The 129,074-nt window shown below is 35.1% G+C and overlaps 14 protein-coding genes and 2 long non-coding RNA genes across 27 annotated transcripts; 11 read left to right on the top strand and 5 right to left on the bottom strand.

Annotated features, from left to right (window-relative positions):
- The first annotated feature begins 15,291 nt into the window (after positions 1-15,291).
- LOC109149526 (phosphoglycerate mutase-like protein 1) lies at positions 15,292-19,447 on the top strand. 2 transcript variants are annotated; one of them, XM_019297333.1, is made up of 10 exons: positions 15,292-15,582; positions 16,448-16,509; positions 16,642-16,749; positions 16,913-16,992; positions 17,466-17,628; positions 18,047-18,121; positions 18,305-18,393; positions 18,714-18,833; positions 18,978-19,022; positions 19,126-19,447. In XM_019297333.1, the coding sequence occupies exons 1-10, from the start codon at positions 15,357-15,359 to the stop codon at positions 19,199-19,201; spliced, it is 1,044 nt and encodes a 347-aa protein (XP_019152878.1). In that variant the 5' UTR covers positions 15,292-15,356; the 3' UTR covers positions 19,202-19,447. The 2 variants fall into 2 exon arrangements, with proteins under 2 accessions (XP_019152878.1, XP_019152877.1); XM_019297332.1 differs by having other exon boundaries at positions 15,294-15,579; positions 16,439-16,509.
- A 673-nt stretch (positions 19,448-20,120) lies between these two features.
- On the bottom strand, positions 20,121-24,809 carry LOC109149524 (protein odr-4 homolog). Its single transcript, XM_019297330.1, has 10 exons — positions 24,447-24,809; positions 23,848-23,943; positions 23,272-23,360; positions 23,042-23,170; positions 22,455-22,575; positions 21,790-21,871; positions 21,572-21,681; positions 21,170-21,321; positions 20,869-20,965; positions 20,121-20,596 (listed from the first exon to the last, which is right to left on the bottom strand). Exons 1-10 carry the CDS (start codon positions 24,738-24,740, stop codon positions 20,300-20,302), a joined length of 1,467 nt encoding a protein of 488 aa, XP_019152875.1. The 5' UTR covers positions 24,741-24,809; the 3' UTR covers positions 20,121-20,299.
- Positions 24,810-30,006: 5,197 nt separating this feature from the next.
- Positions 30,007-34,954, top strand: LOC109149525 (CBL-interacting serine/threonine-protein kinase 8). The gene is made up of 14 exons (XM_019297331.1): positions 30,007-30,654; positions 31,149-31,211; positions 31,356-31,427; positions 31,527-31,634; positions 31,726-31,800; positions 31,898-31,951; positions 32,077-32,202; positions 32,334-32,423; positions 32,832-32,954; positions 33,340-33,459; positions 33,907-34,023; positions 34,123-34,179; positions 34,257-34,331; positions 34,497-34,954. Exons 1-14 carry the CDS (start codon positions 30,496-30,498, stop codon positions 34,596-34,598), a joined length of 1,341 nt encoding a protein of 446 aa, XP_019152876.1. The 5' UTR covers positions 30,007-30,495; the 3' UTR covers positions 34,599-34,954.
- Positions 34,955-35,507: 553 nt separating this feature from the next.
- LOC109149522 (pentatricopeptide repeat-containing protein At3g24000, mitochondrial-like) lies at positions 35,508-46,597 on the top strand. Of its 2 annotated transcripts, none has more exons than XM_019297326.1 (3): positions 35,508-36,069; positions 36,155-38,337; positions 46,556-46,597. In XM_019297326.1, the coding sequence occupies exons 1-2, from the start codon at positions 35,977-35,979 to the stop codon at positions 38,303-38,305; spliced, it is 2,244 nt and encodes a 747-aa protein (XP_019152871.1). In that variant the 5' UTR covers positions 35,508-35,976; the 3' UTR covers positions 38,306-38,337; positions 46,556-46,597. The 2 variants fall into 2 exon arrangements, with proteins under 2 accessions (XP_019152871.1, XP_019152872.1); XM_019297327.1 differs by lacking the exon at positions 46,556-46,597 and having other exon boundaries at positions 35,508-35,724; positions 35,865-36,069; positions 36,155-38,393.
- Positions 40,519-44,508, top strand: LOC109149521 (oligopeptide transporter 4-like). The gene is made up of 6 exons (XM_019297325.1): positions 40,519-41,113; positions 41,502-41,599; positions 41,959-42,534; positions 42,879-43,131; positions 43,221-43,403; positions 43,798-44,508. Exons 1-6 carry the CDS (start codon positions 40,622-40,624, stop codon positions 44,410-44,412), a joined length of 2,217 nt encoding a protein of 738 aa, XP_019152870.1. The 5' UTR covers positions 40,519-40,621; the 3' UTR covers positions 44,413-44,508.
- Positions 46,598-48,689: 2,092 nt separating the features above from the next.
- Positions 48,690-52,200, top strand: LOC109149523 (oligopeptide transporter 4-like). Its single transcript, XM_019297329.1, has 6 exons — positions 48,690-49,263; positions 49,527-49,624; positions 49,835-50,410; positions 50,637-50,889; positions 50,999-51,181; positions 51,519-52,200. The coding sequence occupies exons 1-6, from the start codon at positions 48,760-48,762 to the stop codon at positions 52,131-52,133; spliced, it is 2,229 nt and encodes a 742-aa protein (XP_019152874.1). The 5' UTR covers positions 48,690-48,759; the 3' UTR covers positions 52,134-52,200.
- A 2,276-nt stretch (positions 52,201-54,476) lies between these two features.
- LOC109149760 lies at positions 54,477-58,071 on the bottom strand. The gene is made up of 2 exons (XR_002049002.1): positions 57,948-58,071; positions 54,477-55,025 (listed from the first exon to the last, which is right to left on the bottom strand). It is a non-coding gene; the product is annotated as an uncharacterized LOC109149760 (long non-coding RNA).
- Positions 55,869-57,954, bottom strand: LOC109149759 (pentatricopeptide repeat-containing protein At1g09900). The gene has a single exon (XM_019297720.1). The coding sequence runs from the start codon at positions 57,760-57,762 to the stop codon at positions 55,933-55,935; it is 1,830 nt and encodes a 609-aa protein (XP_019153265.1). The 5' UTR covers positions 57,763-57,954; the 3' UTR covers positions 55,869-55,932.
- A 1,030-nt stretch (positions 58,072-59,101) lies between the features above and the next one.
- LOC109149757 (rhamnogalacturonate lyase-like) lies at positions 59,102-63,745 on the top strand. Its single transcript, XM_019297717.1, has 13 exons — positions 59,102-59,316; positions 59,640-59,761; positions 59,854-59,910; positions 60,026-60,271; positions 60,414-60,555; positions 60,935-61,105; positions 61,184-61,339; positions 61,435-61,541; positions 61,889-61,979; positions 62,473-62,771; positions 62,913-63,029; positions 63,171-63,297; positions 63,415-63,745. The coding sequence occupies exons 1-13, from the start codon at positions 59,275-59,277 to the stop codon at positions 63,661-63,663; spliced, it is 1,926 nt and encodes a 641-aa protein (XP_019153262.1). The 5' UTR covers positions 59,102-59,274; the 3' UTR covers positions 63,664-63,745.
- A 771-nt stretch (positions 63,746-64,516) lies between these two features.
- On the top strand, positions 64,517-69,457 carry LOC109149758 (probable rhamnogalacturonate lyase B). Its single transcript, XM_019297718.1, has 15 exons — positions 64,517-64,604; positions 64,787-64,908; positions 65,059-65,118; positions 65,213-65,332; positions 65,456-65,575; positions 65,666-65,807; positions 66,112-66,282; positions 66,366-66,521; positions 67,121-67,227; positions 67,329-67,419; positions 67,919-68,060; positions 68,217-68,373; positions 68,578-68,694; positions 68,799-68,925; positions 69,198-69,457. Exons 1-15 carry the CDS (start codon positions 64,560-64,562, stop codon positions 69,432-69,434), a joined length of 1,914 nt encoding a protein of 637 aa, XP_019153263.1. The 5' UTR covers positions 64,517-64,559; the 3' UTR covers positions 69,435-69,457.
- A 1,086-nt stretch (positions 69,458-70,543) lies between these two features.
- LOC109149818 (transcription initiation factor IIA subunit 2-like) lies at positions 70,544-72,804 on the top strand. Of its 2 annotated transcripts, none has more exons than XM_019297820.1 (4): positions 70,544-70,633; positions 70,780-70,927; positions 71,134-71,184; positions 72,438-72,804. In XM_019297820.1, the coding sequence occupies exons 2-4, from the start codon at positions 70,799-70,801 to the stop codon at positions 72,576-72,578; spliced, it is 321 nt and encodes a 106-aa protein (XP_019153365.1). In that variant the 5' UTR covers positions 70,544-70,633; positions 70,780-70,798; the 3' UTR covers positions 72,579-72,804. The 2 variants fall into 2 exon arrangements, with proteins under 2 accessions (XP_019153365.1, XP_019153366.1); XM_019297821.1 differs by having other exon boundaries at positions 70,544-70,643.
- LOC109149817 (neuroguidin) lies at positions 72,744-75,988 on the bottom strand. The gene is made up of 9 exons (XM_019297819.1): positions 75,645-75,988; positions 75,536-75,599; positions 75,277-75,364; positions 74,698-74,877; positions 74,284-74,457; positions 73,910-74,083; positions 73,654-73,808; positions 73,344-73,467; positions 72,744-72,973 (listed from the first exon to the last, which is right to left on the bottom strand). Exons 2-9 carry the CDS (start codon positions 75,580-75,582, stop codon positions 72,962-72,964), a joined length of 954 nt encoding a protein of 317 aa, XP_019153364.1. The 5' UTR covers positions 75,583-75,599; positions 75,645-75,988; the 3' UTR covers positions 72,744-72,961.
- A 2,489-nt stretch (positions 75,989-78,477) lies between these two features.
- On the top strand, positions 78,478-99,234 carry LOC109149567 (protein SABRE). Of its 6 annotated transcripts, XM_019297389.1 has the most exons (23): positions 78,488-78,940; positions 82,015-82,126; positions 82,342-82,620; positions 83,417-83,676; positions 84,154-84,370; positions 85,823-85,993; positions 86,160-86,237; positions 86,664-86,915; positions 87,127-89,214; positions 89,642-91,502; positions 91,849-91,949; positions 92,302-92,658; positions 92,785-92,903; positions 93,884-94,133; positions 94,919-95,143; positions 95,508-95,647; positions 96,113-96,185; positions 96,698-96,799; positions 96,882-97,061; positions 97,350-97,688; positions 97,780-97,947; positions 98,130-98,514; positions 98,603-99,234. In XM_019297389.1, exons 1-23 carry the CDS (start codon positions 78,870-78,872, stop codon positions 98,710-98,712), a joined length of 7,938 nt encoding a protein of 2,645 aa, XP_019152934.1. In that variant the 5' UTR covers positions 78,488-78,869; the 3' UTR covers positions 98,713-99,234. The 6 variants fall into 6 exon arrangements, 5 of the variants coding, with proteins under 5 accessions (XP_019152939.1, XP_019152934.1, XP_019152936.1 ...); XR_002048969.1 differs by lacking the exons at positions 97,780-97,947; positions 98,130-98,514; positions 98,603-99,234 and having other exon boundaries at positions 78,478-78,940; positions 96,886-97,061; positions 97,350-97,691; XM_019297391.1 differs by lacking the exons at positions 78,488-78,940; positions 82,015-82,126; positions 82,342-82,620 and having other exon boundaries at positions 83,566-83,676; positions 85,828-85,993.
- Positions 99,235-100,017: 783 nt separating this feature from the next.
- On the top strand, positions 100,018-101,549 carry LOC109149132 (UDP-glycosyltransferase 91C1-like). Its single transcript, XM_019296782.1, has one exon. It carries the CDS (start codon positions 100,119-100,121, stop codon positions 101,526-101,528), a length of 1,410 nt encoding a protein of 469 aa, XP_019152327.1. The 5' UTR covers positions 100,018-100,118; the 3' UTR covers positions 101,529-101,549.
- Positions 101,550-102,529: 980 nt separating this feature from the next.
- LOC109149518 (BEACH domain-containing protein B) lies at positions 102,530-125,466 on the bottom strand. Of its 4 annotated transcripts, XM_019297321.1 has the most exons (42): positions 125,230-125,466; positions 124,936-125,019; positions 124,639-124,855; positions 124,267-124,330; positions 122,671-122,902; positions 121,980-122,120; positions 121,346-121,672; positions 120,048-120,270; positions 119,682-119,750; positions 118,919-119,365; positions 118,377-118,704; positions 117,129-117,590; positions 116,893-117,048; positions 116,643-116,792; positions 115,741-115,896; positions 115,581-115,622; positions 115,069-115,413; positions 114,698-114,871; positions 114,194-114,354; positions 113,578-113,890; positions 113,068-113,500; positions 112,610-112,946; positions 112,265-112,453; positions 110,880-111,144; positions 110,485-110,670; positions 110,184-110,402; positions 109,925-110,101; positions 109,400-109,515; positions 108,753-109,217; positions 108,413-108,626; positions 107,530-107,751; positions 106,962-107,429; positions 106,543-106,881; positions 105,885-106,334; positions 105,750-105,796; positions 105,547-105,640; positions 105,145-105,351; positions 104,621-104,746; positions 104,160-104,531; positions 103,847-104,078; positions 102,833-103,504; positions 102,530-102,799 (listed from the first exon to the last, which is right to left on the bottom strand). In XM_019297321.1, the coding sequence occupies exons 3-42, from the start codon at positions 124,758-124,760 to the stop codon at positions 102,657-102,659; spliced, it is 9,885 nt and encodes a 3,294-aa protein (XP_019152866.1). In that variant the 5' UTR covers positions 124,761-124,855; positions 124,936-125,019; positions 125,230-125,466; the 3' UTR covers positions 102,530-102,656. The 4 variants fall into 4 exon arrangements, with proteins under 4 accessions (XP_019152866.1, XP_019152867.1, XP_019152868.1 ...); XM_019297322.1 differs by lacking the exon at positions 124,936-125,019; XM_019297323.1 differs by lacking the exons at positions 124,267-124,330; positions 124,639-124,855; positions 124,936-125,019; positions 125,230-125,466 and having other exon boundaries at positions 121,341-121,672; positions 122,671-122,802.
- Positions 110,817-115,076, top strand: LOC109149520. The gene is made up of 3 exons (XR_002048964.1): positions 110,817-110,828; positions 111,405-111,408; positions 114,996-115,076. It is a non-coding gene; the product is annotated as an uncharacterized LOC109149520 (long non-coding RNA).
- Positions 125,467-129,074: the final 3,608 nt, after the last annotated feature.

Below are 129,074 nucleotides of genomic sequence, written 5' to 3'. Positions count from 1 at the left end.
ATAACTATATTTTTGTACTAAAAAGTCGGTTCAACTCTTACAAACACCCTTGCGGTCCAGTTTGTCGCACAAGTCTAGCTTCTTAATGCATTTACATCTCTTGTATGATTTACAAACTATTACACATGTGTAAGATTCTCGTATCAAAAGATCACATGTCAATTCTTGTCAATGCTCTTTCAGTCCATATTTTTGCACAGGCCTTCAAAATGTGGCTACTTCTCTTGTGTGGTTTGTGAATTAATACACTGGAGCGGATAGTGAGAGAGAGTTTTCCTATAGAACCCACCAACACAATCATAATTGTACCATGTAGGGGTAAAAACTAAAGTAATCGACATTATCAAACATCTTTGATCTACGTTGGCTATTACATTTGAGCGGGGGTGAGAGATGATTTTTTTTTTTTTAATAGAACCAATTCAACCACCACAACCATAATTGCACTAGGTAGGGGTAAAAACTAAAATAATCGATATTATTACACATCTCTACGTTTAAATAATGCTTATTGAATTCCTAACCATGAAGATAGTCCTAATAGATCGATAATTGATCGGAAAATTGAAAAAAAAAATTATAATTTCTTCACCAAAAAAGAATTTAAAAATTTTGAAAGGTTCAATTAATTATTCGTCATTAATTGGTTAGTACTCAATTAATCAAATTGGTGATAACTCCAGTCAAGACGATTAAAGATACAAACTTATAATATAACCACAAGAAGCCCTACCAAAAAAAAAAAATATATAACCACAAGAAGGAATCCAACTTCCTTGTGGTCCTTTGCTGGTTTGGGACTTGAGTCACAAAACATGATTGATTCAGTCCACACCCTTAGATAGTGGTAAAACTACTACTTACACAGTTACACCAGTACTAATAATATCTCATATAGCCTAAAAATAAAAAAAAAAAATCGTAATCTTATGATAGTTTAAGCCTTGCAAATTTGACGAATTCTTTCTCAAAACGCGGCCACTGGAATTTCTACTGCTTGGTGTTGCGGTTGTATATTTTAACGTCGTTTTCACCGAAATTTGCTACATAGTTAATTCATATTGAAATTTTAATTTGGAATATTCTGAAATCTTTGACCTGAATTCCTGTCTGCCCAAGGATGACGGGGTTAGTATGGTGTTCTCCATCAATTTATTGCGTATATAAACAACGTAACTAAGAGGGAATAAACTAATAATAATAAGCACTAAAAAAAAACTAATAATAATAATAAGGCACAAGTGTCAAATAGGTCCAACTACTACTGCGAAGTGCTCAATTATCACCACGAATTAAATTAAGTGTCAAATAGGTCCATCTATGAGTTAAATTCGTTCAATTGGCTTTTTTAACAGGTTACCTATTTAATTATTAAAATAAATAAATAAAATAATAATAAAAATACAGCCACCGGCTATCCTCACCGGATAGCCACGGCTGTCTTTGAAATGGTAGCCACCGGACAGCCGGTGGCTGTATTCTTTTTTTTTTTTTTTTTGTTTAATAATTTTTAAATTATTTTGAAATTATTTTTTTAATAATTGAATTGGTAACCTGCAGAAAAAAGTCAATTACCTGCAAAAGAAAAAAAAAAAAAAAAGCTAATTGAACAAATTTAGTAGGTAAGTGTGATTAATTAGCCTTTAATTTAGTTCATGGTGGGAATTGAGCACTTGACAATAGTACATGGGCTTATTTGACACTTCTCCCTAATAATAATAATAATTATTATTAATGTTAATATTATTTTCTTTTATATTACATTTTCTTTGTCACAGAAGATAAACACATGAAAAGAAGTAGGCAAATTATGCTGTGGAAACGTGTTCACCATGCGCATCGTGAACACAGGGGTAGATTCATAATTTCTATGTTATAGATCCATAATTTTTATGTGGTAGAAATTATGAACCTACAGTATAGAAATTATCAATCTACAGTATAGATATTATGAATCCGCATGGTGAACACATGGGTAGATCCATAATTTATACTTTGAGAAAACTTTACTCATGTGTAATAACTCACATAAAAGGTAAACTGAATTAGAAAGACTTTTCACTACGAGCTTTACTGATAGAATTTTAACAAAAAATAATCTTGTGACATTTTAAAAAGAAAAACATTGCCGGACTTCTCTTATGCAGGCAGGTTGTGTGATCAGTGAATGCATGGATCTTTGACGACACTTAGCTTTGAAGTAATGTCTATTAAATTTCTTCCGCGATCAGCGCGTACAATTAAGTTTACTCATGCTTTTGTTGGAGCAGCTCGTTCTCAGTCTGGTCCTTATTGGTTATCTTCTATTCATTCATGTTTTGAACATCTATTTCCATGAAGTTTTGAAGTTTTTCTCAAAAAAAAAAAAAAAAAAAAAAAAAAGAGAAACATGTTTCAGTCACTCACCAATCTTCGCCTATATACTTTAATTAGTATGGTTAGAGATCCGCAGGTCGATTATAATTATGTTTTAAAACCCTAGACCCATTTCAGCCCTGTTTGATCTGGCTTTTCTTGTCTTTAATTTACTTGTTTTGTTATTTAAAACAAGATAATACCATAGCGAAATTTCCTTTAGAATAATCACCGGATTAGTTTATCTCCGGTATACTTAATTAACCTATAATCCCCATTAATTTATATTATGCTTTCAGCTGTCAGATCTCATTTTTCAGTCTCTTTTCACCTGACAGGCAGAACTACTAATTACTAAAGCTTTTGTATATTCTTAATTAATTCCGTTTTGGCTTATGTTGTATGTCTTATTGGTTCAAGGAATATAAGGATTCTCCCTGCTTACTTTAATTGGGTAATGTGAGGAAAAAATATTGATTTGTTATGTTGATATATGGATAATAATGGGAATTAAAAAATATACTTCCCTTTTTTTTTTTTTTTTGGATAATTTAAGTGTGATTATACCATTTTTTATTTTGCTCCATATTCAAATTGAAGCATGTGTTTCATCTCAACTAAAAGTATAAACTAATAGTTGAATTACACATTTACTTTATACTCCATGTATCATATGTTCACGTGTGCGTGCCGATTATTTTTTAATAGGCTCCAAGCAACACGTGAACCATAGTCGGGTAATTCAGAGATTCGAAACGATGACCTTTGACATGGGTTGACTCTGATAACAAATTGAAGTATGTGTTCTATCTCAACTAAAAATGTAAGTTAATAGTTGAATTACACATTTACTATATATATTATATGCTCTAACAATTCATTGCTATGTTAATTGATCAATAGTTTTAAAAGATATTTCACTTTTTTTTTTTTCTTTCACTTATTCAAATACAAGTCGCGTGACCGCCTATATTACGGTATAATTAAAAATCTTCAACATAATCCTAAAAAAGAGTGATTGAATGGGTGAAGCATATGAAGTTGTCATCTTGTCATTCAACTTCTCTTGATCTGATTATGTGTGGTGCATTGGGCATATGGTTGTGCCTAAAGTGATTGATCGTTGTTTTGTTAATCCTTTATTTTTATTAAAAGAACAGTTACTTAACAAAGAATACTCGAATTTTTTAATGATCTAAAAAATTCACAATTATTATCTAATCATATTGAATGAATCAATAATTTACAAATCACAAACCATACTTGAAAACACTGTGTGACATGCTCGACTTAAAAGTATAAACAAGAATCACAGTCATTCTTCTAATACAATAATTACATTTTATCCACTCCATCAAATAATATTTCAACTTTTTTGGCACATGGGTAGGAAAAGATTTAAGCAAGTTAAAATGTGGGTCGACCTCAAAAACCGCCGACACAAAGACAGAACCTTTTCAGTTTGGTGGTTTTAAGGACAATGCCAAATCCAAATTCTTTTCATTTTAGAATGAGTTAATTTAGAAAGACGAACAAAAAATTTGATAGTAAAAGATTCAGATCAGAATACGTACTGAATAGTCAAAGCGCAGCAGCTAGTTCACGTTACCAAACTTCACAGCAGCACCGGCACCTTCACACTTCGTTCTAATCCCTGCTACGTGACTCGCCTTTTTGTACATTAGTACCACCTTAGCTCAGACGACCCACATAGTATATTGTTTGTTCACGTTATTATTTCACCATAATTCAAGAATAATAAACGTGTTTAAAATAATATATATTTCTCAACTTTATTCTTACAAAGATAGCATTTTTCATTATTAATTTTCATACAAAATGATGGTTTTTAGTCTTTTTGAATTGTTGACTGAAACATTTTTGAACTTTTAATAAGGGGGTGATTTTGATCTCTCACCAATAAATATCGTTAAAGTTAATCACTTTTGTCCCGCATGTAAGATGCATGTTAATTAGTTAATATAGAGATAAAATTATTATAATTTACAATTTAGAGTATTACAATCTCAATTAACAAGTTGAGAAAATAAAATTATTAAAACTGTCACCTCATAAAAAGAGGGATCGGATGAACGGTCACCTTGTACAAAATTAGAGGGTCAATAATGTATATGTTAATAATTGAGGTATTGATATTCCTATTTTATATAAATATAAGAATGAAAAATATTCTGCTATGACAATGATCTAATGTTGGAAATAATGGAGTGTTTGATGATAGGGAAGTGAGGAAACGAGATCTTCAGGCGTGTGATCACTTTCCTATAAGCTTTAAATCTCCCTTATATAAAGCAACAAGGTTCAATATTTAATCTTATGGGATACAAGAAGATGATGAAATTCTTAAGTTGCTTGTTTAAGAACTTCCTGTTGAAATGCAGTACTGTAACAGGAAGTTCTTGAACCTTGTTTAAGAATTTCATCATCTTCTTGTATCCCATAAGATTAAATCTTGAACCTTGTTGCTTTATATAAGGGAGATTTAAAGCTTATAGGAAAGTGATCACACACCTGAAGATCTCGTTTCCTCACTTCCCTATCATCAAACACTCCATTATTTCCAACATCTAATACTTGAGAAATTACACTTAAAACTTATTTTCAATAATAGGGTGTAGACACTATAAAAATGGGACTCAAAATTGGATTAGAACAAATTCGTGGGGTTCAAAGATTAGTTCGACGAAATCAAGATGCCTTGAGTTATACAAAAAAATGAATGAAAAATATAGGGGTTGTTTACCAAAGTGGAGAAATGGAAAATTTTCCAAAAAAACAGAAAATTGGAGAGGTAGAAAAATGGAAAATGGAAAAGTTGTTTACTAAATTTATTCCTCCAAATCCTTATTCCATCTCCATTCTCCACTCTTATTAAGGAATTTGGAGAATTGAGAATCCAACTTCTCCAAATGGAGAAATGGAAACACACGGGTGAACAGTACAAGCCAAGTGTGGCATCCCAGGTTCGAATCTTGTTGATCCCTTCTTCTTTCGATTTTGATTTTTGACACTGGCGCACACTTCTTCTTCCGATTTTGACACTGGCGTACAAGCAAAGTGTGGCATTCAGATTTTTGACACCTCTTCAGATTTATTATTATTATTATTATTATTATTATTGTTATTATTGTTATTATTATTATTATTATTAATTATTAAATTCGTATTATTATTATTATTATTAAATTCTTATCATTATTATATTACTACTATTGTTATTGCTATTATTATTATTATTAAATTATAATTATTATTATTGTTATTATTATTATTAAATTCGTATTATTATTATTATTAAATTATTAAATTAATTATTATATTACTACTATTATTATTGTTGTTATTATTATTATTAAATTATAATTATTATTATTGTTATTATTATTATTAAATTCGTATTATTATTATTATTAAATTATTAAATTAATTATTATATTACTACTATTATTATTGTTGTTATTATTATTATTAAATTATAATTATTATTATTGTTATTATTATTATTAAATTCGTATTATTATTACTATTGTTATAATAATAATAATTATTAAATTATTATTATTAATGTTGTTGTTGTTGTTATTGTTATTGTTGTTATTATTATTATTTTTATTAATTATTAATATTATTATTATTGTTATATAGGTTGATAATAAAATCAAAAAATTAGAGAAATAAAACTGGAAGAATGGAGAAATGGAAAACTAGAGGAATGGAGAAGGAAAACTGAAAAAATGGAGAAATGAAAAACTGGAAATGAAAAAACAGAGAAATGAAGTAAACGACCCCATAATTTCCCCTTAGTCTAATATATAAAATACCCCTTGCTTCGATTACTATTTCTCTTAGGAAATATAACAAATTAAAAAAAAAAAATCAATTATTGGGGACTTTGTGCAATTTTTAAAAACAAGTGGGGTCCAATCTTTATCTTCAAAAACCTCCAGGGCCCGGTTGAATTATTATTCCCCAAAAAGTTCATAATCTTTTTAGTCAATTACTACAGGCAATCGTGCATGGATGCACTAATAATAATCATTTTCTTCCTCGTAATTTATCTTTCATTTATTTAATAAATAATTTAATATTCCATGTATGCAACAAACAACGTAACATCTGTCTTAATGACAAAAAGTTCTTCTTTACAAGGCACAGAATTGTTGGAAAAGGTAAACATATGAAATGAATTGAATGCATATATAGATGCTACATATTATAATTTAATTCTTGTTGACCCTAATGGTCTTACTATAATGCAAATGGATCTATTCGTTTTTTCAAACTTTTTGGATTCATTTGTTAAAGGTAATATTAGCTGTATCATTGTTAAATACAGGAAAAAAATCTATCTATATCATTCACATAATATAATATTTTTTTGTGACAGATAATATTTCACTAGTATAATATAAACGTGTCAAATATATCACGCACATTGACCGTTTCTATCCAATTAATATCATTTCAAGATAAGCACCTATAGTAGTCTAATAATGTGGCTTTTGTTATATTTTATACATCTATTTTCAAGAATCCAATATAAAGATATAAAATTGTGTAAGATGTCAATCAACCATGGTACGGTGTTGATAATATCCAAACAATTTAGGTAAACTCTATTCATGTGTAATAGCAGACAAATTACACATGAGAGCGTATCTAGCTAATTAATAGTGTTGATATTAGTGTTGGTAGCATGCATGTCACTAGCTATTTGAATGTATGCCTAGGTGATGACCAATTTGTAACCTAAGATCAATAGACAGTTCTTGTAGAAAGAACTTTAATTTTTAGTTACCAAGTTAACTGTTGGATCAATTTAGGTGGAATGCTCATATATGTGTGTGGGGGTGGGGGGGGGGGGGGTATTGTATTGACGATATAGACACCGGTACGAGCTAATTGGACATTGATAAGATAAAAACGACCCTGTAACGTAATAATCCCAAGGGCCCACGCCCCGGTCAGACAAAGCTTCTGGGATGATGTAAATCATGGTAACTCAGCTGAACAAGGCTAAATATTTGCTTGCTACGCACAAGAAGCCCCTCACTTTGAGAGGTTGCTTCTACACTGCCGCCAATGAGACTTGATCGCGGATCATATATTGTTCCCAAATTTCACCGGGTGAACAACTGAGTTGCTTATGTGGGCCAAATAATAATATAAATGGTTATATGGGATACTCAATAAAAGTAAACCAGTAGGTGAAAGTAGTTGTGTTCGTTGTTCACCATTCATATATTTGAACCGTGAAGAATCATATCAATAGAAAGCATGGAGGGGATGATGGTGGGGGGTGGCCGGTGAAAAAAGCCAGTACGGTGGGGGCATGTTTGATCCTTTTCGAGAATACAACTACGGCAGCCCACAAGATTAGCTCAAAACCGCCATTAAAATTTCTCCCTCTCTCTCTCTAGGGTTCTCTGTCATTGTCTCCTACTAGTTTTTTGTTTTCTAGCTATGCCCTGAGGCTGAGGTTTTGAATGCAATAGTTTATAGAAACCCTATCATCACATAAAAAGTGTACTCTCTGTCTTGTTTCTCCTTTATGACAGTCTTTCTTATACCTGAAATCAACGTACACTCCACCGGCTCCATGTGATCATATACTGCACAGAACAAATTTACAGCGTACGTTCTACGTAGGTGATGAGTTCAGCTCAGACTTCAATTATTCATTGTTTTTCTTCTTTTGTAAATCTTGACCCTTAGCTTTATGCATGTATGTTTTACTATAAGGTAGAACCAAACACTGCACACACTTATTATTATTAGAAATATAAAATAATAAAGGGAAAATTGCACTTTTTCCCCCTGAGTTATATACCTATAGCACTTTTCTCCCCTCAATTATTGAAGTGGCTATTTTTCTCTCTGAAATGTTAAATGGACATATTTACCCTTAAAATAAATATTTAAAATAAATATTTTATTTATTTTTCTTCTCCAACAAATTATGACCATAATTTGATTCAAACCAAACAAACACTATAGCAACCAAACCGAAATATTCCAATTACAATTTAGAATCGAAACCCGATATTTAAAGTTTATTAAAATCGCGGACCGGAACGAACGGTTCATGTTCCGAACTGAAAAAATAAAATACATTTATTGTTGAATTTAGACTATTTTAAAATAAAAAAAAAAAACAAAATTTTAAAATAAAGACGGTTCAAAATCGCGAACTGGATCTGGAACCCCCGGTTCACGGTTCAGCCGTTCAGGATCCAATTTGTTTGATTCATAATTTTAATAAATTGAAATCCAAATGTTAGGTTATAGATCTGAATCATAACCGAAAATTTTTAATTCGATTGCTTTAGTGTCCGGTTCTGTTCGAACCAAACCGTGGTCATTCCTACGTATACGCAATAATTTGTTGGAGAAGTAAAATAAATAAAATATTTACTTTAAGGATAGAAATGTCAATTTAATATATCAGGGGGAAAAACCACCACTTTTAGAATAATTGAGGGGGCTAATGTGCTTACCTAAATAATTGAGGGGGAAAAAGTGCTATAAGTATGTAACTCAGGGGGAAAAAGTGTCATTTTCCCAATAATAAATGGATATATGTGTGTGCGCGCGAGCATGTGCTGGCGAGGATAATAACGAGGTGACTTGGAATAGCTGTTAGCTGATTATGTTAGTGAGTTTGACTAGTTAATAGCATTAGCTGATTGTAGAAAGATGTTCGGTAAATTAGTTGTTAGCTAATAGCTGATTACATACAAAATGATTTTCTCAAAAAAACTGTTTTGAGTAGCTTTTTGAATTTCAGTGTTTTAGAATAATAAGATGTTACAAAAAGATAATTAATCAAACATTCATATTGGTTATTTAACCAAATCAAATCGCTAATAGTGGTCAAACAAATCAAAGTTTTTTCCAAAAGATTGAACTCCAACCCTAAGAGCCTCCCACACTCCGGCCCGACAAAACATATTATGCGAGGATGTAAATCAAAATTAGCTGATAAGCTAACTATTTTACAAAATAAGGCCTAAATTAATATAATGACTTATCTAATATTGAAAGTAAAATAAGTGTATGGTATCCATTTCTTTAAGAGAATATAATGATAACCGGCCAAGACTATTTCTGTGCAGCAGGCCGGCTAGCTTGGACTAAGAATAGTTACAATACTAGTTTAATAGCATTTAATTTAATTTAGTTGGAAATGAAGGTGATTATGATAATTATTATATATTTTCCCATAAATTAAACAATAATTAAGAGCTTGAAATGGTATATTGATTAGTGATCTAGAAGTGAGCCAATGGTTTTGTTGCCCACATAGTTGGATGGATACTAAACTAAATAGTTCACGGTTTTGTTCTGAGATCAGAGATGACGACACACGAGGCTTGTATTTTTTAATTTTGGCATGGGGATTTCTATTTGCAGATCGGAGGCTGACGAAGAAAACGACAAGTGATTACAGACTACTAAATATATTAGCTGTCCAATCTACGAAATTATATAATTAAAATCAATTGATACAATGTAAGAATCTATAGAAGACAAAACACCACCATCCCTTCCATGACTTATTATTATTTGAATAACTCACCGAATCACAATTTTGCCAAATTAATTTCTGGACTATATAAATCTGTCTTAAAAGTTAAAATTCAATACGAAATTGTACACTAGGTACAAATTAAAATGTGTAAACAAACTCAACCCAACCAAACTCTAGGAGTCTTATTTCCAGTTTGTTTGTGACAGAATTCAAACTCTGACCCTACTGCTAGAAGTGAATTCTAAAATCTAAATGCATCTTCTCAGTCGTCACTAGACTACTATACTAAGGTCACTCAAAATGACTCACCTGAAGTGAGTTCGAACTCCCACGTCTTATTATTCACAATTATTAAATTCTGATAGATTTTTTTGAGTTTAGCGGTAATATATGTGTGTGTGCGCGTTTAGGTTTTGGGTTAATTTTGAACATTAAATACTATTAATATTGAATGTATTTATAATAAGTGTCATTTTTACTATATATATGATCTTATAAATGAATATAATAAATATATTTTCAATAAGATGAAATAAATTGATTTTCAAAAAAAAAAAGATGAAATAAATTGAATATATAGTGGTTTAGACTAAACATCGGCATAATCCCACATGTTGCCCTAGCCGAGGCATTAAAATCTATTTTGAGTGCTTAAGTTGAGAAAATGGCAAAACCAAACCCACAAAATATGTACTAATAAGGCTAGCTGGTCTTGTTGCTCAATTATATGGGGAGATATGTTTCCAAGGTGTTAGATCTCCTCTTGAAAAACCTGGGCCATTCCAGTCTTTGTTGACCAACCAATTTGTTGTTCGTGAAGAATAAAGTTTTTATTTTATTTTTCCTTAATCCTTAAAATAAACATTAATCCATCCAAATTGAACCTCATATTAAAATCATTCTTAAATATTTAACATATCATTTAATTTGTTGGGCGGGATTATGATCCTTGGGTGCATTTGCTCATTATACGCAAAGTTCACATAGACTCTAGTTTCGATCTTTCACTTTGAAATAACCTTATTAAAAGGCAAAATGAATTATCCCTATAGTTACCAGGACTATGTGGTCTAATGGTACCCGGGTTGGACTTTCATTTGGAAGGTTATGAGTTCGAGTCTCGGTGGAGGCGTTATTGGTTCTTTGTGTTTCAGTAGGTTGAGAAAGTATATGAACAGATACTACAATGTAATAGAGCCAGTAGCATTCAAAAAAAAAAGAATTATCCCTATAGTTAATTAAGGTAATTTATTACAAATTTACAATAGCACAAATTCTCCCTCATACAGCTTTATATGACAACTGATCACATTAAATGTTATATAAATATCAGGTCATTGTACTAATAATTGGTCGTCTAAACTCTACTGGTATTACTAAAACTATGGTCTCAAGTCACATCGAGTCACTATCATCTTCAGATTTTTTTGCTTTATTATTCATTAAATGCAGATTTAATTTACCAAGACTATGTGGTCTAATGATACCCGGATTAGACTTTCTTTTGGAAGATTGTGAGTTTGAGCCTCAGTAGACGCGTTATTGGTTGAGAAAGTATATGAACAAAAATGCAAAATTTAATTTTCAATATATGAGTTACGTTGATTTATATTTCAATTTTTAAGTTACTAAACATTAATATATCTCCTTTCAAAAAAAAAAAAAACTAATATATAAATACACAACTACTGTATATTAGAGACAATACTTTATTTAAATATCACTTGCTGCCGAAAACCTTATGGTCAATCTACTTAACTATGGCTTTCTCAAATGGGGTTCACAGGTTCGAATCTCAGTGAAGAAAAAATTACTACTTAAAATCCTCATTCTATGGGCTAACAAAGATCATAAAACGCTCTCAGTCAAGGCCATCACTTTGCGTTGAGAAATATATATATGTTATTTTTCTCTACCAGAGAGGTAAAGACTAAAGAAGTGACAAAAATACCTTAATCAATGCCATTTGTTCACAATCGAATTGTCTAGAAGATTTTCTTGTCCACCATCAAACTGCAACCACCATGCAAAGGTCGCTTTCGTGAAGGTTGATTTCCAGTTATTAAGGAGAGATAGCAGCCATGTTGATGTTTTTAATCACTTTTCAATGTACTCCTCAAAAGTTTTGGCTGGCATCAATATAAATTAATGGTTTATGTTCATATGTCAACATAGACAAAAGTATACATTATTCTAGGATATAATCTTGGAGAAAAGCTATATTCTACATTTTGAAAAAGCTTTGGCTGACATGAATATACATTCATCACCGTCATATATAAACTAGAGTAAAAATTAAAGTATGTATTACATCTTGTCTAAAACACTAAACTTATAGTCAGACTATATAATCTTAATATACACATCACGTGTGTGAGTTGATTAATTTTTTATGGGTCAAAGTAACAAATGGACATAGAGTTGAAAAATATTCTTTGTTTCAACTTTCAACTAAAATAACTAAATTGATAGTTAATTAGACTACACATTCTCAACGAATCAGATTAATTACCATATATTAGAATATCAAATCAATATTAACAATGCCTAAAACTTACAATCTAATAATAATACGAATTAAAGGTGGTATGAAATTCTAACCACCTAAAAACTGATCAAAATTAAAAAAAAAAAAAATTATAAATTTTAGTTTACTTTTCGAGTATGTGAAGATACACACTTTTTAAATTGTAATAAGAGTTCCTATTTAAGTACCATTTCTTGTCATTTGTACAAAAATACCAATAATATGCACGTATTGAAATGGATATTAGTCAAGTGGCATGGCCGGTGGAACATTACTCTCGTATAGTTCGATCGATACTTAATAACACCCTTTAGATCGAGTCCGTCACGTAAAAATCTTCTTAATACAATTACCGGTCACTTTACCTCTGATCTCATGTATAATTTGCAGACTATGATTGGATGGTGTAGCTAGCTACTAAAAGACATACGCAACAAGACACCAAAATACGAGGAGAAAATCCAACGATCATCACCAACCTCTAAAATATTTCCCAAAGCTCTCAAAATACAAAAGTTTGTTCAAGGGTATCGGCTGCCTGTTCCATAGTCCAACTACACTCAAATCCAACCACAATCATTTCAAAGATCCCAAACACCTTATTAATTATAAACAATATTATTGTGCGTTATTAGGGTTTCGTACGTATATATAGTGGCTTTCGAATACGGACAAAATTGCACTCGTTTGGCTCCTAGCTAGAATCTAAGCTATGCCTATAATTATCAATATTAGGTTGGTTGGTTATGAGTTATGACAACGTTGTTGTTGTGTTATATATATTCAAAGAGAGTATAGAGAGATAGTTGGTGCAAATCCTCCAAATTTGGAGCCACCAAACATCATCAGTTTGTTTAATTTTTTTCAAACCCACAATTTGCATCAACAAATTTCAATTTGCTTCACCTAACGAAATCGGATTTCTTTGGCTGTACTCACAGGATTTTCCATACTTTTGAAAATCATACCACGTACAGTACTGTCTTCCTACAAAATTGGCTGGCTTAGGTAAAGTCTCCTAGTAGGATTATTTGTATGTTTTTTAAAGTTTACTTTGCAATAATCACGCATAACATGGTCAAGTGCAAGCTTAATTAGTCACATTAAGTGTGTGTTTGGTTTAGATTATGTGGTTGATAATCTTACATACATTAATTACCTATGTCAACGTTATATGTGTTCTTTGGTTTATGGGCATCTCTTAGAGGTAATGCGAAAGTTTCAGTAATGATTTTATAGCTAGTTCATCTTTGTCATGTTTTCAAGAATCTTGTATTTTTAACATTTCAAGTAATATGAGTTTTCTAATAAGAATGTAAAATGGGAAATATTATAACCGAAACTAAATGTGCCCTAGAAATTTATGATAAATGTTAAATAATAAATGCTTACTCTTTTCTTTTTTTTTTTTTTTGAAAAAAAAAATAGTAGTAGAAGAAGATTTTAGACAACTAATCAGAACTCCACGAACAAGCCCAATGAGCTAACCATCCGAGTTTCTCAGTGACATTTTTTTGCTGATAGGTTACCAACCCGTTTTGACGGGTGGTTAGTAATTGCGAAGGATTTTTCAAATTCTCAATGTGGTTGAAAAATTGGTCGGAATGGGTATTTTTTGATATGAAGTCTTAAGTTATACATGAATTGATTACTATCAGTAGTATAGGTAAAATGAATAATCATTGATTACTAACTTGAATTGATTAATTTTAACTGACGAGTTAAATCTTTAATGAAGGTGAAACTTATACATGCATTAATAATAATGTGTATTATACATGAGGTAGATAGGTTGGTTGCATTCACAAGATTTTCCATGAAGACTTGTTGCTTGTTTAATTAGCTTTCCATGAGTGTTAAGTTAATATAATGAAATGAAGAAGAGTAATGGCAAATTGCACCTTTAATAATATGAATTGCACATTCATAAGACGGTCTATTATATTGTTGCGATGATCGATGAGCACAAGTGGAAGCAACTTGGAAACCAATTAAGTTGGTAATTAGATGCAAATTATATATACAAAAAAGATATTCTCAAAGTCACCAGCTAATTTATATCAATGGGTTGTGCATGTTAGAAAATAATTGACAATTTTATAAATGATAGCATAAGCCAATTATCACCTAATTAAATAATTATTTAGCACATGTATTTTGGTATAGAAAACCCACAAATTGGATATATATATTTGCCTTTACTCCACTTAGCAAAATATTGCAGTTGAGCCTAAAAGAATGGCAAGTGAATGGAGTATGATTCTCGTATCTAAAAATTATGAGTTTGATTTTTTGTCAATACCTTCTCAAGCAAGCTTGTTACACAATGTCTTCGATTTACTTCTCTTATGTGATTTTTTTCAAAGGGAGTCTATCAGCTACCAATTTCGAATCAATTGAAATTCAACATTGCCATTTGATATTGAGGATCATGATGTCAAAAATTATACTTCTATTTCATTTTATGTGTCTGATTGAATTGACTAAATTAATAAAAAAGGTAAATAACACTTTTATTATTTGAATTATAAGAAAAATAATAATTTCCGTCCTTCTTGTAACATGACTTTTTCCTCCCTTAATTATTTGTGAAGTGACTTTTTTAACACAATTCTAACAAAATTAGGGGATGAAAAAGTCACTTCACAAATAATTAATAGACTAAAAGTAATGGAAGAAAGAAATGTGATATTTTCATATAATTCTCATAGGCCATGGCTTTCATGGGAAGTTGGAAATTGAAAGCTGAAATGGATTGTTCTAGTAGGCCCATATAGCAAGAAATTGGGCTAGAAGAATCTAATAATGAGGCCCAAATCGTTCTCCTAACTGAAAAAACAGAAAGGTATAGCGGAATATCCGTGGAGGGATGCGCGGAGACTAAACTGAGACAAAAACTGAAACGCAGATCCGGCTGCCGCTATGACAGATAGTGTCGCCAATTGTTTATTATATTTTCAATTTGGAAAAGTGCAATTCCTATTCCGGAACTATTCTGATTCTACCGCTATTGCTCTCACTCCGAACCTCCGCTCCAGAACGTCAACGCACCTCCACCTCCAACTCCGACGCTCCTCTTCTCCGGTAGTTTCTCTTCCGTCTCGCTCTCGCTCCGCCGCCTCTCGCTGCTCTTCTTCTCTCTTCTCTGGTAACTCTCTGTCTCTAAGGACTTGTAGATGGCTAGATGCGGTTCATAACGCGAATTATTGATTTGATCAACACGAATGATTGTGATTGATGTGTGTATGTATATATATGTACGTATGTAGATTTTTTGCAGTAATCCTTTATTGTTCTATCATTTTCTTCTGATCTGTGGTTAGAAGTTCTATTTTGTTACTCCGTATAAGTTTATCGAATGTTTGCGATTGAACTGTTTTTTCGCCTTTAAAAGTAATTTCGAGTGGTATATCAAGGCATTAAATTTTGTTATATGTAAATATATGCATTTCCATGTGTGCATGAATTAGTAGCTGTTTTCTGATCACTATGACTTGAGGTATTTTACTCTTTATTCCTGGTATATTCTTTTGAGAACTTTCAAGTTGCGTAAGGTTCAGCTTTTGTGGATGGATCTTATGTTACAACCTGACGTGTCTTTACAGGTTTTTAACTAAGAGGCGGCAAGGACTGTAAAAATTAAACAAACGGATTGTTGTCTAACTGAATAGTTGACAGTGTAAAAATTATTCAGAAACCAGGAACCTTTTTTTTTTAATTTTTTTTTATTGATTTTGCAGACAGTTGAATTTGATGGGAAGCACTTTCACTTTCAAACTTAACCATCAGCAGATAGGAGGCTGAATAAGTCTGCTAAGAATTTTCCATTTGATAAACAAGTATTTTGAGTGTTAGATTTTTTATAGCTATATACGAATTCATTCACATGCTTGCACCAGAAACTTGCTGCCTTTGTTTTTGCCCAGTTAAATTTTTTAAGCCATTTGACAATTCGCTATATTGTTTTTTGTAGTGAATTAGTGATACATATATCTTTTGCTTTCCTGTCTCAGATATGGATGCCTCCGGGGGTCAGAGTGTCTATCCTCTGCACAGATGTAAAACGATCCACCTGGTTATCTTCTTTCCTCTCTCATTAGTTGTACACTTCTGTTATAACCATACTTAAAATAATGTTTTATTTTTAGTGAATTTTCTTCAGTTTCTACTATCTGCTCAATGGCCTTTTTCTTCACATTTTTCTTAGGTGAGGCATGCTCAGGGATTTCACAATGTAGAAGGAGAAAAGGACAACAATGCATACCTCTTACCACACCTTTTTGATGCAAATCTTACCCCTCTTGGTTGGCAGCAGGTAACAAATAGATAGTTTAATTTTTTGTTGCTTGACATAATATGCAATTCTTTGCTAATTTAATTGTTATGGCCTTAGTTGAACTTTTATTTGCACCTTATTTAACCAACCATTAAGGTTTCCTGATTAGATAGAACCATCTGAAGTTGTATTGCCATTATAGGTGGATAATCTACGCAAACATGTTAACTCATCCGGTCTTTCTAAGAGGGTCGAATTGGTTGTCACTTCCCCATTGTTGAGGTATGAGTTTGTGTTTCTAACAAGTTATGAAGCTCTTGCAGCAAGTATTTTACTTATCTGAAAAAACTAAAGATTTTTTGTCTTCTTCCCCCCTTCTCAAACCCTCTCCTAATTTGCTCATAGTGACTGATATTTAGTTTTAAGTTTAATATGACAGATCAATACCTGAGCTGAAGGTAAATGGATATATTTGTTGCTTTACAGACTTACAGTACTGCATGAACACCCTCTTCTATTAACTTTCCATTTAGAGCAAATAATGAGTACATGGGGATAGGAGCTTCAGATAGATTGACTGAATTGTATCTAGAAATCCAAAAGAATTAGTGGATGTTGTTATTTGGCACAAGCTAGGATTACTTCTTCCAAGAGGAGTGGATATCTAGGAATTATTTGTTATACTGGATTTGAAAAATAGATATATAGAATCCTTGATCCCTGAGCTATCATTTATTTTTGTATTTATATTTAAGGACTATACAAACAGCAGTTGGTGTCTTTGGGGGAGAAGGCTATGCTGATGACATACAAGGTCTTCCGTTAATGGTGACAAATGCTGGAAACAGTAGTCGACCTGCAATTTCAAGTCTAAATTGCCCTCCATTCCTGGCTATGGAGTTGTGCCGAGAACATACAGTAAGTCATAACCTATAGGTGTATATATGTCTTTCTATTAGTCCTTACCTCTCCTATTTTCTCATGCATATGTTCTCTCTTTTATACAAACTTTTGCATTTTATGGTTCATTCTAAAGAGCTCAGTAGCTCACACCCTTATCCTTTCTTGATCCTCTGCATTTGCTTTAGTTATAGAGTTCGTATACCTTTCTTTTGGATGCTAATTAACTTATTTTCATTGTCTCTTTGATTTCTGCCCATGCTGTTGTTCCTTTTGTAATCCAATTATTTTGCTTCAATAATAAACTTGTAATGGAATATTTTCCATGTAGTCTTTACTCATTTCTAATTGACTCCATGATGCCCACGTGGTAAAGCATAACTACTGGGTAATTTTTAATCTCAAATGAATATCTCATTTATCTCACATAATGCAGGGGGTTCATTGGTGTGATAAAAGAAGAAACATCAGCGAGTATAAGCCTCAATTTCCAGCAATTGATTTCTCATTGGCAAGTACATTTGCATGACTTTGAATTTCTTATCATTACATTCTTCTGATTATATGATTTTACCACCTCCCTCCCTTGAAAAAGAAAATTCCACTTGCTAATTATCATTCTTCTTAATATTGCCAAGCCATGGCCATGGTTATGGTTTGCCTCATTGTCATTGTCACTGTGTTTTTTTTATAGATTGAACATAATGATGACATTCTGTGGAAGGAGGACATTAGGGAGACAGATGAAGAACTTGCTACAAGGGGGATGAAGTTTTTAAACTGGTAATGTTATATGTGCCAACACTTCCAAGAGATGTGTTTTCAATTCATAGTTTGAAAAAACTTATAAAGGGTTTTTACTACTACATTATAGTACATTCCATGTAAATTTGTTTTATAAGATATCAAATAGTTTTTGAACTTGAACCAGTTTCATTTGCTAAGCTCTTTTTATGTATAGGTCATAGGTTGCTTCAGATGCCCCTCTATAATAACTTGATTATATAACATTTTAGACAATTATATTGATGTTTGTACCATAAGCAGCACCTGATGTCTTATTGATTCTTAGTTTTCCTGCTTTTGATTAATTTGTGGTACAGGTTGTTGACGCGGAAGGAGAAGGAAATTGCAGTTGTTACTCACAGTGGATTCTTAATTCATACTCTAAGACAATTTGGAAATGACTGCAATCCAAATGTGAAGAATGAAATTTGCAGACCGTAAGTTTTAGAGTAAATATATGCGCAAAGGATAAAAGACGTATCCGTTCGTACTTTTCCTTTATTTTTATTTTTTTACAAAGTGAAAATAGGTTAACTTTCGATTAAGTGATTTTAACTGTTCGTAGTTTTCCATTTTTGCAGATTTAACAATTGTGAACTTCGGTCAATGGTTATTGTTGACAGATGGTAAAATTGTATCCCTCTCTTCAGTTTACTGTGTTCTTTCTCTTAATCCTACCACGTCTCCCTCGTGCCATTTTAAATTAAATTGGTATTTTTGAATTTGCAGTATGATTGGATCAGATACCCCCACAACCGACTATCCCGGTAAAATTCCCAGTGGATCAGACGTCCCAAGCGAATGAAGCTATGATGCAGCTCAGCTCTGAAGCATCCAGATGATCTGCCTAGATGATTTGAACTGCAGCAAACAGAGATTTTTTGGCTTTAGAGGCTTCGTTCGATTCATTTGGAGCATCATGTTTCTGTATCTCCCAACATGATTTTAAAAACAATTGAGATTTGTCAATCTAGAAGCACGCACGCACCCATCAAAACTATATACCAGTGGCGTAATAAATCGTGCTGCCTATTACAAATTGCCTTCCTTTGTAATTTTTTTTCCTCATTCCTAAATGAGTAAAGACGAACTGTGGGGATTGGGTAAAAGCATAACCATGCTGTGTATTTTACACAAGAGCAGTTATTATTCAAGTTTGGGAAAAGGGTCAAATAAGCCTCCTAAACTTTACCTAAAAAGTCTATTAGTCTCCTAAACTTTTAAAAAGTATAATTATACCCTTTTAACATATTATATTGAGGCAATAAAGTCCAACAATCAGTAGCAGGTCATTAGGGTTCTGACATCAATTTTATCCATCACTGACAATAATTCGGCGCCCACCAAACCGATGTTGATCGTCGTCTACCAGATAAGGCGACTAGTTGGTCGCCTCCTCAGATGGAAGGTGACCAATCGGTTGCCTTCCGCCAAAGAAGTAGACGGCGATCGGCAACAATTCGTCGGAGATGGATAAAATTGATGCCAGAACCCTAATTACCTGTAATAACATGTCATTTATCGGTTTTTGGATCTCATTGCCTCAATATAACATGTTAAAGGGTGTAATTGCACTTTTTAAAAGTTGAAGGAGCTAATTGACTTTTCAGGTAAAGTTAAGAGGCTTATTTGACTCTTTTCCCTTCAAGTTTTAGTCGTCGAAAAAAGGCACCTCAACTCTTTAACTAAATGTCATTCCTACTCCAATAAGTTTAATGATAAAGGACTGTTAAGACAAGAATCAATTCAAGTTTCAGAGTGACTTCATTTTAAAAGTAATCTACACATGGCTGAAGGCCATGGATTTCACAATCCTCAAAAGGATATTCTCATATAAGTAAATCTCTATTGGAAGAAAAAGATTATACCTGATGGGCAAACTTGGTAACTCTTCACGATTGCATTATGATGACCTCATTGCAAATGTTACCACTCCCACTATGAGTGACAGAATAAGAACCAAAAATGGTATCAGCATGTAAAAGCCTGCTGAGTTTTTAGATTTCTGGTCACTTCTCAAGCTTTTTGTCTCTTCATGCTTTGAGAGGTCTGGCTTTGCCGACAAGGAATGTTGTTTCAACATTTCCCAAAAAGACTGGGTGGTTGCAGATATAGGAGCTTCTGATTCAGGCTCCAGAATTCTTGAAGGATCAATCGGAACTTCTATGGACATCAACTCAGCACAATGATCATTAAGAACCTGTAGTTCAGAAAAAGTTCAAGTTATAGTTGAATAATTTCAATCTCAAAATCACCAAACTTCACTCACATGCAATATGATACAAAGATGTTCAAAGGATTTTAACTGTCAACTCTAAGGGGATTAACTTGAAAATACAATGGTTACAGGGATTATGTTTTCCTTTACCATAATTAAACACAATGCAATGATGAGCACTACATGCTATGACAGCTGAAATGAAACATGGAACTTACTTTTAACCCAAAAATAAATAAATAAATGCAACATACCTCAACTGTTTCAGATGGTTGTATGTAGTCACAGACATATGTATTAGCTAACCATGGAATAAATACTCTTCGAGGAAACAATAGGCTGCAATTTTTCCTGACAAAAGCACAATTTAAAAAAAAAAAAAAAAAAAAAAAAAAAAAATCTTCGTCAGCCAAGACCAACTGCTGCCTTCCATCAACAACGACAGCATAAATCATGTAGCTCAAATGGCAAGGTTGCAGGTTCAAGACAGTTTAAATTCTGTAATGAGAATAGGATGTTGAGAGCATGGAGTTGAGAGTTCCATGAGTAGCTTACCTTTGCAATTGTAAATCAAGTAGTGGAACTGGTTCTTCTGCTGATATTTGATCCCTTGCTTCTTCAAGGCTTCCATCAATAGCATCTGATCCCCTCTCTGTGGCATCACATATGATGTCTAATCTACTCTTCAAACTCAATATTATATCTTCCTATGCAAAAGAAAACGAGTTCACTTACTTTACTGCAAAAAATGAAGGATTAGGTATTCCACTACCAACACAATGATGTAGTATACATATTTAATATCAACATAAAGCTCTCTGTTCTTCAATGTGCCAATTGATAAAAGCTTTTCTTGGAACCAGATGAAACAACAGCCATCTGTCAGCAATACTAATTATATTTTGAATGAGAAATGGAAGCCCTTGCCAGGTGCAAGCAAGGCCTGCTGTTCGATACCTTTATATCAGTCATAGCTTGTGAAAGTTGCTCCTTTGCAGTCAAGTAAGCATAAGAGCAGACGGCACCAGCAAAGACAAGAACACCAATAATGTCTTTTTGGCTGCATGCTTCACAATAAAGATTTAAAAATTAATTAATTAATTAAAAAGTAGTCACATTAATGAATTCATAATCTTAAAAGAGTTTCAACCCAAATCAAGAATATTAGTCCGCACCATCAAACTTATCTTGCATGAAAGGTAGGAGGAATTCAACATCATGTACACCGCCTGATGCAACTTGCTCATCCCCAATTGCCTAAAAATGTTAAGAAATATTCCAAGACAAGAAAAGCTATCAGTAAAAATTGTTGGTTCACAGCACAACTCAACTAGGCTTATCCCAATCTGATTGGATTTGCATACATGGGTTCTATAACTCTATCCAGTTGCCTTTTCTATATTCATTGTACTTGTATCCAAGTAAATTCAGGTCCAAATCTTCCTCTCCCATCTCATATTTTACCTTATCATCACTCTTTCTTCCTAGGGCATCTAATAAAACCCTGTCAAATATGTTGAAACTATCTTTAGCCCACTTCCTGTCAATTAGTCTACAATACAAATCAAATATGTTTTATTTTCAATTAAATTGTGGCAATTGTGCAGAAATGGCTACTGGGGCACTAGTAAAGTAATGTATCATAGAAAAATTAATTTTGGGCAAATTTCACTTTTACCCCCCTAAACTATACTATATGCAACACTCGACCCCCAAGAATAATTACAGGGCAGTTAACAGGATTTTCAGCTAGCAACTTGATTAATAGTTAAGATAGAACTAAACCTACATGCCTGAATCAATATACTGTCTTGAACTGTAAAGTAGTCAAGTTTCTTACCAATTTTCCATCAATTAAAGCCGTGGCACATTTTAGCTCTTTTGCATGAAGAGAAATACAATGGTGAAGAATGTCAGCCAATCTTGTGATACTCGACTCATCCCCACAGCATATTGGCACTCTGGAAATGTATAGCACCTATAATCAGCTTCACAGTTTTTGCAGAAGGGGAGTGTTCATTTTGTAAATTCATAGGATACATAGAGGGAAAACAAATGCAGAGTTGTATAAATGGTGGCTAAGCCAAGAGTCAACAAACATCAACTCATCAATTTGAATCTAACCAATTCCTATAGCACCATTCATCTTTTTACATGATTTATGGATAATAGAAGAGCAGCTTGAGTTAGAGCACTCAAGTAACTATACTATTCAAATCATCAAACATTGCATATATGAAAAAATAAAAATAAGTAAATAATCTGCAAAACAACCTAAGTAAAATGTTGCTCAACTATAGTTATATCCCATTTTGTTAGAAATTAAAATAATTATAATCACAAATAAAGATCAACAGTTTTCAATAATGAAAGGTATCTTAAATGAAATTTATATAAGGGGGGAAAGCAAAAGAAGTGACATATTACCTAAAATCAAAAGCATATGTGCATCTGAATGCCTGGAGGGAAGTAAGAATTTTCCCCATTTTGAAATCACAAGGTCGTAGGCTGCTTGATGTGATATTAGAAGCCAATGAGCAATTCCGAGTTGTCCACCTGAAATGAAAATGTCAGATACCTATAACTAATAAGAATTAATATATAAGTAATAAGAAATAAGAATAACAAGAATGAAGCCTTCTTTCGCAGAAAGCTACCTCATGGGACTGTAACAAATATGAACAAGTAGCCGCTCATCACTGTCAGCATCTATAAAGGGGGTAGCCTTGGCAACGGCTTTTACAGTCTGTAAAAATGATCCAAACAATAAGTTGACAATTAAAATAGATGTGAGATAGTGACCACACCCAAGTTTCTAGAATACTATATTTCAAAATTTTCTAATTCTAAGAAAAAGAATTTAAATAAGAATTAAAAAGAAGAAAGAGCACCTTAAAAGAATAACAAGAGCAGGAATGAGAAAATTTTCAATTTTAGAAGTCATAAAATATTATTGCTTTTGAGCTACTCTTTATATTGAATAACAATAAAGAGGAGATCATTTGTGATATATCCACGAAAGATTATAAAAATAAATAAATAGTAGTAGTAGTGATATAACAATTATGATATAGTCACAACATGCTTACAGAAAGAAGTGTCAATGATAGAATTGATTTTAGAGTATCTAGTTCTACTGTATAGAATACTTTAAATTGAGAAACTCAGTAGTAAATTCTCCTCTTACCACTCTCACTTGCCAAAAGAAAACTATATTACAGAGTGAAACAAACCTGACACATGGTTATTGTTGAGTTCTTAAATGAGCTCTCACTAGCCCATATATAGATGCCAATCACTTTAATTCCACCCAATAGCATTCTTCCAACCTGAAAAATGGTATTATGCATTGTCACATTCAAACCATCAATCATAGATTCCCTAACTAGGCATTTGCCTTACATCTTAACACCTGACAGATGAAGTATAATTTAAGAGATCATCAAGGTAAACAAGCACTTGTCAAGGTCAGGGAGGTAGAGACTAGAGAGCTTCCTCTTCTCTTAAGCTGCTAGCATAAATTTCCTAAATATAATTCAAACTCATGCAATCAAGTTCACAGAGTAAAACAACACACACACACACACACTATCCAAACAAACACATAGTCATTACAAACTTTTAAAAGTACTTTTATGCATCCATAACAATTAAAAAGCACACAGAACGTATTTCATTACTCCGTACATATTAAGCACTCATTGATAATGCTGATGATCCTCTACTGCTACGCAAAACTAAATGACTGGCAATAAAATTCAAACGAAAAGCAAACTGCATAGCGAATGAAGGAAACTGATATTGAAATCCAGAAATTCGAATCAAATTGAACCTGGCGAGCGTGTTCAGCAATCCAATCCTGATCAATGAATAAAGCCGAAGAGTCGGCCTGCGTTTTTCCCTTCCCTCCTTTCTTCCGATCGTCATTCGCGCCACCGACAATCGAGCAAGCCGGCTCGCCGGCATCGTTCAGCGGCGTCGGTACCAAGTCGAATATGAACCCGCGATCTAAGCTCGAGCTCAGCTTCCCTATCACAAGCCCTATCTGAGCGGCTGGCCCCGATTTGGTAAGCCGCTCTTCCGCAAGTTTCAGCTGCGCTTCCTCTCCCACTACTGCTTTCACCATCGTCGTGTTTATTCGTTTACTTCTGTTAACACAGTTCTGCAGGCTTTTAGTGAGATTTAACAAAATTCTACTTTTCTAGCTAGTTTCATACTTTCATTAGGCCCATTTCGCTTATAACAGATATGTCCATAAAAGAACACTGGGCTTTAATGTTATCTTTCTCAACTAAGGCCATATTAGCCCAATCAAATTAGGCCCATCTTTATTATGGTTAATTCTTTACCACAACCTTAAGCAGTACTTATACCATGGATTAGAGTTCACAATGCACTTTGGACCCTGATGCATGTGTATGTATCTTATATTATGATTTTTTGTGTCTTGTGTCATAAAATTTTGTATCTTAAGAGTATGAATTATGTACTTGAAATAAATTAGTAAGTGTATCCTGTGTTGTGAAATTATGTGCTTATCAACACACATTATGTACTTAAATCATATTTGAAAAATAAGTAAATATATAATATGTGTATGTTTATTGTGTTGTGATTTTTTGTGTCTTGTGTTATATATGAAATTTTGTACTTTATAAGTATGAATTTTGTACCTTGTCGTTTCGATCCAGGATCCATAATGCTACGTGGATTCTGGTCTATGATATAAATTGTCACCTTAAGGGAGTGTTTGGTTGGGATTGTAATTCTTATGAAAACCCTTGGAATTGTAATTCTTATGAGAACCCTACGGGTGTTTGGTTGGAATTGCTAACACCAAACATGAATTCTACCATTAAGAGTTCATATAATAAGGATTAGACCAGTTGAGTTAATCATGTAGTCAACTTTGTAATTACAAAGCAGCCTGTTAACCTTCTCGATCAATTAACCTTTCATGTTCATATGAGAGGGTCAACACGCAATGCACAATATCATACTAATAACGAATCACACTTCCCTCACGTATTTGAAGTTGACTTTCTTAAGATCATTTTAGCGCAAGTGGCACGCAACTATGTGGTCCTCCAACGTCAGTCCCAGAAAGGGGCAGCAAATTAGTTGCAGTTTTAAGGTTTTGATTTTTCTTAGCCTTTGTTTTTTATTAGGTAATGCATCATTGTTATGTGTCAACATCTATGCAGCTTTATGTTTCCTCATACAATTGGAGAGAGTGGTTGGTTGGGGACTACTTGGGGCTACACTTTTTGTTAACCTATAGCGATGGGACTACGCATGGTCGCCGGGTTAATTGCATCAATAATAGTTTGCACGGTGGCAACATTAACCCCTCCACTAATCTTCCACTGTATAGATAGGCAAGAATGATGACTTATTTGTGAGCCACACATTATTAATCTTATGTTTGACAACATTTTCAAACTTACATTACGTTTACCTACTCCACAACTTCATTTTTAATTTTCAAACTATTCTTCACTATATACATTTTTTTTTTTTTGGTAGAGAATTCTTCACTATACATTAATGATGTATAATCTATAAAACATTCAACTGAAACTTTTTAAAAATAATTTTGAACTACAAACGTTAGACGTAAGAGCAAGACCATCAATGTTGCTGGAGGAGGTAATCACGATATGTCTCAATTGGCCAAGAGTAAGACCATCAATGTTTTTTTGGTCTATAATATGGAGGAGAGAGATGGTGAGATGAGAGAGATAGAGTGTGTACGGAAGCAAAGAATGAAAATGATCTTGCACTAAGTATAGTTTTTTGTGGGCTCCACAATTTTTTTCAAGTTCGCGCAGGTATTGTTTCGCACACCAATGCACCTAACAGGCTAATAAGGTTGCTCTAAATGTTTATACATTAGTGTACACAATAAGAATAAATTCATACCTCCATTTTTAAAAGATTTGTAATACTTAATTTACTATTGTTTATCACGTCAAAAAACAAATCGCAAGAAAGAAGGTACCAAACATTACTCTTAATTTGCTCCCAATTCAACCATCATCCTATTAAAAATTTAAGATTTTCAATTACCACAAAGTAATTGAAAACATTATAACCACTTTAAGAATTTAAAAGATCATTTACCACTATTATTTATTACCAGTTGAAAGTGATCGATAATACCAATTTGATCGTATAGGTCATCACAATGGTTCATACATTTCCTAATAAAATTAGTTAATTTATTATTTTTATTTTTTGAGTTTTATATATATATATATATATATATATATATATATATATATATATATAGTATGGTAGGAAGAAGGTACAATTAAATATCTTAACATTTGGTCATTTCACCAATCATATCTTTTTTACAAGTGATCGAAAATATTTTTACATATTTTAAATCAGATTTAATCGGTTAGAAAAGTAAGAGAATTAAATATGATTAAATTAACAATTAAAGATTAAAATAGTGAAATAGCACTATAGTGGAGACTAAATACAATATAGTAATATACAATTCCTTGTACTACTTGCAATATAATGAATGAGTAGACTAATTCAAATGGCAAAACTTTGTCCAATCGCCCACTAAGATGCCGCCTTGGTGGTGACTAGTGAGAAGTTGATCCGCAATGTTGTTTAATAATAAACCACATTAGTCCTGAATACGTAATTGGTGAAATAATTTAAAATAAATTTATAAACTTTATTTTAGTAGTAGCTACATGGTGCATGTTTTGAATTTTATTATCTCATAATTTATATATTCTATCCGTCTAGAACAAGAGCGATGAAAGTCTTTAAATTTTAGATTATCTAAAGCTTAACGTGGATGTAACTATTAATGGGAAAGAAAGATCATTAACGGGTTTTGATTGGTTTATAATTAAGAGATGACTTGTGAAGTTTCTTGGCTACTAAAAATGGCTCTTTGAAGGACTTGTTTTCTCCTAAGGCAGGCAAAACAATGTCAATTCGGGAAGCTTTAACTTGGTTAAAGGACAAAGCTAAGGTTTAAATAATATTTTTGTTGAGACCAATGTTTTGCTAATCATATATAAAGTGTTGCTAGATGGTCCCACCAATGTGGGTAGGGTGGTGACCAAAAGCTTAACAATTTTAAGTTTGGAAGATGAAGAGAAAGATTTTTTGATTAATGACTTCATTTATGTCCACTTAATGGAAGATTAAAGTGGACAAATGAAAAGACAAAAGAGTTGGCTTTGTAAAGCCTATATAAAGGCCATGGATTTGGCTACCTTAGATATGAGAGAGTTCAAGAAGAAGAAAAAGAGAGGAGAGAAAATTTGTGTGAGATATACAAGTGTGAGAAAATTAGCTAAGAAGAAGTTGGTGGATTTTGTAGAAATTCTTGTGCCTCGGGGGGTATGTTATTTTCTTTTGTATTTTGTGTTGCCTCTAATTGTTGAATAGAGAAGCCTCATCTGTTGTACCCATTATCTATATAGTGGAAGGTTTACTGGCTTGTGCCTGTGGTTTTTTACTCCTTGCCTTGAGGAAGTTTTTCCACGTTAAAATTCTTGGTGTTCTTTTAGTGTTGTTTATTTATTTTATTGTGTTATTCATATATTCTTGCGAGCTTTCTTCCTAACATAAAGAGGTTGAATTCCATGCTTGGGGTTTCTTATTTTGATCTAGTTCCTCTAGATATTAAAGATTTAAAGATTTGTTAGCTCAATTTTATGGGAGATAATTATTTTGTACGTCATTTTGTACGTCATTTTGTAATGATAATTATTGGGAGAAGAAGTTAATATCATTAGCATGTTGGAGGAAAACAAAAAAGAGTTCTACTATATGTACTTCTTATTTTTACTTACTCATTTTTATTTCGATATGGCAATTGAAGATTAGTTATTTTTTCTTGATGAAAATGTCAACATTAAAATTTTGTGAGAGAAAATAAAAGTTTAAAGTAGAAATTACGAATAAGAGTAATATTTTTCGAAGAAAAAAAAATTTGTTGATCTTGTAGTAGGATGGATAATTGTTTGGGTGTTTATTGATGGAGAATGATATATCTCATAATAATAACTAACATTGTTTACCTTTCAATTATCCCATTCCCTTTGATATTCTTTAAAAAATTTGTATATATGATGCGATAATAAGATAAAGATATTGATGGCATTATTCGTCAAACAGAAATTGACAAAATCCGATAAACAAGTCATTCCTGTAACAATTGCAAATGACATGACCTTCAAAGATTAACATATATTGTAATTGACATGAGCTGCTAGTGCCGCACCACTACATTATTAGAACCCTCAACGAGAACCTGTCATATGCTCTACTTCGACACTATAGATAGAGACATCTTTCAGCCAGTAAAAGGACATGATTTCTTAGATTTAGTATACTTTCCGACCATTATATAACCTTTCAAACTCTTTTTATACTCTACTTGGACATTATTAAGATTATATTATTAATACAATACTCATCACTCTACTTACATGTCCATTATTGTATCTTTAAATACGTAACATATAGGTTTAATACCTATTAATGCTATCAATATATTTTATGATTTACATATAATATTTTGTTAATCTATTCACTTATTTGACTAGCATGATTTAAATACCAATATCACTATAATCTACATTTTCCCATACTTATCTTACCTATTGTTAAGTAACAAAATAAATGCAAATTGCCATCCTTAAAATATCTTATTTAGTCACTTTGACCTTTATTGCCATCATCATTGTTCACTTGGAGATAAGATATTGAATTAGATGTGTTTCTATTTGCAATAAATTTTTCTGATTAATATAAATGTACCTGGCCAAATACATCAAAAATGAAATAGACTAAACAAACCATATCCCCTCACATAGTTATATGGGGGGAGTACAAATTATGTAAGAACTAGTCCATGTGTTAATGCACTAATTTTTTACACATTACCATCTACCAAATGAGAGATGGAAGGACCAAACGAGTCACAAGTGTGCCACTGGGGTTTTGGAGAAGTATTTAGAATGGTTACCTAGACGTGTTAGTGAGAAAAAGGATCGATCAAGAAATAATAGAATGTCATAATAATGCATATTCATAGAGAACAAAACAAAACAATAAATATGTTTACCAAAATTTCTCTTCGGTTCAATAAGAACAAATAGTTATTTGAACAATCTCATTTAACATTTATTAAATTATAGCGGAATATAAGTTTAATTTTTTTTCGTCCATTAATACTTACATGATTTTTTTCTTTGAATGACTGATATTAAATTAAAAAGAAAACAATAATACATATACATTGCATCTCCAATTTACAGAAGTCAAAAGGAAAAAGAGGAGATTAGTGTAATACCTTAGACCATTAATAAAATGAGGAGGAATAACTTGTCATTCTTCTTCACGTTCAGACATAAAAGCCGTCTGCCAGCAATAGATATGAAAGAGTAAAGATATGGGAGAAGCAATAGATATGAAAGAGTAGAGGGCTTAATCCATTACTTTTACGCCTCAATAGCTTGCTGTTCTTGTTTTATCCGAACTACAGTGCCACTCTCTACTTTACCAAACTTTTAAATTCCTAATCACTTCCCTTTCTCCGATCAATTACAGCGTTCCCAGACACCCTTTTAAAGAATTTCCGTTCCGTTTTCCACATCCCCAATCAAATCACCTTTCCAGTTTCCAGTCGCCGGAATATTTGATTCTGTACTCCAAAAATTTCCCAAAGAGAACAGCCGAAGAAAGCTTTATCCCATAAGCTTGACTTTGTTTTTGTTTTTTGGTTTTGGGAAAAGATTTGAGAATAACAAATGCCTCCATGGAAATTGGTTAAATAAATACAGGGGAAAAGAGAAATAGTTTGTGTTCTGAGAGAGAGTGGGGGGAGTTGCTTAAAGATGGTGGTGAGGAAGGTTGGGAAGTATGAAGTGGGGAGGACGATAGGGGAAGGAACATTCGCGAAGGTGAAGTTCGCGCAAAACACGGAGACCGGCGAGAGCGTCGCGATGAAGGTCATCGATCGTAGCGCCATCATCAAGCACAAGATGGTCGACCAGGTGATTCAGCTAAATACCTATGCACAGATGCTTGTGTGCTTACTTTTTTCGCTTTTTTCAGAGTTGCGTTGCTTAACGAATTTCTACATATAGTAATTTGTGGTTGAAGTTGTGATCACTGAGATTTTCCCTAGAATTAGTGGAAGGCGGCTAAGATGTTAATTTATGCCAGATGAAATGGAAATGAATGCAGAAAAAGAATGATAAACAATTGACTTGCTTAGCACCATTTTTCTTCTCTTGTTACAAGTTAACTGGAATGGAACTGAAAATACAGTTGGGCTGTGAATTTGTGCCTGCTCCAAAGATGTAGCTTGCACTTTGCTTAGGTATGCTTAATATCTGCAGAAAAGCAGAAAGAGATTTTAGTTTTGCCTATCAGAAAGCTTAACTATGCCTTCAAGAAGATGCATTCGGGCATGACTTTGCAGCTCTTCTGTTGATTAGTGATGATTTATCCTCCACTAACAGTTTTCTGCATTTTCTTCTTGCAGATTAAGAGAGAGATATCTATAATGAAGCTTGTCAGGCATCCATATGTTGTTCGTTTACATGAGGCATGAGCTAAAATAAGAGTATATGCCTTTTATTTACCCAAAAAGGGAGATTTTTCCAGTCACTTCAGGCTTTTCTCGTTTCAGAGTTTTTTTAATACTTCAGTTCAAACTTTCTGCTGGCTAAAAATCATGTGTTTTTGTCAGGTTATAGCAAGCCGCACAAAGATTTATATTATTTTGGAATTCATAACAGGGGGAGAACTTTTTGACAAAATAGTGAGCCCTTCAACTTTGAAGATTGTAGCTTAAAATAGGTGAATATTATTCTAGTTCAGCATATTTAGAGAGACCATGATGTTTTCCACCTGTTTCCAGATCCACCATGGGCGACTTAGTGAAGCTGAGTCTCGTAGATACTTCCAACAGCTCATTGATGGTGTGGATTATTGTCATAGTAAGGGAGTTTATCATAGAGATTTGAAGGTGAATATTGGCCAACCTGTATAAATATAAGACAATGATATGTTGTTATGCATTTCCATACAATTCTTAGTGTTGTTTCTTCGTCATGCAGCCTGAAAATCTTCTACTAGATTCCCAAGGGAATTTGAAAATTTCAGATTTTGGACTTAGTGCATTTCCTGATCCGGTAGGGTTCTAAAGAACATTACTAGGCTACTAGCTTTGTCTGCTTATCTCATTTTATGGAAGTCAGTATGTTGTTAACTTTTAATAGTTGTGCACAGGGTGTTTCTCTTCTCAAGACAACATGTGGGACCCCTAACTATGTCGCACCAGAGGTAATAGAAGGCTAACTTCTGGTTCAAATTTATTTCCATGCATTTGTGATTTGTTCTGGAAACTACCATTGTTGATTATGCCTGTGTCTTTAACTTTTCCCTTTTGCCTTCATTTTATTACATAGGTTCTCAGTCACAAAGGTTATAACGGGGCTCTGGCAGATGTCTGGTCCTGTGGTGTCATCCTTTATGTTCTAATGGCAGGCTATCTCCCATTTGATGAGGTTGATCTCACTACATTGTATGGCAAGGTACTAGACAACTGGATGCTAGAAATGCATAACCTTCTAATTGCTTAAATAACTTGTTTTCAGTTGCTTGCTTATTGAGGAAGGTTCTGCTTTAATTAAGATTTAGTTACTAATTTGCACCTTTTCTGCAGATTGAGAGAGCAGAATTTTCTTGCCCATCATGGTTCCCAGTGGGAGCAAAATCATTGATTCATAAAATTTTAGACCCTAACCCTGAGACAGTAAGTACTTTGGCTTGTAAGTTACATGCACACATGTATTATGGCTGCATATGGGCCAATGGAAATCCTTATAGAGTCTAATATTGCCGTTGCATAGCATTTTGTGTGATCTGTACATTCTGGACCATAATATTTTCTTATTTGAAAAATGTGTGGTAACTTACCAATAAAGTACCATAATTCTTGGGACTCTTGACTCTTAGAAAATGTACTCTTTATTTTGGTGTTCAATCACAGTAGAGGCATAGTAATCAACGGTGATCAATTTTTCTGTTTATAGTTGGATATTTTAGAATAATATACATCTTGAAGAAAGCCTTGGCATTTTACAATTGTTAGACAAACTTTGCCCTTTTTTCTATGAACTCTTTCTGGTTCTCACCTAGTCACCTCTGCTACATTGAACAGCGCATTCGGATTGAAGAGATCAGGAATGATGAGTGGTTTAAGAAGGGTTATATTCCTGTGAAGATCATAGAGTATGAAGATGTTAATTTAGATGACATTAATGCAGCTTTTGATGATACTGAGGTTGGTAATTCGTTCATGTCTTAGTCTTTCTAATTTATAGCACTTCATCTGAGATTAAGTTCTGCATGAAAACTAGAAGAGTGCATACATTTTATACTTGCTTGCTGGACAGTTGGTATGAGGATTAGCTGAAGCATTAATTAGCCTATGGTGTGAAGGCTGGATGGTTCTTATCTTATAGCACCTGCATTACTGATGCTGTGTATCAGTTCATATGGTTCATATGGCAAATAGTTCCTCTCAAACCACAGTTTTCCCCCACATTTGGTGATCCATGCTGTGATTTATAGAGTGAACCTTATCACTACAAGAAAGTCATATATTGTTGACTCATGACTGCTTAATCTCCTTCTTACATGCCCTTACAAAGTAAAATGTTTTGTAGGAAGAAGTGCCAAATGAGCAATGCAACAATGAGGATTTTGGGCCTCTAGCTCTTAATGCATTTGATCTAATCATCCTTTCTGAAGGATTAAACCTTTCAGTCTTGTTTGATCGTGGACAGGTATACATTGCTGATTGCTTACATCCTTTAAAGTGAACTATTTTTTGAAATTCTCTTTCATCTACTCTTCTTCATTGTTTGAGGGGGGAGAGGTTACACTGGAGAGAAGAATGGAATTTCAAGCTTGTGATCTCAATAACAACAATATGATTGCTTCTATAAAAAACCATTCAAATATTTCTTACAATTTTTATATTCAATGCCTTTGACATCTAAATGACCAAAAGAAGAATGCAATGCTTTTTTTTTTTTTTTTTTGCACTATTCCATTTAGATTAGATTAAGGCTTTAGTTGAGTAGACTAGTAGAGTTGGGTGTCGGTATTTGTTACTTCGAATTCGGAAAATGTTTTACTAACACAATTAACATTTTGTGATAGAATTTTATTACTCCGTAATATAAATGGATTTTGTCCATTCCTTGATAAGTGGATTCTGGCCTTCACAGGATTCTGCAACGCACCAGACACGCTTTCTTACACAAAAACCCGCAAAGGTTGCCTTATCAACTATGGAAGTGGTTGCCCAATCAATGGGGTTCAAGACACACATTCGTAACTACAAGGTGGACAAATGAACTTCATTACTTATGAATGCATTTGTTTTTGTTGGAAACCTGTGCTGGTTTATGGTTGCTTACATTTGGACTCTCACTATGTCTCAGATGAGGGTGGAAGGTCTATCTGCAGATAAGATCTCACACTTCTCCGTAATTTTGGAGGTACATTCATTGTTTTTTAAATCTCAAGCTCACTTTGACACTACGAATATTAGTTAAATTAAATACTGTGTGTGTAGATTTTCCAAGTAGCTCCAACATTTTTCATGGTGGACATTCAGAAAGCTGCTGGAGATTCTACTGAATTTCTCAAGGTTAGTTTCCTAGGCTAAGCCTTCCCTCGAGTAAGAATGAAACTCTGCGGCTACTGACCGAATCTGGATTAGTTTCACCCTGATAGGAATACCGGATGTTGTATTAAAAAAATTATGAATCTATTTCCCATATTAGAATTGCTGACTAAATTTGCTGTTTTGCAGTTTTATAAGAACTTCTGTGGCAATCTTGAGGATCTGATCTGGAAACCACCGGATGAATTATGCAAATCAAGAATTACGAAAGCAAAGAGTAAAAAGCGTTGATTTTCATGTTATAGAATCAGCTTGTGGTTTCTCCAAAAAAAAAAAAAAAAAAAAAAAAGAGAGAGAGAAAAAAGAGAAAAGAATCAGCTTGTGGTTGTGTCTAATAATCAAGGCCTGCAGCAGCTGGATCCATATGATTTTTCACAAGGTGTATGTGTATTACATCTTTGTGGGTTTATTTTTCTTCTTTCAAGAATGATTCTCAATCCTATTATCTCACCAAAATATGTACCCCAGACGTTTCAGTTTGGCACCCTAGCCTGGGTGGACATGAAACTTGAAACTCCATTTTTGTACCATTAACCATTTCTACTATCTATTTCTTATAAATTATTGGTCTTACTCAGATTTAGATATGAATGATGACTATTATTTGATCCTCGAGCACAGCTTAATTGGTTAAACAACCTAAAATAAGTTGGGAGGCTTTGTTTTTGCTAATTGAGGTACATCCTGCAATTGATCTCCTTCGCTTTTCTAACAATATTTGTTCTTCTTCTCCCAAAAGGTTGAATCCCTAACCTTAAGTGCTTTCAAACTCTTGCCCTACAAAGTATTTGGGAGGATGTAAATCATGGTGACTCAATGAATCAGTAGATAGAGTCAAATGCGGGTGCGCGCGCACAAGGGATTTGTCTAATTTGGACATAATTCCAATACTGCTGCCGTCGAGATTTGAATATTGGCCTCTTCTTCCAAATACGATATACTGAACCATTAAGCTAAAGCCCGTGACGACAGTTGGTAAAATATTTGTTCTTTGTCTCATCCTTGTTGCTAAAATATGGGTAGCTCAATTGATTTGGTTTTTGTGTGACCGATTGTAAACAAAAATGTAAGAATGAATGGCTTTTTGTGGACATCAGGGATTAGTGACTTTTGTTAGTTTGTAGGCAAAAAACTCAAAAGTCACTATTATGACTCCATTGCCATTGGTCATGCATTGCGCTCCATCGAAACAAGCTCTAAGGAGCTCATGACCTTCTTCCATGGCATGCGTGGCGGTTATGTGTTGGATGGAGATTGCCTCCATCTCTCACTACAAGGCTAAGCTCATCCATGGCTTCTGCTACTTCCACGACGAGGAAGAATTTGCCAGAAATTTTAACATCGCGAATAGAGAGATGTGAATTTCAATGGGCACATCTCAGAAAATATTATATTTACATTCATACTTTCACTCTTCTCTCTCTAAACCTCACCGACTCTCTTTGTCTTCTTTACCCTGAATGAGTGAATGTAAATAGAGGGATCTTTATCATGTAGGTCCAGCGACAAGATAACGTATTCTTCGGAGGGCCAACACGTTTCAGCAAAAGCTAAAAAAAATAATAACATTTGCTGTTAAAGTACAGTCTGAAATCACTTCCTCAAATCCATGGCTTCTATGCCTTCAGTTGTGCTAAGCAACACTCTCAAGCTTGACCCAGATTTCAAGAGAAACAATATCTCCTCTCTATCCTTTGAGAAGGTAATACATTTATCCTTGTTTATTCTTTTACGTTCTTATATGTGTTGCGTGAAGAACTCAATTTTGATGATTTTCTTTCTTTCAGAAACACATTTCATTGGAAAGAGGTGTGGACCCGTTTAGTCTGGACACCAGGAAGGGACTTTCGCTGATAAGAAATGTAAATGAGAAGGTAGAATCAGCTGCTTATGTTCCGGTGTTGCGAGAATGTGTGAAAAACAGCTCAGTTTCAGACGTTGAAGTAATTCACGGTCACATTGTAAAGACTGGTTCATATCAGGACTCGTTTGTCATGACATTTCTTGTGAATACGTATGCTAAGCTCGGAAGAATGGAGGCTGCACGCAAGCTGTTTGATAAAATGTGTACAAGAAATGTTGTTACGTGGACGTCACTAATGTCAGGTTATATTCAGGAAGAACAGCCAGAGATTGCTATTCGGGTGTTTGTGGAAATGCTGGAAGTTGGAGGGTACCCCACGAATTTGACAATAGGGATTATTTTGAATGCTTGTTCTTTATTGTCTGATTTTGAGACTGGAAAGCAAATTCATGGCTATGTTGTGAAATATAGAACTGAGCATGACACAAGTGTTGGGAATGCTCTTTGTAGTCTGTATACCAAGTGTGGCGATTTGGATTCTGCAGTTAAGGCGTATCGGAAGATTGAGGAGAAGGATGTGATATCTTGGACCTCTGTTATATGTGCTTGTGGAGATAATGGGGATTCTAGAACGGCGCTGGGTTTTTTCATTGATATGCTCTGTAATGGTGTTGAGCCAAATGAAATCACACTGTCTAATGCCTTGAGATCGTGTATTGTGATGTGGGCTTTAGGATTGGGATCACAAGTTCATTCTTTGAGCATTAAGCTTGGGTATAGTTCTAATCCACTGATAAAAAACTCACTTCTGTATCTATACTTGAAAGGTGGATTGGTTAAGGAGGCAAGGAAGTTGTTTGATGGAATGGAAACGCGAAGTTTGGTTTCGTGGAATGCTATGATTGCAGGAATTGCCCAATTGACAGATCTAGCAGAGGATGTTCTGTCAAGTCATGGCTGTGGAATAGAGGCACTCAACGTTTTCTTGAGACTGAACCGATCTGGCGTAAAACCTGACTTGTTTACCTTCTCAAGTGTACTAACTGTATGCAGTCATTTAGCAGCTATGGAGCAAGGGGAGCAGATTCATGCCCAAGTAATCAAGTCTGGTTTCTTATCTAACGTGGTTGTGGGGACTGCCCTACTCAACATGTATAGTAAATGCGGAAGCATTGATAGCGCGAGCCGTTCTTTTGTAGAGATGTCCACAAGAACTTTGGTAAGCTGGACTTCCATGATTGCAGCCTTTGCACAAAATGGCTGTTCTAAACAGGCACTACAGCTCTTTGAAGACATGATATTTGTGGGAGTTAAGCCAAACCTGGTCACATTTACCGCTGTTCTCTTTGCTTGTAGCCATGCTGGAATGGTGGAGGAAGCATTTGCGTATTTCAACATGATGAAAAGCAAGTACAGAATCAAGCCTGCAAGGGACCATTACTCGTGCCTGATTAGCATGTACGCGAGGCTGGGGAGGATAGAGGAAGCTCTTGAGTTTATGAAGGAGAACGATATTCGGCCTAATGAGTTTACATGGTCACTCTTGATTGCAGGCTGCAGAAGCCATGGGAAATCAGAGCTGGGATTCTATGCTGCAGAGCAACTGCTAAACCTCAATCCAAAGCACCCGGAGACATATACTTCACTGTTGAACATGTATATCTCAGAAGGGAGATTGGAGGACGCCTCTCGACTGAGAAAGATCATGGAAGACAACAACATAAAAGAGTTACGTGACTGGAGCTGGATTAACATTAGAGACAAGGTTCATTCATTTGAGACCAACGCCCAACTTCACCCGCCATACAAAGAGGTAGCAGAGTTCTTAAGCGATTTGCATAAACAGGCCAAGGCTCTTGGCTATGAATTACAAACCGAACCCAAGGAAGCAACTGAATCTGCAGGCTATCACAGCGAAAAACTGGCAGTTGCGTTTGGGTTGTTGAACACTCCAGGCGCTGCAGCCATTCGAGTCATTAAGACTATCGGTATGTGCAGGGATTGCCATGTTTTTCTGGAGGTGGTATCTACTTTAACTGGTAGGAACATCCTTGTTAGAGACAGTAAAAGGCTGCACATATTTGCCAATGGAGTCTGTTCATGTGGGGATTTTGCACTCTTGGAGATGCCATGATATTTTTAGTTGATGGTATTCCATTGCTTTTGCAAGGAGTGTAATTGACTTTGCATAATACACAGAAGATTAGCATGACTCTGCACAAGGATGATTTTGTATCAAATTTACTTTAACTTCTTTTTATTTATTTATTTATTTTATTCTTAAAAACATGTATGCTTCAATTAATTTTCGCATACATTTATACTCACTTCAAATTAAATGATCATTTTGTCATGTAACATGAAAACTATTTATATGAAATATTAGTTTATAAAAAATGCTGAGAAAAAATGGAATCAAGAAATCAAGAACAAGAACGAAAGAAAAATACAAGATTTATACGGTTTGATAGTGTGCTTACTTTCACATGAGTGAAACAAATATTTTATTAAGTATGATAATAAATTAATAATAATACATTGGTTATAAACATTATATTTATATATAATCTTAACTTATGATACATTTACAAAATTACCTATATATTGCTTAACCTACACTATAGTGATTAGTGAGCCTCATAGATAGGCGTTCCAGCACTTCTGACATTATACAACAGAAAGTAGTTTTAAAAAAATCCAACATTATTATCTATTAAAAACACAATTTACTAAAAGATATCCATAATACTTTTTTTTTTTTTTTTTTTGAAAATACATAATAATTTTACCCCTTAAAAACACACTTACCATTTTACTTATATTAAATTAAATTAAAAAATTCATTAGTCAAGATTCCATAATCTCTTCAATTCTTCCGCCGGAGATCCTTCAATTGATTCTCCACATAGCCACTTGCACAAGAGATGATAGTAATGCCAAGAGCCCAAGAGCCCAGGAGGGACCATTGTCTCTTGTGGAACCTGCAATATTAATTATATCAAATATTCAGTCGGCGAGATTCCGTAATCTATTACATTCTTTCGCCGAAAATCTTTCATTAAAATTTTATACTCTACGCTGCTCTTGATGACGCCGGCACGTAAGAAAATTATCCTAAGAAACCCGTTTTTTTCCTTCTTAAACCTACACCTCTATTTTTCTTTGGTAGATTTCGAGATGTTTGATTCAAATATTGAAATCATCAAAATTGTAATTATAATTAAATACTTGATAATTATAATTATAGATATAAAGTTTGAATTCCAAAATTAAAAGGCTCACTATTCCTGTCTTGGTCCTGGTATTATTATGACATGACTATTTTTTATCTGTCAACAAAATCGTTAAAATATAATATAAAAAAATACAAATGAATTAACTCTTAATAAAAAATATCTTTTATAACCTATAGATTTCTATATGCTTGTCAACAATGTCAAATATATACTTTGATGACTCTTTTTTTTTTTTTTTTCATTTTTGAGTATATTATTAAAAAAGTAAGAGATAAAAATTAAAAAATATAATGTATTGTTAACCAAACGGTGCTTTAATTGAAACTGTCGACAAAGTCAAAACAAGACAATCGGACAGACTGACAGATGAGAGGTGTGAAAGCTGATAATTTTTCCAAAAATTTTCCAAGACTTTTTTTTTGTTTTTTTGAAAACAAATTTTCCAAGACTTGGATTATGGTCTCTGCAGCAACAGTAGCATCACACAATAATTAAGCTGTCTTTCATTTGTTCACTCATCTTGGACTATTCAACCCATTGTGGAAGAATAACAACACAATAGTGTCTAGTGATGATCATTGATGATTGCGTTTGGTGTAGGCGTGTACTTATCATTTATCAAACTGCTAGACACACTAATATTTCATTTATTTTATAATTCAGGCTTTCTAATTTTATCAAATTATTTTTTGAAGTTCATGAATCTATTTTATAGGACACTTAAATTAAGCATATATATTTAGCATTATGTCTCACACCAAATTGTATTTGTCTAAACATGAGGAATCCAATCCCAACCCAGACCAAAATGCATGATAAAATCTCGAATATATATATATATATTGAAAGGATGAAAATATATATTTTGATATAATTACGATCAACTCTCGCTAATTTTTAACTGTAGGGAGCACCGCTGGTACCATAAAGTGCTGGTCAGATTGAGTTTTCAATATGAGATAGGGTTTGAACTCTCAAATTTTCTTAAGGGAAAGAGTGCACGGTCACACCAATCAAGTTGATTTAATTTTTTCAACCCACTAGTTGACACTCAAATATGTATGTATTGCATGTATATAGATAACGATGGACAGCTCAATTTTCTTGTATATAGACACCCAACAAGTGGCTTCATTTCTAGTTCTAAGCTGATTAGTCCTCTTCTACGGTTCTACCCTCTAACCTTTCTTCCATTTCTCTGCACTACAACAAAAATGGGTACACTGGAAGTAGAGGCGCCGGAGATAAACGAAGACGACGAGGTTTCTCCGATCGAGCAAGTCCGGCTAACCGTACTCAACACCGACGACCCGACCCTGCCCGTATGGACCTTCAGAATGTGGGTCCTGGGCGTGCTCTCATGCGTCCTCCTCTCCTTCCTCAACCAGTTCTTTTCTTACCGGAAGGAGCCACTCACCATCACCCAGATCACCGTCCAGGTGGCCACGCTCCCCATCGGACGCTTCATGGCCGCCACGCTGCCCACCACCAAGTTCCGGATTCCCGGGTTCGGGGCCCGGGAATTCTCGCTTAACCCGGGCCCGTTTAACATGAAGGAGCACGTGCTTATCACCATTTTCGGGAACGCCGGGTTTTCCTTCGGAGATGGAACCGCTTACGGCGTCGGGATTGTTAACATTATCATCGCTTTTTACCGGAGGAAAATATCATTCTATACTGGTTGGCTTCTTGTCGTTTGCACACAGGTATTTTTATTTTTTATTTTTTTCTCTTTTTTTATTAAACTAATAATATGGAAAATAAATAAAGAAAATTTCGAGATATTTTCTGACGGAGGAAAGATTCAGCCTAAAACTGGAAAAGATTGTTTGGTAAATGTCATTTAGTATTAACTACTAAGCAAGTAAGCATGGACCACAAGTATGTCTTTTCTGTCTTAGCTTAATAGGCCACATCGGATCGGTTTAAATTAATAAGAATAATAGACAATTTAAATTTAAAATCTTGTGTTACAGTATAGATTTTATGAATATACAGTATAGAAATTATGAATCTATAGTATAGAAATTATGAATCCAATTTTACAAGGTGCACACGGTTACACAACATAACGATCTTTATTGTGGTATGCAGGTTCTCGGATATGGTTGGGCTGGACTTTTAAGAAAATACGTAGTTGAGCCAGCGCACATGTGGTGGCCAAGCACCCTCGTCCAAATCTCACTATTCCGGTACAAATTTTATCACTTTGGCCCTGTTTGGTAAAAAATTGGCCTATATGTCAATTTTAGCTTTTTAATCACTATTAATTGTTTGATTTAGTTAAAATATCAATATAAGTGTTTGGTTAATTAGCTTTTTGCAACTTCAAATTTTAAAATTCAAAAAGCTACTCCAGACAACTTTTTCAATTAGTTTTTTTAGAAAAGAACTTATACAAAACAGCTATAGCTAATTTATCAAACATTTTTCTACAATAGCTAATGTTATAAACTAGTTATACCCTCTAACTAGCACAATCAGCTATCAGCTAACCGTCATTTACCACAGATTACAGATAGTTTAAGGTTGCTGGTCATTTGATTCACAGGACACTCCACGAAGAGGAAAACGAAGATGAGAAGCGGCAAATCTCTCGATCCAAATTCTTCGTGATTGCACTGACCTGTAGTTTCTGCTGGTACTTGTTCCCTGGCTACATCTTTCAAACTCTTCAGAGTATTTCCTGGGTTTGCTGGGCATTTCCCCATTCTGTGACTGCCCACCAGCTTGGTTCGGGCATGAATGGCTTTGGGCTTGGGGCTTTCACGCTGGACTGGGCAACAACAGCCTCGTTTCTGTACAGCCCTCTTATAAGCCCATTCTTCGCAATTGCAAACGTGTTTGTTGGCTATGTGACCATAATGTATGTGGTCATACCTTTCTTCTACTGGGGGTTCAATGTCTACGACGCCCAAAAGTTCCCAATCTTTTCGTCCGATTTGTTCACTTCTCAAGGCCAAGAGTATAATATATCCGCCATTGTCAACAATAGATTTGAGCTTGACGAAGCTCAGTATGCTAAGCAGGGGAAAATCCACTTGAGCACCATGTTTAGTCTGACTTACGGTTTTGGTTTCGCCACGGTTGCGTCTACACTCTCTCATATTGGACTGTTTTATGGGAGGTAATATAATGTTTTCTTACCAATCTTTGTTCTATGATAAAACATTCAGGTTAGGAGAAAATGACTGAAATGTGTAAGCAGGCACATGCAATTTCTAAAATATGACGCTACTATGCTATGGATAGGACAAATTTATGAAAAAGACGTTTGGGACATGCGTTTGCTGAAATTCCCAAATGTTTTTTTCATAAATTTGTCCAATTCACAGTAGCGTCATATTTTGAGAATTGCATGTGCCTACTCAAACATTTTAGTCATTTTTCCAACAACATGTTTATATGCGACACTAAACATGGTACATATGAGACATAAACAACAATAATTCTTTTCTTTGTATGTTGCAGAGAGATTTATAGTCGATATCGGGCTGCTTCGAAGGAAAAGATGGATATTCATACAAGATTGATGAAGAAGTACAAAGATATACCTTCCTGGTGGTTTCACATACTTCTTTTAGCGGCAATGCTTGTGTCACTTGCATTATGCATCTTCTTGAAAAAGGAGATTCAGATGCCATATTGGGGACTCCTGCTTGCATCCGCCATTGCTTTCGTGTTTACCTTGCCCATTAGCATCATTATGGCTACCACAAACCTGGTAATTATTTATTTGATTTTGGGATTCAATACATAACTGATTCATCTTCCTTAATTCTCTGCTTATATTATATTCTTTGTTTGACACAGCCAATAGGACTAAATATCATAACAGAATACATTATGGGTTTAATCTACCCGGGAAGACCTATAGCTAATGTCTGCTTCAAGACCTATGGTTACTTGAGCACATATCAAGCTGTTTCTTTCCTTAGCGATTTCAAACTTGGCCATTACATGAAGATTCCTCCAAGGTCAATGTTCTTGGTTCAGGTATATAAATAATAAATGTACAATTCATTCTAACCGGGCCTTTTGGCCCTGTTTGGTAAAATTGTTAGCCTATAAGTCAATTTTGATTTGTTTGATCACTATTAGTTGTTTGACTTAGTTTAAAAATTAATATAAATGTTTGGTTAATTAACTTTTTGTACTCTAAAATGTTAAAATTCAAAAAGCTATTAAAATAACTTTTTCAATTAATTTTTGAAAAAATAAATTATATCAAACAACTATCAACTAACTGTTAATTTACCAAACATCTTTCTACAATCAATTAATGTTATTAACTAATTATACCCTCTAATTAACTCAATCAGCTAACAGCTAAAAGCCATTTATCAAACAGTAGCTTTGATTCTTATTTCATCAACTTTATTGCTTTCAGTTCATTGGAACCATCATTGCTGGAACAACCAATATAATTGTTGCCTGGTGGCTCTTACATTCCGTTGACAACATATGCCATCAGGATAAGTTTTCGAATAGTCCCTGGACCTGTCCGGGCGACCATGTCTTCTTCGATGCGTCCGTTATCTGGGGGCTGGTTGGTCCAAAGAGAATTTTCGGCTCTCTGGGAAACTACTCGGCGCTTAACTGGTTCTTTCTGGGAGGATTATTGGGTCCGGTTGTAGTGTGGCTATTACACAAGGCGTTTCCCTCGCAGACTTGGATTACCCTCATCAACCTCCCGGTTATCTTCGGAGCGACTTACGCTATGCCGCCGGCGTCTTCCTTGAACTACAATTTTTGGATTTTGGTCGGAACGATCTTCAACTTCTTTGTTTTCCGGTACCGGAAGAAATGGTGGCAGAGGTATAATTATGTCCTCTCGGCGGCGTTGGACGCCGGCGTTGCGTTCATGGCAGTCTTTCTGTACTTCACGGTGGGTTTGGAGAACAAGAACGTGTCGTGGTGGGGGACTAATGACTCGGAACACTGTGACCTTGCGACTTGTCCCACCGCTAAGGGCATATCGGTGGATGGTTGTCCGGTGTTTTAGTATTTGGATATACAAAAAAATTATTTTTGTTATAGTCGATAATTAATAGTTTGCAAAATAATATGTACAAGCATAATTGTATTAAAGGGCCTATTTTTTTTTTTTTTTAAAGAAGTATTAAAGGAAGCCTATTGGTTAACCAATCCTTATACTATGGACGAGGGTACACAATGCACTGTGAACTCTAGTGCATGTATTGTATCTGATGTTATGAGTTTTTGTATTTTGTGTTATGAAATTTTATATCTTAATAATATGAATTTTGTACTTGAAATATAATTGTGTTTTATATTTTGAATTTCTGGTGTCTTATTGTGTGAAACGAACATGTGCACACCCTTGATGTTGCATAATCTAACGGCCCAGAACATGGTGCATGGAGCGGTACACAACATGCGCGCATTGTGTTTGCATTACATTATCTGTGTACATTGTGTTATAGATGACATGTACCATCTATTAATCTAGATAAAGGACATAGATTGATTCTCGAATTTATATGTTAATATAGATTATTATATAAACCTATATGTATGTGTGTGTATAATACTACTAATAATTAAATACTTACAATTCTAAATAATTGATATTTTTAATTCCATTCTGTCTGTCATAGTCGTATCAGACATGGGATTTTATTTTAGTCTATACATTACAAAAGTATATGTTCTACAGGACTACAGCCAAGTCAACCAAACACAAGTCAACTAAAGTGAATAATGCAACGAGACCAAGTTGAGCCGTTATCTCTTGTGGTCCCCACAATATGAATTATTTTAAATAAAAGTCAAAACTTTGCCAATGTAATTCATATTCAATTTTTTTATTTTTATTTTTTGAAGAACATATAAAACATATTCAATTCTAATAGACTCATATCTGTGGAAATATTAGATATTGTATGCCAAAATAATAATAATAATAATAATAATAATAATAATAATAATAATAATATTCATCCCTACCCATATATTCTTATTTGTTTTTTGGAGTTTTCATATAAGTGCCTTAGTAAAAGAAAAATTGTTTATTTATATAAAGAAATAAATTTTAAAAATAGAGAATACATTTATTTGTCAATTTTCTAATACAGAAAATGGAAGAGTGCTCTCTATTTTCGTAATTTTATTTAAATAATCTCCAATTCAGGAAAAAAATAAAAAGCAAATTGAGTGGAGCTACTTTTTACCAATCGTTATACCGTGGAACATGATCATATACGACGTCATTTTGAACTTTAATTTTAATGGAGACCGTTTGTTTTTCAGTTCGTGTTAGCTAAAACATATTTATGTGCATTGTGTTATGCATTTCTGTACATTATGTTACTAAAATCTGTACATTAAGCATAAGGATTATGTACATGAAATTGATTAGTAGTTGTATAACACAAAACACATTGTATGTCTTATTTTACGAATTTATGTCTTATATTATGCAATTATGTGCCTATATGACATAAATTATTTACACAAATCAGATCTGAGAATAAGTAAAATATAAAATATGTGTATGTATATCGTGTTATGCGTGGTTTCTGTGTATCATGTCATGCATTTCTGTACATTAAGCGTAAGGATTTTGTGCATAGAATAAATTAAAATTTTGTGTTGAAACATGAGAAACAGAAAGTTACAGAATATGTTAAAACTTATATATCAAACAATGTCGTTTTGATTCATGGTCCACAATGTATATAATTTATCACTTTTTACCTACGTCATTTCATAAAAATGATTGAATCTTAAGAACCACATTAATGAAATAAATATGGAAAAATACTACATGGACTCTCACTTTTTATTCTCAATTTTTACTCTCTCACAAATCATTGATGTAGAGACTTTATCTGGGATCCACATGATAAAAATATCATATCATTGTTTATCACATCATAGTGTAAAAATGAAAGAGTAAAATTTGAAAGTACATGTAGTAGAACTCAAAAATATGTCCGTTATTTCCAATTGAGAAAATCAAATTGAGTGGGCCTAATATCTACCTAGGTTTTTCTATCAAACATTGACAATAACATTAATGTAATAAGCATGGCCATTTTTCCAATCAAGAAAACGAATTCTGTTGGTCGATTGTCTACATAGAATATGTTTTTTTTTTTTGAAAATACATAATAATTTTATCCCTTAAAAATACACTTACCATTTTACTTATTTTAAATTAAATTAAAAATATTCATTAGTAAATTAAGTTTCCATAATCTCTTCAATTCTTTCGCCGGAAATCCTTCAATTGATTCTCCACACGGTAACTTTCACAAGTCAACTAATGAGAGTAATGCCAAGAGCCCAAGAGGGACCATTGTCTCTCGTGGACCCTGCAATATTAATTATATCAAATATTTAGTCGGTAAAATTCCGTAAATCCTTCATTAAAATTTCATACTCCACGCTTCTCTTGATGACGCCAGCACGTAAGAAAAGTATCCCACAAAAGCCAATTTTTTTCCTTCTTAAACCTACACCTCTATTTTCCTTTCATAGATTTAGAGGCATTTGATTCAAACATTGAAATTGAAATTATAATTATAATTAAATACTTGATAATTACAATTATATATATAAATTTTGAATTCCAAACTTAAAAGACTCATAATTCCTGTCTTGGAGACTACTGAAATTATGTTCACCAGTGCAACAGTAGCACTAGTAGACCCTCAACTCATTTTCTCATCTTGTTAAATGATGATCTTTAAATATATAATCTGTATTTATATGTATAGTAAATAAAAAAAAAAAGTTCAAAATGATTGAACTAAAAAAGTACTAGTATGAAAATGATTTGGAATAAGTCTCAAAATAGCCATCGAACAAGACACGAAAATGTAATTAGGTCATTCAACTCAAGAAAGATACAATTGATTCTTAAACTTAAAAAAAAAAATGTATAATTATATCAAATTGACCTGCCCTGGGGAATAACCACAGACAAGATGGTAACTTTTAATACATAATTTTATTAATTTTAATCATTAAGAAAAAGAAAAGCACCACTCCAAATTATACAAACAAAAAGAAGCCTTCTAACCTTTGAGTTTTTACCCTCAAACCAAGTACACGTTCTCTGTTGTCGGATATTCATTATAGACACCCAAAAAGTGACTCTTTTTTTACTACTCTGTACTAGTCTAAATCTAAGTGGGTAAACGCATTTTCTACAATGACACAAATGCCCTTTTCATAACATAATTAGTTTATCAATCAATTTTGGTTTATTTGACTATTATTAGTTGTTTGACTTGGTTAAACAGTTAATACAAGTGTTTAATTAATTAGCTTTTTGTAACATCTTATTGCTCCAAAACGCTAAAATTCAAAAAGCTGTTCAAAGTAGTTTTTTCTATCAATTTTTTGAAAAAGTCATTTTGCAGTCTTAGTACTTGTCCTTTCCTTTTTTATTGTTAGTGTGTCATGTGAAATTGTGTTACTGGCGATAGTATAGTGTGCAACGTCATGCAATGAGATTATGGTGTAGAAAACTATAGATTTGCATTGTTGTGTATATGACTAGGATCTTGCAAGTGCCTTTTGATATTTGGCCGTGATAGTTTTTTTCCCTATATGTTTCACATGTTATGAGATGTGTGTTGTATATTCTCATGTGAAAGTATTGAACAAAATATTAATATCTATTATATTTGTATAAGGTTAATGAGTAGTACCACTACTTGTTCTAGTTCCATAAGTTGATAATAATAACAATGACTCTACCATAATGACCTAAATCATTCCAATAATGCAAAAACATAATTGTAATATTGAGTTTTGTTCTAAATAATCAAAATAAGATTAATTAAATGTCAAGCACTTGTCAAACACCTTGTGCTTAGATGACATGTAGTAACATTTCTTATGTGGGGGTCATGAGATCAAACCTTAGTAGAGGCGATGTTAACTTTGTGCTTAAATTTGGGTTTTTAACTTATTTGTAATTTTGAATGAGTAAGTTAAGCATAATAAATAATTAACGACATATTTCATTACTAAAGTTTAGACTAACAAAATGTGAGGGATCGTTACTAAAGTTTATACTAACAAAATGTGAGGGTACCCGTTAGGGTCTTAATTTTATTGGCTCTTGTCAAGTTTGTAATATGTATGTATTGTATTGTATTTGTATTTGCCGATTGTAGATATATATTTTTGAAACACCCAAAATGGTATTATTATTTTTTTGAAACACCCAAAATGGTATTATTATTTTTTTGAGTAACCCAAAATGGTATATAATCTGTCGTCGATGCTATAAAGGTGATTACTAATTAGTCCTTATCAAGTCATCCACCGTCTACCGGGCTTTTCTTCCGTTTCTTTCTTGCACTAAAGAAAAATGAGGAGTGTGGAAATGGAGGCTCCGAGAATCCATGACGGAGAGATAAACGAAGACGAGGTTTCTCCGATCGAGCAAGTCCGGCTAACCGTACCCACCACCGACGACCCGACCCTGCCCGTATGGACCTTCAGAATGTGGGTCCTGGGAGTGTTCTCCTGCGTGCTCCTCTCCTTTCTCAACCAATTCTTTAGTTACAGGAAGGAGCCACTAACCATCACCCAGATCACCGTCCAGGTGTTCACGCTCCCCATCGGACGCTTCATGGCCGCCACGCTGCCCACCACCAAGTTCCGGATTCCCGGGTTCGGGTCCCGCCAATTCTCGCTTAACCCGGGGCCGTTTAACATGAAGGAACACGTTCTTATCAGCATTTTTGGGAACGCCGGCGCCGCGTTTGGAGATGGAACCGCTTATGCCATTGGGATTGTGACCATTATAATCGCATTTTATCACAGGAATATCTCTTTGTTTGCTGGCTGGCTCCTTGTTCTTACCACACAGGTACCTACTACCTACTTTTTTCTTTATTCTCTACTCAAATATTTTTTGGTGACAAGAAGGGAAATCCCATCCATTACATGATCGAAAGTGTGCATTATAAATTTCTTCTTATAATTTTAATCGACAAAGGAAGTAAATCTATCTATAGCTAAAAAAATCAATAAAATTTCACTACTTGTAACGTTTTCTAACCAACATGACTAGAATTGTCATTCTGCTCAAATTTTTTGTTTGCTCTAATGGCGACCGGCTTACCATGGCAGGTACTTGGATATGGTTGGGCTGGACTTATAAGAAAATATGTAGTTGAGCCGGCTCACATGTGGTGGCCAAGCACCCTCGTCCAAATCTCACTATTCCGGTATGAATGTACATGTTATTTTTATCTTAAATTATTACAAATTCATAGAAATGAGTCAATATAACATGAGGCTCGAACTCATGAAGATATTTACTGAAGATCTAACTCATGACCTCCAATATAGGACTGTGGGACAGCCACTACATGTCACTAGAACACAAAATCATTGGCATTATATTAATCCTTGTGTTCCATTGATATGATTCACAGGACCCTCCATGAAAAGGAAGACGAAGACGACAAGCGGCACATGTCCCGAGCAAAATTCTTCATGATCGCACTAGCTTGTAGCTTTTGCTGGTACTTGTTCCCTGGCTACCTCTTCCAGACTCTTCAGAGCATTTCCTGGGTTTGCTGGGCGTTTCCCAAATCCGTGACGGCACAGCAGATTGGTTCCGGCATGAATGGGTTTGGAGTCGGAGCTTTCACGCTAGACTGGGCCACAATTGCCTCCTTTCTCTTCAGCCCTCTCATAAGTCCATTCTTCACCGTTGCAAACATCTTTGTCGGTTACGTGACTATAATGTACGTCGTGGTACCTATATGTTACTGGGGATTCAATCTCTATGATGCCAAAAACTTCCCCATCTATTCGTCGCACTTGTTCACTGCACAGGGCCAAAAGTATAACATATCCGCCATTGTCAATGATCAATTTGAGCTGGATAAAGCTCAATACGCCAAGCAAGGGACAGTCCACTTGAGCATAATGTTTATTCTAACTTATGGGTTTGGATTTGCCAAAATTGCATCTACAATTTCCCATGTTGCTTTATTCTATGGAAGGTAATATTTTCGATTTTTCTTTTTTGAGTGACCCAGAGGCTAAGTTCAATTCACTCATGTTGAACTTGTAACCTTGTACATGTTTACCATGTCAACAGCTGACCAACTTAGTTGGGATAATTGAAACATATGTCCCATCTCAACTAAAAGCTTAAACTGATAGTTGAATATCTTTGGTTATGTATGTATTTTACTTGAACCAAACTCGTTCTCTTGTGAGGTGCAGAGAGATTTATGATCAATATAAAGCTGCTTCAAAGGAAAAGATGGATATACATACAAGATTGATGAGGAAGTACAAAGATATACCTTCGTGGTGGTTTTACACACTTCTTTTAGTGACAATTATTGTGTCACTGGCACTATGCATCTTCTTGAAAAGTGAGGTCCAGATGCCATACTGGGGACTGTTGCTTGCATCTGCCATGGGTTTCATCTTTACCCTGCCCATTAGTATCATCACAGCCACCACAAACATTGTAATTATATATGCTATATATTATTCCCTCAATGCTAGCTTTTAGGCTTTGATATATGATGTTCATTCGCTTTTGGGCTGTTATTCATTTTCCTTCCTGTTTGTGGCAGACGCCAGGACTAAATATCATAACGGAATACGTTATGGGTATAATCTATCCTGGGAGACCTATAGCCAATGTTTGCTTCAAGACGTATGGTTACATGAGCATGAGTCATGCTGTTTCTTTCCTTAGCGATTTCAAGCTGGGTCATTACATGAAGATTCCTCCAAGGTCTATGTTCTTGGTTCAGGTATATTTCTGTTATTATGCATTTTTAGCCATGGAATATTTCTAGCCCTTCTGTTCTTATTTCTAGCCCGTCGAATTTGGTGCCTACTCAGCTACCTAATTGGGCGCCAACTAGGCGGAGTTAGGCGCCCAACTCAGCGCCTAGTTGGCCAGCCAACTAAAAGCCGCCTAGGGTTAAAATCTCCTCGGCCTAGCGTCTAGTTGGGTATATTACAATGATAAAAAGTTATAGACTAAAATAACTAGCAAAGAATAATTGAGGGAATAAAAATGCATATTTTTTTTCCATGGAATATTTCTAGCCCTTCTCTTCTTATTTCAACAACTTTTGGGTACAGGTCTTTGGAACCATCATTGCTTCAACAACCAATACAATTGTTGCCTGGTGGCTCTTACATTCTATAGACCACATATGTGATCAGGATAAGTTTTCCAATAGTCCCTGGACCTGTCCGGGCCACCGTGTCTTCTTCGATGCCTCTGTTATCTGGGGGCTGGTTGGTCCGATGAGGATTTTTGGCTCGCTCGGAAATTACTCTTCGCTTAACTGGTTCTTTCTTGGAGGAATATTGGGTCCGTTTCTGGTATTTCTCCTCCACAAGGCCTTCCCCTCGCAAACCTGGATTACCCTCATCAACTTCCCTGTTCTTCTTGGCGCATGTTCTCAGATCCCGCCGGCAACGGCCTTAAACTACAATTCTTGGATTTTGGTCGGAACCATCTTCAACTTCTTTGTTTTTAGGTACCGGAAGGAATGGTGGCAGAGGTATAATTATGTCCTCTCCGCGGCGTTGGATGCCGGCGTTGCATTCATGGCAGTCTTTTTGTACTTCACGGTGGGGTTGGAGAACAAAAATGTGTCATGGTGGGGGACTACTAACTCTGAGCATTGCGATCTTGCGAATTGTCCCACCGCTAAGGGTATATCTGTTGATGGTTGTCCCATATTTTAGTTTCGATTTTATATTAGGATAAATAAATGTTATGATATTGTTTGGTCATATAAAATATATAACTTTTTGGTTAATTCCACCAAAGGTTCCTTGTGTTTGGTGACAATTTTAAATTTAGTCCCACATTATTGTTTTTAACATTTAACGTACTATTATTTTTTGGACACTTTTAGTCCTTTTCATGGATTTTTATATTTTTAGTAAGGGCATTTTTATCTTTTTATATTTTTCATTTGTTATTTTTTCAGTTTCAATTGGTTTATAACTTTACTAAAAACGGTTGAAAATATAATTACTAAAAATCAGAAGTTACCTAATGTTTTAAACCGATTAAACCGGTTGAAACCCGAAAAAATGAAAAAAAAACAAAAATGTCCTTACTAAAAATAGAAAAACTCATGAGAATGACTAAAAGTGTTCAAAAAAAATAGTTCTGAGATGTTAAATGATAAAAACAATAGTCTGAAACTAAATTTGAAATTGTCACCAAAGATAAGATACCTCTTTTTGAATTAACTCTAACTTTTTGTTATATCAAATGCATTTTACTTATGTATCTGCCTATTTGGTGTAACATATATTTTAGAGGGGTGATCTTAATAAAAAATATTTTGATACTTATTACATGCATGTCTTTCTATATATAATTGTATATATTGTAACAAAAATTGTTTTTGTTGGAGCCAATCTCAACCAAGTTAGTTATATTGTTAACTTGATACCACAAATTTAAAATTAGAGTCTTTGTGAGAGCAAAGGATTGTTTTTTTTGTTTGTTTGAGGCTTCAAGCAGCAGTTTATATTATCTAAGAGCATCCTTATCAGTTGGGGTTATTAGGGGGAGAATGTAAGAGTGAGTAGGAAAGAGAATAATGTGGGAGGGGAGGGAAAAAAAATCAAAACTGATTTTATAAAAAATATATATATAAAAAATAAGCATGTCATTTCTCTATTGGTTCTTTATCCTTCATCATTAATTATTTTTCTTGGGCAGAGTAATATCCCAACATTTGCAGAGACTCCCCACCCCTTCTCTCTCTTGATTCTCTCTCTGCTACCATGGCATATTGGCCTCAAAAGTAGTGAATTCTCCACTATTTCTCCTCTGATGTAGATGCTCTAATGCATAGTGTCCAGATTTTGTGTTACATGCCTAAAAAATACATAACCCGTATTTAAATTCTGAACCATATTATACTATTTCCCCATGCGATCTTGACAAGTTGCTAAGACATTTCCCCCAAATTCAAACCATGGAGTCTCATGTGCATAGGGCAGAGCGAAGAGGCGCGCCAAGATCTACGCACACAATCTCATCACAAGAAGAAGAAGAAGAAGACGCCTCATCAGGGCAACCACCGTCGCCGCCGTCGGAGAAAGAAGAAGATGCCTCGTGGCAGAGAGAATTCTACGACGGCGAAGGCGACGGCGACGACGAGGAGGAAGATGAAAACCAAATGGTGTGGACGTTCCGCGTCTTACTGCTGGGATCCTTGTCGTGCGTTTTCCTAATAATCATCAACAAATTTTACCTGCAAGAGACGGCGGAGAGCGTGATGTCGATGGTGACGACGATGGCGGTGGCGTACCCGATCGCCGTCGTCCTGGCGAAACGTCTGCCGAAGAGGAGGATCTACCTGAGAGCATTTGATTTCGAGTTTGCTTTGAATCCAGGCCCTTTTAGCATGAGAGAATACGTTTTGATCTCTACGTTGGGTAATGTTGGTGCCGTTTACGGTGGCTTAACTTCGTATTCCATCCCACATTCCTTGTCATTCTGATTTCTTGCACTTTATCCATCTTTGTGAAATCCATTGGTCTTTTATGTTGTACTTTCTTTCAATGTTTTGACATGTATTTAGCCTTTTTTTTTTTAAAGATCAACTTGATTGTGTTTATATCAATGCCTGTAAAACTAACTGTTAATTAAAGATTATAAAACTAGACACAAAATAATGGTATATACTAGGAATTAGAAATTGAACATTTTTTCCCTTAAAAATTATCTATTGATTTTCTTAGTTTCAGTCAATCAGTTATGAATAACTTAGATTGGTATACATTTCTGGTCTTTTGTTGAGTCACAAAGCAGACTTCACCCACAGTGTAGAGAAATGAGTAATAATCAGAACATATAAAATGAGACAAAATGAATGAATAATAAAGAACCATATGTTTGAAAGTAGTTGGAATCAAGCTAAACACTTGAATTATCCGAAGAAAAATGATATATGAACTCTTATGGAATAAAATTCCTGTACCGGACTACAACATAAGTATGAAAAAAAATAGAGTAGAAATTAGAGTATGTGTAGTATTACAAAGGGATTTCAATTCAGACAGTTCGTATTCAATTCTATATACGTAATTACTCCATAAACAATGTGTGAACAGTTTCTATTCTTTCATCTGCTTCCATGCAGATTGAAACTCCATAGATAACGCATCCATGCAAACAATTAAGCATATTTACCACTGTGATAAGTATATACGGAGTATATATGTATATATACATACAGCCTTACCGGCCTTTCGAAGATTTGGTGGATGAAGCCGCAGCATATCTCGTTGAAAAACGCAGAGGCGCAGAATCCTCATCGTCTTCGAGCGGGCAACCGCGGTCGAAATTCTGAGCATAGCTCAGCGGACTATAACGGAATGTTCCGGCCGAATTCGACTTACCGCTCGTCGTCGTTATCCCGCACCCTACGCCGTTATCGTTGCCTTGCGTTTTTAGCAGATGATTCGCCCTTCTTCTTCTTCCTCTCATCCAAGGAATCATTACTTTCAAACGTCCCCAGCACGAGGTAAACCGCCCTTCTTCGTCTCTCTCCATGGCTTCTTCACTGCTGTTCCATTCTCTCTCTCTCTCTCTTCAGAAATATGAAATCACTAAAAACAAATGAAATTTTTTGTTGATTTTATTATTATTTGTGAAAATTTTGGAGCCACTGTCTGTGGCTAAGAAGAGAATAAGATATTTTAGTTAAGCTAGAGATCAGAGTGAAGAGAGTTGCCCCGTGTATAGTTTGTATGGATGTAATGTTTTAAACTCAAGAAATTGCAAAATTATTTGTCTTTTTTTTTTTTTTTTTTTTTTTCAGTGCATTGGTTTGGGAAAGGAAGAAAGCATTATGCCATTGGAGAAGTAGGGATTTGTCTTTTTAGCTTGACTTGACATGCCAAGGGAATCTTAGGTACCTTAGAGAATGATGCTTTATTTTGATTTTGGCTTATAGACTTCATAATTCCCAGTTTGACACTGCTTACTCATATGTTGAATCACTTGAAAATGGTGGTTTAACATCAATCATACTTTTTTCCCTCTCTCATATGAAAAGTTGTGGGTTCAAGTCTCAGTGGAGGCGATATTGACTCTTTGTGCTTTAGTAAGTTGAGAAAGTAGTTATGAACAAATACTGTAGTGTAACAGAGTCAATAATACTATTAAAAAAAAAAAAAAAAAAGCCAAATACTCCCTTAGCATTTTTTTTCTTCTGAATATTGTTGACTATTATATTGTACTATCTGTTCATTTATACTTTATCAACCTGTTGAAGCACAAAGAGTCAACACTATCTCTACCGAGACTCAATCTCATGACCTCCCATATGGTATTACTCCCTTAGCATTTAGTAATTGTTTTATTATACAGAAGAACAAATTCTCTAAGTGCTATAAAGCTAACAAGCTAAGGTTAAAGCAGAAAAACACAAAAATATGCATAGATGAGAATTGAAAGCAAATGACTTTATAAACATATGGAGTGTATACTACCAAATGCACAACAAAGGGTGAATCACACTTTAGTGACAAGTCGCTTTTGAGCTACATCTTTCATGAAAATCTGTTCAGGATAACTCTTTCCCACAGCTCCTATTGAACATAACTCACTCAATAATTCCAAAGCCTCCTTTGCAAACCCTTCATGGGCTAAGCCTTCAATGAGAATAGTGAATGTATATTCATTTGGTTTACATCCCTTTGACACCATATCAACCAAAAAGTCGATTGCTCGGTCTGTTTGGCGAGCTTTGCAAAGTCCCAACATTATAGTATTGTAGGTGATTGCATCGGGCCTGATGCCCAATGTTTCCAAGTCACAAAACAACTTAATGGCTTCATCGACCTTTCCTTCCCTACAAAGACCTGAAACAAGTGAAGAGTAAGTAAATGAATCGGGCTGGAGACCCTTTCTCTTCATCTCATCCAAAAGCTCTATGGCCCGTTCTGTTTTCCTCACTTTCGATAGCCCATCTATCACTACGTTGTAAGTGATAAGCACGGGAGAACAGCCTTTTGTACTAAGCTGGTTAAAGATCTCGACTGCAAAATCAACCTTCCCGTCTTTGCACAGACCCGAGAGCAATGAATTATAGGTCACAATATTAGGATAACAACCCCGGGAAACCATGACTTCTAGATATTCAATTGCCCGGTCCATCTTTTTCTCCTTGCAGAAAGCATGAACTAATGGGTTGTAACTCAGGGCGTTAGGAGTACAACCATGCTTTGGCATTTTCTCCAACAAATCAATCGCCCGACCCAAATGCCCCTTTCTACAAAAGAAATTGATAAGTATATTAAAGGTAACAATGCTGGGAGAAAAACCTTTTCTAGTCATTTCACCAAACAGCTTCTCGGCATCCTTCCACCTGTCAGCACTACACATGCTACGCAAGATAATGTTGTACGTAATCACATTAGGTTGGCAACCATTTAAAGGCAAATTGTTCATGAACTCGATCGCTTCATCCAACCTTCCCTGCTTGCAAATCCCGTCAATTAGGACATTATAAGTTACAACATCGGGCTTACATCCTTTACTATTCATTTCATCCAGCAGCTTCATTGCCTGCTCTACACCGCTTTCCTTGCACATAGCTTCAATCAAAATCGTATAAGTAAAGACATCAGGATAACACTCCCTTTTCAACTGCAAATCAAGAATCTCCATCGCCTGCTTCATTTTCCCACTCTCACACAAAGTTCTTAGAATAGTATTATACGTAACAACATCAGGAGAAACACTCATTCGGTCCAACACTTTCAATGCATTACCAATCTCACCCGACTTACAATACCCATCGATCAAGATATTGTAGGTTATAACATCAGGACCAGCCCCCGACTCCTCGAGGATCTCCATTATCCTCGTAGCCCTCTTAGTCTTCCCATTTCTGCAAAACCCCCGAATCAAACTCGTGCACACATTAATATCCGGGATTTCACCATGGTAAACCATAGTCTCGAGATGCCTAAACCCTTCCTCCCATTTCCCATTGCTCACCAGCCTCCTAAGGTTATTATTACTCTCAAAATTATTAGACATAATCACCTCATTTTCACCCTGCCTATCATATGACCCTTTCTCCACCCTAGAAAGCCTACTACCATTACTCCTTATAGTTTCAATCCTCGAGAGAGCAAACACCTTTTTTCGCCTTTGTTTCCCTTTCCCTCCACCACCAACAGAAACCACTGACAATCTAGCTTTGCGGGCAACAAAAAAATTCGCAGAACTGATACCGCTACTAACCCCAAAACTGTGATTTCTAGAATTACTATGAATGCAATGAAAGGAGAAAAACCCATCACGGGTTTGATTCATAGGCGCCATTAACTCCATTTTAACCAAAATATTCCTCACTTAACGATTGAATTTAACAGTTCAAAGCATCAAAACCAATCAAGTAAATAAGCAACGTGTAATCGGAGCTACGCGAAGATAGAGGCTTGGAGATGAAGCTGCTTCCAACATTTAGAGGCTTCAGCAAAAGAACAATCTATAGAGAAAGGAAGGAGAGGGCTTACAGTGGTGGAGGTTGGCCGAAACAGCGGGTAGAGGCCAGGAGAGACTGAGAGCGAGAGCCTTCGGCTTTCGTTTCTTATCCTCTTCAATTGCATATATATTTTTTGAAGGGCATAAAGATAATTTCACATGTTTTTATTATTGGATAATGTGTCTAATAAGCCAAAATTCATGCTAAGAGCAAATTATAATGTCAACTATTACCGACAAAGGTTCATTTTTAGTATATTGAAAGATCATTTTTAATTTACAATAAATTCATTTTAGATAGTATAGAGTAGTACATTAAAAATAAACATTTAGTATATTAAAATTGAATTTGTATATCAGTAATTCACTTTGCAATATGAATTATAATTCAGAGTATAATAATAACGAGCTAACCGTGTAAATAACTCTCAATTGAAAAAATTTCATCAAACACTCACAAACCAACCAAAAGAACTCTCAATTGAAGAAAAAAAAATCCTAATGGGACAAAAGAAATCTCAATTCAAAGTTCCATTAAATCCTCATAAATGAACAAAACGAATATAATTGTGTTCAATGTTACATATTAAGCAGATTACTTATCGTTAATTTGACAATGATTAACTTTTTAAATGTACTTTTTTTTCAAATGTCACAGTGATTTGGCCTAACATATTAAGTTGAATATAATTAATTAAGTAATTAAATTAATAGCAATTTGATAATCAAGAAATTCCAAACTATATGTTATTTTGGTTTAAAAGAAAGAAGATTCAGATTGTTGGCCTTAATAACAATCCAGAAGATGAAAGATAGATACTGCCCAAGTTTTTCACCATTAGAACAATCTGATCCCCATCATCATCAAAATATATAACTCAAACAAGATCTTCATTTGTAATGTGAATACATTTTGGTCCTTTTAAAGTTGCATCATTCAACAAAAAGTGTACTGCAAGATTAATTTTGTCTATGCCACTTTACTTTCAAGATACACCCAATGCACCAAACAGCACTTGAAAGATAGCAAAGAGATTATTAGTAAAGCTAAAGCCATGAGCATAAACAATTGCTGTCTCTCCAAGGAATCCAACTCTCAATATATATATATATATATATATATATATATATATATATATATATATATACTGCAACAGTGCAGCAGCCATTTCTGTGTGCTTACAGGGTGGCAATAATACTACTATTTAAGGCACAATTTTCAGCTCAGAAATCAGAATCTTCATTATTAATTAGCAGTGCAAAATTTTGCATGAAAATAGAAAGTTGAAACTCTGCAGGTAGCCTTAGCTCAGCTCAAATTCTTTGTTGTGAATTGAAGAGGATTCAGGTGTTGGAGATATGTCGCCTATTGGTGTCCGGTTGTACATACAAGATCGCCATGTAAGGACAGAATTTGATGTCTTTTGTTTCGACTAAAAGTTTAAGCTTATAGTGAAATTGCATATTTATTATTTATATATACTCAGCATTCAGCACTTTCCTTGTGTCAAATGAAATAGCACACTATTTTTCTTCTTAGTTTGAACCGATCAACTATGGGCAACCTAGTTTATTTACTTCCTTGTGGTCATTTGCTGGATAAGGTCACAAAGCAGGATTTACTTAATGCACATCCTCGAGTAGTGACTGCAATTTTCCTCGTTACCAAAAAAAATAAAAAATAAAATTGACAATAATATGTAATATGAGGGGTTGTGGTGCAGGTGATGATGGATAATGGCATAGTTCAAGTGACAATATCAAATCCAGAGGGGATTGTGACTGGCATACGCTATAATGATATTGACAATCTTCTTGAAGTCCTCAATGATGAATCTAACAGAGGGTAAAGCTCTACCATACAGTCTGCATTTTACATGAATCTGTGAGGAAATATATATGGCAACTATTAACATTGCTTATATGTCTGATCTGCAGATACTGGGATGTGGTCTGGAATGCCACCGACACTGGGAAATCTGGAATCTTTGAAGTGTATGCTTTTTTTAATTAATAAACTTGCATTGATACCTTATAGCCGGCCTGTTACCTAATCAAAGACATATATAAACACTGGTTTCTGCAATTGTGTGATTACAATATAATGTAGGATCAAAGCCACAAAGTTTAGTGTTATAATGGAAACAGAAGAACAGGTGGAAGTATCATTCTCAAGGCCATGGGATCCCTCCCTGCAGGGAAAGTTTGTGCCACTGAACATAGATAAAAGGTTTATTTTGCTTCGCGGGGCTTCTGGTTTCTACTCCTACGCCATTTATGAGCACGTCGCTTCGCCAGACTGGCCTGCATTTAGCCTTGGGGAAACCAGGATTGCATTCAAGCTCAGGAAAGACAAGTAAGAAGATATAATAAGGTGTCATGTTTGAATTGAATTGGCAGTTTTATTATTTCCTTTTAATTTGTCAGGCTTCAAAGATTACTAGCTAGCAGAAATGAGTATATATGTATAATGGACTAATGGTTATTGAACGTTATAGGTTTCATTACATGGCTATGGCTGACAATAGGCAAAGATTGATGCCATTGCCGGATGACAGATCAACAGGGAGAGGCCAGGCCCTTGCCTACCCGGAAGCAGTCCTACTTGTCAACCCTGTTGAGCCTGAACTTAAAGGAGAGGTATTATATTGTTTCTATTCAGAGTCCTATCCCGTTAAAAAATTAAAAAAGTACTACGTCATCATGTCCGGTGAGACTAATTAATCAATTGAATTCAGTTTTTTAGATCCTGCTGATTTGGCACATGTGCATTATGGCTCGGTTATGTGGTCACTAGTACAAATATGCACATCCCCTACTCTTGTACCCGTATGCTAGGGACGCGGAAAACCTTGAGGTTTTCACGTCCTTATTAAAGGGTAGCGAAAAGTTAGTCTCATTTGTTCTTTTTTATACCAGTGGGTTCTGACCGTTTCTGCCATAAATTTATTGGATTCCATTCTTGTTCTGTCTTTTTTGTTGCGTTTTCATTCTGTTGAATGACTCACTTTAACTGCAGGTTGATGATAAGTACCAATATTCATGTGATAACAAGGATAACAAAGTCCACGGATGGATATCAACTAATCCTCCAGTAGGTTTCTGGCAAATCACGCCCAGTAATGAGTTCCGAACTGGTGGGCCCCTGAAACAGAATCTCACTTCCCACGTGGGCCCCACCACCTTGGCGGTAAGTTGCCTCTACGTACTCTAAGGACATCCACCCATAGTTACACATTATATATGTTTGTAATGATGATTTGGTCAGATGTTCCTTAGCGCTCATTACACCGGCGATGAACTATCGCCGAAATTCGCGCAAGGCGAGGCCTGGAAGAAAGTTTTTGGTCCTGTTTTCATCTACCTCAACTCTGCAATGGAACCTGAAGATGCACTCACCTTATGGGACGACGCCAAACAGCAGGTTTAATTTAGCAGATGAAAATGTTGAATTGTCTGACAGACAAGTCTAATGTTAAAATTCCAACAAGCTAAGATTACTATAGTGTTGATCTGCAGATGCTGATTGAAGTCCAAAGCTGGCCGTACAGCTTTCCAGCATCAGAGGATTTCCCATCAGCAGACAAGCGTGGAAGTGTCAGTGGCAGATTATTAATCAGCGACAAGTAAGAACTGTTGACCATGCATATATAATATTTAAACAGCAATTCAACTATCAACTTAGACTTCTTTGAGATGGAGCACATGTCTTCAAATTGACCCATCAAAAGTAAACTGCTGCCTGCTGGCACACGTGAAGGGTGTGTTGAACATATAATATATGTGTAACTATACGTAATCTAACTATCATTAGACTTTTAGTTGAGATGGAACATATGCTTCCATTAAAACAGAGTTGGAATGATTTAATTAATTTCTTACCCTTTTGGGCTTAACAAGTATTTTGCCACACTGTACATCCAAGAAAGTGTTAAAGATTTGATGTCTGAAGTTCTGAAATTGCCTTGAAAAGGTACATCTCTGATGATCTTATTCCGGCTAATGGTGCGTATTTGGGGTTGGCTCCACCTGGAGATGCTGGATCTTGGCAAAGAGAATGCAAGGTAAATTTTGGTTAATTTTTGATATTTTTATTTTGGTTATGGCCCTGTTTGGTAAAAAATTAGCCTATAGGCCAATTTTGGCTTATTTGACCACTATTAATTGTTTGATTTAGTTAAAATATCAATATAAATGTTTGGTTAATTAGTTTTTTGCAACTCTAAAAGGCTAAAATTAAAAAAACTACTCCTAACAACTTTTTCAATTAGCTTTTTGAGAAAAGAAATTATACCAAACAGCTATCAGGTAAGCTAATTTACCAAACACTTTTCTACAATCAGCTAATGTTATCAACTATTTATACCCTCTAATTAACACAATCAGCTAACAGCCATTTTACCAAACAGGGCCTATATATGCTAGTGTTTTTTAAGGTTGGTGATCCTAGCATAAACTAATAAACAATATTAGTTTTATATATAGATAAGAACTGGGAGTGTTGAAATGAAGATTGAAAGTTAAATAATAACATTTTATTTTCTTCAATTCCACTAGGACTATCAATTTTGGAGCACTGCAGATGAGGATGGCTACTTCTCCATCAACAATATACGCCCCGGCGACTATGATATGTATGCTTGGGTCCCTGGATTCATCGGAGATTATCGAAACGAAGCCGCCATAACCATAACTTCAGGCAGTGTTATTGATATGGGTGACATGGTTTATGAGCCTCCGAGGGCAGGACCCACACTGTGGGAGATCGGCGTTCCTGATCGCAGTGCTGCTGAATTCTACGCTCCTGATCCCAACCCCAAGTATATAAACAAGCTCTATGTTAACCACCCTGACAGGTTAGCGCCGGCTATGTCTGATCTGGTTGTCCATAATTGACTGTCTTAAATCAAAAAGGTCACTAGGGTCAAACTTGAAACCTTGTGGTTACAAAGTCAACAACATGAACTAATAACAAGTTTGTTTTTACATTTTTGTAGGTTTAGACAATATGGATTATGGGAACGATACTCAGAGTTGTATCCAAACGGGGACCTAGTGTTCACTGTAGGTGAGAGCGATTATACAAAAGATTGGTTTTACGCTCAGGTCACAAGGTATGCAAGTCCAATAATGAACATAACTTTATACTCATACCATACCTTTTGTTTGCTCTAGTTACTTCAAAGAATGCTTTCCATTTATTAAATAACCGAGTAAGCTAGCCTCCTAACATTTAGTTGACTTTTTATTTTCAGGAAAAAAGATGACAAAACATATCAGGGAACTACATGGCAAATCAAGTTTAAACTCGATAATGTCAACCATGATGACGTATACAAATTGCGTGTGGCAATCGCTTCAGCAACTTTCGCTGAATTACAGGTAACTATTTAGGAACGATTGTTTTCCCAGCTAACTTGTGTATGTAAGAGACGTATATTGACAATTAATAAAATTAGGGTTCATAATATTTACTGATGGTCCAAGATTGGGTTGCAGGTTAGGGTTAATGATCCAAGCTCAAACAAGCCAGTATTTAGCAGTGGATTGATAGGGAGGGATAACTCAATTGCTAGGCATGGAATACATGGGCTATACTGGCTGTATAATGTGGATATACAGGGGAGTCTGCTTGTTGAGGGGGATAATAATGTCATTTACTTGACTCAGCCCAGGAATCAGAGCCCATTTCAAGGAATTATGTATGACTATATTCGCTTAGAAGCTCCTCCTACTATGCCTAAATGATGTGAGCTTCAATTCATTCCTTTTTGTAATCATCAATGTAATGTTAAATTAAATATATGAAATAAAATATTTTCTCTCTTTTTATTTTGTTGGAATTCTTTACAAGGCAGTGTCTGTTTTATACTTTAGTATCTGTTCTATACTTTAGCCCAAAGAATCTAAGCCCCACCACCGGGGTTCGAACCTATGACTATTCAATTGGAATCATGAAAAAAAAAAAAAAAAGGAGTGGTGAAGTATAACTCTTGTATCTGAAGGTCACAAGTTCGATTCTTGTCAACACCTTCTCCGTCGAACACGTCGCATATGGTTTTCCTAACATTATTTACAAGTTTTTTAAAGTAACATAGTAATATTCTTACGTGATATTTACCATTGTTAGCATTTAACATTATTTTATTTGTTGTATTTTGTGACTCTTAGATTTATCAAAGGGATAGAGTAAATAGTGTTTCAGGTCAAAGAATTGTCTTTGACGCATCTACTTGGCGACTCTTACAAGCTAATATCCACTGAACTAAACCAGCGGTGACGATTAAGTAAAGACTAACCCCACAAAAAAATAAATAAATAAAATTGCGTGCGCGCTTTAATTTCTTTGTTTCGAATTCAAGCAAAATATAGCGAGCTTACATATATGCATATTAGTAGGCCAAGGATTTTATGCATTTCGGCTTTATAAGCCATATACAAAGAGCTAGGTAAGAGAAGGTAAAGTAGGGTTGTTTCATGTAAAATTTTCATTTTCTTAATTAAATTGCTTAATTGTAGTTTTTGGTATGTATTCAATTCTATACGCCTCTTTAATGTCTAGCTAAAAGAGATTTTTTTTATTTTTTATTTCCAGAATTTTACTCAACAATTCAACCCCGACAAGCTAAGATAACTAGAGACTAATGTCGCTCTTCGGGACAAAATTGTATGCCCAAGACCAAAACCATGTAATAATATTACACCTACAATTTTTTTTTTTTTTAATGATGATGGAAACTCACAGTCATTAATTATCTAAAGATGACAAAAAAAAATTCATTATTATACATTATCGTTTGGTTGAAATTCCGCATTTCATCACAAGTACGTCTCAACCAGTCAGCTGAAAATCATTATTAATTAATTTCAGGTGGTGATGGATAATGGCATCCTCAAAGTGACACTTTCAGTACCAGACGGTATGGTTACCGGAATATGTTACAATGGAGTCAACAATTTGCTTGAAATAGCTAATGAAGAAACTAACAGAGGGTATACCATATATGCACACATGCACTAATGAATTTCTTAATTTCTAGGCTAATTAATTATGACTAATTAATTTCAATTCGAAAAATATAGATTAATATGTACGTTAGATTGTCAGTGTTAACGTTAATATCATCTGATGATTTGATCTAGATACTGGGATGTTGTTTGGAGTCCAGCAGGAAGCACAGGAACAACCGGAACATTTGAAAGGTATACCTTAATTTGTTCACGTAATTAATACAAAAACCGTTAGAAATAAAGTTCTTAAACTCTATTAACTCGACAAAATCTTCATTAAACATAGGATTACGGGCAGAAGTTATGAAGTTATATTGCAGACGGAGGAGCAGATAGAGGTTTCGTTCTCAACAACATGGGATGTGTCCCAGGAGGGAAAGCATGCTCCACTTAACGTAGACAAAAGGTTTTTGTTATGTTTATTTAATTAATTAATTAAGATTTTTTTAATACATTAATTAATCAAGATATATAGTATTAATTAAACTAGTGCTAATTATTAATTAATTATTACTTATGGAGCTTTTAGGTTTGTCCTGCTACGTGGATCATCCGGTTTTTATTCTTATGCAATCTACGAACGTTTGGAGGGATGGCCAGGCTTCAACCTTGATGAGACAAGAATTGCATTCAAGCTTAGAAAAGACAAGTAAAACTTCGTTCCATCTCAATCGTACATCCTATTCATTATTATATTTTTGCTTATATCCAAAACACACACACACACACACACATAAAGGTTTCACTACATGGCAATGGCGGATAATAGGCAAAGATTCATGCCCTTACCGGATGATCGGTTACCGGGAAGAGGACAACCGTTGGCTTATCCTGAGGCAGTCCTACTGGTGGACCCCATTGAGCCTGAATTTAAAGGGGAGGTATATATAATATAATATATACCATGCATGTTTATATAAATTTATGAGTTTTTAAGCTTTTCTAATCATTATTAACCATAGCTGAAAAGTGATAGAAAATTTCAACCACCTATTAAATTAATTTAATTCATATCAAATCTCCCAAATGCTATGTGGGTCGGGTATGGGGAGTCCTTACGGTTGGGGTTCAACCTTTCGGAAGAATTTAATTCATATCAAATGGAAAACAAAGACATAACATTATTAAAAAAAAAAAACAAAAACAAAAACAAAACAAAACTTTAGATTTGTTATGGTTTATTAGGTTGATGATAAATATCAATACTCGTGCGAAGACAAAGACCACAAGGTACATGGATGGATATGTATGGAACCACCGCTTGGATTTTGGCAGATTACACCTAGTGATGAATTTCGATCTGGTGGACCTCTTAAACAAAATCTCACTTCTCATGTTGGTCCAACGAATCTTGCGGTAAACTAATTCCTACATGTTGTTAACTAATAATTTGTGTATATATATATATATTTATTTATTAAGAAACTTTTTATTTTCAGGTGTTTCTTAGTGCCCATTATGCTGGAGAAGATCTAGTGCCAAAATTTGAGCAAGGTGAACCATGGAAGAAAGTTTTTGGACCTGTTTTTATATATCTTAATTCTGTGGTAGAAGGAGAAGACCCTCTCCGCTTATGGGAAGATGCCAAAACACAGGTTGCCTACAACTTTAATTGTCTTTAAACAATTTTTATTTTTTCGTGACAAAAAAATTCAAAGTTACTGTCTAAAAGTGTGTATTGAATAAATTCTGCAATGTGCAATAACTTGCAAGTCATTAAGAGAGATAAATCATATGCCCATTGAGTCACCGTGATTTACATCCTCCCACATACTCTGTCGGGTCGGAGTGTGGGGACCCTTAGAGTTGGGGATTTGGAATAAGAGATAAATCATATGCCACGGGTAGATGAATCAAAACGTCGTCCCCCACCTCACACCAAAGCCCGACTCAAAAAAAAACAAAAAAAAAAAAAAAAAAATATATATATATATATATATATATATATATATATATATATATATATATATATATATGTCATAAAATTCAACGCCGTGGCGGGACGAGACGGGATAGTCCGATGAGCTAAGTCCATTTTGACGGCTCTATATGTGTTCACCTAGGTTTACCGTTAGCTTAACATTTTGATTGAAATAGAATATATTATTTAATTTGTATGGTCAAAATAATTTTAATTGTAAAATTTACAACAAAAATAAAATTAAATTAAATTACTAATAATTGTTAATTTCAGTCCCTTGTAGAAATTCAGAGCTGGCCTTACAGCTTTCCGGCGTCGGAAGATTTTCAGTCGTCGTCTCAACGTGGTAGTCTTAGTGGCAGATTGTTAGTCCTCGACAGGTAATATAGTAATACGAAATTTTTCTATTTAATTTTACCAGATATAATTTCTTTTTTTAAAAAAAAATTTAAAATGGTTATTTATTTATTTATTTTTGCAGATATATTAGTAGCGATAGTATGCCAGCTAGTGGTGCATATGTTGGTTTGGCTCCGCCAGGGGATGCTGGATCATGGCAAAGAGAATGCAAGGTGAATTTAGGATTCTTCTAGTAGTGCAGGGTTTTTTTTTTTTGTTTTTTTTTTTTTTTTATGTGGTTTACGGGTTATTATAGGTGAGTGGGGTTTATCCCGGACGTATCTTTAAAGAGTGGTTGTAGGTTTTTTTTATCATTTTTTTTAAAGGAACGAAACATTCAAACACTTCTTTAAATTTATATTTTAAATTAAAATATACGGAGTAATTAATAACAACAATAATTATTTGTTGCTACAAAAGAGGTGACCTGGGGCCCTGGGCGAGTGGGTGGAACATGAATTTCGTATCAGAATGTCATGAGTTTGATTTTTGTTTTTCTTGATAAGCCTATTGCGCAGAATCTTAATAATGTGATTTACTCTCTTGTGTGATATGTAAGCTGTTACACAATATCGGAGTTTAATCAACGCACACTCTCAGATAATGGTTGTGATTTTCCTAGTCACCCAAAAATAATAGTTTTTTGTTCGTTTATTTATATATTATTATCAGGATTATCAATTCTGGACGAGAGCAGATGAGGGAGGCTATTTCTTGATCACCAATATACGTACTGGAGACTACAATCTGTATGCATGGATCCCAGGATTTATTGGAGATTATAAGAATGATTCAAAAATCACAATAACCGCAGGTTGTATTCTCTCTAGAAAAAAAAAAATTATTTTGACCAATTTTTAAAAATAGTTTATCGAATAATATGGCACTGCATGTGACAAGTGTCACAATTGATGATATTTATTAGTTATTGGTAAATTGATTAATCGTGAAAATCAATCTTTTAAATCAGGATGCAATATTGAGATGAACGATCTTGTTTTTGAACCACCAAGAAATGGACCGACATTATGGGAAATAGGCATCCCTGATCGTTCTGCACGCGAGTTTTACATTCCTGACCCAAATCCAAATTACATCAACAAGCTCTTCGTTAATCATCCAGACAGGTTCAATCTTGTGCTTTCCATATTTACATATTATAAATTGAATTGTTCATCGTTAAAACAATCAAATGCATAAAATAAAATAAAAGTTGAATCGTTATTTGTTAACTAAACGCATAAAATAGAACTCGGAGTAATTAATTGATATGAATATATGATTAATAGACCAAATTGCAAGGTAGTATTGATGTGTCGACTAATGGTCAGGTTTAGACAGTATGGATTATGGGAGAGATACACAGAGTTATATCCTGATGGTGATTTAATTTATATAGTCGATCAAAGCGATTATACCAAAGACTGGTTCTATGCTCAAGTTACTAGGTATAGAAGTTTGTTTTTGCATTAAACTTAAACTTCTTTGGACTGTAAATCTATTTTTTAAAAAGTGCATAATCGTAATTACGAATTTATTTTGACATCAATAGAAAAAAGGACGAGACGACCTATCAAGCCACAACATGGCAAATCAAGTTCAAGCTTGAAAGCATTCCTCAAGATGGAAGCTACACTTTGAGGTTGGCACTTGCCTCGGCAGTCCAAGCCAATTTGGAAGTATGTAAATCATTAACTTATTCGAAATTGTTCGTTATATATTAACTTATGAAAGTTTTAAAAATGTCAATTTATATCATATACAATCACATGTGATATGTTTGGTTACCCACTAAATACAATGAAGATTAATTGTTGACAATACGTGACAATGCAAATAATATACAAGTAATACAACCATACATGATTGTATCCGATACAATTTGATACTTTATTACACTGTAAATTATTTTGATGTTATAATTTTCCATTTAACATTAAACATTTTCTAGGTTCGACTAAACGATCCGAGTAGCAAAGATGCTCTATTTTCAAGTGGAATAGTTGGGAAGGACAATGCAATTGCAAGGCATGGAATTCATGGCCTTTATTGGCTCTTCAATGTGGAGTTGGGTGGCAGTGTATTGGTGCAAGGAGAAAATACCATTTATTTTACACAGTCAAATGGAAGCTCTCCATTCCAGGGGTTAATGTATGATTATATTAGATTGGAGGGGCCTCCTCAATAAATAAAATAGTGAAGTACATAAGAGTAACAAATAAGTATTTTAATGTATTATTTATATACAATACTTTTCATTCTTAAGTTATACAACAATTATAGAATTCATCTATATTCCTGCTATCCATATTATTCTTGCTCGGGAAACATTTCGGTGTCAGGTTGCAGAGAGTGATTTGACCCTCCGGCTCTTTATCTTGTTTTATCTTGTTGACGATCTTTCTTCATATTTAATACATTCAATTTTTCTTCTCAAAAAAATTCTAGTTAACACCGGTAAAAACTGGACTTTCCTTTTCATGCACGTACTATAATTCTAGAAAAGTTATTTAGCTAGTTGAACATGATATATTACTTTCATCACTGTTTATCATTATTTTTTATTATTATTATCTAAATGCTTAATCTTAACATCCATATGTTCAAAACCTAAGAGTTTGAATATTTGATTTAGTATATAAGGGTGTGTATTAGTCAATTTTAGTTAAGTTTGGTTATTTGATTAATAAGTGACCAAAAAAAAAAAAATCAAATGATCTTAATCGATCAAATTTTATATTCTAGCCACTATAATAAAAACTAAAACTTGTTGTCAATTATTTGTAACTAAAGAGTAATTATGGTGTTTTCAAATATGAATTTTCATGGCGTTGTGAATAAATAATAACATTGGTTTTCTCCAATAGCGATTTTTGTTGAGTTTTTGGGTGAGGCGTAGAGAGAGATGATAGGAGAAAGAAAAATGAATATGTTATAGGAGAATGAATTTTTTGTGAGCCACATCAGAGATTTAAAATAATTTTTAAAAAATAAAAGCATAACTAGAAAGTGCTTGTTAGGATGGTCCCAAAGTCACCAATTGGTGGCCACTTTAACTATTTTTATTTTTTTATTTTCTCTCATTCCTCTCTTTTTTTTACTGGACTGAAAAAAAAATGGTAAAAACTCAAACAATTGAGGATGTTATAATATATGGGAAAAAAAAATTAAATTAGTTTCTAATATTATTCCCAAAAAGGAGATAAAATATCAATCGGAGGGCAATTGTGTCTTTCCATCCCCTTCGATGCACCGCACGCCTATATAAGCACTGAGCTACAAAAGCTAGGGTATAAAAGCCCCAATTCTCCTCCCTCTCTTCAGACAGCACTGTCTCTCTCTTCAGCTTCCAACAGCCTGACCATTCTGACTCCCAAAACTTCAATCGTAATTTCCAGTACTCCTCTGATTCTATATTGATTCATCTTCAAATTCAATTTGTCCTTTAATTTTGGCGTTGAAGTTCCAAATCTGAATCAACGGTTTCTCTGATTTTGATCATTTTCTTTTGCTCAATAACAATTTTCATGCAGATCTTGTGAAGGAATAGGAATGGCAACCTTCGAGCTTTATCGGAGATCGACGATTGGGATGTGCCTGACGGAGACGCTCGACGAGATGGTCTCCAATGGTATCCTCAGCCCGGAATTCGCCATCCAAGTCCTCGTTCAGTTCGACAAGGTCTATTGTTATTTGTGTTCATAAGTTTGTGTCTTATCGTGCATATATATAAATTTTTTTGAGAATATTCTGTGCTTACAAGCGGAGTTTTTTAAACTGTAAATCTGTGTACTTTATGGCATTGTATGTTTTTGTGTGTTTTTACGAATAAATAAATAGTTTTGATTCTTTTGTTAGACTTGTTTCACATTTTATCTGGTTTGCAGTCCATGACTGAAGCTCTGGAGTCTCAAGTGAAGAGCAAGGTTACAATTAAGGTATTCTTCTTGTAGGTTTAGACCATTGTTTGATTTGCTGATTGCATATTATTATATTACTGCTCCATACTATTTAAGCAAGGTTTACTCATTTATTCTGCTAATAGTCCAAATTACAAATACCTGATGAAATAACCAAAAATGTCCAAACATAACGTTTTAAAATGCTGACTTTAGTAGGTTGATTTGAATGGCATTGTGGTTCCATTTTGTTGCGCAAATATTAGAGCATAAGAGATTAGGAGGCATTGCAGGTTTGAATTATATTCAAGATAGTAATGTGAAAGAGTAATACAAAGAGAAGATAATGCCAATCTGGCGATAGGGATGCTAAATACTATATATGAACACCATGATTTTATTTTCTTACAGAAGTATAGTTTTACAGAAGGGATCTCTTCAGTTATTGTCCCATGTGGATATTACTTGCATTATGCACTAATTTAGTGATTTTTTATTTTTTTTTTAAATAGTATTTGATGATATATGACTATTAAAACAGTATACATGCACCTGATTTTTGTTGCATCATTGATCTAATATATGGACAAATTATTATAGTCTATTAAAAGAGTGGATTGCCCTTTATTTGTAAAGTGAGTAGAGTCAAGTCCAAAACTTCAACTTTTCCACCAACACCAACTTGATGCTGCTAGTTTCTAAAATGATGAGTACGGGTTGCTTTTAGTCCTCTCTCAATGATTGGTGTAGGCTTCCACCAATATCTAGGCTATAAATTTTCTTGCTTGGCCTCTTTTAATCATCTTTTAGTTTCTCAGTCCTTTGTATAGTTAAATGTTTCCACCAAACATTGACACTGCTACGACTGTAGGATCTTCTTTACTTGTGAGCCAGAGTGTTGCCTTATCATTCTGTTACCATCTTGTGATTTGCATTATATTTTGCAGTTTTCTGTCTATCAAGTAGAAAACAAGCACTGCATCTTGAGTTGTCTCTGCCTATCACTATTAACATTTGATATTATCACTATTAGATATGCTTCGTGCTTGTTGGTAGTTATTGCATCAAAACCCTTGACCATAGTGATGGGTGTTTCCAGTTTTGTTGGAAATTTGGAACGCAGGATTTTACAATTTGACCTCATTTTGGTATTAAACAAAAAACGACTAACAGAATTCTCTTAACATAGTTAGCCTTCGATGTGATGGTTGAATTCCCAATAGTCATCATCTGTAGTATAATTTTTCCAGATGCACCTCTGATGTTATGAAATTTCCAAATATTTGCTGCAGGGTCATCTTCACACTTATAGATTCTGTGACAATGTATGGACTTTCATCTTACAAGATGCTATATTCAAGAGCGAGGAAAGCCAGGAGAACGTTAGTCGCGTTAAGATTGTGGCGTGTGACTCAAAACTGCTCTCACAGTGAAGAGTGGATGATGAAAGAAACTGCTCCTACAGTGAAGGCTGAATGATAAACATGTTTCAAAAACTTCGTATTTATGTTTCGGGTAATGTAGACAATTGATTAAGAGAGGGAGAGCAAGGGATTCACTACTTGTGCTATATTTCCAGGCTACAGGCAGGATTGAGATACCTGTTGTAAAACACCCACTACTCTATTTATCCAAAATTTCTCAAGGTAATGTGCTAAATTTTCTTGCCTTGTAGAATACATTTTTAATAGTAACAAACATTTATGGAGGAAAAAAAACTTGCCATTGCCAAAGCAATTCCTGCTTGATAAACTATTTGAAGAGACATTTAACCATTCCTCGAGTGAAATCTGTTGGTCCAGTATCGTCGAGTTGGTTAGTTCCTTCTCTGCAAGTGGGCATTAAGTGTCAGAACAAAGAGGTGAGTGTAGGGGAGCATATTTAACAGTCATCTGATATGGAGAAATAAGAGAACGCGAAAACTTTAATAAAGAGGACTAAGAAAAGCTGCTGACTTGTGTATGGATAATTGGGGAAACAGAAGACAAGAGGGAGGACCCCCATAAAAATAAAAATAAAAAAACCCCAAAAGTAAAAATATTTCAAGGAATCATCAAAACAAAATATTTTTCTTAAATCATGTGAATTCATATGGAATGCAGTTTAGCTAATCAGTATATAGTGTCCGGCCATAAAGTAAATTTGAAGGAAATGTAAGCAATATAAAGTATAAACAAATACCATTTCTGCACAATTACCTTACGTTTCTTCTGCTTTCTTTCAACAGTACCACTACTTCCCAAGTCCTTTTGATCGGAAACACCTTCTTCAAAAGGTAAAGTCTTGATCTCATCATAGAAACTCTCAGTCAGGCCAAGCAACCTATCACAACCAGAAAGCAATTGGTAAACCAGATTATAAGTCGATAAATATCAAATATGAACCACATGCATTAGCAATTTTGAAATTAACAGGCCAAAAATCTCTGCGAAGACTAAAGATCAACCAGATGGCATAATCCATGAATGGTCAAAGACCAATCAGACAGCATAACTTAATTTGGCTTACCCATTTCGTGACTTCTTTAGATGTTTCATTTTCTTTTTCTCCAATTTTGTGAGAGGAGCACGAGTGAATTGCTCCTCTTCTTGTTGTTCACGTTTTTCCATCTTAGCCATGTACCGTTTAAGTTCTCTGCTCTCAGTTCCAACCACCTCTCTCCACTGCACATTTTATGATTAGATATAGTTAAAAACACAAGGAGGCCATCCAAAAATGAGATATGGAGTAATAAATAGCAGAAATGAACCAAATGGTCACACACCTCTTCGGGTCTTCCCTCAATATCATCTATCAACTCTTTCATATATGTGCTTTGTTTAGCCTGTCGAAGCATCTGTTGCTCCTTCCTCAAAGCATTTCTCTCCTGTCTTGATGTCTTATCTTCGTCCATGATAGCAGGCGCAAGTTTTGGTGGTCGATAGACACCAGTAGAGTCCTGCAAATGCCAGATATTGAGAATCAGAACACTCAGACAAATATTTTGCTCCCCTTATTTAAAGGGAAAGTTCACATTGGCACAACTTTTTGTGCCATTAATCATATATTTTTCGACCAATTGAACCCATTTATGAAAAGAAGAAAGAAAAAATATATAATAAAACAACACTATCACTTATTCTTATGTAAGTTACTCACTTCTAGTGTTGTTTTGCTAGTGAGCATATCAGGATTTGGACGATATTTCAACAGGTCCTCTTTCTGGGTTGTATCTGATCCTTTTTCAGTCAAAACAGATTTCTCAGATACGCTTTCAGTTACTCTAGTGAGTTTCTGAATTTGATATTGCATCTTCTTATCAATTGGACGAATCTGCACAAAGCAAGGAGTTGAAAAGAAAACAGAAAAACTTAGTAAAAGGAAAAAAAAAAAACAAAAACAAAAACAAAGTCAAAGTACATCCTTCTAGGGAGGGAGGGAGGGAGGGGGGGGGGGGGGGGGGTGTTCTCCAAGTCATTTTCTCCTCTCCACCTTAGATGGGCAACATAAAATTGAAGAAAGATAAATGATGCAAGCCAAGACTTAACAATAACTTGGGGTCATTTATAATACCTTCTCCAGAAAAAGTCTTATCTCTACTAAACTCTGAACAACTGGATGTCCATCGATCGAAAGCCCTTTGGCCTTGCGTAGCAAATAATAGACCAGTGACTGACAATAGTTCAGAAGTAAAAGATGTTTGGCTTCAAGATAACTTATCCCATCTGCAGTGGGAAACTGATTCGCTTTCACCTACCAAAAGAAATGCAGAAGTTCAACATACAGAAAGGATATATATTAATATAAGCTTTGCATTTTCTTTAGCCCTATTTTCATAAGGAATAAATTAATATCAAACTTTATAAAAAATGAAACCAACCTCCTACTTCTCTATTTTGCCAACATTCTTTCCTCACAAAGCATAACTAATATCCTAAATTCCTATTAGGTTGGATCCAGTAATTTTCTGAAAACCATTCACGAAAGTTAATTGTGCAATAACGAAAAGATAGCCCATCCACTGAGCAAAGTAAATATCGGCTCTTTTGATCCAGCAATTAGCAACATCTGTTGCCATTGACAACAATCAGTAAAGAAAAGTATGATAACTAACGATTGAAAACTGATTTGAGAAAAACAAAAGCTCAATACCTTTGTAGTCAAAGCCTGCACCTTGGACCTCACTGTATCCAAACCTTCTTTCATTTCCTTCAGAACCCCAATCAGCTGAGGAGCTTGTCTGAATCATTCAGCCAGACATTAAAAAAGCACACACAGAACATAAGCTATGTATAATAAGTATATCTTTTAACTTTTTCCAGAGAAAACAAAAAAAAACAAAAAAACAAAAAAAAATACAATTCAATTGGATTACAGTTAGAATATGAAACAAAAAAATAAATAAACTTGCCTGCTAATTCTTTCGTCAATGTCCGATGTTGTCTTAGCCTCGGTCATTATAGTTTTTTATTTTACCAATCTACCAGTTAGGGGAAGCTTGTGTAGTTCGGGTTTGTAAATGGAATCGACGAATTGTGAGAGGTTGAGGCAATGTCTTTACCCTTGTTTCTTTTCTGCAGCTAGCTCCTCCTTCCTCTTAGGCTGAATAGATGCGCGTCTTGCTTTGTTTTAACTTGATCCCTCAATTCCTTCTTCCCCGAAAACGCTGCGATACACCCTAACGCCTATCCCACGGCCTTTATCAGCTGGGTATTGCTCTTTGTTTGTCTGATCTTCCCGGCGTTCTCCTGCATAAATTTAGGGTTGTAGAGATGAGCTCTTTACGTATGGACTAGTGTACGAAAACGCAGAAAACCCCTTCTAAAACCCTAGACCCGCGGGCTCGGCTCGTTTTTTGTTTTTTTTTTTTGTTTTTTTATTTTTTTTTTTTTGTTTTTTTTTTTTTTTTGTAATCCGGGTTCGGATCCATGCCCAATTGCGCAACCCGAGATGTATTGGGAATGTAAACCTGGAAATTTAAGTAAGGAAATTAGAGTAGATTACCGATTTGGTCCCTTGATTATGAGGATTTTATCAATTTTGTTCTTGGCTTTCAAAATTTTTCAATTTAATTTTTAATTATGTTTTTCTTACCTGAAATGGTCCTAACCGTTAGACATCTGTTATCTCGGAACTAAATTGGTAATTTTGTTATAGTCAATATACCATTTCGGTCATCACATGCACCATTTTTTTCGAAAGTTAATTACTGAAATGGTTCATTGACTATAGCAAAATTATTAATTTTATCCCGAGTTAATCATAACAACAAAAAAATAAAAAATAAAAAATAAAAAATAAAAATTCGCTAATTGTCACCTCAATAACCTACACATGTTGTGATTGATGTGAATGTAAGATTAACGAATGTCACGTCAGTTATATCGATATTTACCATTATTATGTCTCATTGATTACTTTTAGAGCATCCATCTCAGTTGATATTTTTATTTTGTTTTTGTCATTCCATGTAGGAGAGAGACGGAGGAGGAGAGAAGAAGCAAATAAACAAAAAACGCAGATGGTATTCATAGAAAAAGATAAATAAACAAACCATTATTTACGTACCAACTAGCCGCAACATGCCATGTTATTTTCAGGTCAATGCTGTCAGCAGGGAGCCCACAAAAAATACACAAATTGCCGGAGGTAAAAATCCAAAAAAAATTCTCACACTAGTCAAAAAACACATGTTGATTTTTTCTTCTCAAAATTTGAGCAAAACTCACTAATGTGATTGCTCTTGGTATAAATATAACACTTTATCTAGTGTGGGGGAATGCTTTCCTCCCTCCCCCAACTCGCGCCACGCCAACCAGAGCTTCATAACCTCGTACTAGTGCTAGTGGACTTCCATACATTAAGTATAGTATGCTTTAATATGTATTACTCCGTATTATTTGGTAGTAACAGTGGATTTTAGTTTAGTCAATCTCAAATGGCACGTAGTTTTCTCCATTCAGGTTTTCATATAAAAGATATTGTCTTTTTTTTTTTTTTTTTTTTTGCCATATAGATTGACCTGATCCAATAGTGTACAATAGGTTTAGTTGGACTCTACCTAGATTACAAGATAATTTGTAGTAATTTAGAATATTAATTTTTTTTAGATGTAGTTAATTGTATTTTGATAGATATATATTTTGAAAATGATAACAAATAAATGATTATGATGATAATAGTTTAAAATTGCTTACAAAATTTATAAAAGAATGTGATTAGTACCATTTCCTTTTTTCTTCATGATACATTGTGATTCATTACCATATATAACTTGGTCATTGGTGTATCAAATATATATAATTTAAGAGAAAATTTCAATTTTGGTCCACTGACTATTGCACTTGTGTTAATTGCAACACTTGACTTTCAAAAATATTAATTTAGTACCTTGACTATGCAATTTCTATCAATTTTGGTCACGCCGGCCAAATTGCCAGTCAAATCTCACCGGAAAATTTTAATAAGTCAACTAATGGGGGTATTTTAGTCATTTCACTCATTTTTTCTTTCTTCTCCCCTGAGCTTCTCCATTTCCGGCGATCAATGGTGGATCTTCATAACCAGCCGCTTCTGCCAAATAATCACCCACACGCATCTCTCGGAAATGATGAGACATCCTTCCTTGAGGATACATCTAATTAAACATAACGCATAGCATCAAACCAACCAATAAAGACAAAGATATCTGAATACTTCACTGCTATCACAAGTGTAGCTAATCAAAACAAAATAGATCCTGTTACAATACCTTTATAACTAATTCAAAATATCCAACATCAGAGACCAAAGTGGTCGGAGTGTACGGCTTGATAACATCATCACCTTGACTATCTTTACCCCTGTTTTAATACAGCAGCAGGAAGCCAGGAAACAATAAATTCAATGGCAATAGAGTCCCTTAATTTCATCAAACTGTAGATACAAATATTTGAAATGCCTAATGTATTAGCCAACCAAATCTGCAACTCATGTGTTGTCCAATGGGTAACCCTAAAACAGAAGTGGGTGTTGGAAGCTCAAATTTAAACTTTGCCACATTATGAAGATCCACCATTGGTCGCCGGAAATGGAGAAGCTCAGGGGAGAAAAAAGAAAAAATAACTAAAATGACTAAAATACCCCCATTAGTTGACCTATTAAATTTTTCCGGTGAGATTTGACCGGCAATTTGGCCGGCGTGACCAAAATTGATAGAAATTGTATAATCAAGGTACTAAATTAACATTTTTGAAAGTCAAGTGTTGCAATTAACACAAGTGCAATAGTCAGTGGACCAAAATTGAAATTTTCTCTATAATTTAATTTTAATAAAATGAATAAAAATCGGTACAAGTGATTTTACAGAGTAGAAGAGGCACGCACGACAGTGGACACTGGACAGGTCGACAGCGCGACCGCACGACTACGAATCAGCGTATGCATCCACTCTCACCCGATCCAAAGCTCTCACTTCTTCTCCTGTACACTGTAACACACCCAGGCCTTGATCCTCGAGAACACATGTCTTTCCAGATCGACGTCCGATTCTTTATCTCCACCTCTCGGCAATTTCCCCCTAAATTCTCTCATCCTCAAAGCTACTAAACCTCCACAAATTCACTATCGATGCTCTCCAGTCAACTACACGCATGATTTTTGTGATTTTCATCTCATCACTAGGGCACTCCATCATCATCAGCAGAATGCTGTCGCATTGACTTCCTCTCCCTGACGCTCGACGATCGACGCCTCTGCCGCCGGGAATGGCGGTTTCTCCGGCAAACTTCCTGTTCGGCTTCCTCTTCCTTTCCATCCTCTTATGGCTTCTCTTGACGTAAGTAACAGAATTCCCACATCTATTCACCTGCACTGCTGCTGTTTTTTTTCCTTTAAATTTTGTTGTGATCATGCATATGCTTTTGCTGAATCTGGAAAATTGTTTGAGCTTGGGGTTTGTTAGAGCTAGAATTTATAGTGCTGGATTGATCTAGTGTATTTCATTTGAGCTAGGAAGCAAAGTTTTTGGGATGGAGCTGGCTTTGCTTTGTTTACAATGAGAACTTATTCAGGGCCTGGCTAACAAATTATAGTGGATGATCTCTTTAGTGTTTGTGCAGTAGTTCAGATGGCCAGAGTTATGGTTTGTATTGATCACATTAAGCTTGAATCTTAAAAAAAAAAAAAAAAACTTTTAAGCAAATCTTGAGATTTCATAACTAGTTTTGTTGGGTAAGGTCATGGTGGAAGAGGTAAAGGACGTTTTGATCATTTAGACCAAAGTGAAAGGTCATTCCCACTTATTTATTTATTTATTTATTTATTCATCTCACTACTTGTACTAAAGTAGTGATTGGTTGCATACATATTAATACAATGCTCATAACATTTTTCAAACTTGTTAAAAAGATGTGTTTGGCTTCTTTCCAATTATAGTAAAAACAAATTGAAATAATATGTTCTGTTTGGTGTATAGGAATAAAATTACATGGAAAGGAATCAGGGGTGAAGCCACTGTATACTATAGTATTTGTGGATTATACATTGGGGTATTCTTTTCACTGTAAATAGAGTTAAAATACTAAAAATCACACTGAAAAAATAAAAATCTATATGTAGTGGGTGTAGATGTCAAATTACATGGAAAAGAGAGAAGAACTCCTGTTTCTTGGAAGAAACAAATTTAGAAATTTTTTAAAATAGTATTAAAAAAAGTTTAGTTTGACAAAATTGGTCTAGTTTATGAAATGTAGTATTTTGAACGAATTAAATATTTAAATCTAAGGAATTTTGGTTGAAATGAATGATAAAAATAGACGAACTATGAGTTAGACTTATGGTTGTAAATAATATGAATAACTAGGGCCAAATATACATTATATAGGAATTGGCATTCCAACCTTTTTGGGTGGAATGAAACTGTGAACAAAATTGGATTGGGAATGGACTGGAAAGACCCTCAGATTTGATCCTTGTACCAACGAGTGGAATGGGATTAAAATATGGAACCAGGATTTCATTCTGCTGTCATTCTTGCATACTAAGTACTATATTGTAGATTGTTTTGGGGGTACCATGATACCCTAGTATCTAGTACTCTAGTAGCCACATTGAGTTTTGACTAATCCAAAGTTGAGTTGTTGTTGGGCCATTTGGGGGGGGGGGGGGGGGGGGGGGTGCGGGGGAGCTCCCACAATGTTTGGTGTTCTATCACACAATTCAGACTTGAGTCCTTAATTAAAAGGAACCAAGCTCCTTTAACTTGAACAACATCGCACATTTTGCATGGCTTCACGCAGTCTAGTTTCTTCTCCTTTTATTTATTTATTTTTCTGGTGATGTTGAATTGGGACACTGACACGCTTGTAACTACCAAATAAATTTGTGGCTATAATCACCAGTTTTATTGCCATAAGTTTTCTTTTAACTTGAGGTTAATCATCTCAGTTGCTGTATACATCTTTCTCTGTCCATTGTGGTGGCTGCCAGTGGAAATCATGAGGTGGTCATCTTAGTGTGTGGCAAAGAGCCACCACTTGCTAGCTAAGCAGAAGCTATTGAAGATTAAACCAAGACCAAGGGTATGAAAAATGAACTAGTTTATGGGGACAAATGATACTGAAAGTCTGAAACTAGGAAGGCAATCCTACAATCTCTAGGAGGATAATGGTTGGGCTGGCCATCTTGCCAACTTGGGGCAACTAGTATCTCGGTCCTAGGACGATCCTCCAGGCAGCATTCTCAAGTTTCTTCTTAGTGACTCCATGAGATTAATCTCTTTTGCTTAGTCTTGATGTCTTTGTTTACCAAGAAAAAACAATATAAAGAAAAAATGTCTCTAGGATTATTAAATTAGCAGGAAACTGAAGTAATAAAGCAGTTATTGATACTTCTACTATTCCCAACTTGAGTTTATGTAACCTTCCTAAGCTCAATTTAGAAATACTTCAGGGTTTGTTCATATTTATCAAAAATACATTAGGGCTTGTTTTAGTAGTGGAAAAATATACCCGTTTTATGGGAAACAGAAAATGTAAAATGATGAGTGCTTCTCTGGTTCACCGTTCATGGAATTAGGAGTTTGATAGGATAATTATTGATAAATTTTCTTGCACATAAGAATGACTCATAAGGACCCTTTATATAGGGATTACATAAGATTGGATAATATTCTAACTATAATTAGGACTCAAACACTCTAGGATAAATAGTCCTATCCTAGGTAGAACTCTAAAACATAGTTTCTCATACTCTAACAAAGTTGAAGTATCAATCCTTCATAACCCATTTGTTGGTTTATTTAAAAGAATGATATTAATTGGTGAGTTCCATATCCAACACCAAAAGTTGGGATTATTGTAAGAGGGTGATGTGGGGTAGGATATAAAATCTCTACCCTTGGGATAAATATAGTGAAGGAATTGTTAATCCAGTCACTATGTATTTTTGAATAAACAAATACCTAAGGTCATTGCCACTCTCTGATGTTTAGAGAAATTGGGAAGCTTAATGTTGTTAGATTGTGCTAACTATCTTTTTTTATAAGTACTCTTGTTTTTGAAAGCTATGACTTTCATTTCATTTTTGTAACTTTACAATAAAAAGTTTATTGCCTCTCACTGCTGTTGCTGCGATCTTACTGTCAGAATTAAGAATTTTAGATGTCTTTAGTGAGTTGCTAGTGTAGTTAAGTTAAATAAACTTTAGAGCTTCCATAATGGTTTCACATTCTATTTGTTTCCCTTTTCCTTGTTGAATTCCTGATTTTGAATGCTGGTAGTTCATTTTATTGTTTGATAAACTTAATCAAGCTAGGCCTATTTTCTTGATTTGGTTGGAATGTTGTATATTTGTTCTAATGATCCATTTTGAATCTTTATTTTGTATCATTTATTCTGGATTTTCTTTCAGATTTGCATCTGGGTTAATAGCTTGGATTTTGAGCCGAGTTCTGGGAGCATCTGTTGGATTTCGTGTTGCTGGATGGAAATGTTTGAGAGATGTTGTGGTGAAATTTAAAAAGGTTATCTTTCAATTCCTTTTAGGATTTATCTCTTCTTCATAGTGTGCATTAATTAGTTTCTAATGTAGTACTATCATTTATGACAAAATGAGTTTTCCACTCAATGGAACTTGTCTTTTCATTTTTAGTCTCTTCATTATCTTGAGGGATCTGATTTCATTTTTTGTTTTGCTATACTCAAAATTTTTCTTTCTATAATGATCAATCATTTGCAGGGTGCTGTTGAGAGCATTTCCATTGGTGAAATCAGATTAAGTCTACGGCAATCATTAGTTAAACTTGGGGTTGGCTTTTTATCCAGGGATCCAAAATTGCAGGTGCTAATAAGTGATTTGGAAATTGTTATGAGAAATTCAAGCAAAAGCTCTCGGTCCTCTCAAAAAACAAGGTCTCAGTCATCTCAGAGAACCCGCAAGTCAGGAAGAGGAAAGTGGATGGTTGTGGCTAATATGGCAAGATTTTTGTCAGTTTCTGTGACTGAGTTAGCTATCAGAGTAAGCCTGGCTGGGTGCAGCTGTTTTTATTCCTTCAGCGTTAATTGAATATATTTATGCATACTTGACAAATTCCATGCACTACCTGTTATCAAAGTATTTCAGCATGTATGACTCAGAAAAAATCTGGCCCACTCATGAGTGGACTTGATAATGTTTAATATGCTAAATGTGTATCTACTTTAACAACTTAAGCTTGTAGTTTATGTTTGGAGTGGAACACAACATTCAATAATAAAAAATGAATATTCCGTTCCTAAGAACCATGGACTGCAATTAGTACTGCATATACGATAATTATTGGAATAAAGACTAAGATCCAGCAGGACCAGCACAATGTTTCATTCAGTCTTTAACATACGGTTTGAACTTTTGTCTATTGATCAGAGGCATAAGAGGTTATGTGGTTAGATGGGAAGATGCATTTTAATTTGTTCATATATTCTGTGTGTATTTTGGAATAAAATAAGGCAGTCGTTCACTTGTTCTTTTATGAATATGCGGTTGTTAGTGCAACTGTGTGAGATTGGGATACATGTTTCCCATGCTTGATTGAATTCCATCTTTTGAACACTTAACACTGTTAAAACAGGGAAAATGATGGCCAATGCCAGAAGAAGTTTTCTTGATGTGATTATACTGTGTTGTGTCTGGATATGGTTGACTTGTGAAAGGGATGGGCACTTGTATGCTTTTAGGTCTCAACAAATTCCAAGTTCTTTGTTATAAATACTCTTTTTTTTAGGAGTGCCTCATGCTTAAAATTTTGAGTATTAAGTTTTGTTAAATTTTGTAGACACCCAAAGCTGCTGTGGAGGTGAAAGAACTGACCCTAGATATATCAAAAGATGGTGGATCTAAGCCAGCTTTGTTTGTGAAGTTGAACCTTGTTCCTGTCCTTGTACACTTAGGTGATACACGAATCAGCTACGACCAGTCATCAGTTTATGGTGAACCTTTTCCACTCCAGCAGACATTACTATCTGTGACAGAGAGGACATCTGCCCCTTTTATCTGTGAAGAATTTTCTGTTATGTGCGAGTTTGGTCATGAAAGGTAGGTTTATATTTCTTCCTGTCCCTACTTGATTTGGTCATTTGGTGTTTGGCTTGGTATTAGTATGACAGAGGAATTGAAGGTGTGTATATTTAGTAATTAATTGGATGACATAGCAGTCCATGTTTTAATTTTCATTTTCTTAGAATTGTGAAGTAAAAAGATTTGGTTGGAGTTGTAGAAGTAGGTCCCATGAATCCATTTGAGTAGCATATATGGATATGCAAGTAGAGGACAAAATTGGGAGAAGTTCTCCAATTCAGGAAAGTGAATGAATGAACGTAATCTTTGCTGAGAAGCTATGGCATTCATTTTGAAACAGAATATTAAAACTTTCAGAATGGAGTAGCATCTCATCTCAAATGTGGGTTTCAATTATATTTATTCTGCCACTTTAAATACTGATTCTGGAATCAGAACTAGTTCTCATTATGACTGTTTCTGTTTTCCTCTGTGCTGTGTTCTACTCGGGTCTAGGGAAGTGGGAGTGGTAGTTAAAAATGTCGATCTCAGAAGTGGAGAAGTTTTTGTAAATCTCAATGAGGAGCTGTTACTTAAAAGGAAAAGCTCTGCAGAGGCTGTTTTTCAAGCTCAGGAAGTCATGGGAACCTTGGAGGCTGGGGCTGCTGAAAAGCCACAGAAAAAGCCAGCAGTACTGGGTATCAGTAAATATGCCTCTATGCTTCCAGAAAAGGTCAGTTGAGTTTGACCTGTTGACATGTCTTTGCCATACATTTTCTTCTACTTTACTAGTTTCTCTACCTACTCATATTAGATTTTTGGCTATTCTGTCTTTATTACTTTTGTTATTTGTCTCACTATGTTTGGATGGTGCAAATTCAGAGCTTTAGTTCAAATTTAATTCCATGTTTTCTCTGTTTCAATTTTTTTTTTTTTTTTTTTTTTTTTCCTTTTTGAAACAACTGAGAAGAAGGTTGTGGGAATACTGGAATACTTGTTTTCAGTATTAATAGTGGAGAAGGTACACCAAATCAGTGCTTAGTACATGATAGCAGAAAACTGAGAGAGAAGCAGGTGATGAAAGATAAATAAAATTGTTTCAGCAGTGAGTGTGGGGACTGGGGAGTTGACTTCTTGCTTCTAGTTTGTGTTTGGATGGGAATGGCAGGAGAAGGAATGTGGTGATTAATTTTTTGCATAGTCATACACCCACTTGTCTGTGGCAGTGAGAGTTTATGATTGTGCTATGGAGTATGGACTTAAGTGCTTAAGTTCACATGCTCTTTTATCTTGCGACATTAGGTGCAAGTAATTGAAATATGACATAAATTGTAAAAAACAAGGTCATAAAGAAGGTTATGGAGATAAGCTCAAATATGGGGGGCTTTGAGGTAAAAGATAATTACTGCTTATATGTGTTAGTATAATAGTATGAGCTATTGAGCTCTAATATAAGCTCTAATATGGTGGGTGCTCTTATCTGCTCTGTAAAGATGCTGCCACACCCTTAATGCACTGCATGTCTAAATATGTGCTAGTTGTGGATTTTCCCGTGAGTAGATAGTGACAAACCTGGTTTTCTTCATGAACTTTAAAGGAGGTTTTCATGTGGACTTATGGTGTCCGTGTCACCTTTCTTTTCTAGTTTTCTCTATATTTAATATTTTGTTTAGTTTACTTTATTTGTCTTTAACAATGAAGTCTCTGTTCATTTTCCTTCTATAGATCTGCAAGATTATATACAACTTGCAACAAGCTACAAAGTCTCTGTTATTGGTGGAAATTGCTTTGAATATGGTTACTTTACTACTATTACTGCTGCTGCTACTAATTTTGCTCCATGTTATTTATTTTTAGTATTGTTAAAACATAATTGATCTTAAAACTATCATCATTGTAAGTTTCAATTCATGACAGCTCTAAATCAAAATATTAAATGCAATTGATTGCCCAGTTAGCACTGTTGAAAAGTCTCTATATGTCTCTATGTTAAGGTGATTGACATAACATTATATGCATTTTTTCAGTATGCCTAAAATTACTTTTTGAGGCATCTGTGTTATTGTTTCCTGATTACATTTGAGGCAGATATCAATGCATTTCTCCTTAATATCTGTTTGTCTACATTGTTTCTAATCCTTTTGTTGATACTTGAATTGATGTACTTACTATATTTATTTGATAGCTTAGCTTCAATCTACCCAAATTGGACATGAAATTTGTCCATCGTGGAGAAGGTCTTCTGGTGGAGAATAACATCATGGGCATTCAACTCAAAGGCTCAAAATCTCGATCAATTGAAGATGTGGGAGAGAGTACACGGCTTGATTTGCAGATGGAATTTAGTGAAATTCATGTATGCATGCATATTTTAACTTCAAATATAATGTAGTTTTTATTTGTGCTACTCTGTTTATATATATATATATATATATATATATATATATATATATATATATATATATATATATATATAAAATTTAAAATACATTTTTAAATGCCAATTTCTCTGTTATCTGCAGCTACTCAGGGAGGCTGGTATTTCTGTTATGGAAATATTGAAACTGGATGTTGTCTCGTCAGTTCATATTCCACGTCAGGTATGTGGCACATCATTATACTGCATCCTGTAGCAGCATCTTTTTACTGTGGATTTCCTTAATATCTTGAGCTTCACACTAAGGATTCCATAGAAACAAAAATGAGGTATGTAAATGTTTGAGATAATGTGTCTCAGCTGTGTACACCTGTCTTTTCTAGACCCTGCATGATGTAGGAACCTTGCAGCACTAGCCCAATCATTGTTTAAGAGGTTATGGGTTGTGTTTATACTTCAGAGATAGCTGAATAATTGTTGCGTGCATACTCATGTCCCAATGCATGTCTGTCAGCACTTGCATATTATGTCTTATAACTTTAAATATATTGTCTTGTCACTTCGATTATGATTCATTGCTTGTTTAAATTCTTAAATATATATTTTTTCGTTTTCCATTGTATTTAATTCTTCAGATGCTTTGGTACAGCCTACCTCACCTATTGGGTTTGAAGTTGAAGTCAAGCTTGGAGGTACTCAGAGCAATCTAATTCTAACCAGATTAACTCCGTGGATGGGCCTTCTTGCCTTGAGGAAAAAGAAAGTGGTAGTTGAAAATGGTGGTTCTACTTCTGAAAGCCCAAAGTCTTCTGGACATAAAGCCATTATGTGGACATGCACTGTCTCTGCCCCAGAGATGACAATTGTTCTTTATGATATGAGTGGGTCACCGTTGTACCATGTAAGATTCTTTTTTGATTAGAAGTGCACATTCTTCTAATATGGAATGGTTTTTAGTACCAAATATGCAACCAGGTTATCAACATTAAAAATGGAAATTGGCTATCAAGATAACAGGAGAATTTCTGTCTGTAAGAATGAATAGACACCTCTCGTATAAAAAATTTCTTAATTGTTTAAATTATGATGGCATATTCATTTGCAAATTGCAGGGTTGTTCACAATCATCACATGTCTTTGCCAACAACATATCAAGTACGGGCACAGAAGTACATATGGAACTTGGTGAATTCAATCTGCACATGTCTGATGAATATCAAGAATGCTTGAAGGAGAGCCTGTTTGGAGTGGAAACAAATACAGAATCATTAATGCATGTTGCTAAGATTAGTGTTGATTGGGGCAGAAAGGATACAGATTTGCCTGAAGATGGTATCAACTGTAAATTGGTTCTATCCATGGATGTAACTGGCATGGGAGTATTTATGAACTTCAGGCGCCTTGAATCACTAATATCAGCAGCCTTTTCCTTCAAATCATTAATAAGAAGTTTGTCTGCTTCTAGTAAGAAACCAACACATAACAGGAGTACAAAATTGTCCAAGCCATCCGGAAAGGGGATTCAAGTCATAAGATTTAATCTTGAAAGATGTTCTTTAAATTTCAGTGGAGATGCTGGCTTAGAAAATGCAGTTGTTGCAGACCCCAAACGTGTTAATTATGGGTCCCACGGTGGGGTAGTTTTGATTAATGTCTCTGCAGATGGTACTCCCCGAACAGCAAGTATACAGTCTACAACCTCAGATGAATCAAAGAAACTGAAGTATTCAGTTTCCCTTGATGTCTCCCATCTCAGCATTTGCATAAACAAGGAGAAACAGTCCACACAGATGGAGCTTGAAAGAGCCAGATCTATCTATCGAGAATTTTTGGAAGAAAATAATCCTGGAACTGAAGTTACATTGCTTGACTTGCAAAATGCAAAGTTTGTGAGGCGATCTGGTGGTCTTAAAGACATTGCAGTTTGCTCTCTCTTTAGTGCTACTGATATGACATTCAGATGGGAACCAGATTTGCATATAGCGTTATTTGAACTTGGTTTGCAGTTGAAGTTAATGGTCCACCAGCATAAGCTTCAAGAATCTAGGAAAGAAGTGATGAATGATAATGAGCTGAAGAAAGAGAAATCTGCAGAATCGGTAGAGCTTGTGAAACAGCACAAGAAAAGGGAATCCATTTTTGCAATTGATGTTGAAATGCTTAATATATCTGCTGAAGTTGGGGATGGAGTTGAAACCACTATTCAGGTCCAGTCCATCTTTTCTGAAAATGCACGAATAGGTGTGCTTCTTGAAGGGCTCACACTCCATTTCAACAATGCAAGAATATTTAGAAGCAGCAGGATGCAAATTTCTCGGATTCCTAATGCTTCTAGCATTGCATCAAATTCCAAAACTGAGAGAGAATGGGACTGGGTAATTCAAGCCCTTGATGTTCACATTTGCATGCCTTACAGGTTACAGTTGCGTGCCATTGATGATTCTGTTGAGGAAATGATTCGAGCTCTAAAGCTCATTACTTCTGCTAAAACTAAACTTATGTTTCCAAACAAGGAAGATAATACAAAACCTAAAAAATCCAGGTCATCAAAGGTTGGACGTGTAAGATTTTGCATACGTGAACTAACTGCTTATATTGAAGAAGAGCCAATCCAGGGTTGGCTTGATGAACATTATCAGTTGCTGAAGAATGAGGCTAGTGAATTAGCTGTGCGATTGAACTTTCTTGATGAACTTGTCTCCAGATGTGGTCCATCTTCTGGTGCTACTGAGCAAAATGCTTCTATTCTGGAAGGCAAGTTTCTATTTAATGGAGAAGAGATTGATGTGCAGGACACTTCTGCAGTTCAAAAACTGCGAGAGGAGATCTATAGGAAATCATTCCGGTCATACTACCAGGCATGTAAAAATCTTAAGCCATCACAAGGATCAGGGGCTTGCAGCGAAGGATTTCAAGCTGGTTTTACGCCTAGTACTTCCAGGACTTCTCTTTTTTCAGTTTGTGCTACAGAATTAGATGTAAGCTTGACAAGAATTGAAGGAGGTGAAACTGGTATAATTGAGCTTCTGCAGAAGCTTGATCCTATATGTCAGGCACAAAACATCCCATTCTCTCGGCTATATGGTAGTAATATCAATTTATGTGCAGGCTCTCTTACTGTACGAATAAGAAATTACACTTATCCATTATTTGCTGCAACTTCTGGAAAATGTGAAGGTCGCCTTGTGCTTGCTCAGCAGGTTTGTTCTGAAATTCCCTTAAACCCTTTTCCATGTCTATAGGGTGACATTTTTTTATCAGTGAGAAACTCAAGTGATTATCAGTACACTCATGGATCTTATGTATTTCCTGATTTTTGTGACATCTTTAAACAGAATATCCAAATAGGAATTCTACTTGGTTTCTGACACTATCTGCACTGGAGTTGATATGTTTATAATATCTGCATTCAGTTAGCATTAACAGTTTGCCTCTGTATTTATATACATATTAGCTGTCATTCACTTAACTTCCTTTTTAAAGCATAAGAATATTAATGCGTAATCTACCTATCTACTTTTCCTTCATGAAGATTGCTTGATTAAGTTGTTTTGCTGAATCCTGAATTGATGACCTTGTGCTTGTTGACAAACTGCTGCCATTTTTTTTCTTCCCTTAAAATTGCAGGCAACATGTTTTCAGCCTCAAGTTTTCAAAAATGTCTTCATTGGGAGGTGGAGGAAGGTCAGTCTGCTTCGTTCAGCAAGTGGCACAACTCCACCAATGAAAACATATTCTGATTTGCCCCTATATTTTCAAAAAGCAGAAATTTCCTATGGTGTTGGTTTTGAGCCGTCATTTACGGATATCAGTTATGCTTTTACTGTGGCACTTCGCAGGGCCAATTTAAGTACTAGGGATCCAAACCCTGATCCTCCTCCACCGAAAAAGGAAAAGAGCTTGCCATGGTGGGATGAAATGAGAAACTATATGCATGGGAACATCACTCTATACTTCTCTGAAGCCAAATGGACTGTTCTTGCAACAACTGATCCCTATGAAATGTCTGACAAGCTTCAGATCATATCAGGTTATATGGAACTGCAACAGTCTGATGGTCGTGTTTATGTTTCAGCAAAGGATTTCAAGATTATAATAAGCAGTTTGGAGAGCATACTAAAAAACTCAAGTGTAAAACCTCCAACTGGTTTTTCTTGTACACTCATAGAGGCCCCTGTTTTCAGTGTTGAAGTTACCATGGAATGGGAGTGTGAATCTGGAAATTCCCTAAACCATTATTTGTTTGCTCTTCCAAAAGAACTTGTTCCTCGTGAAAAGGTTTATGATCCGTTTAGGTCCACTGTTTTGTCCCTACGTTGGAATCTGTTGCTTAGGCCTGCTCTTCCTCCTTGCTATGGCCAGTCAGAATTATCATCCATGTCTGATCAGCATGTCCTTGATGGAGCTGCCTATGGTTCAAATACACCCTCAATTGATTTCCCAACACTCAATCTTGGTCCTCATGATTTAGCATGGCTAATCAAATTCTGGAACTTAAATTATGCTCCTCCTCAGAAAATTCGGTCATTTTCTAGGTGGCCACGTTTTGGAGTCCCAAGAGTTCCTAGATCTGGGAATCTGTCACTAGACAAGGTAATGACAGAATTCATGTTTAGGGTTGATGCAACTCCAGCATGCATCAATCACATGCCTCTAGAAAATGATGATCCAGCCAAGGGATTGACATTTAAGATGACAAAGCTGAAATATGAACTTTATTATGGTCGAGGAAAGCAAAAATTCACATTCGAAAGCAAACGTGGTCCACTTGATCTTGTGTATCAGGGTCTTGACCTTCACATGCCCAAAGCATTTATTAATAGGGAAGATTGCACTAGTGTCTCCCAAGCAGTTCAAATGACTAGGAAAACTTCACAATCTGGATCAATGGAAAGGGCTAGGAATGTGAAAAGCAGCAGTATGGTGAGTGGCAGCACAGAACGACATCGTGATGATGGTTTTCTTTTATCATCTGATTACTTTACAATCAGGAGGCAATCTCCAAAGGCTGATCCTGAAAGGTTATTGGCATGGCAAGAATCTGACAGAAGAAATGTTGAGGTGACTTATGTGAGGTCTGAGTTTGAAAATGATAGCGAAAGCGATGACCATGCAAGATCTGAGCTAAGTGATGATGATGGATATAATGTAGTGATTGCAGATAATTGTCAGCGCATATTTATTTATGGTCTTAAACTTTTGTGGACTATTGAGAATAGAGATGCTGTCTGGTCTTGGGTTGGTGGATTATCTAAAGCTTTTCAACCTCCAAAGCCATCTCCTTCTCGGCAATATGCTCACAGAAAGTTGCTTGAGGAGAATAAGATGGCCGACAAATCTGAGATGTCTCAAGATGATAATCGGAAGTCTCCTCCTAGTCATGGTGTGAATTCTTCATCTCCACAACATTCAGGGACATCAGGATCACAATTGCGGTCATCTCCTTCTAATTCAGTTAAAGTTGAGGCTTCTTTTTTTAATGAAACTGGTAAAGTTTGAACCATACCTTGAGTGTACTGACATGCAGTAGTTATGAAGTTTCAATTTTATTTATTTCTTTTATTTTTATTTACTGAGGCATGTGTTATCAAAGTCCACTTATTTTGAGCAATGTGTTTATTCTTGCTCCATGGGTTAGTTCTTCCAGCACAACATAGTTGCATGTATGTTCAATTTGTGTGTTTGTAGCATTCACAATACAATAGTCTATACTTTTGTGTTGTTTTGAACAGCAAATGTGCCTTTACATATTATTTTCAGATAACTTTCAACATCTTTCATTGGCATTCTCATCCTAACTTGAGTGATTGTAATTTTTATGCATTTTCCTGCAGCAAAATTTGGTAGCACTGAAGAGTCTGAGGGGGAGGGGACCCGTCATTTCATGGTGAATGTCATTGAACCACAATTCAATCTTCACTCAGAAGATGCAAATGTAAGCTGTTTGGCTAGCTGGAATATGCCTCCCTTGCGGTTTTCTTTTTAACCACTTTCTGATTTCAGCTTTGTAATGGTGCATTTATTGTAACTTTAATTGCATTGTTAGCACGGTCATCCCCCCTCCCCCCTTTTAGGTTAAATTGACATTGACATTGGCTGCCTTGCTTGATAACAACTTAGACATGTCCAAATATGGCTGGTTAAAGAGTATGGAAATTCAAGTTTCACAATAACTTGCTACTGTGAATGTGCAATTCTGATCAATACTTGGTGAACTGTTACCTCACTTACCTGTTAGTGCTTTTATTTTATGCTAATGCTGTATGACCTTCCTTTTCCTCTTGCAGGGTAGATTTTTGCTTGCAGCTGTTAGTGGCCGTGTTTTAGCTCGTTCATTCCATTCAGTTCTTCATATTGGGCATGAGATAATTGAACAGGCACTTGGTGGAGGGAATGTTCAGATCCCTGAATCTCAACCAGAATTGACATGGAACCGCATGGAGTTCACCATGATGTTAGAGCATGTGCAGGCTCACGTTGCTCCAACTGATGTAGATCCAGGGGCTGGACTTCAGTGGCTTCCCAAAATCCGTAAAAGCTCACCAAAAGTGAAAAGAACTGGGGCATTACTTGAAAGAGTATTTATGCCTTGTGATATGTATTTCCGGTATACAAGGTATAAAGGTGGTACTCCTGACTTGAAGGTATGCTCTATATCTATTTTTGGTGATTAGAGGCTCCTTAATAATGACACCATGTTTCATTACACAAGTTTTGCTTGGCACTTTCTTTTAATATAGGATGATCTATAGTTATATTATGTGTTGCAGGTGAAGCCCTTAAAAGAGCTTTCTTTCAATTCTCATAATATTACAGCAACAATGACATCTCGCCAATTTCAAGTCATGCTGGATGTTTTAACCAATCTCCTATTTGCTCGACTTCCAAAGTAAGTATATCTTTTACCTTATTCTTGATACCTTTTACAGGATGACCACTACTGATATTATCCTTCAGTTCTTAACATTATGCTATAATATTGTTCAATCATGAAAATTTACTGAAACAAACAGATATTTATTCAAACACACACTGATGTGGGTTTTGAATATAGAATACAAGTTATCCAATGTGTCTCTGATTTAATTTCTTTCCATAGCTGTCATGAAACAAAGGTTTTTAATATTGGTAATTTTCTGCCTAAAATATGTAATGAATGACCATTGTAGGCTGAAGTTTTACTATTAAGAGCATGGTGTGCTCCCTCAGATTCATGAAAAAGGTTTTACAAATCATTGATGTACGAGTTTGATACTAGTTTAACTACACTAACATTTGTATCTGATGTCCTTGTACAGCTGCAGAGTAGAGATGGTAGTATGTGGACAATATGATAGGATGTTACAAGATAAAAAAAGATCTAGAAGTATGCCTCAGACAATGTTGTGTCTATATTCTTTATGTTTGCCAAGTTGGTGTTTGATGTCAATATTCATCATTTAATGTTTTGTTTTTGCTGGAAATGATAAAGTTTATTAAACTTCAAACTAGATCTTTTACAAATTGAAGAAGGTTGGTTTTGAATATGAGGAAGATGTAAAAAATGTACTGATATATAGACTGAGCTCTGCATACATTGAATGAGGGTTTGATTTTTCAAATTTAATGTATTTGCTGCCATAAGTAGTTTCAACTAAATGGATAATTACATGCTACTTTGCTTTTACAGTCAATTGTGATTCTATCACCTAAAACTTGTAGTATCCAAATCTTATACTGACAACAGTTTCCAGTTATGCCAATTGGGTGAATTTCCACTTTCCCCAACAAACTTGGGGTCAAGGGTTTAGAGGTGTTGAATTTGGTCATTTTCATATTTGATCTAAAATTGTTTACATTTGAAATATGATGAAGATGTTGAAAATTCAGGCCTCGAAAAGTTAGTCTATCATATCCAACTGATGATGATGAAGATGTTGAAGAGGAGGCAGATGAAGTTGTTCCTGATGGTGTTGAAGAGGTAGAACTAGCTAGGATCAACCTTGAAGAAAAGGAACGTTTCCAAAAGTTAATCCTGGATGACATCAGGAAGTTGTCTCTTTGTAATGATGTTTCTGTAGAAGTTTATTCGGAAAAGGATCGTGATCCATGGATGGTAACTGGTGGAAGGTCCATATTGGTAAGATAACTAGATAAGTACATTTGAAGTTGCTTTTCAAAATTTTAGCATTATTATGAGATATTTTTCCTGTGCAATTGTTCTATTAAGAAATGCAAAGATATTTTATTGTTTAAAATAAGTACATTTGAAGTTGCTTTTCAAGATTCCGGCATCTTTTTCCCCTATAGTCACCCAAATGTTATTTACTGGTAACTTTCTATTGTTTAAAACTGCTAAGAGGGTAGTGCAACTCATCTCCCTCAAATAAGCATGTCTTATTGGTAGTGATGGCATGGTGTGCCTCTAGTTCATACAATTTTGGACAAGCACATTCATTTATATAAAAGTGACATGCCATGCCTTGTGCCAGATGAATCAGTTTTATAATTGGCTATCTTGACAAAGTTCTTGTCTGTCAAATTGCAAGAGTGGAATACTTTTAAGATCACATTATCACATCTTGGAACTCTGAAGCTAAGTCTGGGCTGTAAGCCTGTAAGCATGTTTCATAATTCCTTAATTAATGAGTTAGTAGTAATGTTTCTTCTCCAAGTTTTCTTATTGGGAAAAGAAACCTTCTTCAAATGATTATTTTTTGTTTTTTTAATTTTTTTTATGTATAGTAGATTTTGTAATTTTTTTTTGAGAATGTAATTTATAGAAAACATTTTCAGCTTGCCATCCTGATTTCCAAGTTCTATCCCTATTTCATTTGTATTTTTGTGCTACCTTGTGTTGATAGTTTGATATTATTATATCTTCATTATAATAAAATTGTGTGCTTGTATGTTTCATTTTTACAGGTAAAAAAATTAAAAAAGGAGCTAATTAGTGCACAAAAATCTAGAAAAGCTGCATCTGCTTCTCTAAGGATGGCCCTGCAGAAGGCTGCACAGCAACGGTTGACAGAGAAAGAAAAGAACAAAAGTCCTTCATGTGCTATGCACATTTCTTTGCAGATTAATAAAGTTGTCTGGAGCATGCTTGTAGATGGTAAATCTTTTGCAGAAGCAGAGATAAATGACATGGTGAGGTTTTTAGTATATGGTTACAACATTCAAATATCTGTGCATATCTTTAGCTGGATAATGGTTGTGTGAGCCATAAAATTACTCGGGCATGTTGAAACACAAACAAAAAGATCAGGATGTGTATGTTAGTAATTGAAAGGAAAAAAGAGGGAAAAGATATCGGTATCTTCCTCCCTAGGTAATTCATTCTTGAATACACTAATTGAATGCAAGTGTATTTTAATATTGTCCAAAGATTTTGGATTCTCTGCTTGTTAACTTCCTCATCTTTTGGTTTTTAAATAATTGATGACTTACATAGATCTGTTTGTCATCCATATTGGACATACTTTGCTTAGAATGATGCAATTTCTCGATGCAGATATATGATTTTGACAGGGATTACAAAGATGTTGGTGTTGCTCGGTTTACAACAAAATACTTTGTTGTAAGAAACTGTCTGCCCAATGCCAAGTCTGATATGCTTCTTTCAGCCTGGAACCCTCCTCCTGAATGGGGAAAGTATGGCACATTTCCATTTCAAATTATGTCTTCCTTCATGTTCTGAATCAGGCATCTATCAATAGCAGTAACTATACAAAAATAAGAGAAGCTACAGAAGAGCTCTGGTCCTTTAAAAAATTTCAGGAACAATTTATTAGTTGCTCTGTTAAAAAGTATAGTAATCAAACAAATTTGAAAATTTTCACAAGAGTCCTGAACTTCTGATCCTTCCATGACAACCTTCCCCTCCCCAACAAAGTCTAGCATTTTCACCTAATTTATTTAACATTTTCTTTGTTCTTGTGTTTCCCCAATTGGATTCCAATAACCTATTTTTTTGAATTTACCATTTAAAGAGAGCTATCTTGAGGTTTACCTGTATTTTTCTTGTCATTTTTCTTTTACCAAAATGCATAAATTTAGTTATTTTTAAGTATGTTTACAGCTTTTAGTAGTTGTTATATTTTGGTACTTATGCTGCAGAAAAGTTATGCTTCGTGTAGATGCAAAACAGGGAGCTCCTAAAGATGGTAACTGTCCTCTTGAACTCTTCCAGGTAATTGGCTGTTCTTTTTATATGACAAAAATTAATTTCACTTGTCCTTTTTCAAAAGCATTAATTTCACCATTTTTTTTTAAAAAAAATTGCATTTTCAAAATGGCTATAACTGAGCCTATTATTTAATTGACATGGCTGTTTATACTGTGGCATTCATGCATTGTTGTCGTACTGGTGGGTTTTCCACAGTTCATGCAATATATTTGGAAAATGCAGATGTAGACTTCAGGGCACCTTGTTATATGATGCATGGAGACCAATGGTTTAACATTAATTATATCATTATCCATGCATGCCTGTTACACATTCAAACAGCTTTTCAATCTGTCTAATATATGTATTTATCAATTTTTAAATTTTTTAAATTTTTTAATTTTTAAAATTTTTTTTCTGTTTTGGAGAACTATCCAGGAGAAACATCTCCCACAGGCCACAGCCTATTTGTTACACCTTTTCTTGGGTTGCCTAGTGATATTAAAAGAATTGTGTTTGGTTGTCTCCTTTTCCAGGTGGACATCTACCCCTTGAAAATACACTTGACTGAGACTATGTACAGAATGATGTGGGAATACTTTTTCCCAGAAGAAGAACAAGACTCCCAGCGACGACAGGTTTGTAAAAATATCCAGCTTAAGAGAATCAGGTTAATACAAGAATATAGGAGTAATGTCTGAACTGTTTTGCTGTGGATAGGAAGTTTGGATTTCAACTACAGCTGGTTCAAGGCGTGCAAAGAAAGGTTCATCAGCACATGAAGTTCCAGTTTCTAGTAGCCATTTAGCTAAAGATTCTCAGGTGTTGTATAAATCAAACACCTCTGTACTACCAATTACATGTGGAACTTCTCAGTCTTCATCTGCTGATGCCTCTGAAGTGAGTTTCTTGCTCTTCCACATCAAAAACTCATGGCTTACTCATGTGCTACATGGCTTCATTTAGTTCTTTCTATATATGGATTCTCCTAGGCAAGATGATTAGTTACTTTATCAACTGGATCTAGGATAGGAAATTCAGTTTATATTAAATAACATTAGTGTGTTTTCAACTTGATTGCAGACTTGCTTCAGGATGCATCAATGGATGTAACCTTTAGCATTTCATTATGTTCTGTCTTTTTGCAAGGCTCTGTAAGATTGACCTCCCATGTTGGAATATTTACAGGCATCAAAGTTGCAGAACTTGAATACAAATATTGTTTCTGGTGCAACTTCGCAAATACGACGAACATCTTCCTTTGATAGAACATGGGAGGAAACTGTTGCTGAATCTGTTGCTAATGAACTTGTGAAAGCTCATTGTTCGGACGCATCTTCAGCAAAAGGTGAGGCTTTGGCATCTATGGAGCAGCCAGATGAAGCCTCTAGAAATAAATCCAAAGACTCCAAACTTATTAAATCTGGGCGCTCCTCTCATGAAGAGAAAAAGGTAGGAAAGGCAAATGATGAAAAAAGATCTAGGCCTCGAAGAATGAGAGAGTTCCACAATATTAAGATAAGTCAGGTTGGTTCCATCATGTATGATTACAATTCTGTGTTATTTCTCAGTCATACAACTTCCTGTGCTCATACCATTTCACGTGTTTATGGAATAGGTTGAGTTACTAGTGACATATGAAGGATCAAGATTTGCTGTAAGTGATCTAAGATTGCTGATGGATACATTCCATCGTCCTGAATTTACTGGAACCTGGAGGAGGCTATTCTCACGAGTTAAGAAGCATATCATATGGGGAGTCTTAAAATCTGTCACAGGAATGCAGGTAATCAAGTGTACATTTTGCTTTTGGAATTTAACTTCTTGCTGCTGAGATGATATTACTAGCTTCCAATGGGTTAGGCTACTATGTGAGGTTTCTTGAGTTTCATTGCCTTTATTTATCTCTGAACTATACAATTGTATTTTTTTCTTATAGTGATTTATTGCCTAAATTTATGAATCCAGGGCAAGAAGTTTAAAGATAAAGCTCATGGTCAAAAAGAAGCTGGTGCAACTGGAGTTCCCAACATTGATCTTAATCTCAGTGATAGTGATGGAGGTTCAGCTGAAAAATCTGAGCAGTACCCATTAACCTGGCCCAAGCGATCAAGTGATGGGGCAGGCGATCGGTTTGTGACCTCCGTAAGGGGCCTTTTCAATTCACAGCGCCGTAAGGCAAAGAATTTTGTTCTACGAACAATGAGAGGTGAAGCAGAAAATGATTTACATGGTGGTGAGTGGAGTGACAGTGAGGCAGAGTTTCCACCCTTTGCCAGACAATTGACAATAACAAAAGCCAAGAAATTGATTAGGCGGCACACAAAAAAATTCCGCACAAGAGGGCAAAAAGGTTAGTTTGCATGGCTCTTCCCTTTTATGGTTGGAATTTTGTCTCGCCTACACCATTGTTAACTTTGACATCTTTTCTGCATCATCAGGCTTGTCTTCTTCTCAGCAAAGAGAATCTGTCCCCTCATCTCCAAGGGACACACCGTTCTGTAGTGATTTTTCAAGCGGATCCTCCCCTTATGAGGATTTCAATGAATAGCACAGATGTTATGAGATCTCTAAATTCCGGGAATGCTGCAGTGCGAAGGGGACCCACACTTGTCCATACTGCCCCGCCCCACCCCATCGTTGCAACTCAACTCCTGTCAATCCCTATAGGCCAGGGGCCGTCTCCAAATAAACGTAAAAACAAGGAGAAAGAAAGAAGCAACCTGTAAGTGGTAAATGAACTATTTAAGAGCTACAGTACATTTTACTTTGATAGTATATAATAGTAGAGTGAGATGGACTCAGATACTTGAGTCCCTAATTTTTGTAAACGCAATGGGTTAAAATTTAGCCGGAAGCCCGAGTGGAATGGATGTGTACATGAGAAATTGCAATAAAAAGAAAAATCTTCTATTTTTCTGGTGTACAGTCCATTTCTCGCATTCATTCTCTGGCTCTTGTGAATATGTATACTCAGTACTGGGCAGACTAGCCAGTAGCCAGGCCATATTTCTCCCTTGATATTCACATAATCGCAGCTATAATGGAAGAATTCAAATATTCAATCTTTGTTTTCTTCCCCTAGTATAATACTATAATATACTGCAAATTGTACGTTTCTAGTTATTTTACTATATTCGTACCTCCTCCACTAGTCTCCATAACAGGAGCGGTGAACTTAGAAAACATATAACACAGAGTTAATTTCAATTTTAGTCCTTAACCTTAAAAGCTATCAAATTTCTTGAGTATTGAATCATTTACAATTATAATCCAGTAATCCACTATTAACATTTCTTTGTGAATCCTCAATGTTAATAGTTGATACAAAGTTTTACCCTTTGAAGGGGTACCAGTCTTGATTTTCCAATTTTACTATTAATGTTAACATCACACAAAAAGCTAACGTGGATTATAATTAAAAATTATTTAATACTCAATGATTATATGATTATATAATTATATTTGGTAGCTTTTAAAATTATTTAATACTCCATGATTATATTTGGTAGCTTTTAAAATTAATGACTAAAATTGATAATGAATGATAGTCAAAGAGTAAATTCAAAATTAACTCTATAAAATATTATACTGACTAATAAATAAGTAAATATAATATTATAGGATAGTTATAACATTAATCCTCCAAGCAAGTTGCTGCAATTTGCTAGCAGTAGTATTGACCTCCAAGGAATTGCCGCTTGCTGCAGAGTCTGACAAATGGATAATTTTTTTTATTATTATATTTATAATAACTACCTTGTCAGGCGGGCTAACTGGACAATTGAAGATTTGAAGCCATCAAAATGGACCAAGACTTTCTGCTCTAACCAATAAAAAACATACCAGTATCTCATTCTTATATAGATACCACTAGAATATAGATGATGTATCATATATTAGTCCCAAATCCAATAATTAGTTAACTCTGCAGCATTTCACTAATCTCTCTTCTTCATGGGTACTGAAAAGCCTCTGCATATAGTTATGTTCCCATGGCTGGCCATTGGCCATCTCATACCCTTCCACCATCTATCAAAATGCTTAGCTCAAAGAGGCCATAAAGTCTCCTTCATATCCACTCCAAGAAACCTTGAAAGATTGCCAACAACACCCTCTCACCTAGCCCCCTTCATACATTTAGTTAGCCTCCCCCTTCCTAAAGTTGAAAACTTGCCAGACCATGCTGAGTCTTCTATGGACATTCCATACCAGAAAGCTCAGTTCTTGAAGATAGCCTTTGACAATCTTGAGTCCCCTTTAGCCAATTTTCTTCAAAACGCAAACCCATTCCCAGATTGGATCATCTATGACTATGCCTCTCATTGGCTTCCCAGAATTGCATCTCAGCTGAAGATCTCATCTGCGTATTTGAGTCTCTTTACTGCTGCAACTATGGCGTTTATTGGCCCTCCATCTGTAATACTCAATGGTGGAAGAGATTTTAATCCCGAGGCTGTCACGGTTGCCCCAAATTGGGTTCCTTTTCAATCCGACGTCGTTTACCGCCCGCATGAAGTTATGAAGTATGCCGACGGCGCCGTCGGGAACGAGTCCGGTACGCCGGACGAGGTCCGGTTCGGTTTAGCTGTAGATGGGAGTGATATCGTGTTGTTCAGAACTTGCGTCGAGTTTGAACCGGAGTGGTTCGACCTGGTTTGCAAGCTTTACAATAAGCCGGTGATATCCATCGGCGTTTTGCCGCCGGAACCGGAAGACGGGGGTGATCCGGCATGGATTAAGATCAAGGAATGGCTAGATGAACAGCGAGTGAACTCGGCGATTTACGTCGCGCTGGGGACCGAGGCGACACTGAGTCAAACTGAACTGCGCGAGTTGGCTACCGGGTTAGACAAATGCGGGTTGCCATTCTTCTGGGTACTGAGAAACCCACCCGGGTCAACACGAGGCTACTCAGAGATGCTCCCTACTGGGTTCACAGAACGAGTTAGAAACCGCGGGGTGGTATCCACGGAGTGGGTCCCGCAGGCTAAGATACTGAGTCACCCCGCGATTGCGGGTTTCTTGACTCACTGCGGGTGGAACTCAGTCATAGAAGGACTGTGCTGCGGCCGCGTTTTGATTATGTTTCCGGTGATGAATGACCAAGGATTGAATGCAAGGCTGTTAGCGGGAAAGAAAGTGGGAGTAGAAATAGCTAGAGATGAACGAGATGGATCGTTCACGAGCGATGCAGTAGCCGAGTCAGTCGAGTTGGCAGTACTGAGTGAAGAGGGCGAGTCACTACGAGCCAATGCGAGGAGAATGAAAGGATTATTCGGCGATGGAGATAGAAATGGAAGTTGCATGGACAGTTTTGTTAATTATTTGAGAAACAAGAAGACAAAATTTATGGGTTCAGAATGAAAAATGATGGGCCTATACTAATTACTGTTCAGGGCAATATAATTAGGTCTCACACACAAAATCTTGATGTAGATACTTGTGGGCAAATTATGTTGTGCATCCGTATGCACCATGCATGGTGCATACGGATGCAAAAACGATATCGTTTTAATAAAACGCGCGTCTCCCCTTTAAAAAAAAAAACAGGTTCGATTCCCAGCAACAATATATGAACTAAAATTCCATAATCAATGAACTATAATTCCATAATCTAATCTATGAACTAAAAATTCCAGAATGAATGAACTAAAATTCCATAATCTATAAACTAAAATTTCAGAATCGATGAACTACAATTCCATAATCGATTAACTATATTTCCATAATCAATGAACTATAATTCCATAATCTATGAACTAAAATTCCAGAATGAATGAACAATATAATGTTGTTGCTGAGAATCGAACCTGAATTTTTTTTAAAGGGGAGACGCACGTTTTTTAATAAAACGACGTCGTTTTGGCATCCGTATGCACCATGCATGGTGCATACGGATGCACAGCATAACGATTGATACTTGTGTGTTGGGACTCACATGAAAAAAATAGCTTGTCATAATCTGTCACATCATGGAGTAAAATTTAGAAAGTAAGATTAAGGGTACATGTAGTAGAACTCATATAATTATTGTACCCTGAAACTTGGTCTACATTACAACAAAACTAGTTGTAATCTTCATCTTTAAAATAGAATATACATTTTTTGAAAATTCATTTTTAGGGTATATATTAAATTTGTTGTATAATGAATTTTCAATATATTAAAAATAAATACTTAAAATAAATACTTAGTATACTATAATGAATATTTATTAATAGTCCACCTCCTAATATGGTATGGATCATAATCCACAATTTGAAAAAAAAATGAAAATGCATCCATGTTGAAATAAGGAAAGTCTTATATGAAATCGTATCACTATATCTCTTGAATGAAAGGAAAGCGAGAAGAGCACATTATTGGATGCACTTGATAACTAACAGCTTCATTGATTCATTGGTGACTCTATATCATAAAATAAAATTTGTTTAAATTACATAATTGTCCTTTCCTATATGATATTAGGTGTTAACCCCAACTATACAAAACTCAAGGCCAAACACCCACCACTGTCCATTGCAACACAGATAGATAACACAACTGTAATGTTGTCAAAACTATGTTTCTAATACTATCAACAATGAGGAGGTCTTTCTTCACTTCAAACTTCAAAGAATAGTAATGTACAGTTGGTTCGTTCATGGGGGGTCAGCTGCTCATTTGTTATGATACAGAGGCTCTGGCCTTTAATTGACCACTTGTCTTCCGGATTTGAAGATTCTCAATAGAATAAACAAGAAGATTTCCATCTTTTGTCCCTGCTAAGAAGCAATCTTCATGTGTAACAGTCAGTGAAGTTATTACTTTGCCAATTCCACTGTACTTTTTCACGATTTCCAGTGAGCTCATAGATCTCACAACAATCTGACCTTGATCGCCTGCGCAAACCATGAACTCACCACAGCAACTGAGTTCAAGACAGTTGAGACGGCCGTTGGAATCGGAAGAGGCGATGTGTTTCCCGTTAATGGAGTACAGGTGCAAACTAAGATCATCGTCAGAATAAAGAACAATCCGGCCATGGCGAGAAGCAGCGAGCTTTGACAACGGGCTGCCAGTTGGATGCCTAATAGATCTTATGTATCTACCATCATGTAGGGTATGGAAGACACAAGTTCCATCTTTCGATCCACTAATAACAACATCAAGCTCTACACTTGCATATAAGCAAGTGATTATATCATCATGTCCACACAGTATACGGAATGGAGTCTCAGCAATGACATTAGGAGCCTCTTGCTGAGCATGTTTTACTCGCTTTTTGCCACGGACAATTTCCCAGACCATAACTGTTGTGTCATGACTTCCTGTAGCAACGATGCTTCTGTCGGATGTCACTGCAATAAACATGTTCAAAATATAATCATCATGTACGCTTGTTAGCTAATAAAACCAAATACTATCATTTTATGGCGAAAAACCTAATACTAATGGGCAATAGAAATCATGGCCAGAGTAGAATACTATGCATACCAACTAATACCAATTTAGTGACCTCGTTTTCAAGTTAGTCCCGAAATAATTTAACTACTGTAAATGGATAACTTCCCAAACACTCACAAGTCACAAGTAAACCTCACCTTGTTTAAATTTCCACTAAGCAATATAATGAACCAGAGGTGGTAATAGTGTAAAATAATCCATTAAGGCAGATGTTAAGACATGATTGTGAAGTTTACCTGAAATGCAGCTGACAACATCTCTATGTTGTCTAATGCTCTGCACTATTCTTCCATCAGTTAATGATATGACCTGAAAACTGTTTTCCCAAGTGCCACATGATATTAAGAAGTTTTCAGACGGAGTTGGTAATGTTGCAAAGCATTGTGCACCTAGTTCAATATTTTCTGCCAGAGGACTCCCAATTTTACGAGGAGAAAGGATTTCAGAACCAATGCCAAAGAAAGGATCCTGAAAAAGATTTAAGAAACCATGAAAACCAGACTACTATATAGCTTTAATACATTAACCCAATATGAATCAAGATAGCACCTGTGAGCCAGAGAAGGTGAAGTTCCCTCCAGACAGAAATTGAGTTGTTAACCACATCTTAACAGACATGGTGAGACCTTGGTTCACATGGACAACACTAGAATCAAACACATTAACATACAAGACAGTCGATGGAAGATTAGCAGTACTTGCTACAATTGAAGTCAAAGTGATAGAATCGGGCGCATATTGCAGAGGATGTGCAATTGGTATTGGTGGTCCTCTTCTAGGATGTTTCTTTTGGAAAATTTGAATAGGTGTTTGGCCAAAATTAGCAATTTGATCTTCAATTGCTGAACTTTGCAATTCATCTTCCATTGTCTCCAGATCAACAGCACCTTCATAAGTTAAATAGTAAAAAATGTTTGCTGCCTGTATGACATTATAAAAAATTCAGTGAGAATCAAACAAGATAAGTAAACTGCATTAGTTATGCTGCCCTACAAATTTGTTGGCCATACCTCAACTGCTGGTTTTCCACGCTGTTTATAACCAAAGATCAAATCAATCCAATGGTGAAGGTTTGAGCTAACATATTCACTTTCAAGGGCCTCCCTATGCTTGCTTATGAATTCTTCAGGAGAACCCTGTGTAAACAGATTTCAAACTAAGTTCTTTGCATTTCATCATTTGAAAATTGAAAAGACAGAAAACTGAATTTTAGGAGCATTATAGCCATTATACAAGCAACCTTAAAAGTTACTCCAAAGGAATACAGATACACAGATTTTGCAAGGGAATGCTTGCATTCTTTCGGTCAACCAAATAAGTATGTCCACCCAATGGATAAATCTGATCATTTACATCCCAGCTATGGTAAAAACACACTTTCTGCTGAGAACTTTAGCTACTGGGTTTGAAATAAGTTAATGAACAGTTGAGTTACAAAATTCGTCATAAAAACATAAAGGATTACAGTATCCTTTTTTACTGAGATTGACCCAACAAGAATTCAGAAAAGCAAATATGCAGGGACATAAAATACCTTAGCCCATTTAGGAAGAACAACATCACCTAATGGTTCTCCATCTTGTTTTACTCCAAAATGATAGGCATTTGAATTAATAAGAAACTCTGGCATGTAAAAGAATTCAGGTATCAACTCCTTGACATCACTTGTATTAGTAAGGCAATTCCGAAATGCGCCTTCAACGCCTTGAAAAAGTCTGTCAGCATGATCAAATTTTCCACCCTATAATGGCAAAGGCCATACAATAGTAAGAGTTAACAGTGGAGTTAAAGATGACAAATCAAGATGAAAAAGAGGCTAATTCAGTACCAAAATGGTCATTCTAAATAACCCTGATAATTTGAATGGTTAGTATACCCATAACTGAATGACTCAAAGACTGGAAAACAGCCATTTGCAGAACAACCAGTCAATTACCTGCAGATTACGATGGAGTGATGTAAAAGGCTCCAATCTAAGAAGGTAAAAGAGCACAATTCCCATGCTAGAGTAATGAGATCCATAATAAAAACTGCCAAAGGAAGATTTAGATATTAACCCATGTCACATACATTTACAAGGCATATATGGTTAAGAAATATGCTTATTCAAGGTAATGCACAGCACAAATCATAGATTACCTGGGAATATCAGGATCACAGAAGTTACGATATCTGTCTTCAAAAACCTGCCAAATTCAATAACTTTAAAATCTTATGATACTATAGTTGACTATGAACTCAAGAACCAAGCCAAAGAAGTAGAGAGCTGATGACCTCCAACCGTTTTGGATCCAGTGCTCCAATTGGTTTTGAAAGATCCCTATAAGAAGATGCCTTGTTCAAATCAAGAGTCTCTGAAGAATAATCAGCCAGAACCCAAGGAAACACAGGATACTGAGTTAAATCGTTATAAGATCTTCCAGCAAGGGTGTTAAGAATCATCAGGTACTCAAAGTTTGTAATCTCTCTTCTCCTCCAACTTTCTCTGGCGATTTCTGCCATCTCCAATGCAACACGCCGATCAACAAAACAAATAATGCTCGTCTTGTCCCTATATCCTTTAGGAAACACAGATTCATTTCTGGTTGTTACAATCAAGCTGCCAACATCCTTTGCATCCTTTTGTGTTGCGAAATTCAAAAACACTGGAGCAGTAGAGTCGTTGAAGAAGATCTCAATTGCTGTGTATCTAAGCAAATATCTAGTCCAATGGACAGCCTTTACCTACAGTTGGTAGCCAGTAGAAGAAACTTTAAATCCATACACAAGGTATGGCCTTCTAGACGACTAGACCTAAGGATAGGAGTACAACTCCAACCCTCTGACATAACCCCACCCAAAATAATAATAATAATAATAATAATAATAATAATAATAATAACTGGCAACACTCAGGCATGAAAGACTCTTCAATAAATAACTGTTAGTATACCTTAGAGATGATCCATCTTCTATGGCGCTTGATATTGTTGGGATTCTTTTGAGCATTCCCACATAATGCACTTATGCTATCAATAGCTCTTCCTCTTTCAGAATCCAGATCAAGACTGATGGCCCATTTAAAAATATTCTGCTTCTGGCTTCCACCTACCTGATCAGGCTTGCTCAGATCAAACATACCTGAAGAGTCAAAGTTTTTGAAGACAGATGATCCTCCAGTGCCTTCCACTAAAAATTCACCAGAGAAATGCAAGAACTTCTTCATGACAGCCAGATGCCCAGCTAACTTTCTCTTTGGTGTAACCAGAACACAGCGGACTGACAAGAGAACCTGAAAATTGTTGAAACACGTGCAATGAAGAATTTGACCCCTATAAGTTAAAGCTTTCCTGTGTGGATTTTATATCATACCTCACTATTTTCAGTTTCAGCTGATGAAGAGGAGCAATCTTTTCTGTCCTGAGCAATGTCTGTTTGATCACCAATGTCTTTGACGACATCTGAGAACCGTTTATCAGTTGGGTCATCAGAAACAGGACCACTAGATTCAGCATCACTTTCACTTAATTCTGAAGAACTCTCATCTGTAATCTTCCTAATCCCTTTCAGCAAAATCCGTTTCATTTGCTCTGGAATATTGGCCCCAAATCCAGATTTTCCATCATTGGCAAGAGAAAGGGCGTCAGTAGGAGCAATAGTAGAGAGAGGAAGACATAGCTTTTCATCAAAATGATAATTCCGTCTCAACTTTTGCCGGCGACGCCATGCATCTTCTATCTTATCAAGTTTCCAGTGTGTTATAATATTATTTGGAAAAGGATTAGCAGACCATGGACCCCTCTCATCAATTAGAGAGCGGAAAGTATGAATCCATTTTCCCTGTTCAAGAAAAATTGTATTCAAGAAAATTAACTGAAAATTCAAATAAAAAATAATGCAATCTAAAATTCTAAAATAAAAAAATAAATTGTATGCTTACAGCAACTACTTGCTGCTCCTCATCTTTAGATAATTGGAAAGAATCCCTTCTCTTGTTGTCTGAGGCAAGAACAGCAATTAAACTGCTCTGGATTTCATCTTTGATTGTTTTCTTTTGATTAGAATCAACAACCATACTTTCATCGAGCCTAAGATGAAGCTCTTGTAACTGTCTAGTCCTATCTGCCCCCAAGCTCTTTATATATTTTACTTCATCAGAAAACTGGATACAATCACATAAAATTCAGTGATACATAATGCAACAAAATGGAAACCAAAATAAGATACATACGCACACACATTCATGTGTAGTATAACAAGAATACAACTAAAATTAGTTATCAGGGTACAATATCGTTATTTAAAGAAGATAAAACACATAAGGGTACAAAGAAACAATATAAATTCAGATAAACAAGAATTTAAATCCAAGATTAAATGGTTTTAAGGCATAAAACTCCAGCTTAGCTAATGTGCCTCATTGGCAGATTTACAAAAATTTCAATCCAAGATCTAATGGTTTCAATCCAATATGTTCACAGTAATTGAGGAACCTCAAGTGTACGATAATGCAAGTAATAGGAGCCTGGCACAATATTGAGTATTTGAAACAAGACTTCTGTGCAATAATTTTTTTCTTTAATCTTAGTCCCAAATGAAATTAACCGCTTGTCAAATTAAACAAATTAGAAATTTACAACCAATTTGTAGATTATAATTAAAAACAGATCAAGATACTAAAACAAGGAAATACAATCAGAATTGAACTTGATCCCATCGCCGAAGTTGCCAACCAATACCTTTGGGGGAGCATACAAGGGTTTGCTTATTGCTGCACAAAGAAAAGATCCATACGCAACTGGAAAAATAATCATATGACTCACCGCAGAAAGTACTCGATCCTTTTGGATCAGGTTATGAATGGAGCTTCCTTCTTTTGGATTGCTGCTTGAATCAGCTGAATCCTCTCTGCCAACAATACTTGTAGCTAACATTGACTTTCCCCAACTTACTGTTTCACGGATTAAATGAGCAATAACATGAAACCTAGCACCATCATCCAGCACCCCATAATGTGATCTAACAGCAAGCAAGGCCCTATATATGAATTCAATTGCAGGTCACATATTCAGATAAATAGTCACCTATGGATATGTAGAATACAAAAATAAAGGAACCCAGATAAAACTTCTCTTAAAAATTAAAATGGTAAATATACGGTACCATATGAAGAGTTGCAACCGGCTCTTGCTTTGCTCATCATCAGCAGTGAGAAGGCAGGGTAGAAGGGGGATGACCTGTTGAACACATCGAGATGCTCTTTCAAGGGATGATTTACAAAGATAGAGGATCATCAGTCGAAAAACAATTTTAGGACATTTCTCCCCTCTTAGAAGCATAGCTTTGTCAACAGGTTTATTTGGTTTTCCAGCCAAAGCATTGCCAATTCCACCAGATACAACAACAGCAGCCATTTCAGCTGCTGGAATATTCAGTGATTCAACCAATCCACGAGCTCTTTGCCCAAAGGTAGTAATTGCAGCTGGGGAAGACTTGGGCAACATTTTATTTGACCCCTTTCCATTCATTGCACCAATAATATTCCATATGTTGTCATATAAATTCCACCACTCTTCATTGATTTTCTCCTCTTCTTTTGTGTTGGGCAACTTCTGAACCTCAATACTCCTGGGAAGCATAAATGAAGCTTAATGCATGAACGGGAACCAATACACACACACACACACACACACACACACATACATACATACATAGACAAAATTGTTTCAATTAGTATAATCATCACCCACTGGAAAAATGGAGTGCTGTCAAGCTATTGAAGACAGTGAGCAAAATCAATTTAAATATACCTTGATAACTTCTCATCAAATTCTCCTTGCAGGGCCTCCAATAAGGCAGAATCAAGGTCTTTGAGTTTTTCTAGTTCTAAGAACTCAGTAGAAAAGTTTGTGCAGCTAGCTGGAAACTGCAAGGCATGGTCAGAAACTTAATGTAATGTAAAATAATATAACATATATAGTGACGATGTGTTAGAATACAAATAAAAACAAAAGAAATCACTACTGTACATCACAATAAAAGAGACCAACTGTATCTTGCATCACAGTTGCAGCATGGAAATAATTTGACTCAACATATACTTTTTTATCAACCCAGAAATGGAAGAAAAATAAATTTTAAACAAAAACAAAAAACAAAAAAGAAACAAAAAAACAAAAACAACGAACAAGCCTAGCTAAAGCCAACTCTACATAGCGCTAAAATTCTTTTTAAAAGAATAAAAACTCACGCTAGCTCACAAAACAATTAAAAATATTTGGAATGAGGAAATTAAAAAATAACACAAGTCAGAGTGTTTCAGGGTAATCATATACCGGAAGCTTATAATTTATTTCCGAAAGAAGCATCTCATCAACTAGTTTCAGAAGGTACAACATATTGTCTCGGCAAGGCTGTGTTACAAGGGTGTTTTCCTCAGCAGACAAATCTACCAGCTTCCGGATTAAGTCCTCATAGAGATCCCGAAGAAAATACTGATATGAGAGGCAACCCTGAAGAAACAAAGAAATTTGTAGGTGGCTACCAATGAATTGCAAAATACTTAAAAGTTATTCAGAAGAGTTAAAAGCATACTTTTTCACATTGAACAAGTACAAAATTCGCTGTCTCCTCTAAATGTTGCCACCCTCCTTTGACAAAATGCATAGAGTGACAAAGAACAACACAGTAGAAACTCCTAATAAAGTTTTGTTCATTAATCTCACAGTCACTGTGAATATGTGTCTTGAGTTTGTAGTTCTTCAATGCATCCGTCTTCAAAGAAGCATCCAACCACGCATTCCAACCATGCTCCTATCACACAAATTTGAGTAATTAAAGATAGTTTACAAGCAACAGTTTCCTTGAGCTACCAGGTAATATTTTATATTTATACCATTAGAGCTTCAATGTTCGAAGGATTTGAGTCAAGAAGATCAAGTAGATCGCTAACAATTTTAATCCTTGCAGTAGGATCATCACAATTTGCCAAGAATCTGAAAATGAGGGGTAAGATCTGAGGAAGACAGAATTGAGAGTTACTCCTCTTCTGATGGTCAAGCTGGCTATGCTTCTGAAGAACCTGCTCAGAAAATTTAGTTGCGTTTATGAATCTTATAGCATGTGCATTCACCATTCAATAAACACTCAAGTCCTCAGATATGAGTAATGAAAGTCATAAAACATGAAGGATAACCATTTGACTGCTGAACTAAAGATTATACAACTGTTCAGGTGGATGTTAAATGAAAACACAATTACACAAGAGAAATGAAAATGATACATAATCACCTGTTTAGGGCTTGCACCTCCAAGAAGAACATCAAACAATGTTGCACACAGAAGATCTGTCTGAGGAAACTTGAACAGTTGGTCTGACATTACTGAGAAAATGGGCTGCATCCTTGAACTGGCTTTCTTGTGGCTGCTGTCTAAAAGATATTTAGGTCGTCCCACAGCAATACTAAAAAATTTTGATCCTTTCTTCTCTGACGGAAGACCAACAAGCAGTCTACCAAGGAACTGCAAACTAAGCAATCTGATAGGCTCAAAATCCCTGAATTAATAAAACATGAGAATAAATATTTTAGAGGCCAATACATTCAGAAAATACACATAAAGGAAACATATATTCAGAAGGCTACAGTTCTAAGGGGAAGGTGGGTGAGGACTGAGGATGGTAACGATAAGACTACAGAGTTTTTTGTATGTCCAATGGAGACTTGAGAAACTCTGTTCCTTCAAAAACCACCAGAGTCAAGAAGTTTTAGGCACAACTTAGGCTTGCACACTCCATTTTTGTTGGGACATAAGGAGACAGGTGTATTCCTTCAATTTCTTTCTTCTTTTGGCCCTTTCTCAATTTATTTTTCCAGTGAAGGTAATTATGCCACTCCTTGGATCCGGTACTATTTTAAATGGCATTTTCCCTATGTATCAGTTCAATTATGTCCCTTTTGGCACTGTTGTTGATTCTTAATGCATTTTCAACAAATCATCAATTAATAGAAAAATCATATAAATATACACACCTAAAAAGTATCATGAATCATCAGAAATGTGATTTTTTTAATCAGTAACAAGCTTATTATTAGCTTTTATCCATAAATGTTAAGTGCCACAAACCCCACAATAGCAGTAGGAAGGTGGAAGTGCACAGAGAAGTTAAAAATGGCAATTATATCACCCTAGACCTGTATTGCCACAACTGATCAAAAAAATATGATAGTAAATAAACCTATATATGACAGTAAGTTGGTTAATTTCATTGCTCAATATTGACCTCATAGGTTGCAGAAAACACAATGTAATTTGTTCTGCGCACTCATTTTCAGTATTCAGACCAAAAAATTTCTAAATCAAAGATGAATAAAACTATTCGGTCACCTTGTGAGATGAAAAAAAAAATGTCAAAGCTGATTGTTGGATATCAATTATAGATTCAGGATTCCATTTTTTTAATTAGAAAATGTACAGGTAATGCCACAGATCTCTAAGAAGGTTTTAGTGTTCACCAGCCAAACTGAAAAACTAAAAATAATTAAGAAAAATATTTTAGTGAAAAGGAACAAGAAGGCTTCTGTTTCTGGTTATGAACCGAACCAGTTTGCCCATAATAGTAAGAATTATAGCATACCCGTTTGAAGTAAAAGGCAGTATAATGACAGAAGACATACCTTTGAAGAAGATTGACAAAAATGTGACAACCACTAATCAAATTAACTTGCTCCAGAAAAGAAGCAAGCAGCGGCTTCTGGGATACAGAACGAATAATCATATGCAGAACATCTTCAATGCATGACATATCCTGGCTACTCTCAAAAAATGTGATAAGAGCATTTATATCTGATACTGAAATATGCTCCCTGCATAACCAAACATATATCAAAGAACATTTTTTAGAATAAACCATTATAAAATGACAAATTAAACCATGAAAAAAAAAATGTTGCTGGGAACAACACATCAAGGAAAAGAATAAACCTGCTCTTAATATAAGTATAGAAAAAGAAACTATTTACCTGAGGCCCATCTCACCAAGACTCAATAGAAGGAGACGAATTTTATGTATTTCATCTTTGGTGGGTCTTTCTGCAATAACTGACCTTGTCACAGCATGTAAAACTGGTTTGTTTCCAATAGCAGAACTATTTTTTGCATCATCACAGTAAAACTGTTGTATTATATCAAGAACTCGGGGGAGTCTACATAGACTTTTTAGCAACCTTGGATCATTATCGAATTGCTGAATGAGAAACATATACAGCTCACGTTGCACCCTGTAAACTGAGTGCACCCATATAAGTGGATTAAGGAATATATTTGATATAGCATCCTTCACTAGCATATCGGACAAGCCTGCAACAGAGCAGAAACTGAATAACTAACAGAGCAGAACATCAGAAAATTAAGCACATGAATAACTAACAAGTACAAAGTTACAAATCCAGGATCCAGAAACTGAAATTGGGCAACGTACCACTATTTGAAACCGTATTTAACAAATGTTTTAAAGCCGAAAGTGTTTCCAAATTGAGCTGTTGAGGCGGAACAGATTGAAGTAAAAACCCTAATATTGAAAATCCTGATAGTAGAAGCATCTGTTGCTGATTGGCTAAATTCTCATCTAAAACAGAAGCTATAAGCTCAATAACTTCGGCAGTTAAACGTTCCTTTGTAACTGGAGTTAGCAAAGTCTCGCCAGCATGCTTCTTATCTTCATCTTCATACAGTTCAATCTGAGTGAACAGAGGAAAGAAAACAGATACCCCACCTACACAGTATATAATCTGTTGTAGCAATCGTCTGGAACATAGCTGTGTCCCAACAGACACAGTTGCTTCAAATGAACTTTTATCCACCCCAGTATCCAAGATTGGTGAAACATTAAACAACATTCTGCCTTTACTTGCCTGATATGGAACACAAAAGAGTTGAATAAGAGTATTAAAATTTGAAGTAAACATATTTCCAAAAGCAGATAAAGAACCTGTGCATTAAGTCCAAAAATAATTTTGGACGCAAGGCCATCCTTCACATCAATTGATCCATTGTTATATGGACTGTCCAAACCAACTGCAAATTCACTGTCAAGGAAGGAGTACATGTAGCTTGGTCCTAGGGAATAGATAAGTTTCACTTGTTCAGAAGTAATTGAATCATTGAACAAGTAAACAGGACCAATCTGACCAAAAAATGAGGATGAATCGTTGATTGAAAGCAAAGAATTGTCCTCATAGTAAGGGAAATTTATGTTTGTGCCGATGGTGCAACAAGTCAAAGACTCATTTATTTTTGCATATCTGCAATCAGAATAATAAAGTTCTGGTCAAAATTTTGCATTTCTAGAAGAATGAAATGCATAATATCTACTACTCTCCTATGTTCCTTTTTCAGATCTTAAAAACTGCTGAGATGATTTATTGTATTTACTATGCTTTTATTGTATGTCTGTTAGTATCCCTAGGGTCTTTTAGCTTTCCTTTCACTGCCTATATATTGTGGTCAGTTCTTTTGGGTAAATAGACAATATATACAATTTTCTTCTTCAAACTTCTTCAACAAAAAGCAACAAGGAATCAAAAAATAATGAAATGAAACGCAACCTGCATTTTTCAGATGAAACAAGAACTCCATCCAAATAACATTTCAATTGGCTACCCCCAGAAAATGCTCTACCAATTGTATGGGTGAGACACAGAAAATGCCACTTTTTTCTGGCAAGGTTCACATGGAGAGAGACACACTGTCGCTTCTGATTTATCGACTGCAAGAGATTTAAAAGTAATCCATAAATTGTTAAAATTATTAAGCCATAGTAAGAGAGAAATATGTAATATATTTGGATGGCAAGACTCCATTGGGATCTTTATAAAATACAAAAGGAACAAAGCCTTAATTAAGTGCAAAGCTCATTTAAGTATATCATTCAGATTAGAGATCAAATAATCCAATTTTGGCAAAGATCATGATCATAGACAGTAATCCAAAAGATAACTAGAAGGAGAATATGGATTACCACAAGCTTTACCAAGCAGAACCTAAGTATGAGCAAAATTAGCCTTTCCTTTGTGAAAACAGAAACAAAATACCATAATTTACTACTGCACCTCGTAGATTAAACTGTTCTTTGTAAGGACAGCAATGCATCCTCTTCCACTTTCAGTAAGAAAACTGAAAAGCCCCATTGTCCCACTCCTGGGAAAGCTTTCTACCCTTAACCAACAAGTAAAGGAAAGTCCCTTACTCAAAGGATACTGAACTGGAGTTTTAATTGATATTCCCTGCAGGTGCCATACAGAGATTATAAAGAAAGTGGCATAGTCAAGATAGCAGCTTAAATAGCTTAACTGCATTTAAACAAAATCTGCAAAGAGGAACTTAAAAATAAAAATAAACAAGAAAGAGTTCACAAAAAAAATGGAAAGAAACAACCAGTGAGCTGATAGATGTTTGTTGTGTTGGGGCAATTTAAACTTACAGAGTCCACACCATTAAGATCAAAAAAGGCGGTCGGTCCTTTCTCATTTAGCATTGACAGCACACTGGTTAATAGCAATGAGCAGTACTGCAGATTAGATCCAACTTTTTCACTTCGAAGTAGAGCAAAAATTTTGCGTATGTCTTTCCCTGAAATGCTATGGCCACCAATGACCTGAACCAATAGGGCAATTTTCAAGACCACGCCATCATCATCTTCAAGCGCAAACCAATCAAGAAGGAAGTTAAGCATCTCTGCTCTGACACATGAAGTTCGATTTGATATTGAATCCCTTAGAAGTTGAAGGAAAGCATTTAGCCCATGTTGCTGCAACAACCCACTGCTCTGCCCAGTCATGAATTGGAAAGAAATTGATTCAATATCACTTTACACAAATATAAATAAACATAGATAATATTTCAGTAGAAAGAATTAAAATGAGATGCATTTATCTGCCTCCCAGTGAACAGTGAAAAAGTATTATGTGCAGTGTGCTAGCATAAATTACTAACCTTCTGCAGAACACTCAAATAGAGTAAGATCACATCTTCATTCTGAATCAATAAAAAATGACGCAGATACAACACATGAGAAGCAGTTTAAACAGAAACCAACTACAAAGAAACACCAATATCACACAGTCAATACAACTAAATTAGAGCCATCACTCACTTTTATCACAGGGTTTTCCTTGAGATTAAACTTTCCATCAACCAACATATCAAGCAGAGCCTTCAAAAGTGCTTCACCCGGTTGCCATTGGCAGAAGTCCAACAATATGCTTCGCAATGTCTGATAGCCCACACCCACAAGTGATCGGAATGCAGCCTTTCAGATGAAAAGAGAAGATTAATGTGAAGTAGAAATTTATGGGCATGAACTATGACATGTTATCACCAATGCTACAAGAGTGCAAGGTGTCACAATATAGTAGAAACATAATAGTACAAGTACATAACTAACCAACTATTTGCTAAGCTAGCAATAACTCTTCATAAAAAATTAGCATGTGACATTGAGAAGAATACCTATCAACAATTGAGAATTATAGATTCTTGTTATACCTAACTACTGCACATTATCATCAATTGAGAATTATAAATTCTTTTTATACCCAACTACTGCACATTATAGATATTTCTTGAGTGTTTGGAGGAATGTAATTTAATTCTATCTCAAATATTAACAGTCCTGTTTACTTGTTGAAGGATGTAGAATGATGTTGAGTTTCAATTATTAGATTTGTTCTTCTACTTTTAAAAATTATAATAGTAGATATATTCTTCCTAAATTTTAAAAGGACTTTCTAGCTGCAAAAACAATAAGGCACATGACTTCTGATAAAAAGATGCATTGACTAGAAACAGAGTACTGATTCAATTTGGAGCAAAGAATGGATTACTATGTACAAGGGCCAATTGAAATTCAGAGTGATAATAATTTTTTAAAAAATACTGATGGGCAGGCACAAGCTAGCATTTTCAAATTATACTTTGGTAGCCAGTACAAGAAGTATGTCTTGAGATGCATAAATGAAATCCAAATACTAGAACTGAAGAAGAACAAACAGGTACCTTCGAGGCATCATTCCTTGAAAGCAAGCAGGTCAGTGTTTGGAGGACATTCAGTACCAGCATCTCACCATTTGTTACATCAAGGTTCCCATTCAGCAAAGACACAACATGTATGAAACACTCACCATCACAGAATAAAGCCTGATAGTACTGGCAAGACAGGAGCCAAATTATACATCAATATGCAGAACAGAATTTCGATTGACATGTTAGTTATATGCAAAAATACAAAATGCTAACGGTAAAATACCTCTTCGTCAGTTGAAAGCAAATCTCTCATCCCAACAAGTAAGTCAATAGATAATTCTACAAAGTTCTCGTGTTCCTTTACATGTGTAAATGTCTCTAAATACTTCGAACATAAATAAAGTTTTGCTTTATGGTCTTCCTCAGATATTGAGATAATCTGCCGGCCCAAAAAACAAAAGTCAAACATCGAATAAGATGCGGGACTAAAATAAACATAGAAGGGTCAAAGGCAGGAACCTTCATCAGGTCAAGAATATAAGAAAGCATGTGGCCTCTCAGGCCTTCTTCCCAAAACAAATCAAATAAACGGTCAACACAAGCAGAGCTGTGCAACATCAATCTTTTTGCATCATCTATAAGAGAGAAGTATCTTGTGAAAATTTCAACACAAGTTGCCATGCTCGTTTGCCAACATTGGACTGCCTTAGCAGAACTCAACATCTCTTGGTCAAAAGAAGTTGCCATTTCAATCTGAATAGAATCCACATGAGGACTTTCACTTTCAGCTCTCTTAGACTCCTGGGCCTGAACACAGGCAATCTTAAGAACACGAGGAATTGCATCAAGTGTCTTGAAAGAAGAAACAGATTTCTCAGATGAAAGCTGCAATATTTGAACCAGGCTCCTTGCAAGAACATTAGTTATCCCAGGATTACAAGCAGATTGTTCAAGGGCATCCAATAGAACTGAGCACTCAGGCTATCATAACAGAAAGTTATTAAATATAAGTATAATATAAAAGACCGAAATACAAAAAGAGCGCACACCAAGACATAACCACAGATGAAAAGCAATTGAAACTATCTATTGCAGATCTTTTATACAGAACCAAATTTATTTTCTTCCCTTTTTTCCTCATTGCTTTGCACGGGTGAGTAGAAGGTCTGCAATGCAAGTTATATTCAATCAAACAAGTAGTTACAGGTGGGTTTGAAACAAAAGTTTCATCCACTGCAGTTGTCGGATAAGAGAGCAATTATTTTAGCATAACACGACCAGATGACCAATTCTACATCCATGCAACTATGTTAAATTAAATCAGCAGTTCAATATTTATTCTTTGAAAAAATTAATAGCACATACAATTGAATGGAATATGATGAGTAAACAATGACAATGGGAGCAAGTAGATAACATGAATTAGATGCAAGAATGGATCAATATTCTAAAGAACGCAACATGACATATATCAGCAAGTCTTGAAAGATCCATTCCTTGCCAGAATTTAACAGTGCAAGGAAGCTTGCTAATGAAATATAGGTTGCACCAGTTTTCTGACCATGTGAACCAAAGGAAACTTGAGATGCAAAATGCACACAACTTGCAACTAAACAACATATGAGATCCAACACAGATGTTGGACCACAGGACTTCTTCTACTGCCGGATAAACAGATAGGAAATAGGTGATGGGGATGTTGGAGAGAAAACCCTAGATATGTAACATCTGACAGAGTAGAGGATAAAGGAAGAACAAAGGACTAACCAAGTTATGTGAACTTCCACTTGAAGTTGCCACAAATTCCATGAATGAAATTACTTCTCTCTGAATAGCTTCAACTTCATTAAGATTTATAGAACTACCTGTGCAATTTGCAGCATACTTCTGTTCATTGCTGAACAGTGGAATCTCATAGTTGGACCCATCATGACCAGAAAATTCCCCTGAAGCAGGGTCAAAATAAAAAAAGTTTTCAGAGAAGAGAAAGTCCCAAGCTCCTTCAGCTCGGAAGACATCAACTAGTGATGGTGAAAAGATGAGAATCGTCTTGAATGCAGAGAGAACACAACGTTGAAGCATATAGATAAAAAACCTGTGAGAATCATTTAGTGTCATAAAATTAGACATGAGGAGGGATTAAAACACCAAAAAAAAAACTAACTAATTAACTAATTAGCAGAGTTAGGGGATGCAAATAATAGCATTCGTCAATGCAAACCAATGGAATTAAAAACCCTTAGAAAAAAAGTAAATAAATTTAGGTAAAGAAAGAGAAGATTAAAATATGCAAACACTTGAGGATATACCTTAAATGGTTAGGCAGCTCCCTTTGATTCGAGCAAGCTTTTATACATGGAAAAACTATTAGAAGCACTCTAATCACCCACTTTACAGAAAGTTCAACATAAGCTGGAGACATTAACAAGTTACTTCTTCCGACTGATGCTTGAGCTCTATGTAGTTTGCTAACTTCTGATGGAAGAAGAAAAGAAAAAAGGGCAGTGCTCATCTTGGCAACATAATCATTCCAACTTTGTAAATAAGATAGCTTGACTGAAACTGTGGCAGAGTCCTTTGTCCCTTTAGCTTCAGTGGAAATTGTGTCATCACTATTATCATAAGCGTCCCATGGCAAGTCATTGCCATCCAGTCTGACTTTTTGTAGTGTGAATGCAAGTGAACAAAAGCTATTTGCAAACTTGTGCACCCTTCCATTCTCTGATAAGAATTGCATATTGTTCAAATTTCCAAAGCTAGTTCAGGTCAAGGACATCAGTGATCATTTGCACAGTTTACTCATATAGATTTAAAAAGAGAAGAAAATCAAGTGAATTGATGTTTAGGCATTCATTTTTAACTGAAATGAATTTGACAGAAAAGAAGCTGAAAATGAAGGCTTTAAACAGGCAATTTGAAATCCAATTATGTAAATAGATTTCTTCAAGAAAAAGACTACTTACAGTTGCATCAAACAACTCCTTGTGGCCTTTTAGTATTTCCACGAAGTATGAAAGGCAAATATTACACACACACAAACATATATATTTAAGTGAATAGCAAAAAGGATACACGGCCTCCCTAAGAACCTCCAATAAAAGAACATGGAGGTGGAAAATATCCAGTAGGAAGTTATTATTCCTGCCAGGAAAAAAGAAATCCATTCTATCAAAAAAATATTTCATATAATATACACACAGAGAGAGCAAGAAAAATCCAAGTTATAGCATTGTCTTTTATCATGTAAATCAACTAAGGAGCTAAGGTGCAAATATTGCAATCGGGTACCACTGAACCAGGTTCATTATGATCTTAAATTTTTACTCAGAGAATACCTGTCAGTCAATAAATGGAAAACCTATCACTCCAATTTAGTGGACCAAATAGAAAGACCAAAGATCATATTGTAGATGCAACAAACTGAAATAAATATAATACCTAGTGGTGCCAGAACTTGAGAAATCCTCTAATAACAAAGCACTGTTTGATACAACTCCAAGCCCATCCAACAGAACTTCAAGTCCACCAATACTTCGAAAATGGTTCTGACCCCGAGGGTTATCAGAAAGTGCTGATTGAAGAGTTTCAAGAACTAAATTCTGTAGTAAAATGTCTGTATGTTGTTCTTTCATATTCAACCTCCTCATGACACGCAACAGCTCTGAAATCAAATATTCAACCAAAAGAATTAATTAACAGTGGCTTCCTACAGTTCATAGATGGTTAAATCTTAATATTTGACTCACACTACTATCTACGCCATCGAGTAAAAATGATTAAAATGGCATAGCAAGAGCCAGTGACTTATTAATTTTTAGTAAAAGTATAGGGAGAGGGGGGGGGGGGGGGTGCAATATGTTATAACTAATTGTACACAGAGAAAATGGCGGCATATACTGTTTAGTAGGGTGAATACAGTTTCTTGAATAAGCATAGCTGAAGTGCATTTGGTGGCATAACAAGCATTAAAAATATCAATTCCCAACATAATAGATGAAATGTGAGGTCCTTCACATCAATAATAAGCCACGAAAAGAATGCTGATGTAATGTGCAAAATGACTATATTTCTTCTCAACACAAGAAATGTATATAGCACTTCATTTTATAACCAAAGCACTTTCTCCTGTATTTATGATCAACGGAGGTAGATGCATGTAAAATTGACTGTGTGTAACCAAAGTGTGTTCTCCTATAAAAGCATCCAAATGACAAGAAACAAGAAATAGCATATTAAATACTTCTCAACTAAGGAACGTTAACAAAGAATGCCTCAGGTCAAAAGGTATACCAATTTTCAACAATCAAGGTTTCTTTCTTAATCACAAGCATTAGCATCAAAGGTTAGGAAAGTTTGTAATTTCCATTTTTTTTACAAGATACTTGTCTGCTAAAAAAATCATCTTTATAAGCAGATAGGTAGATAAGTAAGTGGGGTGTCTTCCTCCCAGGAATCAATTAATGTTTTGCATAATTTGTTTCATAAGTATATTGAATTACCTGTTTACCAAGCTCTTACAACAGAAAGGACCACAACAAAGAAATAGGCAAACTCAGATCTTAAAAGCAATAAATTATCTTGATGGACTTAATAATACATAAATCATTCCAGAAAGTAATGTCCAGAGAATACCCAGATCTAGAAATAGAACCATAAGTTATACTTGTTTAAATCCCATGCATGTGCTTAAAAAAAGGAAATCAAAAGAGGAAAACAAATGAAGCTGCCTACCTTACCTACTAACCAATTAAGGCCACCTGCTTCCATTACAGACACAACTGCCTTTTTATGCCACTGCAACATTACTTCAGGAAGAGAATCATTCATGTCTAAAGAAGGTTCAGTTGTTTCCCTGCTGCTCCTTGAGACATTTAACTCCAAGTGACTGCTGCTTAGATGAGCTTTTTTATATGTGCTTGACTGCAAGTTAATAAAGCTGCCTATTATGGAGACTGCACGTACTAAAATATTCTGAAAAATTGAAATCCTCTCCACAACACTGTTTGACAAACTTCCATCTGTTGAAAGTGCACTTGCAATGGTCTTGAGTTGCACAACTGTGGCTGGAAATTAATAACACTCACAAATTCAGAGAGTTTGTAGTGAAAGACTTTTGGTATATAAACGTCCAAATGGAAAGGAGAAAAAAAGGGTGACCACATCAAAATGTAGAAAGAAAGATCAAGAATGGATGATCTCTACACAGAGAATAGTAAATAAAATTCAAAACTACATTTGGAGAAAGTATCATATAGATAATGCGTATCATCTCCATTAACCACTCTTATCCTTCCCCCAAAGCAAACATACAACAATTGCAACTAAAACAAATGGAAGAATAAAAAGGACAAAGTATGAGAGAAATTGTACCCTTCATTAACGCTGTAAGCTTTTGAATCCCACCATAGTAGCCAAAAAGTCGGCAATTGTGCAATGAACGAATCACAACAGTCAAAGCATCCAAGACAGGCAAACCTTCAGATGTTATGGTAGACAAAGCTCCTAACTGATCTGCACTTCATAGCATTATGATGGAGTTAAACATAATATTTTCAGGGAGAAAACAAGAATTTATAATGTTCGCAAGGATGTCAATTAGTCATTTATTGTAGGAAGGGGTTCCTCTACTTAGAGCACATTGCCTTAAAGCACTTTACCAGGTTAAGCCAGCAAGAGAGAAATGCTACAGTGTCCAAAGACCAAGTGAGCAGACACCAACACAATGGTGCATTGTTCACAGATCTTTGCTGCCAAGAACAGTATCGTTTTCTAAATTTTCCCAATATTATCTACACACCTCTTGGTGGATAAAGGTGGGTCACGTTTTTCTCTTTCTCTTTTTAACAAAGCAAAGTGAAGTTGTGAGGAATGTGAAAATCTTCCACTTTATCCAGTCAACCCCTCCAGAGAAAAGGAAAAGTAAGGAAAAAAAATGTTCAAACAAAAATATCACTGGACAAGCAATCCAGTACAACCAGGCAATTAGCACTTAAGAGACTTAACTAAGTAGGAAGAAATATAGACTACAGAGCTTGCTTTAGAAAATATAAAGCCAACTTACATTCATTAATGAGTATGGTTATTTGTGCAAGCTCTTCAATTAAACATAGAATAATTTCGGCAGGATGACCAAATGAACAGCCAAGTACAACATCAGTAACAACTTTTGAACCCTCTGTAGTAGATGCAACGGAAACAACCTCCCGTGATTGGGCAAGATTAATTGGTTCCCAATTTCGAAATACGAGAAGGAATTGCTTCAAGAAAATTTGAAATGACCTCTTCTTTTCCATCTGAAAATTTATTCAAACAGGTTAATAGAGCTGTAAGGTGGAAAAATAATGAAGCAAATATGCATATTAGCAGAAGAAGCCCTGCATGACAAAATATTTCATTTGCTAGCTAATAGTGAAGGAATACAATGAAGCTAAGCTAAAAACGATTCATGTAATAAGTATTGATCAACACCGAAATTAAACATAGTTGCACACTAATTAGAACTATGACAAGCACATAACTTGTGAGATATCAAATCCTAGAATGACACCAGATAATATAAACAGTCCAGCTCACTCCATAAAGGTAAAACAGTCCCTGAATTCCAAACATATGCTGCAGAATGGGAAAGGGCGAAGATACGCTGCTGGCAGCATAGAGAACAAAATATGGATCAAAAACAGTTTTCAGAGTAGAGTCTAGAGTGTAGAGACAAGATGTGTCTTTCTGAGGATACATATCTACTGGCCATTGGAGTGAAACATCTTATAAGATAGAGATTATAATTTGGCATATGAATTTACCAGCAAATCAAAAGTTAGATGCAATGGTCCTTCTATGCCAAAAATAATGAAAAAAAAAAAAAAAAAAAAGGGAACTGATAAAATGATTAGATCCTTTAATGAGATAGCAAAACCCTTATGAAAGAGTAGGTCAGGTACCAAAAATGAATATAGCATCAAAGATTTGCATGCAAAAAGGAAAAAGAAGATAGAAATGAAAATCAGCAACCAATCTAAGTATGACACAAGTGCTGAGTCTTTTTCATATAAACCTCCAACTATATTAAGGGAAAAAGAAGAAGAAGAAGAAGACTCTACACCACAAATTACAGTCTGATTTACTGTTTCAGCTTTGGATACTGGATACAGCTGGAACCCAAATCCTGGAGAGTATAGACAGTTCAAACATTTTCACCACTCACATCACATGCATATATTACTCAATAAATGAAGTACCTATTTTAAAATTGAATGTCTTCTTTTCATTTCGTTACAACTTTTAAACTTTTTATTTTAGATAACATACAACTTTTAAGCTTAAAAAGGGGAATTTATATGTAATTTATAAATTTATTAGATAATTAGTTTAAACCACATGTTATTTAGTACACATGGTGCCCAGAAGTGATATGACAAACAACTTTTTCTATTTAGGCATTGGCAAGTGTAATAGTTGGCACCATTCTTTTAGCCTCACAGAAAGTGAAGTTTAATTTGAAAAGACCCTGGAAGTAACCAGGACATTTGAGTCGACATTTTTGCAACATATAAAGCTAAAATGGCAAGATGAAACAAACCCATTTCAAATAGTTCCACAATATAACCAGCACATTGCCTATAGAAGCTATATCAGTTCAGGAGAACATCTTTTCACATACCTTATCGGAGACATTCTCATATCTTGCCCAGAGTGCATTTAGAATAGCCTCATCACCACTTTCACTGGAAAGGGGGGAATTACCAAGTGAGATTGGTCTATAAATGATGTAAACTCATATACTTCATATTGGATAAACAAAAGAATGTGTAAATCAAATCGGTTCAAAACAGTGAGCAAGGAACACAAGAATTATAGTCACTTGGCAAATCATTCAGCTAATGGGATGTTGGGATCTTTTTAATGTTTCATCCAACTCCCGACAAAAAACAGAAATGTAGTTGATGTTGATCTTAGCACTACATGTGTCTACTTACAAAGAATAATTTATTTACCAAAACACAAGCGAGAACACAATAGCAGGTAGTATTACCTAAACTGGATTAATGGAGTTGGAGGAGAGAATCTCTCAAATGATGACCCAGACCGGGAGTCACTACCATAGCCACTTGAGCTCCTTCGTATAAGGTCAGCAACACCCTTGACGATGTTCATACTTACCCCAGAAGATACAATCAAGGTATGAAAAACCAACAGCCAATATACAGAAGGCTATTCCAGCCCCTCATCACATATCACTCTCTCGTTTCCTATTTCCAATCAAATAATAAGCATAAAATTAAAGCACAGCAACAAAATTGATTCATACAGAGAATTATTTGAAACAAACCTCATTTAACTGGCAGCAAAATATATCAAAGTCATTGAAAACACAATTACGAAACAATAAGCTCCTCCTGCTACGAATTAGATTCTGTAAACAAACAAATTGAAGCTGTTGAAATATAGCACTTTTTATTTTCGTGAATTCACAATACTATATAAACAATGCATAAGTATGCATCATTCTCAATGAATATATCAGACGGGGATTATGAAGCTGAGCCAGTGAGGTCAATGATTGAAGGAGCTACGTGAACGATAAATTGATTGAAAATAAATTAATGCAAAAGCTGATAATTACCTGATTGAATCGAATGGCTCAGACGAAATCAGAAACTATTCCTAGGGTTTTAGGCTTCAAGATCTAGAACTCGGTCGATTTTCCTTGAAGCTTTAATGGAGTCAGCGATAAATCAGAGCTGAAAATAGTTGTATATGTATGTTTTGTGTATTCATACGTATATACGTGTATAGATAATGGATTGGCTATATGTACATGTAATCAATCTCCTCTGCATCAAGATGACACCAAATCGGCATCTGGTCGCGTGCAATATAATTTTACTAAGAGAAAATTGTAATTATCTCCCTCATAAATATGTCAGTTATTAATGTCACTTTTTAATTATTAGTGGTATAAATATAGTTATCCAACTTCTTCCTTATTCGAAGACCATATTTTTTTTCTCATTTTTTATTTCTTCATTTGTTCTTCTTTTTCCTATTATGAAAAGATAATATATGTCACGTTTTGAAAATTAAGAGGTAACATTTACACCACTAATAATTGACATTTATAATTTGCATATTTGTGAATAGTATAAATTACAATTTTTCTTAAATTAAATTTTGCGTATATTTAATTTAATGATATTAAAAATACAAGTTTTTGTTAGTACTAGTTACTCCGTTACAATGTAGTATATGTCCATAAATACTTAGGAGAATCACTTCATGCCACTATACCACAATGTCATTGTCGAATATAAAACTTGATTGAGTATAGATTTGTCAAACTGGATAATTTAAAAATAAACTAAAGTACACGCAGTCTAAAATTTTATAGGCGACAACCCACCTTTAGTCTTTTTCTTTTTTCATAATATCCTTATTTGATCATAATATTATACTATTATTGTGACATGGTCATTTTTCATCCTCCGTCAATACAACCGTTGAAATGTCATTAAATACAAAAACAGTTAAATATTTTTTTTACAAATTATGTTGACCCAATATATTTGTTATGTTTATTTTTTTGAAAAAAAATTATATATAACTGAAGACCGAAATTATGTATTTAACGATATTTAAATTGTTTTATTAATAGATGATAAAAAATAATCATTTCACAATAATACTAATACCAAAGTTGGATGTTCTGATAAAAAATGTATAAAATTGGACTGTCACTTATAAATTTATGACCAAAAATGAGATTAATTGTTTTACTAATTTAGTTCATCATCAATTTGTTTGTATGTGATTTTTGTAAACAAAATTGGATAATTAGGAACAATAAACACAAATATTGAGCGAATTGAACACTAAAGTTGCATTATTTTTTCAGTTCATAGTAAAAATGATATTAAAATCAACCTCAATTTCATGCAAAATCGCTGGATATTACAATTTATAAATAAAAGTAAACAAGTTATCTAAAGAATAAATAACACAAGATATAACAAAGTTAAATAAATTATCCAAAGTGACAATGACGATGTTTATCAATAATCAAGTACCTTTTATTTGTAAGTGTAAGAAGGTCAAAATCTACATTAAAAGTGAGTAGTTCTTATGCATTGTTTACTCACCACTATACACGTGTGCCACGTCGCAAATGAGTCAAAGACAAAAAGTAATCTGTGGAGTCACCTCCCCCACCCCCCCCCCCCCACCCCCAACACACACGCACGCACAAAAAAAGTCTTATGGGAGCCAATTTGTTACTCGTCAACTCCACCAATGTTGCAGTCATTGACAGTGGTCAGTAATGGTTCATTGCCACCAAACCACATGTAGTAGTGGGGCACCATGTCCCCACCCCCAAGTTTCATTTTCTCTCTTTTGCTTCTTAAGTCTTTCGAGTTCATATATCTTTACTTGTCGGATCGCAAATTTGCTATCTATTCACCATTTGACACAAAATCTTGCTTATTCACACTTTTTACCACATCTTTCAAATAGTTGCACTCAAAACCCTTTAAACTTTGTTAATTGGCCCAAGTGCACCCCGCCATTTATTCATTTCTCTAATTTGCACCCCCAAAACAATATGTTAACCAAATTAATCGAGTTATAATTCGATAAATTGTTTTTCATTTCGGCGAACAATTTCACCAAAATAAAATTCAGTTTACGTTGAACACTCATAAAAATCTCAATCTAATAATTTAAAATATAGTTGTCAAAATAGGCTGGCGAGACTAGGCCCACCAAAACTCGCCATATGCGCGGGGTGGACTACAAAATCCTCCAACATGAGGTATGCTTGCCAAATTTTAAAAGGTTAAATTAAAAAAAAAAATATTATAAAAGTTAATAAATACATACTAAAATAATTTGAATAATTTAAACATATATTAATGCATTTGTAATTTGTTAAACACAAAAATAACTAATAAAGTAATAAGTCCTAATAAATAATCAAATACATAATATGTCAATCCATAAGTCAATAACAATCATTTATACAATATATTAATTACTAAAATATATTTTCAATATAAATAAATAACACACACATATATATGTGGGTGTGTGTGTGTGTGTGTGTATATATATATATATATATATATGTGTGTGTGTGTGTGTGTGTGTGTGTGTGTGTGTGTGTGTGTGTACACTAATGTTAGTAACGTATAGTTGTATACATACTAAGCATACTTGATGAGCCCCTATTGTGCCACCAAGCCTAGCCTGCTATTTGACAAGACAAGCTAAAAATTCACTAAATTTTTATTTTTTTGAAAACAAAAACGAGAGATATCATTAATTAAGATTCAAGATCAAAACATAAAATTCAAAGGGCATGTCGCACTAGACTAGTCCGTTTTGTGATGATACATACACATGACATAAAAACTAAATTCTTACAAATCATAGGACGAAAATGTCATTCTCCCAAATTTATATTAAATCAATTAATGGTAATTCACTAATCTGTAGTGCAATCGATAATTATGTTAGACTGGATTCACATTGCAAGGTAGATCCCATACTTATAATTTTTTTTTTTTTGAAAACAAAGATCAGAATATATTAATTGGAATTTGAGTCAGTACAATAAAATTCACTCATAAAGCGAGGAATACAATCCATAAAAACATGTCTTTCATCTTCTGCATAACTTAGAGCTTTTTTAGCTAGAGAATGGGCCATCACGTTCTTTGTTCGACACACATAGTGAAACTCCACTGCCGACATTTGACGCAGAAGCTCACGAATGTCCTGGATAATGGAACCGAACGGTGAGAAATTTTGGCATCCCCAGACTGCTTGCGTCACAACTTGAGCATCCGTAACAAGCGTAACCCTGTTCCATCCCATATCTTTAATCCAACTTAAAGCCTCCCTTGCTCCCATTGCCTCAGCCTCTTTGACCATGAACAGACCTGTCTTTACAAACATTACCACCCCCTGCACCTTACCCTCCCAATCCAAAACGCTCCATCCAAACCCCATTCGGCGGTTTTTACTGTCCATGGCCACATCGATACTCACTCGTACAGCTCCAGGAAGGGGAAGATCAAATTGCGGCGCTTGAGAGAGTTGCACATGGTGATGTACTGCCATGTTTCCCAGATTTCCAGCCTCCCTCCAATTCTGTGCATACGTTAAAGCAATATACACTATAGTCCCTGGATCCGACCATTTCTGGTGCCATACCACACCATTGCGTGCTTCCCAAATCGCCCAAGCTACCATCACCACCTGTTCAAGCATTTTAACTGGTAAAACAGTCCACATTTCTTCTAGCCAGACCGAAAGAGAATCAACATAACACATAGTCCAGGCCTCATTTAAATTAAGCCAGCAGCTGTGAGCAAATTCACAGTTTCCAAATAGGTGAACACTGCTCTCATTCGCCTTTCCGCACAGCACACAAATAGGATCACATTGCACTCGTTTGGTCAATAAAATATC

This window comes from Ipomoea nil, unplaced genomic scaffold, assembly GCF_001879475.1.
Source record: "Ipomoea nil cultivar Tokyo-kokei standard unplaced genomic scaffold, Asagao_1.1 scaffold2159, whole genome shotgun sequence".
NCBI lineage: Eukaryota > Viridiplantae > Streptophyta > Magnoliopsida > Solanales > Convolvulaceae > Ipomoea > Ipomoea nil.
The sequence above is the reverse complement of the archived record's forward strand: the minus strand, read 5'-3'. Positions and strand labels throughout refer to the sequence as shown.

Excerpts from the sequence above, each read along its gene's own strand:
- LOC109149757 (XM_019297717.1), top strand. The coding sequence starts at position 59,275 with ATGTCGCCTATTGGTGTCCGGTTGTACATACAAGATCGCCAT. Across the intron at positions 60,272-60,413 it reads TTCAAGCTCAGGAAAGACAA|GTTTCATTACATGGCTATGG; the intron begins GTAAGAAGATAT and ends TGAACGTTATAG. Across the intron at positions 61,106-61,183 it reads TGGGCCCCACCACCTTGGCG|ATGTTCCTTAGCGCTCATTA; the intron begins GTAAGTTGCCTC and ends TGATTTGGTCAG.
- LOC109149758 (XM_019297718.1), top strand. The coding sequence starts at position 64,560 with ATGTCGCTCTTCGGGACAAAATTGTATGCCCAAGACCAAAACCAT. Across the intron at positions 66,283-66,365 it reads TTGGTCCAACGAATCTTGCG|GTGTTTCTTAGTGCCCATTA; the intron begins GTAAACTAATTC and ends TTTTATTTTCAG. Across the intron at positions 67,228-67,328 it reads AGATTGTTAGTCCTCGACAG|ATATATTAGTAGCGATAGTA; the intron begins GTAATATAGTAA and ends TTATTTTTGCAG.
- LOC109149521 (XM_019297325.1), top strand. The coding sequence starts at position 40,622 with ATGGGTACACTGGAAGTAGAGGCGCCGGAGATAAACGAAGACGACGAG. Across the intron at positions 41,114-41,501 it reads TTCTTGTCGTTTGCACACAG|GTTCTCGGATATGGTTGGGC; the intron begins GTATTTTTATTT and ends TGTGGTATGCAG. Across the intron at positions 42,535-42,878 it reads ATTGGACTGTTTTATGGGAG|AGAGATTTATAGTCGATATC; the intron begins GTAATATAATGT and ends TGTATGTTGCAG.
- LOC109149522 (XM_019297326.1), top strand. The coding sequence starts at position 35,977 with ATGGCTTCTATGCCTTCAGTTGTGCTAAGCAACACTCTCAAGCTTGAC. Across the intron at positions 36,070-36,154 it reads CCTCTCTATCCTTTGAGAAG|AAACACATTTCATTGGAAAG; the intron begins GTAATACATTTA and ends TCTTTCTTTCAG.
- LOC109149132 (XM_019296782.1), top strand. The coding sequence starts at position 100,119 with ATGGGTACTGAAAAGCCTCTGCATATAGTTATGTTCCCATGGCTGGCC.
- LOC109149759 (XM_019297720.1), bottom strand. The coding sequence starts at position 57,762 with ATGGAGTTAATGGCGCCTATGAATCAAACCCGTGATGGGTTTTTCTCC.
- LOC109149523 (XM_019297329.1), top strand. The coding sequence starts at position 48,760 with ATGAGGAGTGTGGAAATGGAGGCTCCGAGAATCCATGACGGAGAGATA. Across the intron at positions 50,890-50,998 it reads TCACAGCCACCACAAACATT|ACGCCAGGACTAAATATCAT; the intron begins GTAATTATATAT and ends TGTTTGTGGCAG. Across the intron at positions 51,182-51,518 it reads GGTCTATGTTCTTGGTTCAG|GTCTTTGGAACCATCATTGC; the intron begins GTATATTTCTGT and ends TTTTGGGTACAG.
- LOC109149524 (XM_019297330.1), bottom strand. The coding sequence starts at position 24,740 with ATGGTGAAAGCAGTAGTGGGAGAGGAAGCGCAGCTGAAACTTGCGGAA. Across the intron at positions 23,361-23,847 it reads CAACAATAACCATGTGTCAG|ACTGTAAAAGCCGTTGCCAA; the intron begins GTTTGTTTCACT and ends TCATTTTTACAG. Across the intron at positions 21,872-22,454 it reads CTTTAATTGATGGAAAATTG|GCAATTGGGGATGAGCAAGT; the intron begins GTAAGAAACTTG and ends TAACATTTTTAG.
- LOC109149817 (XM_019297819.1), bottom strand. The coding sequence starts at position 75,582 with ATGACCGAGGCTAAGACAACATCGGACATTGACGAAAGAATTAGCAG. Across the intron at positions 75,365-75,535 it reads ATTGACGAAAGAATTAGCAG|ACAAGCTCCTCAGCTGATTG; the intron begins GCAAGTTTATTT and ends TGAATGATTCAG. Across the intron at positions 74,458-74,697 it reads TAAGACTTTTTCTGGAGAAG|ATTCGTCCAATTGATAAGAA; the intron begins GTATTATAAATG and ends TGCTTTGTGCAG.
- LOC109149567 (XM_019297389.1), top strand. The coding sequence starts at position 78,870 with ATGGCGGTTTCTCCGGCAAACTTCCTGTTCGGCTTCCTCTTCCTTTCC. Across the intron at positions 78,941-82,014 it reads CTCTTATGGCTTCTCTTGAC|ATTTGCATCTGGGTTAATAG; the intron begins GTAAGTAACAGA and ends ATTTTCTTTCAG. Across the intron at positions 82,127-82,341 it reads TTGTGGTGAAATTTAAAAAG|GGTGCTGTTGAGAGCATTTC; the intron begins GTTATCTTTCAA and ends AATCATTTGCAG.
- LOC109149526 (XM_019297332.1), top strand. The coding sequence starts at position 15,357 with ATGACAGATAGTGTCGCCAATTGTTTATTATATTTTCAATTTGGAAAA. Across the intron at positions 16,510-16,641 it reads GATGTAAAACGATCCACCTG|GTGAGGCATGCTCAGGGATT; the intron begins GTTATCTTCTTT and ends CATTTTTCTTAG. Across the intron at positions 16,750-16,912 it reads CCCCTCTTGGTTGGCAGCAG|GTGGATAATCTACGCAAACA; the intron begins GTAACAAATAGA and ends TTGCCATTATAG.
- LOC109149818 (XM_019297820.1), top strand. The coding sequence starts at position 70,799 with ATGGCAACCTTCGAGCTTTATCGGAGATCGACGATTGGGATGTGCCTG. Across the intron at positions 70,928-71,133 it reads TCCTCGTTCAGTTCGACAAG|TCCATGACTGAAGCTCTGGA; the intron begins GTCTATTGTTAT and ends TCTGGTTTGCAG. Across the intron at positions 71,185-72,437 it reads AGAGCAAGGTTACAATTAAG|GGTCATCTTCACACTTATAG; the intron begins GTATTCTTCTTG and ends TATTTGCTGCAG.
- LOC109149518 (XM_019297321.1), bottom strand. The coding sequence starts at position 124,760 with ATGAACATCGTCAAGGGTGTTGCTGACCTTATACGAAGGAGCTCAAGT. Across the intron at positions 124,331-124,638 it reads ACTCCATTAATCCAGTTTAG|TGAAAGTGGTGATGAGGCTA; the intron begins GTAATACTACCT and ends CCCCCTTTCCAG. Across the intron at positions 114,872-115,068 it reads ATCTTAATGGTGTGGACTCT|GGAATATCAATTAAAACTCC; the intron begins GTAAGTTTAAAT and ends TGGCACCTGCAG.
- LOC109149525 (XM_019297331.1), top strand. The coding sequence starts at position 30,496 with ATGGTGGTGAGGAAGGTTGGGAAGTATGAAGTGGGGAGGACGATAGGG. Across the intron at positions 31,635-31,725 it reads TTTATCATAGAGATTTGAAG|CCTGAAAATCTTCTACTAGA; the intron begins GTGAATATTGGC and ends TTCGTCATGCAG. Across the intron at positions 31,801-31,897 it reads TTAGTGCATTTCCTGATCCG|GGTGTTTCTCTTCTCAAGAC; the intron begins GTAGGGTTCTAA and ends AGTTGTGCACAG.